This window comes from Nelumbo lutea, chromosome 4 (genome assembly GCF_056320005.1).
Source record: "Nelumbo lutea isolate HS-2025 chromosome 4, American lotus-T2T, whole genome shotgun sequence".
NCBI classification, from domain to species: Eukaryota; Viridiplantae; Streptophyta; class Magnoliopsida; order Proteales; family Nelumbonaceae; genus Nelumbo; species Nelumbo lutea.
Window position 1 is genome coordinate 13,831,675 of NC_142687.1, and position 144,179 is coordinate 13,975,853.

Sequence of the window (144,179 nt, forward strand, 5' to 3'; positions counted from 1 at the left end):
GTCATAACCACCCCAATTTACCCTATGACACTTCTGCTACTCCTCAAAGGCAATTTGGTAGTAATGACTGAAGGTAAGGCAATTGAGAATTCAGATCCAAACTCAGACTTGAGTTCAGATCTGAATTCTATTGTTACAGATCTGCTTAGTTCAGATCTAAATTCCTCTGATACATCCACCCTATGATACATCCAACCTGCCTCAAGGGTGAATGGATAGCAAAGAATGAGTGAAATTCAAATCTGAAATGCAGTTGATATGGATAGCAAAGAACTGATTTTTAATTATGCATCTTAGAATTCAGATTTGAATGCAGAAGCTTTCATTACTGATGAAGCTGGTCTTCTTTCCTAATGCTGAATTGCTTCATCTTTGGTTCCTGTTTTAGTATAGGTAGTTTAGTTGATTGCTGGTTTTGTTTATCAAAAATTTCATTACTGATTTCTTTAACTGTTAGCTGATTTCAGTTCTGTACAAATTTGCATATAGTATTCTTCATTATTGATATTACTACTCTATTTTTTTTCTATTGCTGATTTGTTTGGTTTTGATTATTGTTTTAGTGCAACTAGTTTAGCTGGTTTTTTGTTCTATATAGCTCATAAAAATAGGGGAGTTCAGATCTGTACATAGTAGATTTCAGTACTAAAATAAAAAATCAGATCTTAGCAAACCAAAAAAAAAAAAAAGAGATTTTGTTCAGTAGTATACTTGCATTACTGCTTTGTGTTTTATTTCATCTCAAAAGAAAAAAAAATATCAGATCCCAGCAGCCACACCATGGTAAATACAGGTCTGATTTCATATCTTTTTACTACTGATTGATTTCGGTTTTGTGCAGATCTGTATACAGCATGTTTCATTGCTGATATTAGTGGGTTATCCTGTTGATTTGCTCAGTTTTAGTATGGCTACTCTAGCTGGTGTTTGGTGATGCATAGCTCATCAAAACAGTGGGCTCAGATCTGATATTTAGTAGCCTTCCAATATGGAAATCAGACCTGAGCACAACTATACTGTTATCAGTAGCTGTTGTTATATTTATTGTTGTTCTCAGTGGCTTCTGAGATTTCAGAGCTAATCTCAATTTTGTGTAGAACCGATGTCTGAAATTGCTATCTCACAATCCTTTGTACACTGATTTCATTTTTGTGTATTGACCTTCAGTAGCACAGAATAGCCTTTTAATATGAAGATCAGACATGAACACAATCACTGCTGATCCGCATTTGGCTGTCCTCAGTAGCTGCTAAGATTTCATATCTGATTTCAAAACTGTATATTACTGTTCTCAATAGCTATTGAGATTTCAGCTCTCAGCAGTTCAGATCTATCTCAGCAATATAAAGAAAAGGAATTTGTAAACTGATTATTCTACTCAGAGATTACTGAATTCAGACCTGTTTGTAAATTGCTACTGAATTATGTATATTGAATAAGATGTTGATCTGCTTTTAGTTAGCTGCATTTATTTATTTTAGGATGTAGGCTTGTATATTCCAATACTTCACTATACATTTTCAGTTGTAATAAGGTTAGTTATTTTGTGAATATTGGCTTGTTTATTGCCTTGACTTTCGCAGTTTCTGACAAGCAGAGTCGAGCTGGAGGAAATCCTCTACGACCCAAAGATTGAAAGAACTCTCTGTGTCCGACTAACCGGGACAGGGCGTTGGCCTCAGCGTTCTCTGACCTCGGGATTTGCTTGATGAAGTGTGACTGGAAGTTGAGCAGAGCCTCCTTTACCTTTGCCAAGTAGGCGATCATAGTTAGCTTGCGTGCTTCGTATTCGCCTGTAACCTGGTTGACCACAAGTTGGGAATCACTACAGATAACTATGTGTTTCGCTCTTACCTCTTGCGCTAGGGCCAACCCGACTATCAATAACTCGTACTCCGCCTCGTTGCTGGATGCCGTGAACTCAAAGCGTAGCACGTATTCCAATTTCGTGCCACCCGGGCCGCACAGGACTATTCCAACCCCACTGCCCTGTTGGTTCGAGGAGCCATCTACATGAAGGATCTAGGGCTCCTCATCCCAAATCGCTTTTGGCCTAAATAGGAGAGATGCCACCCTGGCTGCTACCTTACGGGGTTCAGACTCTATTGGCTTGGGAGCTCCGGGCTCACCCGAACTGGGGATCTCGGGCTCAACCAGCCTGGGGACATCGGAGTTGAATGTTCACTCGGCGATGAAATCTGCTAAGGCTTGGGCCTTAATAGCAGTTCGTGGCTTATACTGAAGGTCGTACTCGCTAAGCTCGATGGCCCACTTCGTCAGCCGACCGGAAATCTCGGGCTTGTGTAAGACTTGCCTCAGAGGTTTGTTAGTCAAGATGATGACAGAGCGAGTTTGGAAATATGGGCGGAGTTTCTGAGCTGCAATTATCAGTGCGTATGCCAACTTTTCTATCTGCGGGTATCTCATCTCTACTCCCTGCAAAATTTTACTAACATAATAGATGGGTCATTGGACCCGATCTACTTCTTTTATTAGTACCGAACTGACCACCTCGTCGCTTGCCGAGAGGTATAGTTCTAAGACATCACCCTCCTCGAGCCTGGTTAAGACCGGCACACTAGCAAGGTATTTCTTGAGCTCATCAAACGCGAGCTGGCAATTGGGGGTCCATTTGAACCCTTTGCCTTTAATTGCCTTAAAAAAAGGCAGGTAGCGGTCTGCCGACTTGGACATAAAGCGGCCCAGGGCGGCTATGCGGCCATTTAACCTTTGGACCTCCTTCAATTTCCGGGGCGGTCTCATGTCTATGATTGCCTTAATCTTGTCCGGGTTGGCCTCAATGCCGCGCCGGTTAACGATGTGCCCTAGGAACTTGCCCGAGGTGACACCGAAGATACATTTGTTCGGATTTAGTCTCATGTTGAATTGTCTCAGGATTTGAAATATAGAACACAAATCGTGTATTAATTCGTGCGAGAGTTATGTCTTGACTACCATGTCGTCTACATAGCACTCTATCTTTATGCCAATTAAGGGTTGAAACAACTAATTCACAAGCCTTTGAAAGGTTGCCCCAGCATTTTTTAATCCGAAGGGCATAACCTTGTAACAGTATAGGTCGAACTCTGTGATGAACGAGGTCTTTTCCTCGTCGACCGAATCCATTCTGATTTGCTTGTAGCCCGAATAGGCATCTAAGAAGCTCAGCAACTCGTGCCCCGAGGTCGCGTCTACCAAACTGTCGATTCTGGGCAGTGGGAAGCAGTCTTTTGGGAAGGCCCAATTCAGGTCAGTGTAGTCGACGCACATGCGCCACTTGCCGTTGGTCTTCTTTACCAGAACGGGGTTGGCTACCCTGCTCGGGTAATGGACTTCTTTCATGAAGTCAGTTGCGAGAAGCTTCGCGACCTCCTCGTCGACTGCTTTCCATCGCTCTGGGGCTAGGTTGCGTTTCTTCTATCTAACAGGCCTAACTTCAGGATCGATATTAAGTTTGTGAGTTATAAGGCTGGGGTCAATACCGGGCATATCAGCCGCGAACCATACAAAAATATCTAAATTTTGAAGTAAGAAACTTACCAGTTTGGATCGTAGAGGCTCCTGGACGGAAGCACCGATCTGTAGCATCCGAGCTGGGTCCGCAACTGAAGTTGGGATCGCGATCATTTCTTCTGTGGGCACAGCTCGTTCTTCTCCTTGCTCCGTAGGCCGCTCCAGTTCGAGGTCGTCGGCTACCTTGGTTTTTCCCTTCAAGGCGGCAACATAGCACTTGCGGGACTCGAGCTAGTCGCCCCGCACTACTCCCACACCGAAGTTTGTAGGAAACTTCATTGCCAAGTAGTAGGTGGAGACCACTGCCCGTAGGACATGAGTGATTGGCCGCCCTATTATGGCATTGTATGGGGAGGGGGTCGCGACCACTAGGAAATCGTGATTGAGTATGACCGCACAAGGCCATGTGCCGACTTCCACAGGTACTATCACTTTCCCGAGGGGCCTGACTTCCTCTCCTCTAAAGCCCACCAAAGGAGTGTTTGCGGGCTTCAACTCGCTTCCCTGTAACTGAAGCTGGTCAAACGTCGACTTGAAGAGAATATCCATCGAGCTGCCTGAATCAACAAGCACGCGCCTGACTTCGAAGTCGTTGATCCTTAGTTCTATGACAAGCGCATAATCATGGGGGTAGTGGACCCCTCGCGCATCGTCTTTCGTGAAGAAAATTGGTTCCTCCGTCTTTGGCCTCTTCGGAGGGTTCTGCTCTTCTCGGGCAGCTTTGCGAATTGATGCCCGGGCCGCTGCCGAAGTACAACCCGCTACTATCGAACCTCCCACTATCATGTGGATGGTTCCCCGAACTGGCCTCTCTTTCGGAGGCTATCTTTGCGACTGTTCGGCCGGGCTGCTGCTGGACTCGGGAGGATCCTTACCGTGCTCCCCTTGCCGACCTGTCTTATTATTATTATTATGTTGTACAAAATTTCTTAAGTACCCGCGATGGATGAGTCCCTCTATCTCGTCGTGGAGATTATTACAATGTTCGGTACTATGACCGTGGTCTCTATGAAAACTGTAGTACAAGTTCTTGTTCCTCTCGTTTGGGTTCCCTTTTAGGCGAGGTGGCCACTTTACGTACGAGATGTCTTTGATTGTCATCAAGATCTCAACCCGCTTCGTGTTCAAGGGCATGTAGTCTGTCCAACCTGCCATGGGAGCTTGGAACGGTTGGCTCGATTTTGGTGCTCGAGCTGGATCCTTCCGGCTGTCTCCTTGATTGGGGAGTTCTTCTCTCTTTCTTTTCTCAAACTCGCCCCCAGTCCTTTGGTTGATATCCTCCTCCATTCGCATGAACTTGTCCGCGAGCTTAAGGAATTCAGCAATGGTCGCAGGCTGGTTGGCCACTATGTGCCACGTGAACTCCTTGTGTGTCACCCCCATCTTGGCCACCGCGAGCTGAATTGTGGGGTCCAGGTGTGGGATCTGTAGGCATGCATCGTTAAATCGCTTGATGTAGCTGCGGATAGGCTCTCCTTCCTTCTGGACCATGTCGATGAGTCTTTCCTCGGTTCGGGGGCACCGCTTTCTAGTGACGAAGTGTGCGGTGAAGACTTGCACGAACTGGGCCAAGCTCCTTATTGACCCGGGGGCCAGGTTCCTGTACCAGGTGTGAACCACTCCTCTGAAGGTGGTAGTGAAAGCTATGCACATATAGAATTCGCTGGCCCTAACCAGGTGCATCTGGGACTAGAAGACATCGACATGGTCGATGGGGTCAAAGGACCCATCATACTTGTCGAGTGGGGGGAGTTTGAAGTCTCTGGGCATAGGAACTGTAAGGAGTTCTGATGACAAGGGGGAAGGGACTGAGAGGATAGGGGCAACCTTTACCTCTTCTGAGCTTGCTTCTTCTTCACCTTAGAGCTCGGGCAGGATGCCAGTTGCAGTTCGGCGGCTTTGCCAGCGGCGCCTCTGCTGCTTGGAAGGCCCGGCGTTGGCACTGCTTGCCTCGGTGTTCCCGAGCTCGATGGACCTGGACTACTGGAGGTAGTCCGCAGCTAAGGCACTGAATCGGTTTTCAGTGTGCAGGGGCCCGTCCTGAGAGCGTCGAGGTGATGCTAACTTGATGGATCGGGTTCCTGGTCAGCCAACGCGTGGCAAGGTGGGGGCAGCTGCTCTCTCTCTCCTGCCAGGTGATGGCTTTTAGAGGGGCTCCGAGCCTGGGAGGTCTAAGCTTGGGAAGCCTCCTAGTGGGGGCGCCCGCCTTGAGGGGAGGGCTTGGCTCGCCTAACGGAGGGGTGCCAAGGTGAGAGCTGCAGCTGACTTTGAGGCAGTTGGGGGAACCGCTGCTGGTAGTGGCATTGGGATACATGGTGCAACATATGTTGCTAGTAGATTTGATGTTGAAGCTGCTACATTTGGGCTTGGATGGCCTGCATGCCATGCACCAGGTCATCAAGCTGGTTCTGGCTAGTTGCCAGGGGAACAATGGTTGGTTCAGCAAAGGTGGTTCCAACAAAGGGAGGAAGGGGGACGTTCATGGCGGGAAGATTCACGGGCATCACTATTCGTGGCGCATTCAGGCTGGGGATCCCATCCACCGGAAGGGGGATGGTGAACTGACCGATGCACACCACGGGGACTTGAAGTTGTTTCCCGGTGGCGTTGATCTCTGTGCTACGTCCGACATTGCTGGAAGAAGCCATGGGTGTTGGGGTTTCTTTGGAAAAAAAGTGCTATGAAAATTTTAGAGGGAGGCTTTTAGAAGCGTTCCCACAGACGGCGCCAATTGATGGAGCGCAATCCGGTCGGTCCTAGATGTCAACAATCTTGCCTCTGACTAGAGCAAAAGGTGCCTGAAACGGGGAAGAAAGCGAGTAGTCTCCGAGGAGGAACCCGGTGAGAGTGCTCCAAAGCTCAAGTTAGTATTTTCTCAAAGGTAAGATAAAAAATCAGATGGCGCAAAGTTATCATGCACCTCCATTCTTGGGGGGAAGATGACCTTTTATAACCACTTCGCGCACTCACTCCCAAGCTCCTGTCAGGCCGGGTATCATTACCTCTGCACTTCTGCCAGTTCGGGTGTCATCACCTCTGATGGGGCAGACAACCGCCACTGCTCTCTTTGTCAGAGTCGTCTCTATAACTGGAGGTGGCGGTGGTTGGTGGTTGTTGAAGTGCGACTGTCAAGCGTCAGATCCTAAGTCAGTCAGGTGTGCCGCCTCAGGATACGGACTCCTTTGGTGTCAGGTACGATTGTTCAGTTCGGCGGCCTGGAGACGAAGTGCCGGAGTGGTGTGCGATGTGAAGTCTTGAGTTCGGATAGAAGTGTGGCCCGAACTGCCCTAGGGTGGGCCAGTTCGGGTTGTTGCCCTTTGCACTCCTCGTAAGGCTCGAGGTCAAAGGGAGAGTTCGGGCTCCTTTTGGGGAGCTTGGTCTACTGGTTCCTCCTCTCAGAACTCGCGCCTTGAGCACACTGCCATGCCGAGCTGTCGCTCCTGCCAGATCACCCTCGATTGTTTCCACGTGTCGAGTGGCCAAGAGATCAGGCCAAATCTTCCTCCATCAAGAACCACCATTACAAAACCTATAATTAACAATATATTATTCTTGAGACCTTTCAGCAACAGAAGCTGGGCATCGTTTTAGTTGTCCTTGTGCTGAGGAGGTTTGGATTTGGAAACAGGTGGAGCTGATCACCCCATCTTGTTCTCAATCAGCAGCTAAATTTGAGCTATCACCATATACTTCCTTTTCAGTAAAATATATGGCCGCAGCTCAACAGGATATATGTTCTAAGCTCTTGCTGTATGAATGTGCATTTGGCAAATATAGTTAATTAAGAAATGCTCAAACTATTCATCTAAATAGCTCGGATGAAGGTTCTTTAATATCTAGAAATCGTAACTGATTCTAGCTTTTCTAGCTCCTCTCTCCCTAAATCCTTTGCCACGTGACCAATTGAAGATAACTCCAGTACAGGGTGCCCCCCCCCCGACCCCCACAAACAATTAGTATTGTAATTGTTGTGCAAAACTGAAAATATAGATTCAAGTGGCACCAAAAAATGAAGTATAAATTGAGATAGAGTAGTAAAACACAGAGAATACATAGATTTACATAATTCGGCATATGGTCTAAATCAATTATAAAATCAACAATGATGAAGAGTACAAAATTGTACACAACCTTTCAACTTTTTGTTTAAACCAAAAAGCTATATATAAGAGAAACTCCCAAACTACCTAACTGTTTGTATTCAGGTCTAACTCAGAAGTTAAATATGGATGGGGTCTGAAACACCAAATTTTGCTGTAAGGTTTTCTCGACTTAATTCAGAGAAGGTCATAAAGCAGATCACAGTAAAGAATTCAAGGCACCAATATAACAGCAATGAATTTGCTGCCCTTATTGAGTGGGAGATGTGAATTCTAAAATAACCCCCCAACCCCTAAAACAACGTAGGTAGAACTCACAAAATACAATGCATATGCGCATTTAGCTTTCATTTAAAAACTTAAAAGCAGAGCAGAAAGGATTATAATCTGATCAGGACCATAGTCTACTCATCCTAGACTCCCATTAATCCCCAGATTTCGGGGCTCGGCAAGCAGAGCAGAAAGGATGATGCGCTTCATCTTCATTTCAGACGACACTTTCAAATGGTTGTAAAAGAAAATTTCCGCCATCCACAGAAATATTGCCCATTCAAACGACCACCTGGCTCTGTAACTCTACGGCAGGCGAACACAACGCATTCTTTCTTTAGGCTCGGGCTCTGTTAGTTTGTAGTGCAAACCTGAAGCGGGATGAACAAAAGATAGGGGGAAGTGGTTTGAAATTATTAGTTGAATTTCAATTATCATATATGAATATGAAACCTCTGGAAATTTTCTTTAAGAGAAACATAAAATCAAAACTATTATTTCTTTCCCAAAACTGTTATTTGTAATACTTTTATTTCAATATCATATTGAAATTCATTCTTGCGTAGCCTGCGGCAGAATTTAAAACAAAAAACAAAAAATCAAATCCAGAATACTCTAAATGGAGCCCATTTGATTCAGTCCAGCTATTGACTCTTTTATCCTTTGGAGTTTCCTTTTTTCTTGAGGATGGGAAAAGCCAATAATCATCAACCGCCGCTTAACCTTTTATTTCTTGGAATTTGGTTAAATCGTCCTTGAAAGTGGAAAGTTGAAACTTCGATTCCTTTCAGGGAAGAACGACCTTGACTTCCTTCCTATCTACTCCAAATGCCTGCACAAGGGGAGCCAAGTTAGTCTTAACTCTTCTATTCTGTAATTAATGCCAACCAATGTTCTCCATCTATATGGTAAACATGATTACTATTTCATTTGTATAATAATCATTATTTTCAATATATTTATCTGTAAAAATGTAAACAATTGTTACTATTCAAAAAATGATTTGAACTCTGAGGAAAACACCTCTTATAAACCCATCTAAAAACATACAACCAAGTATTTCTATTTAAGTTTTTTTTTTTTTATTTCCACCTTGTTTTTGGTGTTTAGGTTGTATATGGTCTGATAGAAGGTAAGAGAGAAACAGAAAGTTGAGAAAAAAAGAACTTTCCCTCGACTTTCTTCTCTCTTACTGTCTATCAAACTAAACATGGCCATGAGTCTCTCCCTGTTTCTCATTAAAACAGATAAACATAACCATACTAAGAAAGAACGATAGCAGAGAAATGGAACTTACCTCAAGTCCAAAATCTTTTACATAAACATTGGTGAAAAGTTCAGAAGGATCGGGCATGGGACTTTCCTGAAAACATGAGAAAACAAGTGGCATTGATAACAGAACTAGGTCAACAATGAAAAATCTTGCCCTATAAGGAAAAGCCAATATACATGTCCAGAACCATAGCTAGGATCTATGGTAGAATAAGTCAGCAATATCCACAACATATGGCCTCTTACCTTAGCCTGAGCAATGGCTTCATCTACTTCTTTCCTGAGATTCTTCTCAATATCCTGAAAAAAGAAAATTATTGCAAAATTCAATCTTCTGACACAATGAGTTTCCTCCTTATTTCCTAGCTCAAAACTATGCTCAGACTTTGGGGTTTTGTTGAAACACATAATTCAATACTCAAACCTACAACCTTGAAGTAATAAATAGAGAACATAAATGCAGACAACAATCAAAAAGGCTTTCTATATCCAGACAAAACCCATTCAGATTTCAGACAAGACAAATAAAGTTAGCCCTGAAAATCAAGAATCTAAAATCACCAAAAATAAACATTTAAAATCTGTGCAAAATAAATACCTTTAACTCCTTTTCAGTTGCTAGGTTATGAGATATTATCAACTTTTTTATCCTTTCAATTGGATCACGCACCTGTAAATCACAAGCCAGAGGAGAAAGGTAACTTTAAGTTCATATGACCAAAGATTAATAATAATTTCAATTTAGAAGATTTATCAAAAAAAAATTCAATTTAGAAGCTAAACATTGTGAAATTAACAACCTGTCTCACTCCAGAAATCTCATCTCGTGTCCTATAGGTGCTTCCAGGATCTGACATGGAGTGCCCATGGTACCTGTAAGTGTCCATTTCAAGAATCTGAAAACTCACAAGGCAAGGCATCAGCTTGATTGAAATTAGTGTGGCTGTTAATTAAGATATGGACACAACAGTATTCAATCTTTAATACGGGCAGTAGTCACTAAGCCACTCTTCTTTTGGATAAGTAATCACTAGGCCACTGTTTTTTGGATAAATAATCACTAAGAAACTCTTAGCAATTAACAGAAAATACTTAATAAGCTAAAACATTTCTTCCTATAAACCATAAATATAAGAGCAAACCTGCCATACAGGATGAAAAGGTCAAGGTTTAGATGCTCAAAGACAAGTCACTCAAAACAAGTCAACCATCCCAATCACTTCTATTGCAAGATTGTCTAAACAAGAATCAGCAAATCTTACAATCCATCTGAATAACCTGTTTCATTCTGGATGCCAATACATCTAACCTCTCTATAACCACCTGACAAACACCCTCCACCTGGCTAGAGTATCCACAAAGGAATTTGCACTTCTCTTCACCCATTGAAGCTGAATTTCTAAACCCCTAGTTAGCCATTCGAACTCCCTTCTTTCATAAAAGTCATCAAGTTTTTTTTTTTATCAATAACAGAATCAATTTATTAGAATAAAGAGAGAGATGAGTACAATAGTAAAAGACATCAAGGTTCACCTTCACCCATTGTGTCTGGTGGTTCTCATTCTTGCAAGGCAGTAATAAAGGTTGCCTAGGGTGTAAAACTAGCAACCACTTGCTAGCCTCTAATCATAGGGTCAAATAACACCCCATTAATTTCCACTTCTTTTTAACCCACTCTGTAACTCCAACAGCCAGCTTGTCTTTGATGATGATGCCTTCTTGCTTCTTATGACTGAATCAGGTAAAGTATAACTTTTACAACTAGATCTGTAAGATTTGAACAATAATTGATGGATTATTTTTGAACTCTATGATTTGAATCGGAGCCTTTGGATGCATGAACCAAATTATGAATAGCATCGCTAAATTGTACGGATGGTTGAAAGCACCAGAAACACAAAACTAAATGAATGACCCACACAAGTATAATACGTTTGGCCTTATAACTATCCATAGATACTATCTTATCAATTCTTCATTTGAACAGCTATGTCCAAATGCCCAACTTAGCAGGGGGCTAAATATAGGGCTAGCTTCTAGACATTCACTACCTCAATGCTACCTACACATAATGATGTAGTAAGGCTGGAATAAACTATCACAAGACATAAAGAGAGAGGAATAGACAGATATATATATATATATAGAGAGAGAGAGAGAGAGAGAAGGTTAGAGAAAAAAGAGAGAAATCCCAAGGAATCACTCCAAGGGTCCTAGAATCACTCTAGGGTTTGTAGGAGTCACTCCATACAGAAAATTTGCAAGAGAGCTCCAAAGAAATCTTCATTAGCTTCAAAAGGAAGAAAATACATTTATTTATAGAGTGACTTGTGTGGCTAGGAATACTGTTCATAATAATTACAAAAATACCATTCTTTGTCTTGTTCATCAAGAAAGACAATAACTTTCTACCAAATAAGATAAATATTGAAAGATAAGCCCTAGCAAACTAGAAGAACAAGATGCTATGGCCTAGGTCCACATAGGGCTGGTCAAAATGACGAAAATGTCCCTGATCAGATTGGTCCAAGTCCCAAGAGTCCTCCCCATGACAAATCAGAACTTGTTTGTTGGCCTTCTTACGAGAATAGGTCTTATAATGCCTGGACTGGTCCCCATCACATAAAGATGCCAATCTGGATGCTTTCTTCTTAGTCCTATGCAAGTGATATCACATTTGCCAGGACATCAAAAAGACTATCAATTAGTTTAATCCTTCATAAGCGAAAAATAAAGACAAAATCAAATGCTGGTTGGTCAGTTAACATGGATCACTTTTTTGGGGATGATAAGTATTTAGCATAGATCACTTCAACCATAGGCAGTGGTAGTATGGCATCTCTTCCGGCCATCAAAAGGAGGGGCCACCATAGCTGTTAATCCACCCGAACTCAACTTAATTCAGCTTTAATCCCAACTATTTGGGGTCAGCCACGTAAATCCTGTCCCATCATTGTGCTCTATCAAGAATCAATTTTTTCTGTTTTTTAAATCCTTGGATCATTTCTTACTTCAGCTCACATTTTGTTTAGTCTTTCCTTTCTCTTTTGGAACCCTATCCTATACTTGCACAGTGTATGATGTAGGAACAGCTCAATTCCATCCCTTTGAGAATGTTGAATAATCTTCCTCGATCAGAAATTTATTGTTTTTGAGGCTTTAATGGCTACTTGAAGAAATGAAAAGGAAAATAGAGAGGTAGAGACTCTAGAGAGAGAATACCCGGAATCATTTACAAGGTGTCTAGAATCACTCACCATAATCAGCATAAGCTCAAGAAAACTCAATAGATTCCACTGATCTTTGTGTAGAACGTCCATATATATTAATAGACTCTAGACACATAATAATCCTAGGGTTCAAACTATTAGACACTCATAAGAATCCTAGTACGACTCAAACTGAATTGCCATTATCCTATTTCAATTCAAAGAAGACCTAATAACTCTAATCCTACTCATTCAATGACTCTGAAACTTTAAACATAAACAAACTATAAGAAGACAAATCATACCTTGTCATAGGACCTCACATAAAATTATTAAGTGACAAAAATACCCTTGTTACCCAAAAATGCAGATATACATAAAATTTCAAAAATTTCCAATTTTGACTCTTCAGCTACTGCATCAAAGTAACTCATTATGGTCCACTAATTGACTAATCAGCCATCTAAGCCCATGGCCAAATCATCTCGGTTAACTTTCCCTCATCTTGTCACCTACCAGCACCAGGTTAATCCTAAGTCCTTTGAATCATAGTTTTCATGGCACCAAGGCAAGGCTAAGCAACAGGGAGGTGCCTTGTCGCCTAGGTGGCTGTCTAGGCATCACCTAGGCAATGGATTTTTTTTTTAATAAAAATCACAAATCCTAGTGTAACTCCCTAGGTTCCATAGCAACCAGCAACCATCTTTCATTAGTAATTATCTATATTTTCATAAAAAAAATGTATGGACTTCAGATTAAAACATATAAAAATCAACATATTCATGATAAGAAAAAGAAGAAATAAAAGAAAATTCAGAAGATAAAGGGTTGAACCCCTGCTGTTGTCCTAGGTGAAAAAAAAGCATGGGAAAAGAAGAATATGTTGATTGGAAAAAATTTTAAGTTCTTCCTTTCTTATAGTTCAGGCTTTGAAAACTTCAAGGTTCAAGACAGTATAAACCAACATGAGTGTTGATAACAAAAAAGAATATAATGAAAAAACTAGTATTTTAACTCATATAATGAATAATGTGGATTTAATAATATCTATTTTACAATTATAATCTCAAAAAGGTAAGAATATAAGAATCTAAAATAGCACCATGTACAAAATATCTAGGTGCTTAAGCAAGGCAACCCTCCATGGGCACCACCTTGAGTTATGCATGAAGAGGTACACATGCAAGATGCAACTATTCCGCTCTTGGTGATGAAACTAAATCAGATTTTATCAAGGCTTATCATGGACCAACTTACGCATACCAGAAATTTGACATCGCCTTCTTCTCCAACGACGACACCAGATTTGTGTATGAAGGGTTTTTTCAATGCAGTGATGATTTCAATCTGCTTCGCTGGTGAAGGGTCTCTTTTCTGAAGTTATTGATGGAGCGCGGATTCTCTTATAATAGAGCAGGTGGGGGGAAGCGAAGATGGGAAGCTTCTGCCTGGTTCTGTAGATTGGAGAATGAAGGGAGGGTAAGATGCAATATTTCTTACAGAGAAGTGGTGGTGGCGGGGGTATGGCCTACTTTTGGGGAGTCAGAGGTGAAATGGGTTAATGGTAATAGGGTGGTAGCAATGGATCCTCAGGGGGTGACTGCGAGAAGAGAGTTTTTGAGGAACTGTTTGGTGGGTAGGTTCCGATGGGGGGTAGAGATTAAGGAGGTAGAGAGGTGGGGGTGTGAGAGTGAAGAAAATGGCGGATGGTCTATTCCTCCTTATTTGTCCATCAAGAGCTGGTGCGGATTGGGTTTTAAGACAAGGTCTGTGGCAGATGGGAAGAAACCCCCTTTTGCTGGATTGGTGGGGGGCGAGTGCGGGATGCCATTACCTTGATCCCTTCGAAGTAGGAGAGGACCTGGAGTCATGTTGGATTAGGGTTCATGGCCTGCCACTCTTGCTCTGGTGCCCAAGTGTCATAAGGGCTATTGGGGATGCTTGTGGGGGTTTTATAGACACGGACGATTCCCCGCTGGAGATTGTGACCTGCGAGTGGGTAAGAATGAAAATCCGCAAGTGAAACCAAATTCCGAGCAAGGTTGAAGTGGTAGCAAGGGAAGTGGTCTTCACGGTTCAGATCTGGCAAGAAGTTCTGTCGTCTGTTCGAAGTTGGAGAGGTGGAGAAGGGCTGTCTTGCGATGTCCTTAAAGGAGACAAGGAGAGTTCGGCAAAAGTGAGCTTCCCGATTTTTCGGTAGCAGAGGGGTATCAGAAGACGGACACGCGAGTTGCTTCTCCAATGACCGTAGATAGAGAAGAAGATGCAAGTTTGGGGGTTCTTTTGAGCCGTCCGATGTTGGTGACTTCAAATGGTACATATGGGTTTACCCAGGATCTAGCTTGAAGGAGATTCAAAATTCAAATCTGAGGGGCAGCGGGCAGGCTTGGGGTACTAAGGCCATTAAAGCCTTAATTAGAGAATGCCTTGCAGAGCTCTAGCTGGCCCCTAGGGAAGTTAGTGCGCCAGAGAATTGTTAGAAGGGCTGTCAGCCTCCCCCACTCGAGTCTCAGTGGGACCATGGGACTTCGGATGATGTTAATGGGCCTGGAATGCTTTATTCAGCCCAATTGACTCTTCAACCTTTTATTCTGGAAGTTGGGCCTAGGCTCAATGGTTATATTGAGTCTAGTTCATCCTCTATTCGAAGGACGACCCCAACGCCAAATTTCAGTCCTCAGGTTGGCGGTGGTCTTCAGGGTGTGGGTTCTGGGGAGGCTCGGGATTTTCAGGAACGAAGGGGGCTGCTGCTAGTAGGGAGAAGAAGGGCAGAGAGGGAGTTTCAGATCCCTACACTAGTGTTGTGAAATCTTGGCCTTCCCAAGCGTCTACTCTAGCAGGTGAGACTCAGCTAAAGTCCAACCAACTAGCGGTGCTAAGAGAGGAAGAGGAGTTGATGGAGGTGGATCCGATAGTGATGGTGGCTGCAGATTATCAAATTGCAGGTGGTGAAGGTATTCTTGAGGGTGCTGGGCCACAGGTGGGAGGTAGCAAACTTTGTGCTACGGATAGGTTTGCTGCCATGGTTGGGCAGTCTCAGAAGAATAACAATCTGTTAGTGGATCAGTCGAACCAGGTAGGGGAGCAGTTTGAAAGTGTTTTTGATTCGTCATGGGTTTCTTCTAAGTTGATGGGATTGGGAAAATTTCGGGGGATCTCCCTAGAAGGCTTGGAAGAGGAAACAATTAAGTACTTGGAGGGGGTAGAGAAAAGAATGAGTATGGCCAGGGGGAAACCTGTAGTAAAAAAGGGGGGCAATAAATCTAAAAAATGTAGAGAATTGCTACGCTTGACTTGGAACCTTAATGATAAAGTTGGTAGGAGTGAGGGAAGGGGAGAGAAAGGCTTAAGTGCCAAGTGTTCTGTTGTTCCTAGTTTGTTATGGAGCTTAAGATATTATCTTGGAATGTTAGGGGGCTGGGGTTAGGGAGAAGGAGGCTGGTAGTTTGTGACTCTCTAAAAAGTTCAGGTTCAAAAGTGGTATTGATCCAAGAAACTAAATTGAAATCTGTGGAGGTCGGAGTGGTTAGGAGTATTTGCGGGGGAGGGGGAGGTTAGGTGGAGGTCGAAGTCAGCAGCTGGTAGTGCAAGGGGGTTATTGAGTATGTGGAACCCGACTGTTTGCAACTTGATCTCTCATCATATTAGACTTTTTTCAATTTCTCTTGTCTTGAAACTTGCAGATGGCAATGTGTGCCAGATTACTAATGTGCATGGTCCTAATGACCGAAGTCGGAGGGAGGAGTTTTGGGAGAAGCTGGCAATGGCTAGGGGAAGTCTGGATTGCCCGTGGGTTATTTGTGGGGACTTTAATGTCACTCTTTCTAGGGAGGAGAGAAGCTCAGGGGGAAGAAGATCAAGGGAAATGGTGTAATTTTCTGATTTTATCAACAGATTTGAGCTTCAAGATTTACCCCTTCATGGCAATAGGTATACTTGGACCAACAATCAAGACCTTCCTACCCTAGTGAGGCTGGATAGGTTTTTGGTTACTTCTAACTGGGAGGATATTTTTTAGGAGTTTAAGCAGATTGCCCTTCCAAGGCCAGTGTCAGACCATATTCCCATTCAATTGGTTTGTGGTGTTAGAGAGAGAACAAAAGTTCCGTTCAAATTAGAGAATGTTGGGTTTGAGGATGACTCTCTAGTTCTGTTGTTGAAGTCTGTTCGGGAGGATATGCAGGTGGGAGGTACCAGTTCATTCATTTTAGCAAAGAAATTGGGAGCCATTAAAGCAAAGCTAAAGATTTGGAAAGTGGACAGAAGTTTGAATCTAGATACTGAGAAGAAGACTCTACTAAGTACCATTAAGGAGATTGACACAGCTGAAGAATTAGGACCTATTACTGAGGAGCTCAGATTAAAAAAATTTCATGCTAAGTTAAAGTTTGAAAAATTGGCAATGGCAGAAGAAACTAAATGGAGACAGAGCCAAAGTGGCGTGGCTGAAAGAGGGGGATAGGAATACACATTATTTTCACAAAATGGAAAATGCCAAAGCTAGAGCTTCTATAGTTACCAGGCTGGAAGGAGAGGGCAGGGTAGGTATCACTGAGTCTGATATGAAGCTAGTGGCAACTAGCTTTTACAAGAAGTTGTATAAGGAATCTTGGGCATTCAGACCTTTTCCAAGATCTCTTTCTTTTAACTAGTTGAGTGATGAACAGTCTTCTTTCATTGAGAGACCTTTTTCTGAGGAGGAAATTAAAGAAGCTATCAGGTTGTTGGCTAATGAAAAGTCTCCAGGGCTCGATGGTCTTACAAATCTCTTTTACATTAAATGCTAAGACGTGGTGAGACAGGACTTATTGAATGTTTTCTATGACTTTTTTGAGAGGGGTTCATTGCAGAGAAGTCTGAATACTACCTTTATAACTCTCATTCCAAAGATTGAATGTGCTATGGATATTAAGGATTTTAGGCCAATTAGTCTGTTGCATAGCTTTTGCATAATCCTATCTAAAGTCCTTGTAGAAAGATTGAAAGCAGTTCTTGGTAGGGTTATCTCAAATAACCAAAGTGCTTTTATTCTGGGTAGACAGATGCTAGATTCAGTTCTTATTGCCAATGAGCTCATTCATTCTAGGAAAAAAGAAGACTCTCCAGGTTTGATTTGTAAAGTTGATATTGAGAAGGCCTACAATCATGTTAGCTGGAGATGTGTAGACCTTGTGCTTCTTCAGATGAATTTTGGGCAGAAATGGAGGAATTGGATGAAAGTATGTATCACTTCCCCAAAGTTCTCAGTCTTGGTAAGCGGACAGTCTGTAGGTTTCTTTGATAGTTTTAGGGGTCTTAGGTAGGGAGACGCTCTATCTCCTCTGTTATTTCTATGTGTAATGGAGATCCTCACTCTTTTCTACAAGAAGGCTGCTGAGTCAGGGGATTGGGAAGGTTTTGCAATGGTGTCGAGGGGAGAGGAGGTGAACATTCTTCAATTTGCATATGATACAGTATGTTTTGTGGATGCTTCCCCCTCTCAGGTGGAGCTAATTCTTGGGATTCTCTCTTGGTTTGAAGTGATTACAGGCTTGAAAGTTAATTGGAATAAGAGCCAAATTATCCCAGTTGGACTTGTTTCCAATTTACCTGAGTGCATTGGTATTCTGGCTTGTCAGATTGAATCTCTCCCAATATTTAGGACTCCTGCTTGGGGTGAGTGGTGGTTCCTTTGCTATTTGGGACCCAATTATTGAGAGATTGGAAAGGAAGCTGGCTTCTTGGAAGGCTAAATACCTTTTCTTTTGGGGGGAGGGTGATTCTGATTAAGAGTACTCTCTCCAATTTGCCTACCTACTTCCTATCCCTTTTCTTTATTCCTAAGAAGGTGGCAAATCAGATTGAAAAGCTTCAACGGAATTTCCTTTGGAGAGGCTGGGAGGAGGAGAAAAAAGTGCACTTGGTGAGTTGGGAACAAGTCTGTCTTCCCAAATCTGAAGGGGGGTTAGGTATAAGGAAACTGAAATATTTTAACTCTGCTCTCCTATGTAAATGGATTTGGAGATTTGCTGTAGAATCTGATGCTTGGTGGAGATCTCTCATAGCTAGCAAATATGGTGAGCTGGGGAAATTGGAGATCTAGGGACCCCCCTCCTAACTGGGGTAACTCTCTGTGGAAGGGGATAATGAAGCATTTTCCAGAGTTGGCCAGGGGGATCTCAGTCAGGGCTGGTAATGGTAATAGGATCAAATTCTGGAAGGACCCTTGGTGCTCAAATGTTCCTCTTGCTGAATCCTTTCCCCTCATCTTCCAGTGTGCTTCAGACTAAGAGGCCTCAGTTGTTGAGTGCTATATTATATCTGGTGATTCTGTTCTTTGGACTCCCTCTTTCCGTAGAAATCTCTTTGATTGGGAGGTGAATGAGGCAGTGCATCTTTAGTACGGAGGTTAAATGGCATTGGAAGTGGAATCCTGACAGGATATTCTCTGTTAAATCTTTGGCGGCTAGGATTGGTAGGAGGGGTATTCCTGATTTCCCAGTTCAGCAAGTGTGGAATCCTATCAGTCCAACTAAAGCCAGTTTCCTTGTTTGGACTATGACTCTTAACAAATGCCTTTCCAGGAGAACCTTGTAAGCAGGGGAATTCAGATTTTGGACCAGTCTTGCAGCTTATGTGGGTGCAGTGCTGAATGTATTGATCATCTGTGTTTACACTGCCCGTTCTCGGCTCAGTTGTGGAACCACCTCCTCAAGTCCTTGAAGGCTTGCTGGGTGATGCCGAGGTCGGTAAAAGAGCTTTTATGCTGCTGGCATATTGTGGGCTGGAGCAAGAAAAAGAAGACTTTATGGAAAATGATTCCAAGTGCTGTAATGTGGTGTATCTGGACCGAGAGGAATAGAAGGGTGTTCAGCAACAAGTTTCTAAGTCTGGAGGACCTAACCCAGAAGTTAGTGGGCAAATTGATTTCTTGGTTGTCTGTGACAGCAGATTTTAGAAACTGTAATGTATCAGATGTATTTTTTTCCTTGTCTTGATGGCTTGTGTAATCGCTGTTTAGATCAGTCAGCCTGTTTTGGGATTGATCTTACCACTGATCCACCTTAGCATCCTCATCTCAGATACACTCGTTTTTTGAAATCTTATTTCTTAATTTCCCAGCACCCTGTTCCACTGGTTAACCCACTCACTTAGTAATCAAATGCCTTAGTCAGAAGACTCGGAACTAGAACCAGCCACTTCTATCCTTTAGATTTATTTAATGCAAATTATATCAATAAAAAATGCCTTTTCTTTCCCTGTTTCATTAATTCATTCCCCCTCATATGCATACCTTCTTTATCTAAAGGAGACACAATGTCGCCTGGTTTGATTGTGCAGCCTCTTTATGCAAATAAGTTCAAGCCTGGAAGTGACCACTTTGTTCAAGAGACTGTCAAAGGTTAGGTCCATAAACAGTCTATCCCTCCCAAGATCAGAGATAGCTGAGACCAAAATAGGGTAATGGCTTTTCTAACCCAGTTATACCATTGAAATTTAAGCAAATATTTAGCTCTACATGCCTAAATTATGTCCAGGACACATTTAATTTTATATTTTTATCCCATCCTTTGGTAGATCCCTTTACTTCCAAATCGTATTGGCTTTCAAGACTGCAAGATTGAAGACTACTTGGCAATGTTTAAATTCCAATTACTTCTAAAAAATATTCACTTCAAGCAAAATTTGTCAGACACTAATCCAGGAATAGTAGTTCTGCTGGGTTTCAAAACCATTAATATGTCCATATCTATACCAATGATCAAACTTGTTACTCCTTTGTTTTAATTTGTTTAACTTGAGAGTAGCTGGTCACACTTCTTCACATTCATTACAAGTAAAAAAGGGAAATCACATTCAGATATTACTTTTTAAGGAAAAGATTCAGATAGAATGTGCTTGTGAAGCAATCACACTTCCCAAACATGAAAGCATTTATGTTTCCCTATGATTTGTACAAAAAACAAGTCAATCTCTAATATTCTAAAAACATCAACATTGATCAAAAATATTCTAAAAACATGAAACGTTATGACCAAATTTTCCACAAATACAAAAGAAACGAATGAAGATAACATGAAACTGAAGTGAAAAAGTTTAATTGAAGTTTAACCAGCCATTATGAATGGCAACTAGTGTAAATAAGGAAAACATTTATTTGCAGTGAATAAGTAGGCTGTCCTTGAAGAGTAATAAGTCCGTGTTTTGGCACAAATATTACTAGCAACAGCTATAACATGGCATGGTTTACTTTAGAGCTTAATTATTTGGATACTTCTTCATGATTTGGTTAATTAAGTTGCTAAGCACCATCTATTTTCTACATAACTAAAACGAATGAAACAATTAACTTGGTGCAAACAATGTGAATGATACCATTCAATAAAAAAAAAAAGAGACAAAATCATCTATCTCTGTTATTTCATGGCATCATTTCACATGACTAAGAAACATCTCATACTCTAAAGGAAAAGCCAGTTATGGAACCAAATAAAGTTTAAGAAGCAAAAGAAAAGAATAATAACCTAATAGATGTACTCACAATGGGTCCATTCTTCAGAGCATGTTCCTTGGCAAATTTGCATGCCTGCTTAACAGCAAGAGCATCCATCCCATCTACCTGTTACATGTACAAGACATTCAGAAACCAAGGACAAAAAGAGATAGCATCTAAGCAGAAAAACAAAAATTGTTTAACAACTGTGCAATGACTTCCCTAATATTCATCTGTCAAGTTGAAAGAAAACTGTGGAATTCATCCACTAATACCACAACCTCATGGAACCCACCAAAGATGATGCAAATTCATAGAACTTAATAAGACGATAATATACTCTATAAGTAATACTGCCAATCACAAGTTAGCTACCAGGAATTGAAAGATATTAGGATAAGTTCATAATTCACAAGAAAGAAGCGGTGGATATTGATATTGGAGATAATTGGTTCACATAGATGCAACAGTAAACCTGCATGAAGCTATCACATTAGAGGTCTGACAGACATGTATAGGCATCTAACCTTGTCCTCCTTACATAGTACCCTTGTTAGGACCAGACTAATTGAAAATACATATGATCTTTTGTTCCATTGTCTGTTCACTCCAGAAGAGCAAGATTAGATGCCACCACTAGGACCAGTTACTGTCATCCAAAGCCATGGTGGCCTCCCTCCTCTTCATAAGAAGCCAGCAATTACACTTTCAACCAAATATTTACTTCTTCCCGTTTCTTATAGAAAAGGAGAATACTGCAAAAGTTGTCCTCCCAGACATCAGTTTAGACCAAAATATCAGGTTATAAAACTGGAAGCATTATTAAGTACATACGGAAATACATGAGAAAACCAGGGATGTTCCGATCTATGGTTCAGAAATTCTGCATATCATAGGACAGATGTTCCACAAAGCCTAAATACAGTCCTATGAAATGGCAAAAAGAAACAGGAAAACTAAAACCATGACTTCAAGTGCATGACACCCTTTTTCTAACCGGCAATTTACTTGTGCAATAGTCATCCAGCATTTCAAGTGATTAATCTAAGATGAGACTTCTCATCCCCATCAACACCTATCACAAAGTTAATCAGTACAATTGCCAACCATCAGACACCTTATGAACAGTTATTCAGTTGTTCCATGCACTTTGATCAACTAATGCATTCGCCAAGGCCACGCTTAATGTTTCTCCTCACAACAAGTCAACACTTCATCACATATTGCAAGTTATGCACAGGTATATTCCCAAATGAATAAACAGAGCACTCATCAGAAGTCAACTTTAAAAACCTCATATTTGTAAGTAGAGATAAAATACAAGTGCTAAACTACGAAAAAAAAATGTCTTAACTTATCCAACAAAATTGAAAATGGGAAACTCAAACGCACAGAGCTTCAACATAACATTCACGACATGAAGAAGAAAATTGAATCAATCTCACCTTCAGACCAGGAACATAATCCCCACGCTTGTAATAAGCTGGACTCTTAGCTGCTCTCCATTCTGCCGTCCCCATTCCATCTGCAAAACCAAAATCCTTGGCAAAGTTACGTATAAGAAACAATGTAAAGATGGAAAATTAAAACCAAAGTGCAGTTCAATTCTTTCTTGGGGTCTTCATTACTTACAGTGGTTGTTCTCGCAGACCAAAATTGCAGGTAGATCCAAAAGAGCGGCCATATTGAGAGCTTCGAACAACTGGCCTTGATTGGCCGCACCATCACCATACATAGTGAACGTCACAGTGTTGTCCTTGGAGTACTTCTGGGCAAAGGCAAGACCGCACCCGAGTGGCACCTGTGCACCAACAATTCCATGTCCACCATAAAACCCAGATTCCTTCTTGTAAAAATGCATGGAACCTCCCTTCCCCTTGGAGCATCCAGCTTTACGACCCATCAATTCAGCAAAAGACTCGAAGGGGGTCCCACCCCGGCCGAGAAAAATACAGTGGTCACGATAAGCGGTGATGATGCAATCCTTCTTCGTGATGGCTGATTCCATGCCTACGGCGACGGCTTCTTGGCCGTCGTAGAGATGGCAGAAACCACGAATGAGCTTGGATTTGTAGAGGGAGTCGGCAGCGATCTCCATACGGCGCATGACCGCCATGTCGTTGAAAAAGCCAAGGAGTTCCTTTGGGGTAGTTTCGACGGAACGGGAGGGTGGGTCGATGTTATGACCGACGAAGGGAGCGCTAGTTTCGACGGTGATGACTGTATTGTCATCGAAGGATGACGAGAAGGGACGGCGGAGGGATGTAGAAGAGGAAAAGCAGGAGAGGGGTTTGAGGAGCTTGGAACGAGAAGAGGAGGCAATTTGGTTGAGAGCCATGCCGCTCGTCTGATAGTGTGGTTTTTGATCGGTTGATTGATAAATCTTCTTCTGACTGGTTCGTTGTGAGGATGGTACTTGGTAGGAGGGGGCGAGGGGGCGAGGGGATCTAGAATTAGAATTTAGAAGCAGAGAGCGAGAGGTTGCCGGACAGAAGGGAAGGTGGAGAGAGGTGGAAAAGTGATAACAGAAATCCAAATTTCTGTTAAATTATTAGTTTATTAAATTGACAATTAAAAACGATTCCAATCCAACGGTTTTAGCACTGCCTTCTTTTCGTCAATTATGAAGGATCAAGAGAATTTCTATTTTCATAAATTTATTTATATAATTGAAAATACTGACAAATGGAAGAACTAAAATAAGAAAATATAGTTTCTCTTTTTCTGACAAAATGGGATTACATGATTTGGGCACATCCAATTTTTATAAAGGGGCATCTCATTAACACTACATAAGCTATATTATATTATATGTTTTAAAAGACAAAAATACCTGTTGAGTTTTTTAACTATGTGCCTGTTGCTGGTTCGTAAAGAAGAGAGGTGCCCGAATCACTACCTCTCCTTTCAGCTTTTCGCCATCACCAAAACGTCCAAAATGATTATTTACAACTTCGGGCACGCTCACGTTCTACCCGTTTCGTTTAGAGATATTTTGGATGAGCCATTACCCGATGTTGGTATCAGAACTAGCCAGAAGGAAAAGAAAACAACAAAAGGATTATTTACAAGAGTTCGGACACATTTCGTGTTGTACCTGTTTTGGAGACCATTGATATTAAAGGAAGAAAGTGAAAGAAAGAGAAAAATGACAAAAAAGATTCCAGCCAAATGTGCTTTTAACCCTAACAATTGTCTGTCTTTGTTTTTGCCTCAACAAAGTTTTCGATATAACATGGAAAGAGATATAGCAGAGCGACAGTGAGAGGATAAACAATGCTCATTCTATTACTGTTTCATCTTCTTCGAAAGGAAAAAAGAATGCTCAATTCAGAGATAAGCAGCCACGGTTCATGAACACATAATTCTGAGAAATCTTTGAAACCTGTATTATTAGTTCATTTATGCAACTTTGCGTTCCTCTTGAATACGTGACAGCGGGTCTTTTCGAACTGTCGTTTTTAATGCTAGAAAATGTGTGCTGGTGTTCTGTCAGTTTCAGAAAGACGTGCGCTGGCGTTCTGTCAATTTCGGGAAGACGTGCGTCAGTGTTTCGTCAGTTTCAGAAAGGCATGCGCCAATCACGTCTCGATTTTAGGGGATGTGCGGTCAGCGCAACTACGGGTCGTCCGATTGGCTTTGATCTGCATTGTTGGTTCTCGGTCACTGTGGGTATAAATAGTGGGGGATCCGTCACTTTGTCACTTCTATGCTTTGCATCTTGAGCTCGCGTTCCAGTTTCAGCTCGCGTCCAGGCTTTTAGTTTGCATCCCCCGATGGCCTTAGCGAACCTGAGGTAGAACTTGATGAAGAGTTTGAGCCCGTAAGCCGAGCCGCTTTGGGCTATTCGGCGTCTACCTCTCGTCGAAGTCGGATGTTAGACAGGTTTGGTCCCTCGACCATGACACCGGAGGGGCTCCAATCCCTTATTACCTATTACAACTTGCCTGGGGAGTACGCCTACTTCATACCTTTGGGTAACTTTCCTTGGAAACACGGTCCTGAAGAGATCATGATATTCCGGGAGCAGCTCACGCGGGGCTGCGACTGCCTTTCCACCCCTTAATGTCGAGGTCATTAATCACTTCGGCGTTACTGTTGGCCAGCTTCACTCAAACTCCATTCGTAACTTGGTGGGGACAATCTTCCTATTTTGCGAACAGGGCTTTCCTTTAGACTTAGAGATATTTTCTTCTATTTTAATGCTTAAGAAACAAGCGGGTCCCCTTCCCGGGCGTATTACCTGTCTCCTCACCCGAGTTTTAAGCTCTTACACAAACTTCCTAACAAAGTCCCGGTGTGGAAGCAGGACTACTTCGGGGTGCGAAGTGTACTAGGGTGGCCATTTCAGACCGGGTGGGGGATGGCTGCCCCTGACTCTGGTGTTACGCTTGATAAAGAGACAGTGAAGGGCCTCCGGCAATGGGCATGGCTAGGGCTAAAATGCCATTAATATCTGACGGAGGCCAAGCTCATTGCGGCCGGCCTGAGTTCGGGTAGGTTCCTTGCTCAGAGGTTTCTTGTTTTGCTTTGTTCTTTCATTTTTTCTGATGTCGAATTCATTTTTTTTAGCAGGTGTGATGGACTCAGAAAGGACTCGCAGTGGGCACCTGTTTCAAGGCATGAAGAGGAGGAAGCGAGTCGCCAAGCGAACTCGTCCGAGCTGCCCAAGGATGTGGAGCCTCAGGTACTAGACTACCCGTTAGAGGATCCGCCCAGGGAGCCTGAGGTGGATCCTCCAATGCAAGAAGCGGCAGGGGCCCCTTATGCCGAGACTACTCACACGGGAGCTCCCGCTTACTCTAGGTCCGCTTATACGCGAGCTGGGCCCTCAGCCTAGGGAGCCCAAGGGGAATTCAGGAGCGTACTGTCGTCGAACTACGCTCTTCAGAAGAGTAGGGAGGCCACCTTCCCAGAGGAGGTCGCGGCGTGGACCGATCTTCCTTTGAACCAGGTCGCCTGTCGTGCTGCTACTCATGCTATGGTGGTGAGTCAGATTTCTTGTTGGGCTTCTTTGCTTTTATCCCTCTTGCTATCGTTCTCTTAATCACTTGTTCTTTCCTTTTGGTAGGTGAACTCTTCTATCCATGCCTTGGCGGCCAAGGTGGAGAGGAGCTCGAGGCAGGTGCGAGCTACCAAAGAGGCTTTCCATGCTGCTGAGGCGACTTCCCGAACTGCTGAGGCAGCTGCTCGTGCTGCTGAGGAGGCTGCTCGTGGTGCTATGGCCAGGCAGGCGAGGTCTCAGAGAGATGCCAAGGCCATGGGGGTTGTTGTGAAGCACATGGCAGACCTGAGGCTGGATCTGCAGCATCAGGTTGAACACCTTCAAGAGGACATTAGGGAGAGGACATAGATCTTTTCTCAAGGCATCGAAGATGCCAACAAGAAGGCCGTCGATGAATACATCGCCTCGCCGCGCTTTGATGACCTGATGGGGGACTCATACAGAAGGGGTTTTAAATTGAGCCGATGGATGATCCGGAACACGTACCCCAAGCTTGATATCAGTGCCATATCCACTTCACGCATAACTCAAGAGATGGCCAACGTTGCTGATGGTGAGCCAGATTCCGAGGGTGAGGCAGGACCTTCAGGTATCGTTGAAGTGCCTTCTGATAATGAAGAAGTAGCTTCGGGCCTGTGAAATGTAAATTTTTTTTTCGAAATGTACACTCCCTTATATTGAAATGGAATGACTTTTCTTTTGGTTAAGTGTTGGTTGTTCTCTCCCACGTCGACCGTATTTGCCGAACTAATCATATGCCCGATCTGTTTCTTGCCTGGGTTACTGTACTCGCACGACCTATTTTGATGTTTAATACTTAAGTCTCCGCTTCACCTGAACCCTTGGTTGACTTTTCTTTGCTTGCCTATGCCGAGGTTCCTTCGTTAGCTCAGCATCCTGGCCCTTGGGCTCTGGTAGCGATTTCGTCCACTTCGCTTGGTGGTCTATAGGTAGTATCGCCTTAAGTTGACGATGTTCCACGCTTGGGGTACTTGTTTGCCCTCTAAGGTTTCGACCTCGTATGCCCCCTCAAGCGCTCTCTTTACTCTGTAGGGCCCTTCCCAATTTGGTCCAACTTTTCCCACGCCGGGTTCGGGCACCATGATCTTACGGAGAACTAAGTCTCCGATTCGGAAGCTCCGCTTCTTTACTCTAGCATTGTAGTACCGAGCTACTTTTTGCTGGTAGGCCGCTGTCCGGATGTGCGCGAGGTCTCTTACCTCATCCAGTAGGTCGAGGTTGGTACGTAATTCCTCTCCGTTTGTCTATTTGTCATATGCTTCTAGTCGCCATGTGCCGACTTCCACAGGTACTGTTATCTTCCCGAGGGGCCTGACTTCCTCTACGCTGAAGCCCACCAGAGGAGTGTTTGCGGGCTTCAGCTCGCTTCTCTGCAACTGTAGCTGGTCAAATGCTGATTTGAAGATGATGTCTGCCGAACTACCTGAATCCACAAGTACGCGCCTAACTTCGAAGTCGTTGATCCTTAGTTTTATGACAAGCACGTCATCGTGGGGGTAGTGGACACCTCGCACGTCGTCTTCCGTAAAAAAGATTGGTTCTTCTGTCTTCGGCCTCTTTGGAGGGTTCTGTTCTTCTCGGGCTGCCTCGCGAACTGACGTCCGGGCTGCTGCCGAAGTACACCCTACTACCACCGAGCCTCCCACTATCACATGGATGGTTCCCCGAACTGGCCTCTCTTCTTGAGGATGTCGCTGCAACGCTTCGGTCGATCTGCTACTGGATTCGGGGGCATCCTTTCCGTGCTCCCCTTGCCGACCTGCCTTATTATTATTATCGTTATGTTGTACAAAATTTCTCAAGTATCCGCGATGGATGAGTCCCTCTATCTCGTCCCAGAGATTATTACACTGTTTGGTACTATGACAGTGATCTCTATGAAAAATACAGTACAAATTTTTATTTCTCTCGTTTGGATTACTCTTTAGGCGAGGTGGCCACTTCATGTATGGGGCGTCTTTGATCGTCATCAAGATCTCGGTCCTCCTTGTGTTTAACGGCGTGTAATCCATCCGAACTGCTAAGGGAGCTCGGGACGGTTGGCTTGGCTTCGCCTCCCTGGCCTGGTTTCTTCTATCGCCTGGGTTGGAGGGCTCACCTTCTCCTTTTCTTTTCTCGACCCCGCCTTCGGTTCTTTGGTTGATTTTTTCCTCTGTTCTCATGAACTTGTCCGCGAGCTTGAGGAATTCGGCCACGGTCGCTGGCTGGCTGGCTACCATGTGCCATTTGAATTCTTTGTGCGTTACCCCTCTTCCACTCCCTATCGAAACAACTTTTGTTGAACTAACTGTTGTCCCCCTGGCGACACACCAAAACCAGTTCGACGACCTAATCCAATGCATGCGGGCAATGCAAGCCCAAATGCAACAGTTCCAGCAGCATCAACTCCAGCAACACCAGGTACTACACCACCTCTCTCAACACCACTATCAGCAGCAGTTTCCCCAATTGCCCCTAAACTAGTCACTGCTTCCACCTCGGCACCCCACTCCGAAGCCGGTTAAGGCCTCCCCTCAGGGTGGACGCCCTCACTGAGGAGAAGCCTTCCAACTCCAGAACCCCCCTAACAGCCAGGCCTCATCCCTAGGCCGAAGGGAAAGGAAAATCACCCTTGCCTCGCAGCTCACAGGCGGGTCGGGAACCTCGCCTGCAAATTCAGCACCTCGGCGCTCCAAGCCTGAGTTCCCGCTCATAGAGAACCGATTCAGTGCCCTAGCAGCAGACTACCAAAATTTCGGGCCCATCGAGCTCGGCAACACAGAGGCCAGTAGTGCCAATACCAGGCCCACTCAACAACGAAGGCACCGTCGAAGTTGCCAAACTGCCACCCATGTCCTGCCCGAGCTCAAAGGTAAGGAAGAGACGAGCTCGGATGAGGTAAAAGCTTACCCAATTCTCTTAGTTCCTTCCCCACTCACATCATAACTTTTGGCAGTCCCCATGCCCAGAGACTTCAAGCTCCCACCTTTGGACAAGTATGATGGGTCCTTTAACCCCAACGACCACGTCAATGCTTTCTAGTCTCAAATGCACCTTGCTAGGGCCAGTGAATCATGCATGTGTGTGGCCTTCACCACCACCTTCAGGGGGGTGGCCCGCACCTGGTACAGGAACCTAGCCCCTGGGTCAATAAGAAGCTGGACCCAGTTCGTGCAGGTCTTCACCGCACACTTCGTTACCAGCAAACGGTGCCCCAGAACTGAGGAAAGCATCTTCAGAGTAGTCCAAAGGGAAGGAGAATCCATCAGGGGATACATCAAGCGGTTCAATGAAGCATTCTTGTAGATACCGTGATTAGACCCCGCAGTACAGCTCGCGGCAGCCAAGAGAGGAGTAACGCACAAGGAATTTAAATGGCACATGGTAGCCAACCAGCCCGCGACCGTGACCGAATTTCTCAAGCTCGTGGACAAGTTCATGAGAACAGAGGAAGAAATCAACCAAAGAACTGAAGGTGGGGTCGAGAAAAGAAAAAGCGAAGGTGAGCCCTCCAACCCAGGCGACAGAAGAAACCAGGCCTATGAGGCGAAGCCAAGCCAGCCGTCCTGAGCTCCCTTAGCAGTTCAGACGGATTACACGCCGTTAAACACAAGGAGGACCGAGATCTTGATGACGATCAAAGGCGCCCCATACATGAAGTGGCCACCTCGCCTAAAGAGTAATCCAAATGAGAAATAAAAATTTGTACTGTATTTTTCATAGAGATCACGGTCATAGTACCAAACAGTGTAATAATCTCCGGGATGAGATAGAGGGACTCATCCATCGCGGATACTTGAGAAATTTTATACAACATAACGATAATAATAATAAGGCAGGTCGGCAAGGGGATCACAGAAAGGATGCCCCCGAATCCAGTAGCAGACCGACCGAAGCGTTGCAGCGACAACCTCCAGAAGAGAGGCCAGTTCGGGGAACCATCCATGTGATAGTGGGAGGCTCGGTGGTAGTAGGGTGTACTTCGACAGCAACCCGGACGTCAGTTCACAAGGTAGCCCGAGAAGAACAGAACCCTCCAAAGAGGCCGAAGACAGAAGAACCGATCTTTTTTACAAAAGACGACGCGCGAGGTGTCCACTACCCCCACGATGACGCGCTTGTCATAAAACTAAGGATCAACGACTTCGAAGTCAGGCGCGTACTTGTGGATTCAGGTAGTTTGGCGGGCATCCTCTTCAAGTCGGTATTCGACCATCTACAGTTGCAGAGAAGCGAGCTGAAGCCCGCAAATATTCCTCTGGTGGGCTTCAGCGTAGAGGAAGTCAGGCCCCTCGGGAAGATAACAGTACCTGTGGAAGTCGGCACATGGCCTTGCGCGGTCAGACTCAACCACGATTTCCTGGTGGTCGTGACCCCCTCCCCATACAATGCCATAATATGACAGCCAATTATGCATATTCTACGGGCAATGGTCTCCACCTACTATCTGGCAATGAAGTTCCCCACAGACTTCGGTGTGGGGGTAGCGCGGGGCGACCAGCTTGAGTCCCCAAAGTGTTATGTTGTTGCCCTGAAGGGAAAAACCAAGGCAGCCGACGACCTCGAACTAGAGCGGCCTTCGGAGCAGGTGAGAAACGAGCTTCGCCCACAGAGGAAACGGTCGCGATCCCAACCTCGGCTACAGATCCGGCTCGAACGCTACAGATCGGTGCTTTCGTCAAGGAGCCTCTACGAACCGAATTGGTGAATTTCTTACTTCAAAATTTAGATATTTTTGCATGGTCCACAGCCGATATGCTCGGTATTGACCCTGACCTTATAACTCACAAACTTAATACTGACCCTGTAGTCAGATATATTAGACAGAAGAAACGCAACTTAGCCCCTAAACGTTGGAGGGCGGTCGATGAGGAGGTCAAAAAACTCCTCGCAGCAGACTTCATAAGGGAAGTCCATAACCTGAGCTGGGTTGCCAACCCAGTACTGGTGAAAAAGGCAAACGACAAGTGGCGCATGTGCGTCGACTACAACGACCTGAACCGAGCATGCCCAAAAGATTGCTTCCCCTTCCCCAGAATTGACCGCCTAGTGGACGTGACCTCGGGACATGAGTTGCTAAGCTTCTTGGACGCCTACTCAGGCTACAACCAAATCAGGATGGACCAGTCCGATGAGGAAAAAACCAGATTCATAACCGAGTTCGGCCTGTACTGCTACAAGGTCATGCCCTTCGGACTGAAGAATGCTGGGGGGACCTTCCAAAGACTTGTAACTAAGCTGTTTCGGCCTTAATCGGCACAAAAATAGAATGTTATGTAGACGACATGGTCGTCAAGACGCAGTTCTCACAGGAATTAATACAAGACTTGGACTTTGTCTTCCAAATTCTGCGTCAATTTAGCATGAAACTGAACCCCAACAAATGTGTCTTCGGTGTCACCTCGGGTAAGTTCCTAGGATACATTGTCAACTGGCACGGTATTGATGCCAACCCAGACAAGATAAAGGCCATCCTAGAAATGAGACCACCCCGAAAAGTAAAAGAAGTTCAGAGGCTAAACGGCCGCATAGCCGCTCTAAGCCGCTTCATGTCCAAATTAGCAGACCGCTGTCTGCCTTTCTTTAAGGCAATCAAAGGCAAAGGGTTCGAATGGACCTAAGACCGCTAGCTCGCGTTCGACGAGCTAAAGAGCTACCTCGCTACTGTGCCAACCTTAGCTAGGCCCGAGGAGGGCAAGGTCTTAGAACTGTACCTCTCGGCAAGCGACGAGGTGGTCAGTTTGGTACTAATAAAAGAAGTAGATCAGGTCCAGCGGCCCGTCTATTATGTTAGTAAAATTTTGCAGGGAGCAGAGACGAAATACCCGCAGATAGAAAAGTTAGCATACGCACTGGTAATTGCAACTCAGAAACTCTGCCCATATTTCCAGGCTCACACCATCATCGTCTTGACTGACAAACCTCTGAGGCAAGTCTTACTCAAGCCCGAGGTTTTTGGTCAGCTGACGAAGTGGGTCATCGAGCTCAGCGAGTACGACCTCCAGTATAAACTACGAATTGCCATTAAGGCCCAAGCCTTAGCAGATTTTATCGTCGAGTGCACATTCAGTCTCGAAGCCCCTGGGCCGGTTGAGCCCGAGATCCCTAGTTCGGGTGAACCTGGAGCTCCCAAGCCAATAGAGTCAGAACCCCGTGAAGTAGCAGCCAGTGTGGCATCTATCCTGATTAGGCCAAGCGCAAACTAGGATGAAGAGTGCTGGATCCTTCACGTAGATGGCTCCTCGAACCAGTAGGGCAGCGGGGCTGGAATAGTCCTACGCGGCCCGGGTGGCACGAAATTGGAATACGCACTACGCTTTGAGTTCATGGCATCCAACAACGAGGCGGAGTACAAGGCATTGATAACCAGGTTGAACCTTGCGCAAAAGGTAAGAGCAAAGCACATAGTTATCTACAGTGACTCCCAACTTGTGGTCAACCAGGTTATGGGCGAATACAAAGCACGCGAGCTCTCTATGATCGCATACTTGGCAAAAGTAAAGGAGGCTTTGCTCAACTTTCGGTCACACTTCATCAGGCAAATCCCGAGGTCTGAGAACACTAAGGCCGACGCCCTATCCCGGTTAGCCAGCACGAGTCACAACACCATGAGAACCGTGTGCATAGAGGACTTACCTCGGCCTAGCATTCTCGGTGGGACAGAGGAAGTCGATCCCGTCCTTGAAGTAGAGCCGAGCTGGATCGACCCACTCGCGAGCTTCTTGCTAGATGGAAACCTCTCTGCGGACTGCAATGCAACCAAGAGGGTGCAGCGCCAAGCAGCCAAATACGTCATAATAGACGAACGGTTGTACCGACGGTCCTACACCCTCCCCTACCTGCGTTGCTTGCGACCTGTCGAAGCCGAGCTTGTACTCCGTGACACTCATGAAGGTCTGTGCAGCGGGCACCTGGGGGGCAAAGCCCTCGCCCAAAAGGCACTTCGACAAGGATAATACTGGCCAACGGTGAAGGCAGAAGCTATCAAGCTCGTCAAAAAATGCAACAAGTGCCAGAAGCATGCCAATATCCACCATCAGCCTGTTGCCGACCTCAAGTACCTCACCAGTCCATGGCCCTTCGCACAATGGGGCATCGACCTCCCAGGGCCATTTTCGCCAGCAATAGGTGGGAGGAAGTTCCTAGTGGTGGCAGTAGATTACTTCACAAAGTGGATAGAAGTTGAACCTCTTGCAACAGTTATAGCCCGAAACATACAAAACTTCTTTTGGAAGAACATAGTATGTTGCTTTGGGCTACCTCGGGTACTGATCTTCAACAATGGCAAGCAGTTCGAGGATATCAAGTTCCAAGAGTGGTGCCAAAATATGGGAATTCATCAAAACTTCACATCGGTCGCAGACCCGCAAGCAAACGGTCAGACATAAGTAATGAACAGAGTTATCCTCCGCGGACTGAAAGCACGACTAGACCGAGCTAAAGGGTTATGGGCGGACGAGTTACCGAGTGTTCTATGGGCTCACCGAACTACGGAAAAAACTACCACGAGAGAGACCCCCTTTAACCTCACCTATGGCACTGAAGCAGTAATCCCAGCAGAAATTGAAATACCTACACTACGACTAGAAGCATATGACGAATAGACAAACGAAGACGAGTTACGTACCAACCTCGACCTACTGGATGAGGTAAGAGACCTCGCGCACATCCGGATAGTGGCTTACCAACAAAAAGTAGCTTGGTACTACAATGCCAGAGTAAAGAAGCGGAGCTTCCGAGTCGGCGACCTGGTTCTCCATAAGATTATGGTGCCCGAACCCGGCGTGGGCAAACTTGGACCAAATTGGGAAGGGCCCTACAGAGTAAAGAGACCGCTCAAGGGGGCATACGAGCTCGAAACCTTAGAGGGCAAACAAGTACCCCAAGCGTGGAACATCGTCAACTTAAGGCGATACTACCTATAGACCACCAAGCGAAGTGGACAAAATCGCTACCAGAGCCCAAGGGTCAGGATGCCGAGCTAACGAATGAACCTCGGCATAGGCAAGCAAAGAAAAGTCAGCCAAAGGTTCAGGTGAAGTGGAGACTTAAGTATTAAACATCAAAACAGGTCGTGCGAGTACAGTAACCCAGGCAAGAAACAGATCGGGCATATGATCAATTCGGAAAATACAGTCGACTTGAGAGAGAACAACTAACACTTAACCAAAAGAAAAGTCATTCCATTTCAATATAAGGGAGTGTACATTTTGAAAAAAAAATTACATTTCACAAGCCCGGAGCTACTTCTTCATTATCAGAAGGCACTTCAACGATACCCGAAGGTCCTGCCTCACCTTCGGAATCTGGCTCACCATCAGCAGCATTGGCCATCTCTTGAGTTATGCGCGAAATGGATATGGCACTGATATCGAGCTCGGGGTACGTGTTCCGGATCATCCACCGGCTCAATTTAAAACCCCTTCTGTACGAGCCCACCATCAAGTCATCAAAGCGCGGCGAGGTGATGTACTCATCAACGACCTTCTTCTTGGCATCTTCGATGCCTTGAGAAAAGATCTGCGTCCTCTCCCTAATGTCCTCTTGAAGGTATTCAACCTGATGCTGCAGATCCAGCCTCAGGTCCGCCATGTGCTTCACAACAACCTCCATGGCCTCGGCATCTCTCTGAGACCTCGCCTGCCTGGCATAGCAGCGCGAGCAGCCTCCTCAGCAACACGAGCGGCTGCCTTAGCAGCACGGAAAGCCTCTTTGGCAGCTCGCGCTTGCCTCGAACTCCTCTCCACTTGGGCCGCCAAGGCATGGATAGAAGAGTTCACCTACCAAAAGGAAAGAACAAGTGATTAAGAGAACGACAGTAAAAGGGATAAAAGCAAAGAAGCCCAACAAGAAATCTGACTCACCACCATAGCATGAGTAGCAGCACTACAGGTGACCTGGTTCAAAGGAAGATCGGTCCACGCCGCGACCTCCTCTGGGAAGGTGGCCTCCCTACTCTTCTGAAGAGCATAGTTCGGCGATAGTACGCTCCTGAATTCCCCTTGGGCTCCCGAGGCTGAGGGCCCAGCTCGCGTATAAGCGGACCCAGAGTAAGCGGGAGCACTAGAGTAGGCGGGAGCTCCTGTGTGAGTAGTCTTGGCATAAGGGGCCCCTGCCGCTTCTTGCATTGGAGGATCCACCTCGGGCTCCCTAGGCGGATCCTCTGACGGGTAGTCTGGTACCTGAGGCTCCGCATCCTGGGGCAACTCGGCACGAGTTCGCTTGGCGACTCGCTTCCTCCTCTTCATGCCTTGAAACAGGTGCCCGCCGCGAGTCCTTTCTGAGTCCATCACACCTGCTAAAAAAAAAAGAATTCGACATCAGAAAAAATGAAAGAACAAAGAAAAACAATAAACCTCTGAGCAAGGAACCTACCCGAAATCAGGTCAGCCGCAATGAGCTTAGCCTCCGTCAGATACTGATGGCATTTTAGCCCTAGCCGTGCCCATTGCCGGAGGCCCTTCACCGTCTCTTTATCAAGCGTAACACCAGAGTCAGGGGCGGTCATCCCCCACCCGGTCTGAAACGGCCACCCTAGTACACTTCGCACCCCGAAGTAGTCCCGCTTTCACACCGGGACCTTGTTGGGAAGTTCGTGCAAGAGCTTAAAACTCGAGCGAGGAAGACATGTAATACACTTGCCTACGCCCGGGAAGGGGACCCGCTTGTTTCTTAAGCATTAAAATAGAAGAAAATATCTCCAAGTCTAAAGGAAAGCCCTGTTTGCAAAATAGGGAGATTGTCCTCACCAAGTTACGAATGGAGTTAGGGTGAAGTTGGCCGACAGTAACGCCAAAGTGATTCATGACCTCGACAAGAAGGGGGAGGAAAGGCAGTCGCAGCCCCGCAGCGAGCTGCTCCTGGAATATCACGATCTCTTCAGGACCGTGTTCCCAAGGAAATCTATCCAAAGGTATGAAGTAGGCGTACTCCCCAGGCAAGTTGTAATAGGTAATAAGGGATTGGAGCCCCTCCGGCATCATGGTCGAGGGACCAAACCTATCTAACATCCGACCTCGATGAGAGGTAGACGCCAAACAGCCCAAAGCGACTCGGTCTACGGGCTCAAACTCTTCCTCAAGTTCTACCTCATGTTCGCTAAGGCCGTCGGGGGATGCAACTCGGTTCGTAGAACCTGCATCAGACCCACTTGAAGAATCGTCTGAGCTATTTGAGCTAGACATAGAGGAGAAAAGATGAATTCTAGGAAAGTATTCACTCGGAAAAAGGTTTGAACAGACTACGGTAACTGGAACGAGCAAAAAAACTTGAAGGCGAACTAAAAGCCTAAACGCGAGTTGAAACTGAAATGCAAGCTCAAGAAGCAAAGCGTAGAAGTGACAAAGCGACGAGTCCCCATTATTTATACCCATAGTGACTGAGAACCAACAGTGCAAATCAAAGCCAATCGGACGGCCCGCAGTTGCATTGACTGCACGTCCCCTGAGACCGAGACGTGATTGGCGCACATCTTTCTGAAACTGACGAAACGCCAACACACGTCTTCCCGAAACTGACAAAACGCCAGCGCACGTCTTTTTGAAACTGACAGAATGCCAGCGCACGTCTCCTCACATTAAAAATGGCAGTGGCGCGTTTTTTCAAATTTGAAGATCCGCTATCACGTCTCCCAGTGGCACGCTTTTTTGAAATTTAAAATAAGTGCACGCCGCCACGTCTATCAGCATTTGTAGGCAGGTCAGCGCATTTCTCGTCTTTTGGGCGCTCGAGAAACCCAAAGAACCCTGACAACGCACCTCACGCTATCGAAATTCGAAGTACGGGACAAACCCACCTGCCACCTCGCGAACTCCCCGCGCCAGGGCAAGACCCTTTGCACGAGGAGTGGGGGGCAATTGATGAAGGAAGATTTGGCCCGACCTTATAATTACGCAACACGTGGCAAAGGAAACAGCTCGGCACAACAGCGCGCCCAAGGCGCAAGCACCAAAGGGAGGAACCAACGGTTCGAACTCCCTACTAGGAGCCTGAACTCCCTACAAGGAGCCCGAACTCTCCCTTTGGCCCCGAGCCAAACACAAAGGGCAATAACCCGAACTGGCCTGCCCCATGGCAGTTCGAGATACATCTTTATCTAAACTCCAGACTTCACCTCGCTCACCACTCCAGCACTTCGCCTCTAGGATGCCAAACTGAACAATCGTACCATGCCTGACACCAAGGAAGTTCGTATCCAGGGGCGGCGCACCTGACTGACTTGGGATCTGACGCTTGATAGCCGCATTTCAAACGGCTACCTACCACCACCACCTGCCACCGCCACTCCCAGTTACAGAGACGGCTCCGACAAGGATCAGTGGCGGTTCTGTCCCAACAGAGGGGATGACACCCGAGCTGGCAGAGCATAGAAATAATCATACTCGACCTGACAGAAGCCTCGGAGTGAGTGCGCAAAGTGATTATAAAAGGCTCCCTACCCCCCAAGAACAAGGTATGTGAACTTTGCGCCATCTGGTTTTATCTTTCCTCTGAGAGAATTTTAACTTGAGCTTCGGAGCAATCTCACTGGGTTCCCCCCAGAGTTCCCTCATCTTCTCCGTTTCAGGCTCCCTGTTGCTCTAGTCGGAGGCAAGGTCATTGACAGCTAAGACCAGCCGGATTGCACACCATCACCTTCATTTCTAAGCTTTTAACAGTATTTAATCATCACTTTTGTAATCTTTGATCCTCTTTGTTTCTCTTAAACTCTCTCTCTCTCTCTCTCTCTTCATACTAGTCACAAGGAGACACTTTGACACTCTGTCACTCTATCTTTCAAAGAAACCATGTTAGACGTTATATATCCAAAACCAGGGGTCAATTTGCGCCTGAGGTGCAAGATGCAAGGCGAAGCATGTATCTTTTTAAGCAAGGCACAAAAATTAAAAAAAAAACTAAAACATCAAAAAAATGTAAAAAAAATATATAAAATATAATATTAATAAAAATATAAACTTAAATTAAAAAAAAAAATTAAAAACCTATTATCTAAAATTAAAATATTAGAACAAAATATGTAAAGCATATTCAAATGAGAATTTAAAAATGAAATCAAACATATAAAACATTTTCAAGCATATAAAACCCATAATCTCTTTTTTCTCAATTGCATTACTTCAAGTAACTAATGTGGCATACTACATTCTTAATTCTACAAGCCACTTTTGTGCTACGCCTCTCGAGGCAATTTCAAACAAGTTTATGTTAGGGTCGTAAATTCTTAATTTTCACATAAAAAATAATAATTTTATAGTTTTAATTGCTTTTAAGAAAATATTTTATTAGGATGAATGAATAGACAATATGACCAAAAATAGGGAGTTCTACTTCGCTCCAGTCTAGTCACTAGACTCAAAAAAAGAAAAATGTATCAAATTTTCATAAGGCACATGCCTGGGCTGAGGTGCAAGGCGCACCAGTAGTGCACATAGGACATGGACAGGCGCATTTGGCTATCCTAAAATGTGCCTCACAAGTGAGGCACGCCTTTAAATCACTGTCCAAAACAAGCAAAACCCACATTTTTAATCTCCTGAAAAACCACCAAAAAAAACTCTATCTTCGTTGCACGGTCTCACAAGCTTCTACAACCGAGACCCATCTACAAAATATCCTCCCAAATACACGTAGCCATGTAGGGATAAATCCTCAAAACTTCTTTTGCATGGATGCTTTCTACTTTATGCATTTTCATGATGAATACTTGTTGATTTCTGCACTGCATTGGGCTATGAAAACAGAAAGAGCAAAAGCAAGAGGACCCATTTTATAAAAACCATCTCAGACCTCGGGGAAAACTCAGATGGAGGTCCGAAGGGAATTTCACTAGAAGAAGATAGAGAAGATCCTCAGAGAGGGAGATCAACAGTAGAATAAAGGGATAGAGCCGTGACAAGCTCAAGTGGTTTGTTCTCTCTGAATAGGATATTGAGATGGATAGCGTGAGAAAACAGAGAGGCCCTTGTTGATCAATTCGCTTGAGAGATCTACACCATCAAATTCAAGTCCGGACCAGGATCCATACATCACCTGATACAACCTCGTGGGCCAGAGGACTAGGCGACTAGGAGTAGGATCTGCTCATAACAAAAGGTGTACCAACGTATCTGTATCCACACAATGTTTTTTGTTGTGAGCAAATCCGGCCTCTGGATCTACACCATCAAATACTGATGACTTGGAAATTAAAAGACATATGAGTTGACCGATGACTTTTCAACAATTATTCTACAAGTAGCCTACTCAGCAGAAGCACGTCATCAGAATCAAGTCAAACACGCGTCAATGGTCGTAATGACCATTAACACCATTCCCTTATAGTTGTTCTAAAATCAAATGCACAACTGCACAAGGGGCAGCTCCGGTAATTAGCTGCTTGTCAAATAAAACTTCTCTCTCTCTGCGTGCCCAACACTGCAATACTGACTGCGATATTGAAGCCACCGCGTCCGCGAGGGAAGATGACGACGGAGAGGAGAAACCTGGGTGTCGTTACAGGGATGATTATGGGGGAGGATTTGATACAGAGAGCCTGCTCCTTGGCCGTTAATGCTCATACGGCTGGTCGGACCTATACATTCGAAAGACAAGCCTATTCGTCTCAAGTCTTCTTTGCCTTCTCTGGGTCGTGGTCCGTGGATGATTGGTTTGCTCAGAAGTCCTTTGGAGATTCTAAAGTCGACCTCACTCTATTCCCTTCCCTTAGAAGCATCGGCAACGATGAAACAGCCGTCGTAAACCGATCGTTTCTCCGTCGTTTTGAGACAGTGTTAAGGACGACTCAGTTCCCCAAGGAGGTACCCACTACCCGGCTCTAGATCTCTTGCTTCCTGTTCCAGTTTATAACTTGTTGCTCTCAGTGATCATTTTGAGTGGCAGGAAATTAATGAAATTTTCAGAAATTCAAGTTGATATGATTTAAGCTTGACTAGTCTCTCTAAATTTCCAGGTAGAGAAAGCTGTGGTTGAGAATAAGCAAATAATTTTTACAGGGCACTCATCAGGGGGCGCAGTTGCCGCCCTTGCGACCATCTGGGTACTAGAAAACTACAGACCAGAAGAAAAGCACTACCCAAATCCTCCTCTATGCGTGACTTTTGGATCTCCCCTTGTCGGAGATCGGGTTTTTGGACACGCTCTCCGGCGAGAGAACTGGTCCCGCCACTTCGTCCATTTCGTCAATAGGTACGACGTCGTTCCTCGGATATTACTCGCCCCTCTTCCATCCATTCAACGACTACTGCAGACGATTCTTAATTTCTTCAACCCGAAGTCCAAATACTTTCATTACGAACCCCTCGGCAAGTCTCTGGAAGCTACAGAGTTCTTTGGTACCGTAATGACGAATGCACTGTCCGTTGCAAGTCACTCCGCCTGCTCATTCATGGGGTGCACCAATTTATTGTTGGAGACTGTCACCAGCTTCGTTGACCTCAGCCCCTACAGGCCTTGTGGAACCTATATATTCTGTGCCGGGAACAAGAAATTGGTCGTCCTCAAGAACCCAGATGCCGTTCTGCAACTACTGTTCTACTCTCTCCAGCTGAGCCCTGAACTTGAAGAGAACATCGCAGAGGTTGCCTATAAAAGTCTCGAAGGACATCTGATTTACGAAGCTGAATTGCAAGGGAGCCTAACAATTCAAGACGCGGTTGATCTGGACAATCTGGAAAAGCTTCCACTATCCTCGGAAGGTGCGGGCACTGATTTGATGAGATCAATTGACATAGCCTTGAACGATCTTGGGCTGGTAAACCCCCCCCCCCCCCCCCCCCCCCCCCCCCCCCGCTGCTTACTTGCAAGTTCAATCCGAGATAACCAGTAAATTTTGTTGAAACTGAAACCATGTCACGTCTCTTTGTTTGTGCATTCCAGAGCGCGAGAGCCAGGCTTTGCCTTTGTGCTGCTGGAGAATTGGAGAAGCAAAAACTGAGAAATCAAGCAAAGATCGATGGCAAGCGCAGCAAGATTGAAGAAGGGCTTAAGATGCTCAAAGGATACCGGGCCAAGTGTGAGGTACGCGAGTTGGGCTACTACGACGCCTTTAAACTCCAGAAGGACACAGAAGACTTTCACGCCAATGTGAAGAGACTCGATTTAGCAGGGATGTGGGATGAGATGGTAGAGATGTTGAAGAGATACGAATTGCCCGACAACTTTGAGGCAAGGAAGGAATGGGTGGAATTGGGGACAAGGTTCAGGCGTCTTGTGGAGCCTCTGGACATAGCCAACTACTACCGACATTTGAAGAATGAAGACACTGGACCCTACATGAAAAGGGCTAGGCCAAAGCGTTACAGATACATCCAGAGATGGCTCGAGCATGCCAATCGGAAGGAAGCAGGATACTACTCTGAATCCTACCTCTGGGCCAGGGTAGAGGAGCTCTGCATGGCTACCGAAAGCAAACCTTTGGAAGAGGTCAAGCTTATGGTGTCTGAATTGGAGGCATTAATCCCGAGAGGGCTAGAAATTGGGCAAATAAGAAGAGACGTGTTCTTGGAGAAGACCACTTTTGTCAAGTGGTGGAAGAAACACGACCCCCTGTTCAGGTCAGAGGCTCCAACCATTGCAGCACTCATGGACGGGAAAGCAAGAGAACTTCCACCTGTTGATTAGAAAACAGCAGCTGATTTCAAATAATAGCTTACCATTTATGCACCCACCCTTACCTTGCAAACTGTGGTGTGATCCAGACCCGATTGCCCCTTCAGAATTCAGATATGTAGAGTTCTCAGCTTGAAATGTCTCCAACCTTTTTTTTTTCTGGTATCGTTTACAATTTGATGAGCTATAACGAGCATCCTCATCCCAATGTCTATCTGAATATGGAATCGCCTGTCTTAGCATCCAATTTAAGTGCATGCACCTTGGATATCGAGGACTCAAGGCCATTAAAGAATAATGATTGATGTAATGGAGGTTGCGGGATCATCTGTGTTTCGTGTAAAGGAAAAACGGAAAATATTTAGTTGTTTTGGCATCATTTCATCAACCTGGTTTTCTAACTCAGCCAAGGACTTGATATTATCAGAATCTCTGACTGAATAAGTGAAAATGAACAAGTAAACCTCTTCGGAATTCATAGATTTAAATCCAGTCAAAGACTTGAAATCTTACTCCTCAACATCGTAATGGCATTGATCTCTGCACGAGTTGGAAGTATGGAATTGCGTCTGCTTTTGACAAAACCTTGGTTCTTACTTCAAGAAAAGGGTCATAATGTAGAATACTAAACTGGATTTTTCATTATAAGATAAAAACCCAGTACAATCATCATAGAAGTCCAGACCGAGAGAGAGAGAGAGAGAGAGATGTATAGGTGCAACCAACAACTCGAAACAAGACAATTTGGATGGTGCACCGTACACCAAGAGGCTGTCAAATTATTAGGAACAAAGACAGTTTGGGAATGCATGCAAAAAAGCAGATAAGTATCATAATTATTCAATATAACTGGGTAGCCTGTAATCATTCATCTTTTTGTGGTGGACATCATTTCATAATTACATAGGCAAGTGGATGAGTACATAAACAGATGGTGACAAACCCAACGTGGAATTACAGGTTCAAGTGTTTGGTTAATTTATGTTAAGCAGGCAAATGAAAAGAGAAGCCTAAAAGGTAATGTCGAACAATAACCAAAATACTTTCAGCAATTATGGACCCAAAAAAGATTGCTTATCACCATCTTCTACCTTCCATGGCTTAGGCCAATGGTCATCTTTCCCCAAAAAAAGATTGCTTATCACCATCTTCTACCTTCCATGGCTTAGGCCAATGGTCATCTTTCCTCCAATCTCCCTTCTTCATCCCTAAAAGAATACAGAGATCAAAATAGCAGAAAGGACAACAGGTGAAATAGATATTGCATTACAAGAGTAAAACAAATATCCAAATTCAAGTATTTTAGTTACATCTTTTAACAGTAATCCGTGGTATTCCACATACATCTGCATTACAAAAACCAAGTCAAAACATTAATTTCCGCATACATCTTCCGCCGTAATACAAAACCAAAAACAGGAAACAAAAAAGGACATAAAAATGGCACCAAAGAAATATCCAAAAACCAAGTCAAACAAGTATTAAAATACCCAGCCATCCTTTCCATACTCGTACAAGTGCATTCAAACGAAATTAGTCATCATTTAACAGTCGACCTATATCGGTTCATGTCTGGTATTCCCCCCCACTGCCACATGACCCAAAATTGAACGAAAGGAACATAATATAAAAACCTGGCACCATAATGTCTAATAGCATTTTGGTAGCAAGAAAAATGTCCAGTAGGATTTTGGGTTAAGAGTAATCCAGAAAATTCTCTTTGGGATGATTGTAAATAAAAAATCTAAAATAAGACTGAAAAAAAAAAACATAGGAAATACTGTAACTCAAAGACTAGGTTTTGTTTAAGACACTAAACATTCAATATAATTTACTTGTGATTATTTGTATTATTTGGTTTTTTCTAATTTTTATACACAGATAGAATGAAAACTTAAGACTGATTCAATCTGTCAGCGACATAATAATAGCAAACATTTGCAGCATAAATGGTCATAATGGGAGAAAAGCTAATAAAAAGTATGAAAAACGAAGCAATTCATATCATGCAAGAAAGACCCTCTAAATGGAAAAGAATATAAGTGAAAACATTATAAAATTTATATATAATAACACATTAAATAATACAAACTACAAAATTGGGCATATAAAATTAAATCAAGTATAATTAAGCATATTTCCAAAAGACCCATAAAATTAAGCACTTCATGACTAAAAAAGGTGAACATACTACAGAAAACCAGAATTACATAACATAACATAATATCAGAATCAAACAAAATTATCTTACCTCATTGGCACAAAGTGGGAGGCAGGTCCACATGCAATCTTAACAAAATATTAAGAGCCGAGAGTCTTTGGGCCAATAGAAACTTTTCCATGTATCTTTTTTTATTCCAACATGATCTTATAGTCGCACATCTCAAGCATGTAGGTGTATGTTGCCAACAATGGAGTCATACTGTGGAGATGGCAATCATGTTTGAGGATGTGTGGCTATAGATCTTGTTGGAAGCAATACGGCTATAGATCATGTTGGAAGAAATACGGGCTTGTGGGTAGCAGATATGGATTCAATTATTTTGGGGTATTTGGTCGAGAGAAATGCCAAGATCTTCAAAAATAGGGATCACTCAGCTCAGAATTAGAGTCAGAGACCACTAGGTTATGATTGTGGAGGTGAGAGACAAGTGGCCTTCACATGAACATCAAATTATCAACATCCCATCCTCATCTTAAGAAGTTTAATATTGTCTGGTCTCACACTGCAGATAAACATCAAGTTGGACTTTCTGATTGTTAATTTGGAAATCTAAGGCCTTTGGAGTTTCAAAAACAGTGTCAGAGAGATCCTAACTTCCTTTTTGAGGTGGTGATGGAAATAAGATTGCTAGAGTGGATGAGAGGTTACATTCATGTGCCTCAGAGATTGTGCTCCTATCACAAAAAATTGTGTCACCCCACCTAGTTTGGATTCCTAGGCCAGCTAATTCAATTTCAAGCAGGCTTGCTAAAGTTGGAGCATTGATTGAGTAGTAAAGCCTTCCAAACCAAAGCAGTTTGTTTGTTCAGTGCAGTTAATTTTATAATGTATTAATTTCTGGAGCAGGACTTCAAGTCTTTTATTGTTGTTGTTATTTTGGGCATTAAGGCCATTATATATTCCCCAATACCCTCTGTTTCTTAGCAAAACCTCTTCTATTAACATTGAAAAAAAAAAGGACTATTGTAGAGATTCATAAAAAACAAAGGAAACCAAAGAGAGCAAAGGAAAACAGCAAAAGAATGAAAAAAAAAAAAAAATCAATCAGATGGTGGTCCAACGTCCAAGATGAAAACAGAATCAAGATGAACCGTGAGGGCTGCACTCTTAGGAATCCTGCTCATTCACGTATAGGTGACACCTTTAGAAATTTCAACAGGGACATCCAATTGGCATTCTCTGGGCCAATAGAAACTGGAAAGTGGGAACTCCACACAAGCAGAATTACAAACTGTACTTAAAAGACTGAAATTGGCAACTTACTCCAGTATTTGTAATCTGATTGTTTAAGGGAATCCTAAGACCATTATATCCTGCTGAAAGGTGAAGTAGCTGGGTCATGGAGAGATCAGATCGAGGGAGCAGGATGATTGGAGCTGGCTTTGAGTGCCTCAGCATGCTAAAACAGTTGTTAATTTACAAGCCCATGAATGACAGGCCCTGCTGTGGGGAGAATATCATGTGCATTAAGGAAAGTCTGATTTGGGTCTTAGGGGGCTCTAAGTGGAGCTGTGGGGAGAGTATATAGACTAGCTCCATGTATATAGAACACACAATTGTGTAAACAGATTGTACGGTTCTGATACACTTAATAAAATTTTTCAGTTATCAATCAAAAGAAACATATTTGGACCTTGGAACATTTTCCCTAGAAAAGTAGGAAGATTTTTTGCATGGTGTAGGATGCTCTTTCAAGGACAGCTGCATGTTACCATAAACTAATATTAAGTTGGCAATGTGCTAACCATGACCATAAAGAGAAACTAAAATATATTGATCAAAAAAAAAAAAAAGAGAGAAATTAAAATATCAGTCACACCAGAAGCAACATGATGGATTGTCCTTGCCATGGAAGCAGACCCTGCTATAAAGGCATAGAACCTGAGAGAATGTCAAGTAGGCAAAAGATCAAAAGTTACTTCACAATCAATAAATAACTACAAGACTGAGAAATTCTACAATGATCAAGATGAATCCCTCCAAGAACTAAGGAAGGCTCCTCAAGTTGGGAGACTGGCTAACAAACACACACACACACACACACACAACATAGCCTCTTTCATGAATCCTATTGGATGCAGAGCCTAAGGTTGAGAAAAGGAAAGCAATGATAATGCCTTGGTCAAGGACTATACTAGGGAACCTCGAATGAGTTCCAAAGGGCCAGAGTAAAACAAACCCAAAAGTTTGGGCTTTGGCCACCTATCCTGAAATCTATGGATTTGCTTATCTAGTGAATTTCTTGATATTAACTAGAGATTTTATTTGTTGTTTGCTGCAAGGTTCAAAATTTCAATACGTATCAGGCCATATCTGCCGATACGTATTGTATCGGGAGCTTCCTGATATGCCTCTCCAAGGGGTGTTTCGGGGTTGACGGGTTAAACCAACCCCTCTGAACCAGGTTGAAAAAAAAAAAAACTAAAAAAAGGGGGAGCGATATGCAATACAGTCCGATACGCCCCTACCAACATATTGGACTGTAACAACATTTTGAACCTTGGTTTGCTGTCAAGTTCAGAGATCTTAGGAAACATTTGAAGTTCTTGGGAAACCTTTAGAAGCTTTTTAGAAGTCAATAATTATCTTGTAATAAGTAAATATTTATCATATGAAACAGACAGAAAACTTTTGTACGGTAACTAGTTTTTTGTTTTTTTTTCTTATGAACAGGTAAGGTAACTAGCAAAGGAAACATAGATTTTAAGTTTTTTTTCTTATTATACAATACTACGTTAGATGTTTTAAGTTTATTTTTGTATTATATAGATTTCTTTAAAATCTAACTTAGTATTGTCTCTACATATCAGATCTACATTTCAACATCACAAGTCTCATACTGCATTGTTGGTTCACTATTCTACTTTATTAAAGATCATTCCTGTATTGCAAGTCCTCATATTTTTGTTCACTACCTCAACCCATGTCTTTAGACACTACCCTAGCTCCTTTAGAATCATCAACTTGCATCACATCGCTCCTTGACATTGCAACAGGTGATTTTCTATGCACATAACCAAAACTGTTTCAGTCTACCTTCATTTTTAAATCTAAGAGCTATTTCAAAGTTCTAATTATTGCATCCAAAAAACACTATGAACATGCCTGAACCATCTTAATGTACCTTCCCTTGTTTTTTCCAAATCGAAATTGCTTCTAGATTTACGAGAATGCACTCATTTCTAATATTGCAACTCATCCATCTTAATATCCCCATCTCTGGTATACTCATCTCATGGATGTATTGCTTCTTCAATGACAAAGACAATGCTCATACCAAGGTTCAAAGCATCGACACATATCGGCCTGTATCATCCGATACGTATCGTATCGATGGCTTCCCGATACACCCCTCCAGGGGTTGTATCGGGTCAGACCATGGTTCAGAGGGTAGTCGGGCCTTAAACCGACCCCTCTGAACCGGCTTTGAAAAAATAATAAATAAAACCTAAAAAAACGTACCGATACACCCTACCAGCGTATCTGCCTGTGTCGATACTTTGAACCTTGGCTCATACAGTACTAAAATTTTGACAACAAACTAATATCTTAGAAGACAAAATATCTCTCAAAGGGCACCAAAATCGCAATCCTAAGAAGAGTCCCAACTGTGATACCAAAAAGGCATGGTACCTAAAAGACTGATAACCAATCAATAGGCATCATAGAAGTGAAAACCAATCAACTGGTGTTCAACAAAATTCATGAGGGGTTCTGAATAGGTGAAAGTTCTTCCCATATGGCTGTACCATACCTTTTCGGCATTATTGAAATTACTTCCTAATAAGCACATTTTCTAACCTTCCTACTTAAATTCCAAGTAGAGCTCTTATATCAGTTGGCTGCTCATTATGCAAAAGCATCTAGTTGATAATAAACATATCCTACATTCATCAATGGTGTATCATAAAAACTTGGAGAGGGAAAGAGAGGCAAGTTTTAGCACTATCAATGATCCCATTATAAAGCTGTATTCCCCTCATTGCCACAAAGAACCCCTAAAAGTCCCAATGGTCAAGACATAATAATCTAAATGATTGGAAGGTAGATATGATCATATTTATGATTATAGAGCTGCATAAACACCCTCAAAACACAATCAAGCTAACTCTGGGGTATTGTTGGTCGGAAGGTGGACATGATCACATCCATGTTTCTAAAGCCACACAGCCACATTCCAATACCAAAAAAGCTGATTCCAGGATATTGTCTTCAGACCCCATAAAGCAGTTCCCCAATCTCTATAATTGAATCTGAGGACCTCTCCTAGTAATTAAATATGATGATCACTGATTCCATCAAAAGTTGCTTTTATGAGTTGTGGCAAACTGAGATAGAGATGTGCATAACCAAATGGCATGTGCATCTTATGTTCCACAAAACATAGAATGGTTGTCAACCCTTTCTTACTCTCTAGGTCTGGCAAATTCCTGTGGAGACATTTCATTGGATGTGTTTAAAAGCAATTTAGTGCTTTGCAGCATCCATCATTGATGGTTTTAAATGGCAACCCATGAAGGGTCTAACCAAAAAAGGGAAAACAATCTAGAGTTTTGTTTATCTTTGACATATTGAGTGTAAAAGATTCAAAATTCAATTACTTAAATTTGAAGGGATGGTTCTGAGGAAGGTAATTCAAATGGTGTTCTCATGGACCAAAATACAGTGAGTTAAGAAATGTGTTCTGCAATTGCACAATGTACTTTTTTTTATTCCAAGAGATCATTGAGATCCATCTTGTAGTGGCTTATGCTTGTAACTGACTATTATCCTTTTTCTATATAATATAATTCCTTATTTTACCATTTTCTTTAAAGGGAAAAATATCCCATAAATGTCCAGTTTCAATCTGATTTTTTTGGGTAATAGTTTCAATCTGATTGGTATTCGCCGAATACAGAACATTCAAAATGCACCTCTCCACCTCATATACCGAGCTGTAATTATATGGGGAACATCTTTTGTCTTTCTCTCACTACCAATTATTGAACTGCAGTGGGAAAGAAACAACACATGAATGCATTGCTGACATGAGCAACTAGCATGGTGCTCTCTTAGTAAACTATTGACCATATAAACTAGTAAACTATTTTTCCTTGAAGAGCATATCATAATCCTTAAGCAGCTTCTTGTTGTACAGGCCACAGGGATCATTTTACTTGATAATGTTCTCTTACAATTTGAATAGAAATATGCATTTTACTTTGCAAATTGGAATAACACTACCTGTTGGTCTAAACAGCTGATTCAGTAATTTGTTCTCAGAACCCTGATATGCTACAGACAAAATAATGATGGAAAACATGTAAACTTATAGCTGATACAACAAACAAAAACAAAAGAGCCATAAGTTGGCATCATGTAAATTTGCTATCAATGCATCAGAAAAAGAAATAGTATAGTAGTACAGAATCCTATGCAGAATAAAGTATTTAAGGGGGTTTCCCCACCAAGAATGTTTTTTCAATTGATTTTCCTGACATTGCAGTTATTTTTGTTTTGGGAAAAAAAAATCATTCTTATTGGCAAACAACCCCCTATTCCAAAAACAGCAGCAGAAGCAGTAGCATATTGCATGACAATTAGGGCTACAAATGGACAGGATCAAAATGGTTATACCTAAATGTAGATTTCATCATTAAAATCCGAATTTGAATTGAATCTTAACTGTTGGATTCATATCAGATTCAGATTGGATTTCAATATTGAATACCATTAATAAATTAAACTAAAACTGATCAGTATATTATATATTATTAATAAAATGAAGTCAAAATGACTTTGATATTGTATATCATGAACAAATTGACTTACTCAGATCACATTGGATCAAAGAGGATCCATATTCAATCCAATCACAAAAGGATCAAATTTGGATGATTGGATCACCTTCATCAGATCACATTCCATTTCCATATTGGACAAATTAATACTGTTAGCAGCCCTAATCAGAACAAATAAACTCTTTGTAATCACAAGTAACAACATACAAAAGATTAAATCTAATTGAATGCTATTTCCAGGACAGGGAAAAAAGAAGATAGAACAGAAAAATACATCCATCATTGTGCAGATGTTTTAATGCTCCCCATAATTTTAATTTCCAGAGCAGAATCCTGAAACATACCACCAATGTAACACATTTGATCAATTAGAGAAAAAAAAAAGGAAAAAAAAAAAAAACAAGAAAACTGCAAGAAAGTGATCAATCTGCTTATTTTTCAGCTTAGGGTAAAAAAGCAGGTCAGCCTTCCATACAATTCCAACGGGAACTAAATATGGCTTATTAAAAACAAATTGAAGTCCTTGCACAACATGCCAGCATCAAATTGCAAAAGTACAACTTTTTGCAAGTACAAAGTTGCACAAGCATATTAAGCAAAGTATCTGACAAACATTTGATGAAAAATTGAGCATGGAAAAACATTGTAAGAACACAAAGCCACAATAAAGCAAATAATTATCCCCAACAACGAAATAAGAGATTCATCAATACAAGATGCAAGTTCATTCATTTTAAAAACGAGTTCCCAAAAGCAGAATCAATGATAATACAGTTGAACGCTCCATATATCAGTGAAATAAAAACTATAGTTATATCAAATGCTTTTAAAGTTGAAGGATAATCCGAGGTTCAGGATCACAAATATCAGGTCAACAAATATTCACAAAGGAAACCAAAGAAATATATTGTACCAGAATTCTTGATGTTTTCAGTATCCGTCCACCTTATGTATTCACATACCCAACTACCCACATTATCTTCTACATTAGCATATGCAACATACAATGTAAGAATTGGACTCATAAAATATCCAGTTCAGTTCCCGAAGTGTTTCACATCCTTATCCTGTATTCACATTTTTCTCGAGGAAAACCAGAGCTCTATTCTACTGGTGAACAGACCACGCAAGACACACTAGAAAAGAAAGAGAAGTCCCGCATACATCATGTTCAAAGAAAAGAAAGATTTCTCCCTAAGACCTTGTATTCATACTGCAAGAACGACCCAACCGTAATGGCAGAGCACCTCCATTTACACCCATCTCCTCGTTTATAGGACCGTACTGCTTCCTGCAACCGGGACAACGCCCATCAGCCTCGAGAATCCTCTTGTGACAGAATAGACAGAGACGGAATCCACATGAACATGGCAGAAAACTCGAGTCTGTAAGATCCAAATCTTCGTAGCAGATGGGACACGAGGAGGGCTGCGACATAATATTGTGGCAGGCCCAGTTGATGGCTCCATGACCACAATGCCGGTCCGAGTACATGGGAAAACTATGCTGCTTGGAGAGATTGGGCAGACTCTGCGGACGGAAAGCATCATCAGGCCTCCATGCACGACCATTCGGCACACACCTAGGGACCATTTCCTTAGATTGCGGTTTTAAAGGGCCCACTTCACAGGTCTTATTGACCAATTCACGTGGAGCAGTTGATCTAGTTGGGCTATTATCAAGTTGAGCTGGAAGTTCTGTAGTAGGGTGTTGCTGCTTGTCTTCTGCTGTCAAGGCATCGGCAACGGCTTCCCAGTCATCCTCCTCTTCTTCGCTGACATTTCCAGAGCAACATCCGCTGCTGCTACCAGGACGATCCTTCCCCGAGTCATTAGCTTCCAAGGTACTACCAGTCGGACTGTTTGCCACATAATCCAAATCGCTGTCATGAAAGCTTGATCCTTCGTTCTCCTCACCTCTTGACCTCGTGTCCAAATTCTCTAGGTACGAATTCCGGTCATCGGTCAGAAGCAACGAGGATGGAGGAGATCCATCTCCACCATTCGATTCCTCCTTGGATCCCTTGTTCTGGACTGCATTAAAATTCCACTCGTCCATGTTTATTTAAATAAAAAATAAAAACACAACGTATAATCTGAAAGATAAAATGAGAAGAACAAAACAAGAGAAAGAAAGAAGAACCTCTGAACTCTCCAAACATGCTACACAAAAGAATGAATATGCATTGAGAAAATATCTATCCCATACCTTGAGAAAGCCATTGTTCGCGTCTGGCATCAAGTTTGCATTGCTTCAATTTCGCAGTCCTGTTGGTCTGAACAACCAAAAGCAAATAAAATTAGGAAGAATTGCTAAAAGCAGAACTTGCAATTACAATTATAATTGCATAAACATATATAACTATACAGAAACCAAGATTGATTATTTACCCTCTTTTTCTTTGCCAAATCCTTCGACAACGCAGTAACTGAACCGTTCATCATCGAATCCAAAACCATGGCTTCCACTAATCGCGCGCAACAATTGATTCCCCAAAAACCCTAAATTCAGATGAGATAATACCTCAAAAAGGAGAATAGACGAGAGATATAGAGGGATATAGTGGATAACGAACGAGAGAACCCCTGAAATGTGCAATGCGCTCGCCAAGCTATGATGAAGCTCGCTCTCCCTGAGTAAAACCCCGGACCTATCTGCATATATAACGCTGTAGTTACGACTATGCCCTTAATTTCTGATTAAACTACGGAGTCACCCAAAACCCGTTTGATATGGATATTGTCCATATGGATGCCAACGGGTTTGGTTCGACATGGGACAAAATTTAAAATTTAAAACCGACACATTTTCCGATTTTCATCCCAGTCCGGAAATCCGAACTTGGGGCTTATTCAGGCCCGATCGGGTCTGGGCCTGAATATATATGTAATTATTAAATATTTTATATTTTTACATATAGTTAATTGGATTTTAAATAGATCCTTGAGTTAAGACATCTAAAGTATGATTAAAATATTTTCAAAACCTAAATGCCTTTTCATTTTTAAAATTATGATTGTTAAAATATTTTAATTGTTAAATCTAATCATTTCAAAGATTTCAAAGAAGTACGAATTACTATTAAAAAATGTCTTTTCATCTTTCTTAAATGGTGGTTGTTCGTACACTTGAATAGTTGAACTAAATCTAATATTTTGACTCTGAGTTGAGAGATTTAAAAAAGTATAATAAAAAATACACTACACACCACTCCAGATTTCTGAATTCCACTGTTTCTTCATAATTTTATTGTTTCTTATGGATTTATTCGTTTAATTATTTGAAAACAGATATGGTTATATCTAAACTAATTTATTTGTAGTGAAAAACAAATGGAATATTATCGATTGGATTCGTAACGGACTGATGGGTTGAAATTGGATAATAAATTAAGCTAAAATTTATCAAAATATTTATATAGTTATAATAAAATGAACTAAAAATTACTTTGTTACTTTATTTTATAAACAAATCAATTGAAAATTATTTGTGTGAAACTTGAACGTATGATTATTATTTAATATATTCACAAAAGACAAGTTGTTTTTTGTAAATAATGAAGATAGGTTTTGTGTTTTATGCCAAAAAGAGCAGGAATCAGAGCCGCATCTCTTTTGCAAAGGGCAGATTGGTGTTGTTTACAATTGAATCTTTGTCTCTCTACTATGAAAGCACCTCCATTCATGATCACATTGAAAAGTGGTTAAATGGACTTCCTAGAGTAAAAAAAAAAAGTTTTTATTTGGGGAAGGTGGCCATTGCATTGAAATGTATATGAGATATCAGAAACAATCAAATACATTAAAGTATTTGTCTTGATCCAATATGGGTAGCTAAAACTACTCACAACTACATTGTTTCACTAGAGAATTCCCCCATTTTTACAAATCCAGGAGAAAAGTGTTTTCTCTTATTATTCTCATTGAGCAGCGAGTGCTTATGTTCTTCTCTACAATGATAAGAGGGTGATGGCAGCTGCAGGTAGTATAGTGCAAGTACAAGATCCAGGTGAAGCTGAATGGAAGGCATTTTTTAGAGGGCTTCATGAAGAAAATGAAGAAATATCAATGTCATCACTATTTTTTTGTGATGCCATGGGAGTCTACACCATACATAGCAATACTGTAAATTGTAACTGGGTCAGTAAGTTGTATTCATATGAGTTCTATCTTACAAAGTCTTTTGATGTATGCACAATTAAGCATATAAATATAAATAGACAACAAAATATGGTAGCTCACGAAGTAGCTACTAAGGCCTGTAGGAAGGGTTTGGAATTGGTCTTTCAATTACCCTCCCAACCAAGGACTTCATGTACATATTTTCAAAATTAGACAATCAGATACCATTTGCAGCTCTACTTAATACCAATAAAAAGGAACGAGAAAAGAAAATTAGAGGAAACTTCTTAATAAATTTTGTCAACAAATTTCCGTTTTTTTCCCAATAAATTAAGCCCAGTCAAGTGGGGATCATGTCGTATAGAAACCAGACTCAGCTGAATGAGCCAAATCAAAAACCGATAATGTGTACTCAATTCAAGTGAGCTTTTGGATCTATGAATACGCGAACTCAATAATTCTGAACATACTTTTAGGGGGCATTATGCAACATGAATTGCTTTTCTTGTTTATTTGTTCAGAAAACAAATCAAAAACATATATGGTCTGGAAATAGATTGATTCTCAAAATATAAAATACATAGGAACAAAAAAAAACATGTTATTATTGGTTTCTAAAGCATGCTTTCATTCGATTATTTAATATTAGTCTCAATAAATATTAAATTAAGGACGTGTTTTTATGGGGGTAAATTGCAGAATTAGTACCTTTACTTTGGGGCTAGTCCCACTTTAATACCCAACCTTCCAAAAGTGTCATTGTAGTACTGAATTCTTGAAAACTGTTAGTTTAGTCTATAAGCATGAGTCAACATTGGATGGTGATGAAGGAAGATTTGGCCCGACCTCTCTATCACGTGACATGTGGCAGAAACAACAGCTCGGCAAAAGGGGCCAAGCTTAGGCGGGAAGGGGACACCAGCGGACTGAACTCCCTACGGGGGGCCTGAACTCACCCTTTGTAACAGCTCGGGATACACCTCGCCGAACTGTCCAACTTTGTAACAGCTCGGGATACACTTCGCCGAACTGACCAACTCTGTAATAGCTCGGGATACACTTCGCCGAACTGACCCTCTGTAACAACTCGGGATACACTTCGCCGAACTGACCAAACTTTGTAACAGCTCGGGATACACTTCGCCGAACTGACCAACTCTGTAACAGCTCGGGACACACTTCGCCGAACTGACCCACTTTGTAATAGCTTGGGATACACCTCGCCGAACTGACCTGCCCTATAGATACCTCCAAGCTCAAGACTTCGCCTCGCTCATCACTTTGCATCACCTTCTGGACACCAAAACCAAACAAGTCGTACCATGCCAGACACTAAGGAAGTTCGCGCCCGAGGGCGCCGCGCCTGACTGACTTGGGACCTGACGTTTGGCGGCAGCACTCTAAACGGCCACTTGCCACCGCCACTGACACCGCCGTCTCCAGTTAGAAAAACGGTTAGGCAGTGACGGTTCTGTCTCAGCAGAAAGGACGACGGTCGAATTGACAAGCACAAGGGTAATCACACCCGACCTGACAAGGGCCTCGGGGTGAGTGCACGAAGTGATTATAATAGCCCCCTACCCCCCGACAAACGAGGTATGCAAACTTTGCGCTATCTAGTATTACCTTGTTTTTGAAGGATTCTAACTTGAGCTTCGGAGCCTCTACACCGGGTTCCCCCCGAAGCTTCCCTGTCTCCTCCGTTTCAGGTTCCCTGCTACCCCGTTCAGAAGCAAGGTCGCAGACAGCTAAGACCGGCCGGATCGCGCTCCATCAATTGGCGTCGTCTGTGGGAAAACACTTCAAAAAGCCTCCCTCCAAACTTCGATAACCCCTTTTCTTCAAAAGACCCAACACTCATGGCCTCCTCCAGCAACACCGGACGTGGCACGTAGACAAATGCCATCGGGGAACAACTTCAAGTCCCCGTGGTGTGCGTTGGACAGTTCACCATCCCCCTTTTCGGCGGATGGGATCCCCAACTTGAACGCGCCACAAGCAGTGGCGCCCGTAAACCCTCCTACCACAAGCATACCCTTTCCTCTCCCCATTGAGACAACCTTCACTGAACCGACTGCCGTCCCCCTGGCAGCCAACCAAAACTGGTTGGAGGACCTGATGTAGTGCATGCAGGCAATGCAAGCCCAAATGCAACAGTTCCAGCAGCACCAGCTTCACCAGCACCAAGTACTGCACAACATCTCCCAGTATCACTATCAACAGCAGTTCCCCCAACCACTACTTCCACCTCGCCACCCCACTCCGAGGTCGGTCAAGGCCTCCCCGCAGGATGGATGCCCCCACCAGGCGAAGGCCTCCTGGTCCCAGAACCCCCCTAACAGCCAGGCCTCGTCCCCAGGCCGAAGAGAGAAAAATGTCATCCCCGCCTCGTAACCCGCAGGCGGGTCGGGAACCTCGCCCGCGAGGTCGGCACCCCGGCGCTCCAAGCTTGAGCTCCCGCTCACCGAAAATCGATTCGGCGCCCTGGCGGCAGGCTACCAGCATTCCGGGCCCATCGAGCTCGGTAACACGGAGTCCAGCAGCGCCAGTACAAGGCCCGCTCAGCAGCGAAGGCGCCGGCGAAGTCGCCAAACCGCCACCCATGCCTTGTCGAAATTCAGAGGCAAAGACACGAGCTCGGACGAGGTAGGGGCTACCCCGATACTCTCGGTTCCTTCCCCCCTCGCATCAGAACTCCTGGCGGTCCCCTTACCCAGAGACTTCAAGCTCCCACCTCTGGACAAGTACGACGGGTCCTTCGACCCCAACGACCACGTTGACGACTTTCAGTCCCAAATGCACCTCGCCAGGGCCAGCGAATCGTGCATGTGCGTGGCCTTTACCACCACCCTCAGGGGGGTAGCCCGCACTTGGTACAGGAACCTGGCCCCCGGGTCGATAAAGTGCTGGGCCCAGTTCGTGCAGGTCTTCACCGCACACTTCGTCACCAGCCAACGGTGCCCCAGAACAGAGGAAAGCATCTTCGGAGTAGTCCAAAGAGAAGGAGAATCCATCTGGGGCTACATCAAGCGATTCAACGAACCATGCTTGCAGATACCGCGGTTGGACCCCGCAGTGCAGCTCACGGCGGCCAAAAGAGGGGTGACGCACAAAGAATTCAAATGGCACATGGTGGCAAACCAGCCCGCAACCATGGCCGAGTTCCTTAAGCTCGCGGATAAGTTCATGAGGATAGAGGAAGAAATCAACCAACGAACCGAATGTGGGAACGAGAAAAGAAAGAGAGAAGACGAGCTCTCCAAACCGGTGGACAGAAAAAACCCGATCCGGGAGCCAAAGCCGAACCAGTCATTCCGGGCCCCCCTAGCAGTTCGGATGGACTACACGCCGTTAAACACGAGGCGGACGGAGATCTTAATGATGATCAAAGACGCCCCGTACATTAAGTGGCCACCTCGCCTAAAGGGAAATCCGAATGAGAGAAATAAGAATTTGTATTGTAGTTTCCATAGAGACCATGGTCATAGTACCGAACAGTGAAATAACCTCCGGGACGAGATAGAGGGGCTCATCCGTCGCGGATACTTGAGAAACTTTGTACAGCACAACAATAATAACAATAAGGCAGGTCGGAAAGGGGAGCACGAAAAGGATGCCCCCGAGTCTAGCAACAGACCTGCCGAACTGTTGCAGAAGCAGCCTCCGGAAGAGAGGCCAATTCGGGGAACCATCCATGTAATAGTGGGAGGTTCGGTGGTAACGGGGTGTACCTCGGCAGCAGCCCGGACTTCAGTTCGCGAAGTGGCCCTCGAAGAACGGAACCCCCCAAAGAGACCAAAAACCGAAGAACCAATCTTCTTCACGGAGGACGACGCGCGAGGGGTCCACTACCCCCATGATGACGCGCTTGTCATTAAACTAAGGATCAGCGACTTTGAGGTCAGGCGCGTACTCGTAGATTCGGGCAGCTCAGCGGACATCCTCTTCAAATCAGCATTTGACCAGCTGCAGTTACAGAGGAGCGAGCTGAAGCCCGTGAACACTCCCCTAGTGGGTTTCAGCGGAGAGAAGTCAGGCCCCTCGGAAAAATAACCGTCCCTGTGGAAGTCGGCACATGGCCTTGTGCAGTCAGACTCAACCATGATTTCCTGGTAGTCGCGACCCCCTCCCCATACCATGCCATAATAGGGCGGCCGATCACGCATATCCTACGGGCAGCGGTCTCCACCTACTATTTGGCCATGAAGTTCTCTACGGACTTCGGTGTAGGGGTAGCGCGGGGTGACCAGCTCGAGTCCCGCAAGTGTTATGTTGCCGCCCTGAAGGGAAAAACCAAGGCGGCCGATGATCTCGAACTGGAGCGGCCTGCGGAGCAAGGTGAGGAACGAGCTTCGCCCACGGAGGAAACGGTCGCAATCCCGACTTTGGCTACGGACCCAGCTCGCACACTTCAGATCGGAGCTTCCATCGAGGATCCCCTACGAACCGAACTGGTGAGTTTTTTTACTTCAAAATTTAGATATTTTTGCCTGGACCGCGGCCGACATGCCCGGCCTTAGCCCCAGACTGATAACTCACAAACTTAATACTGACCCTGTAGTCAGACCCGTTAGACAGAAGAAACGCAACTTAGCCCCAAAACGCTGGAGGGCGGTCGGTGAGGAGGTCGAGAAGCTCCTCGCAGCAAACTTCATAAGGGAAGTCCATTACCCGAGCTAGGTGGCCAACCCGGTGTTGGTAAAAAAGGCAAACGGCAAGTGGCGCATGTGCGTCGACTACACCGACCTGAACCAAGCTTGCCCGAAAGATTGCTTCCCCCTCCCCAGAATTGACCGCCTAGTGGACGCGACCTCGGGAAACGAGTTGCTAAGCTTCCTGGATGCCTACTCGGGCTACAACCAAGTTAGGATAGACCCATTCGATGAGGAAAAAACCAGCTTCATAACCGAGTTCGGCCTGTATTGCTACAAGGTCATGCCCTTCGGACTAAAAAATGCCGGGGTGACTTTCCAAAGACTTGTAAATAGGCTATTTTGGCCCCTGATTGGTACGAAGATAGAGTGCTATGTAGACAACATGGTCGTCAAGACTCAGCTTTCACAAGAATTAATACAAGATTTAGATTCTGTCTTCCAAATCCTGCGTCAGTTTAGCATGAAATTGAACCCCAACAAATGTGTCTTCGGCGTCACCTCGGGCAAGTTCCTAGGGTACATTGTCAATCGGCGCGGTATTGAGGCCAACCTGGACAAAATAAAAGCCATTCTAGATATGAGACCACCTCGGAAAGTAAAAGAGGTTCAGAGGCTAAACGGCCGCATAGCCGCTCTAAGCCACTTCATGTCCAAATCAGCAGACCGTTGCCTACCCTTCTTCAAGGCAATCAAAGGCAAAGGGTTCGAGTGGATCCAGGACTGCCAGCATGCGTTCGACGAGCTAAAAGGTTACCTCGCTAGTGTGCCAACCTTAGCCCGGCCCGAGGTGGGCGAGGTCTTAGAATTGTACCTCTCAGCAAGCGACGAGGTGGTCAGTTCGGTACTAATAAAAGAAACAGACCGGGTCCAGCGACCCATCTATTATGTTAGTAAAATTTTGCAGGGAGCAGAGGCAAGGTACCCATAGATAGAAAAACTAGCATACGCCCTAGTGACAGCAGCTCGAAAACTCCGCCCATACTTTCAAGCTCACACCGTCATCGTCCTGACTGACAAACCTCTTAGACAAGTTTTACTCAAACCCGAGGTTTCCGGTCGACTAACGAAATGGGCCATCGAACTCAGCGAGTACGACCTCCAGTACAAACCAAGAACCGCTATTAAGGCCCAAGCTTTGGCAGATTTTATTGTCGAGTGCACTTTCAGCCATGAAGCCCCATAGGTCGAGCCCGAGGTCCCCAGTTCGGGCGAACCCGGAGATCCCGAGCCCATAGAGTCCGAACCCCATGAAGTAGCAGCCAGTGTGGCATCTCTCCTGGTCAGGCGAAGCGCGAACTGGGATGAGGAGCCCTGGATCCTTCACGTGGATGGTTCCTCGAACCGACAAGACAACGGAGTTGGAATAGTCTTGTGCAGCCCGGGCGGCACAAAATTAGAATACGCACTACGCTTTGAGTTCGCGGCATCCAACAACGAGGCAGAGTACGAAGCACTGATCGCCGGGCTGGACCTAGCGCGAAAGGTAAAGGCAAAACACTTGGTCATTTGCAACGATTCTCAGCTCGTGGTCAACCAAGTTACAGGCGAGTATGAAGCACGCGAGCTCTCCATGATCGCATATTTGGCCAAAATAAAAGAAGCCCTGCTCAACTTCCAGTCACACATCATCAGGCAAATCCCGAGGTCAAAGAACAAAGAGGCCGACGCCCTGTCCCGGTTAGCCAGTACAAGTCACAACAATATGAGAACTGTGTGCATAGAGGACTTACCTCGGCCTAGTATTCTCGGGGGGACAGAGGAGGTCGCTCCCGTCTTGGAGGCAGAGCCGAGCTGGATCGATCCACTCGCGAGCTTCTTGATAGACGGAACCCTCCTTGTAGAACGCAATGCGGCCAAGAGGGTGCAGCGCCAGTCAGCCAAATACGTCATAATAGACGAACGATTATACCGACGGTCCTACACGCTCCCCTACTTGCGTTGCCTGCGACCTGCTGAAGCCGAGTTCGTACTCCGCGACACTCATGAAGGCCTGTGCGGCGGACACTTGGGGGGCAGAGCACTCACCCAAAAAGCACTTCGACAAGGATACTACTGGCCAACGATGAAGGCAAAAACTGTCGAGCTCGTCAGGAAATGCGACAAGTGTCAGAAGCACGCCAATATCCACCATCAATCTGCCTCCGACCTCAAATACCTCACCAACCCGTGGCCCTTTGCACAATGGGGCATCGACCTCCTGGGGCCATTCCCACCAGCAACAGGTGGAAGAAAATTCCTAGTTGTTGCAGTAGATTACTTTACGAAGTGGATAGAAGCCGAACCTCTAGCAACTGTTACGGCTCGAAATATACAAAACTTCTTTTGGAAGAACATAGTATGTCGGTTCGGGTTACCTCGGGTATTAATCTCTGACAACGGCAAGCAGTTCGAGGATATCAAGTTCCAAGAGTGGTGCCAGAACATGGGGATTCGACAAAACTTTACGTCAGTCGCGCACCCGCAGGCAAACGGTCAGACGGAAGTAATGAACAGAGCCATCCTGCGCGGACTGAAAGCACGTCTGGATCGAGCTAAGGGATTGTGGCCGAAGAGCTACCAAGTGTCTTATGGGCTCACCGAACTACCGAAAAAACCGCCACGGGAGAAACCTCCTTCAACCTCACCTACGACACTGAAGCAGTGATCCCGGCGGAAATCGAAATACCAACATTGCGATTAGAAACATACGACGATTGGACGAACGAAGACGAGTTACGTATCAACCTTGACCTACTGGACGAGGTAAGGGACCTCGCGCACATCCGAACAGTGGCATACCAGCAGCAGGTAGCTCGCTACTACAATGGCAGAGTAAAGCAACGAAGCTTCCGAGTCGGCGACCTGGTCCTTCGTAAGATTATGGTGCCCGAACCCTGCGTGGGCAAGCTTGGACCTAACTGGGAAGGGCCCTATAAAGTAAAAAGACCGCTCGGGGGGGCATACGAACTTGAAACCTTGGAAGGCAAACGAGTACCTCGAGCGTGGAACATCGTGAACTTAAGGCGATACTACCTATAAACCACCAAGCGAAGTGGACGAAATCAGGTCCTATGTGCCACGATGCAAGCCAAGAGGAACCCCGACGTAGACAAGCAAAAAAGTCGAGCATATTATCAGCTCAGCAAAAAACCAGTTTGCGGCAGAAAAGACCGCGGAAATATAATAACCCGGACAAAGTGGCATAGACAAAGAATCAGTTCGGGGAAGAAGAACACGGGGAAAAAGACATATATATTCCATTGCAAGAAACAATACATTGGCCATCAGAAAGGACTTACAAAAAAAAAATTACATGCCCGGAGCCACTTCTTCGCCATCGGAAGGCACTTCAACAACACCCGAAGGCCCTGCCTCTCCTTCAGAGTCCGACTCGCCATCGGCAGCATTGGCCATCTCCTGAGTTATACGCGAAGTGGATATGGCACTTACATCGAGGTCGGGGTATGTATTCCGGATCATCCATCGGCTCAACTTGAACCCCCTCCTGTAAGAATCCACCATCAGATCGTCAAAACGCGGAGAGGCAATGTAGTCTTCAACTGCCTTCTTCTTGGCATCTTCAATGCCCTGGGAAAAAATCTGTGTTCTCTCCCTGATGTCCTCTTGAAGATATTCGACTTGATGCTGCAAATCCAACTTCAAGTCCGCCATATGCTTGACAACTACCCCCATGGCCTCGGCGTCACGCTGAGACCTCGCCTGCCTGGCCATCGCAACGCGAGCAGCCTCTTCAGCAACGTAAGCAGCCGCCTCAGCAGCCCGGGTATTTGCCTCTGCAGCACGGAAAGCTTCTTCAGCAGCATGAGCGGCAGCCTCAGCAGCTCGCGCCTGTCGCGAGCTCCTCTCCACTTAGGCCGCCAAGGCATGAATTGAAGAATTCACCTACCAAAAGAAACAAGTGAGCAAATAACAGCAGAAGCAACATAATAAAAAAGGAAGACGGAATCTAACTTACCACCATGGCATGTGTTACGGCGCAGCAAGCGACCTGATTCAAGGGAAGATCGGTCCACGTCACGACCTCCTCAGGGAAAGTAGCGTCCCTACTCTTCTGAAGAGCGTAGTTCGGCGTCAACACGCTCCTAAACTCCCCTTGAGCTCCCGAGCCTGAGGGCCCAGCCCGCATATGAGCGGACCCGGAGTGAGTAGGAGCACTTGAGTATGCAGGAGTGCCCGTATGAGTGGTCTCAGCGTAAGGCGCCCTGGCAGTTTCGTGCACCGGTGGAGTCACTTCGGGCTCCCTGGGCAGATCCTCCGGCGTATGGTCTGGAACTTGGGGCTCCTCATCCAGGGGCAGCTCGGTACGAGTTCGCTTGGCGACCCGCTTCCTCCTCTTCATACCTTGGAACAAACGCCCCCCACGAGTTCTCTCCGCGTCCATTACACCTGCAGAAACGAGTTCGACATCAGAAAAAATGAAAAGAACAGAGCAAGCAAGAAAACTGCATAGCTAGAAACCTACCCGAACTCAGGCCGGCTGCAATAAGCTTGGCCTTCGTTAAGTAGTGGTGGCACTTTAAACCTTGCCGTGCCCATTGCCGGAGGCCCTTCATCGTCTCTTTATCGAGAGTCACGCCTAAATCGGGAGCGGCCTCACCCCATCCGGTCTGAAAGGGCCATCCTTGTGCACTTCGCACACCGAAGTAGTCCCGTTTCCACGTCGGAACCTTATTAGGAAGATCGTGCATAAGCTTAAAACCCTGGCGAGGAGAAAGGTAATACGCCCGTTTCCCCCCAGGAAGAGAACCCGCCTGTCTCTTGAGCATCAACATAGAGGAGAATATCTCTAAGTCCAAGGGGAAGTTCTGCTCGCAAAAAAGGGAAACTGTCCCCACCAGGTTCCGAATAGAGTTCGGATGAAGTTGGCCAATGGTGACACCGAAGTGGTTTATGACTTCGACGAGAAGGGGATGGAAAAGAAGTCGAAACCCCGCAGCGAGTTGCTCTCGAAAAATCACGATCTCGTCAGGACCGTGTTCCCAAGGAAAGCTACCCGAAGGAATAAAATATGTGTACCCCCCAGGAAGATTGTAAGACACAAGTATGGATTGAAGCCCCTCAGGCGTCATGGTCGAATGACCAAACCTGTCTAGCATCCAACCTCGGCGGGAGGTAGACGCCAAACTGCCCGAAGCGACTCGACCTACTGGTTCATAGTCCTCAAGCTCCACCTCAGGATCACTGAGGCAGTCGGGGGACACGGCTCGGTTGGTGGAACCTACGTCGGCCCTACTCGAAGAATCGTCTGAACTATCAAAGCTAGACATTGGGGAAAAGATGGATTCAGGAAAGTACTCACCGGAAAGTTTGAAGAACAAGCCAAAGAACCGTGAAGACTATATAACCAACCTTGATGCGAGCTAGAAAAGACTTGGACGCGAGCTGAAAGGTTGGACGCGAGCTCAGTAGACACACCGCAGAAGTGACAGACCGACTGGGGTCCCTCACTATTTATAGCTACAGTAACCAAGAATCGACCGCGCAGATCGAAGACGATCCGACGGCCCACGTTCTTACTGACCGCACGACCCTTAAGGTCGAGACGTGATTGGCGCACGTCTTTCCGAAGAAAATGAAACGTCAGGGCACGTCTTTTTGAAACCGACGTCGCTTCGACACGCGTCTTTTCGAAACTGACGCGCCGCACGTCTCCTTGACAGTCGCCCATGCACGTACAGCGGTGGTGCGTCTTTTTGAAATGACCCACTGTCACGTCCCAGCGGCGCGAATTCATTTGAAATTTAAAACGCGCGCTGTCACAACCATCAGCATTCTTGAGTAAGCACATTTCCAGCCTTCTCGGAAGCCGAAGGAACCCTAGCGAAAGCAACTCGCGCAGTGAAGATTCGAAGGGCAGGACAAATCCACCTGCTACCTCGCGAAACTCCCCGCACCATGGCAAGACCACCGGCGCAAGGAGTGGGGGGCAATTGATGAAGGAAGATTTGACCCGACCTCTCTATTACGTGACATGTAGCAGAAACAACAACTCGGCAAAAGGGGCCAAGCCTAGGCGGGAAGGGGACACCAGCGGACTGAACTCCCTACGGGGGGCCCAAACTCACCCTTTGTAACAGCTCGGGATACACCTCGCCGAACTGGCCAACTTTGTAACAGCTCGGGATACACTTCGCCGAACTGACCCTTTGTAACAGCTCGGGATACACTTCGCCGAACTGACCCTTTGTAACAGCTCGGGATACACTTCGCCGAACTGACCAAACTTTGTAAGAGCTCGAGATACACTTCGCCGAACTGACCAACTCTGTAACAGCTCGGGATACACTTCGCCGAACTGACCCACTTTGTAACAGCTCGGGATACACCTCGCCGAACTAACTTGCCCTATAGATACCTCCGAACTCAAGACTTCGCCTCGCTCAGCACTTCGCATCACCTTCTGGACACCAAAACCAAACAAGTCGTACCATGCCTAACACTAAGGAAGTTCGCGCCCGAGGGCGCCGCGCCTAACTAACTTGGGACCTGACATTTGGCGGCAGCACTCTAAACGGCCACCTGCCACCGCCACTGACACCACCGTCTCCAGTTAGAAAGACGGTTAGGCAGTGACGGTTCTATCTCAGCAGAAAGAACGACGGCCGAATTGACAAGCACAAGGGTAATCATACCCAACCTGACAAGGGCCTCGGGGCGAGTGCACGAAGTGATTATAAGAGCCCCCTGCCCCCCGACAAACGAGGTATGCAAACTTTGCGCTATCTGGTATTACCTTGCTTTTAAAGGATTCTGACTTGAGCTTCGGAGCCTCTACACCGGGTTCCCCCCGGAGCTTCCCTGTCTCCTCCGTTTCAGGTTCCTTGCTACCCCGTTCAGAAGCAAGACCGCGGATAGCTAAGACCGGCCGGATTGCACTCCATCAGATGGCATATGAAATAACACAATTACCCTTTCGAGTTTTGGATAAGCAAGAGAAGCATAAATCTTTATGCACTGATTTTTACGTTGAATAACCAATGCTTCCTGTCGAAGAAGTTGCACAAAAAAAGTCATTGGAGAAGAGGGATATAGGCCATTGTCGTTGTAATCCCTTTTATTCGGTTGTTCAATACATAGCAATTGGGGGGAGGGGGGTTGGCTGTCGTTGTTGTCAGAGAAGATGAATAATTCTTGCCATCACCATGGAAGACAATCAAGGTAAAATCGTCTTATAAATATTAAAAGTGGTATTTTTGGCATTAAAAAATAAGTCACGTATTTTCATGTGATACGGATAAGTATAAATTGGCAATTTTCGAGGGTTCAAGTATTACAGTGGCACATTTTGAAATTTGGATACTAAAGTAGAAGTCCCAAAATATAAGGTATTATTATTCAAATTTACCCTTTTATAAACATTCATGTTTTAGGGCAGCCTCTTTATTATTGTAAGTAAAGGGAAGATGCTGCAATGATGAGCTAAAATCACTAATAAAGCCTAACATTTTGTAATTATTATTGTTTTTTTTTCTGTAAATAATTGTCTCTCATCTCCCACCATATATTCTTTCTTGCTTTAAGAATCAGGATTTGTTTGGGAAGGGTGCAAATGTCAGGTTTGTTGGTATTTGGTAAAAATGCATTTGTATACTTGAAGTGATGGTTTTCACAAATTTCAAAGAATCTTTACAGCAGAGTTTATATGAAAAAAAAAATGACATAAGCCTTTGCACTCAAAGTTAATCAATGTAAAAAGGATATATCCTAGTCTCGGGGTTCGTGTTTATATCTCTTACAACTAAAAATTCTTTGACAAAAATTAAATTTATCAATGCAAAAATAAACAAACTTTACATTTACATTTTACATGAACCAAAATGTAATCTACATATTTGTATTTACATTTCACACCCTACTTGTACTCTTTCCAAACGAAAACTAACCATTTATATTGAAAACTTTACTGCTAAAGTTTAATCATGAGATGATGGTTGATAATGAGTTCAATTGGAATGTAACGATTTTAGGTTTCTACTGTTGCCAACTATCTATCTATTCATCTATCTATCTATCTATCTCTCTCTCTCTATATATAGCAAGATGGTCCACATCACTATGTCTCTTATTTCTTCAAACCTCCTTCTTAATTTCATTTTTTTGAAATTTTTATTTCTTAATTCAACATAATTACTCATTAAACTAATATTAAAATAACATGGTCTTAACTATTTTCAACAACTATAAAGAGAGAGGGATTTGATCTTTTAGGATGTGTTTATTTTGAAGAAAAAAGTAGGAAAATGATGGAAAAGGTAGGGAAACCTTTACAAAACTTGTCCCTACCTTTCCCTGCTTTTTCCCTCAAACCAAACATAACCTTAATGTTTAGCCAAGTGGTACCACTTTCCCCCACTTTCTCTAAATTGTTTATAATACCTATTTATCATCTCCCCTACTTCTTATATACATCTATCTAAATAATTACAATATATTTAATAATATTCATATTATTAATAGTTCCATATTTTTACAAAATTCACCATGAAATTATGTAGTAACAATATAAATTATTCAATCTAAATGTTATTCAAATAATAAAAATTTAACATTAAAAAATAAAAAAAAGTATTTAAATATCCCAATAACTAAATACATTAAATAAAAAAACATTAAAAGTAGATAATTTATTATATAACAAAATATTTAATATTACATAATAAATTAAAAAAATCTTCAAAGTAGAAAAATAATTATAATAGATTTCATATTTTTCATATTAATAATAATTTATTATTTTACAAAATTAATGACCAATTATGTAATGATAGTACTAGTTAAAATTTTACGGATTATTAAATTCAATAAGTAATTAAAATTTTAAATAACAATATTATTTAAATAACTAAATAATCTTGTAAATAACTATTTTCACTTATATCAATTAATAATTATGGAATTCAAATCATAATATTTATTAGTAATAATTTTACAATAATAGTGTACATTCATTATATATACTAAAATTAATGGTTATTTTATTTTAGTAATTATTTATTATATTTTTTCTAAATATGTTTTCAATAATTAGTTATAATTCTATGTTTGTTTTGTTATTTAACAGTAAAGTACCAATAATTACTAGAGATTAAACAACTATTATTTAACTCTTGAAATTTTATTTATCATATTTATTGTATTTTTGTTATAAAATTATTTTTGGTAATTATGTATTTTTTATAATTTATTGTATATTTGTAATTATTGTATTTTATTAGATATCTATTGTATTTTCATTAGAAATTTATTTTCACTAATTGTATTTTTTTATAAATTTTCAATAGTCATAGGAGATTAAACTATTGTTATTTATTAGATATTAGACTATTAATTTAGCTGAAATTAAGAGTGTTCAAGGATTGGTTCAATTTGATTGTAGGCTATTTCGTGAACCAAATTGACCTAGTTAGGTCAAAGATTTGTCACCCAAAACGAATGACCACTAATAAAAACTTGCAAACTCGAGTTGTATTAGTTTGGGTCTATTTTCAGTTTGGTTTGTTTGTTTACAAGATTCAAACTTAAAAATTAAATTTAAATTTAATGAATTATAGTGGTATTATTAAAAATTAAATTTATGATATAAATATTTTAGACTATGAATAATGGGAGTTTCCCACTTTTTCATAATGAAATTTGCATTTAAAATATAAAATATTAATATATACCTATGGTCGAGTCAGTTCAATTTTAGTTGATTACTAATAGCCAAATCGAAACCGACCTAACTTGGTCAAGTTGGAAAATTGCTAAATCAAGACTGATCAGAAATACTAAGAACCGACCAACTTGGATCGAATTTGATCGGATTAATTATTAAAATATTAAAATATAAAACAATTATGTATTCCTATATATTTCTATTGTTTAACTTTCACTTAAGAAAGCCCATACAACACACGAGTTCCCGTTAATGCATATATATGAAATGGGTTAAAGAATTGACAATTATTTATTAGGATTTTTATTATTGAGTGTGATTGATAATGAGCTTGGAGAAACTTGCGAACCCGGGTTGTATTAGTTTGGGTCTATTTTCAGTTTGGTTCGTTTGTTCAGAAGATTTAAACTTAAAAATTAAAATTAAATTTAATGAATTATAGTGGTATTGTTAAAAAATTAAATTTATGATATAAATATTTTAGATTAAGAATAATGGGAGTTTCCCACTTTTTCATATTAAAATTTATATTTAAAATATAAAAGATTAATATATATCTATAGTCGAGTTAGTTCAGTTTTAGTTGATTACTAATAGCCAAATCGAAACTGACATAACTTGGTCAAGTTGGAAAATTGTTAAACCAAGGCTGATCGGAAATACTAAAAATCGACCAACTCGGATTGAATTCGATCGGATTAATTTTAAAAAATTAAAATATAAAACAATTATGTACTCCTATATATTTCTATTGTTTAACTTTTCACTTAAGAAAATCCATACATCACACGAGTTTCCATTAATGTATATATATGAAATGGGTTAAGGAATTGACAAATATTTTATTGGGATTTTTATTATTGATTGTGATTGATGATGAGCTTGGAGAAACTGTCTCTACACTTGCGTGCTTACGGGTCGTCGGCCTCGATGCTGATTAGTTCTGATCACCCTACTTTGTATTTTTACATAGATTTTATGAATCGAGTAATGAATTTATTTTATTTATTTTTTAAAGAAAATGAAAACTTAAATTATAAATATGAAAATATGTACATCAAGACCTTTGACCTTTGGAGGCAATTGAAGGACCATATCCGAACCCCTCCTACATGCCTTGATACTACTTCATGAATTCCCACTCCAGATCATCTATTCCATTGTTCCCGTGTCAATTGTTTTGATTTGTCATCCACTGTTTTTTTCACCCATAGTGGAGAAATAATTCATCAGCAATACCGAATATGATATAACATGACAATATATGAAGTTTAAACAATCAAACCCCTCGTCCATTTTGGGGAATACAGTCGTAGAGGATCATTTCTCATGATATCATTAGCTCGTAGAGGATTTTGACCCATTCATATGCATTATTCACAAGATGCTATAATGGCACATGGCATGTTAGTCATGAATCAATTTACGGGAAATATTATTGATGTGCAGCTGTAGCACTAGGAACATCTCTCATAATCATTATACGGGAAATTATTGATGTGCAAGTTTGTTGTGGGTATTTTATATATATTTCATGGGAGATTTTTATTTTTTCTAAATAAATAAATTAAAAAATATATAATAATATGTAAATAATAATTGTATTTTTTAAATAATTAAAAAATATTATTTTTTGACAAAAATATTGAAATTTAATATTTAAATAATGAAAAAATAATTGAAAAGGAGAATCATCTATTTGTGTTAGAATTAACATTAAAAATTATTATTTTATTGATAAAATATTAAAAATAAAAAATAAAAAATTTATTAAAATTAAAGTAATTGGACCAATGTAACACAAATGTAATACATGTGCATTACGTTGAAACCTTTCTACAAACTGTCCACACCATAACGTAAAATATTAATGAGAAAATATTGTGGACGACAAATTGGTGTATAACCCATCCCCGTCCATGCTCCCAATGTAGGGTAAAGACATGTTGTAAAAACGGTGTGAGGCGTGCATTATGAGGACCAGATCCGGACTTGATGTTTTCAATACACGGAATACACGGTTAGGATGTGTAGTGGGGATTGGGGCGCGTTCTGTGGGAAAACCCAATGCAAATTTGGGTTCATAGGTTTAGGTAATGGGTTTATTTGTAGTCACATCGAGTTCACCCGGGTTTTGTGGATCGACCGGGTGGACTGGTCTAAGTTCATTACCCATGTAGAAGATATGGTCTGGAAGGCTGGAAGCATGCTAATCCATGGCAGTATTCCCGCCATGCGGACTCTTGCACTGTGTTCCTATCCTTCAGACTTCTCTCACCTTTTCCCTCTCATTTTCAATCACAAAGCTACTCTTTTTCTTCATCCCCACAACAACAGCACTCGCAAATTAGGGTTTCTTTGTCCCCAAACAGTTCGCACATCAAATACAGGTCCAACTCTCTTTCTTCCACTCCCTAATTCTCTGCGGTCATCTTTCCCCGTAGATAATCAACTGTCGGACGCAGACGACGGAGATGACGAAGCCGCAGATGAATATGAAGAATTCGCTGTCGACGTCTCCGATGAAGACGAACCAGTGGAAGACACCGCCAGTTCGACCATCCCAACGACGTCGCCCCGGTTCGAAGAGCACAAATGGCAGAGAGTTGAGAGGCTCCGGTCAGAAGTCCGAGAGTTCGGAGAGGGAATTATCGATTTGGATGAACTCGCTTCTATTTACGACTTCCGAATAGATAAATTTCAGGTATTTTCTTGTTTCATGCTTCTATTTTTGCATTCCCACAGAGCATGTTTAATTTCCCCCTTTTTGTTTTTGAAATTTAAGGCCAATAAGTGTTATAAACTTTGTGCAGAGGTTGGCTATACAGGCATTTTTGAGAGGCTCATCAGTTGTGGTTTCTGCACCGACAAGCAGTGGGAAGACTTTGATTGCAGAAGCTGCAGCAGCAGCCACAGTAGCTAGGGGAAGGAGACTCTTTTACACAACGCCGTTGAAAGCCTTATCCAATCAGAAGTACCGAGAATTCCGGTATGCAGTAAACGGAATTGTTGAATCAGCCGTTGCACATAAGACTGTAGAGTATTTCAAATTAATCAGCTTGTGATGTGCCAAATTAAGAGTCACAAAGAATTGAGAGAAATCATTTTGATGTGTCCGTCATTTCAGCGAGACGTTTGGTGAAAGCAATGTTGGTCTTCTCACGGGAGATTCTGCAGTTAACAAAGATGCTCAGGTTTTAATTATGACGACAGAAATTCTGCGCAATATGCTATATCAGAGGTACATCTTTTAATAGTTTCTTATCGGAATTGATAATTTATTAGTTAGTTCAACTTAGTGGATTGTATTTTATAGTTATCTAGCTCTTGGGTAAGCTAAGACAATTAGTCATAAAACCAATGAGTATATAAACACTTATTAGTTGAAAGGATCTGAAATTTTAAGTTTTTACAATGTTCTATTGCAATGCAGTTTTATATTAGAGATTTACAAGCAAGTAAATGCAGTTTTATATTAGAGATTTACAAGCAAGTAAATGCAATTTTGTGCTAGAGCCTAGAGCTTTGCGAGCAGGTTAATGTAACCTTGGGCTAGAGGTTTACAAGATTCTATTTACTTTACATTATCTGGAAATAAGACCTTTTTCCCTTTTTAGTGGCACAAAGCCACCGTAGCAGCAACTTTACTTGTATTCTGATGTTTATAATGTTAATTTATTCAAATGCAGTCGCTTTCTCAAAAAGTTTATTTCATTCATTATGTTGACATAGTACTGTTAAGATGGCTTTTTACTGTTACTCTTTTTTGTAGTATTGGAATGGTTTCTTCAGGAAGCGGATTGTTCCATGTTGATGTTATTGTCTTGGATGAAGTACACTATCTTAGTGACATATCTCGGGGTACAGTTTGGGAAGAGATAGTATGTTCACACTTTGTAATCCTGGTTATTATTTGACATTTTATTTTCTTTTCTTTCCCAGTTCTTAAGCAGTCTAATTACACTAAGATTAGTCCAGGTTATTTATTGTCCAAAAGAGGTTCAACTTATATGCCTTTCAGCAACAGTGGCAAATCCTGATGAGCTGGCTGGTTGGATTGGGCAGGTATTATCTATGTATTGGTTCAATGTAGTGATTATAAAACTGCATACCAGTTCAGGGAGTGTAATAATGCTTGCATGATATGGATTAGGCTTTGTTTGGCTTATCTGGAATGAAATGGGGCACCATACTTTTTTTTTTATAACAAAAAACTTTCATCGCAGAGAAAAGTAAGAAGCTAAAAAAATACAGCATACGAGTCCCTCTAGGAGAATTGAGGACAGGAACTTGAGAGGCACAGAAAAAATGCAAGTTCATTTGCATGCACTAATACAATACAATAAAAAAGGTCATTACCAAATGTTGATTCAATCTGGGGTCTTAGGAGAGGTGGACTGGGTACATACCTAAACCTTGGCTTTATTTATTTATTTATTTATTTTTTTTTGGGGGGGGCACAAAGGGGATGCTCCATTACACCAACCACTGTTCCCTGAAAAGGACCTCATAAACGTTGTTGCTAAAAAAAGACCCCATAAACTCCCCAGGATCTATCCTGGAGGGTGTGCTCCTATAAACCTGCTTTTCGCTAACCCTTACATATTCCCTGGTTAAACTGTTAAAATGAGCTGATCATTGGACCTGATGGAATGAGATATTTGCTCTTGATGGAACAGGGTAACTGGTTATTCATGTTACCTGCTCTTTCACAAGGTAATAAGTTTGAATGTTTGAATCATCAGTCCATTCAAATGATAATAATGTGTTGGTAAAGAGCTTTTGGTTGCTTTTTGTTTCTAACGATAAATGACTTATTTAACGGTCATTTTTGGTCCTGGAAGTTGTCAGTTTGTTTGGATGGCATCCCTTCAGTTCTCAGGTAATTGTAGAAGCTTTGCAATGGGAAAACAACAAACAAAGAATGCTGTGGATATTCAAATAGTCTTCCTTAAATGTTTCCGAGTTCCTGTTACTTAAGTGTCTAAACACTGACATTTCTTGGTGGAGTTATGTCTGATGATCTATTGCTGAAGAAAAAGAAAATAAAATAAAAGAACAGAAAAAAAGAATATATAATATATATCTTGAGAAATACTAATCCTACTCTTGTGGGTAGAATTACGGTTGTACTGTCAGTCTCACACCAATGCTTTTACATGGGTAAGGTGGTATAGTTATCATAGCACCCCAATCTGAAAAAACACGCACCATTGATGTTGAACCCATATAAAAGCAATTGTGAGAGTGCATCTCTAGTCCTACTCACTATTGTATGATTAACATCCTTCAACCTAGAAGCACTTTCACCAGTGAACATGACAGTTAACATGTCAGGTATTACATGATAAATGACTCTCATGAATAGAAGTTCTGCCATGTGCAGCTAACATTATGGTGTCTGGTACAGTGGAAAATGATAATTTGAGGTGTATTTGTTACATAATATCTTACCATGCACTTGTTTGGGCCATTACTAATGTAGCATTTATGGCCTATTTCATGTTTGTGTCTAGCAATGCCAATATTGAATTTGCATTTTGGTATGTCAGATTTACAAGATTTTTTAAGGAACAATTGGTTAGTATTATTAGTTATTATTCTCTTTTAATGTTTTTTTTTCTTATTATCCAGATTCATGGTACAACAGAATTGGTGACATCATCAAAACGGCCAGTTCCATTAACCTGGCATTTTTCTATGAAGAATTCTTTGTTGCCACTTCTTAATGAGAAAGGAATCAGCATGAATAGGTACTTTTTCTGTCAATTGTCTCAATCCTTTTTTTTTTTGAGAAATTGGTAATGTATTAAAAGAAGCAAAAGATATACGAGCCCTGCTCAACAGGAAATTGAAACAGGAGAGAGAAAAACAAAAGCTGATTACATATCTGATCTAGATACAAAACGATTTCTATGATAAAAAAAAAGAACTGAAAGGTATATCCTTTATCTGTCTATGCATTGCGGACCAAGAATAGATCCTTCCCCATAAGCTTTTTAGAATTGTATCCTCCGAATTGCACTTGTTTTCAAACATTCTTCTATTTTTTTTCCCAACCAAATAGACCAAATTACTGCTGCTGGGATCACTTCCCACAAGACTTTCCTTCTCTTGGAAAGACCCTCAAGCTACCAGCATGACTTTCCATCTCTTGGAAAGACCCTCAAGCTGCCAGCACTCCAACAAAGAGATCAGATCTTTTTGGAAACAAAAGTTAACTTCAAACAGCCCCAAGGCTTTTCCCCATATCAAGCTAGCAAGTTTGCAATGAATGAAAAGATGTTCTGCATTTTCTGAAGCTGCCCTGCATAAACTACATCTGCCTGGCTCCACCACCAAACCCCTTTTTGCTAGTGAGCCTGCTGTCAGGCACTTTCCAAGAGTGGTAGTCCATAATAGAAAAGCAACTTTAGGAGGAGCAACTGACTTCCAAATTCTCTGCTCAAGGAAGTTCCCTTCTCTTTGTTTAAGCATTTATAAAATGAGTTAACAGAGAACACCCCTGAGTGATCTCCCAGCTAGTTCCTTTTATTCGCCCTGGAGAGATCTGGTTTGTTAGAGCTAAGGGTGTACATCAACTCCAACCAATGTGGTATTTTCTAATCATTCATATTTCTTCTGAAAATGGGACACCAGTCTCCTGTAGTTCTACCATGATAGTAAATCTCAGCTACTAGGCAGTCCTTATTTTGGGCTAATTCAAACAGTGTTGGGAATCTTTCTTTCAGAGGGCACTCCCCACACCACCAATCCTTCCATTCAACCTTGATTTCCTTTTTAAAATCAGATGCTGATTTCTGAATGCCTTTCCAAACTGAGCACCCATAGGATAAGCTGGATTCTCCTGGGTCCCAGTCTAAATTGGTCAAACCATATTTAGCTAAAAACACTCTTCTCCATAGACTCTTGGACTGCTCATTCCATCTCCAATACCATTTGCCCAGGCATGCCAAGTTGAATTTTCTTAATTTCCTGACCCCTAGGCCCCCAACTTTCCTTGGTTTAAAACCTTAGTCCAGTTGACTAAGTGAATTTTGTATTCCTCCTTCCACCCCTTCCATAGAAAATCCCTCATTCTCTTCTTGATTGTTTTTGCTGCATCGTCAAGAATTGGGAAGAGTGAAAGTAAGTAAGTTGGTAAGGGGGAAAGCACACTTTTGATTGGAATCAGCTTCCTTCCTTTTGATAAGTACTTAGTCTTCCAAAGAGCCAACTTCTTGTCTATTCTCTCCACCACCAGATCCCATATTTTTCTTTGAGGTACATCTCTCCCCTAGAGGCATTCCTAGGTATTTTGTTGGCAGTTTACCAATTTTGCGCCCAACACAGCTCGCCAAAGTCTGAAGATCTCTTCCTTCTCCCACTGCAAACATTTCACTTTTATGAATGTTAATTCTTAAACCTGATACTGCTTCAATAACAATTTCCATGAATTTACCAAAAAAATAACAATTTCCATGAATGCTTAGGAAGTTATTATCTCTAGGATTTTGGCAACAATGAGCTTAAAAGTTACTTCTTCTTCCCTTGATGATAAGTGTATGTTGAGTCATTGTTATGAAATTGGGATTTATGTGTGATGCTTATCTCACATCTACATGTATAGCATATAGCTTATAACTAGTTTATAGATAAAATAATATTTCCTTCTCAAATGAGCTTTACTTATGCTAAGTTGAAGGGAAGAAGAGGAAACCCAAAAATTGAGGCTGGAAATTTAATATGAAACCATGCATAAATTCCCATGATTCTATAGTGGTTCTCATCATTTCGAGGGAACCTGAAAAGGCATTTATATTTTGACTGCCATGGTAGAATAGACTCTGGGCCTACAGCCAAACTCTGGAATCTTGTCAATTGGTTGTCCTGGGAATATGCATTTCTCTATATCCTACTTTGGTCCAAATCCCATGGATGAAAATTCCCATCCAATCATAGTTGTCAAGGTTCTGCATTCTCTATTGTAGACCTGTGGAAAAAAAATTCCTTCCTTCCTTCAGGGCTTATGAGACTGTAATTTGGGTTTAAATCCATGTTATTTAAATTTCCTCAAAGTGGACAAAAAAACACCTGTATTTTCTAGCATTTCAGTGGGGATGGTCAATACAGGGTAAAAAATTAGTTGCTAATGTATAGCTTATAAATGAAATGGTCAGGCTAAGAAGTTTTATAATTGGGAGAATAAGAGTAAACTTCAATTATTTTCAAACAAACACAGACAGGAAATATGGTAATGATTGGATTGTTTTCCAGCTTAACATTCTCTTTTTCTTCTCTATTGTGTATGCACAGATTTGTATAAAATGCTCTATTTTTCATTTTCTTTTCTATCCTTTGACCATGTTATCTATCCCCCCTTGCTAGCTTCTGTCATGCATTATGTTAACAATGTTATGTATGTTATAGTAATGCAGATGCATGCTAATGACCTAGTGTGCACTACAAAGGTGCATAGGCAACAACACTTTCTGTGCTAAAATACAACATATCTACTTTACTTACTTCTACAACTAAGGTGTTTTCTTTGGAGGTACTAGATTGATAGAATGCACATTTTACTCCTCATAAAAATATAAGTAGAAACAATAAAGCACACAACAGTGACAAATAATTATAGATGTATAAAGCAAATGGAACAAGATAAATGACTGAGAGGAAAATTAAGATACCAAGCAAAAGTGCTCTGGTTTTCTGTAACAACCACATCTTCAGCTTACTTTTGATAAAATCCCAGATTCCAGCATAAAATTTCAATATTGAGAAAAGAAACCCTGGATAATCATGAGAATTAGAAAGTATGTGGTTGCTGATTTAACTTTGAATGACATGTCAATTTCAGTTCTTGCTGGTTTGGCAAGCTGGCATAGTAGAGAGAGGTTTTGATTTGAAATTGGTTGGATTTAGCTGATTGTTGTGAACCTAAAGCAATGCTGCTGATCTTATATATAATGCTAGGATAATCATAAGCAAACTAGTAGGATTATGTCATAACCAGTCAATAAATCAGTCCAAAAGTCAAACTGAAGTTTGGCTTGGTTGTCCAAATTCATCATATGCACCATTGCAGATGCCATTGTACTTGTGTGAATTATCCAGTTCTGTATAACATATTACTTATTGCAGCTTACAGGTATGAAATAAGTATTATATGCCATTTCCTTTGGGATAAGGACATATCTAAAACAGTTTTGAAAACTTGAAACACAGACATGTCAGTAAAGTTCATTTGTATATTCTGAATTTGGTTCTTAATACGATTGAGTAATGTACTTTTTTCTATGTAGAGATTTGCATATCTAAAATCTTATATGAATAAAATTCTAGTAATAATTGAAACAAAAGATATGATTGTTATGCTTTAGAAGTTTTGGCATGTGTCTGACATGTATTTATTTGAATTTTGGTAGTTGTCTTTGTGGCCAGATAACAGAAGATGAAGTGTCCTTGATACAGATGATATTGTGTCTGAGACTCTGAGATACCCAGTTAATGCATCTAAGATCATATATAAGTATGGCATATTTTACAATTATGTCATATTTTAACTGAATCTTGATTCTGAGAACAGGCACCTTTCCATCTTCACCAATGGTCATTCTTCATTGTTCTGTTTAAAATTAAAACTTAGATCTTCAAATCACTCTGCACCACTGTTCTTGACATGAAATAACACAAACATACATATGCATATGTATATGTATGTATGAACACACTCTTCACAAGGAGCTGCATATGGTTTTGCAATGACAGTTGCTGATTAAGGACTTCACTTCTTGGTTATGGATTTAGATACATTTGACCGCCATAGATTTTTTCATTGTTATCATGTTTAAGATGTTCAATAAGAGTGGGTGCATTTTAATTTTCCAGTGGCTCTATATGCACTATGAAATCAAGTATAATCAATTTGTATCACATGACTGTGGCCTTATTTTTATTTGCCATTTCTTTGTCCTGGAACCCATTGCTTGGAACTCAGCAGTATTTACGATTTCGTATGTGTTGGAACAGGAAGTTGTCACTCAATTATTTACAATTTTCTACTTCTGGAGTAGAACCTTACAAAGATGATAAATCTAGAAGAAGAAGCTCAAGAAGACGTGAAAGCGAGAATTACAGAAGTATCAATATGTATGGACAGTCAGCACTGTCAAATAATGACATAAATACAATCCGCCGTTCACAAGTATGGGTTTGCTTTTAGTTCCTGGCATTTTTTGGTTGGCTATCTTCATTTGTGAAATGCTTATCCTGGGGTTATTTTGACATGTTTTGTTCTTTCGTTTTTTTTTTATTGCAAATTTCTGACATAAGAACATTGTTGTTTTCCAGGTTCCTCAGATTAGAGATACTTTATGGCAACTTAGGGCAAGGGATATGCTGCCAGCTATTTGGTTTATTTTTAGCAGAAAAGGATGTGATGCAGCTGTTCAGTATCTTGAAGATTGCAAACTTTTGGATGAGTGTGAGATGGGCGAAGTTCAGCTGGCTTTGAAGAAGTTCCATATACAACATCTGGATGCAGTTAGAGAGACTGCTATAAAGGGCCTTCTGCAAGGTGTAGCAGCACACCATGCTGGCTGTCTACCCCTGTGGAAGTCATTTATTGAAGAGCTGTTTCAGCAAGGACTTGTTAAGGTTGTCTTTGCTACAGAAACACTTGCTGCTGGAATTAACATGCCTGCTAGGACTGCTGTTATTTCATCTCTCAGTAAAAGGAGTGAAGCTGGACGAATCCAGTTAAGTTCAAATGAACTGCTTCAAATGGCTGGACGTGCTGGACGTCGAGGTATTGATGAAAGGGGTCATGTGGTTCTTGTTCAGACTCCCTATGAAGGAGCAGAAGAGTGCTGCAAGCTTCTTTTTGCTGGAGTGGATCCTCTTGTTTCACAGTTTACTGCTTCTTATGGAATGGTTCTGAATCTTCTTGCAGTAAGTGCATATATCATAATCATGAGCTGATATCTTCTGATGTATTTCAGAAAATGATATAGTTAGTGCCACACAGGGTGCAAAAATCACTCGCAGATTGAAGGAATCAGAGGACATGAAACATTTTCAAGCAGGACGAACGTTGGAAGAAGCTAGGAAGCTAGTTGAGCAAAGCTTTGGAAACTATGTTGGGAGCAATGTCATGCTTGCATCCAAAGAGGAGCTCACAAAAATACAGAAAGAGATTGAGGTGTTAACTTCAGAAGTTAGTGATGATGCTGTTGATAGGAAGGTCCGAAAGCAGCTCTCTGCAATCGCATATAGGGAAATATCTGATCTGCAGGAGGAATTACGGGTACTTCCATAAGTCCATTTTTTTTTCAGGTCTTGACAATCTCTGTCTCATGTTTTAAAAGGCATGCTTGATGCATTAGGCTTATAGATGACTCATTTTATCAGGTGCTCCTCACTTAAACCCAATTGTGCCTCACCTGCCTTCTTCTTATGTTTTGATGAGTTACTATTAAATTTGATTTTAACAGGTAATTTCATATATAAGTTGTAACCATGGTTGTAAGTGTTCAAATAGTTTAACCTACATAGATTGATAGAACTTAAACCTATAACTATGCAGCCTTCATATTAATAACATGGCACTCTAACCAATTGAGTTAAATGGGCTTTTAGATTTTATTTCTTTCACAATCTAGATTTTCATTTTCTTATATAATATATATATATATATATATATATATATTCCCAAAAATGGTACCTTACTTCATCTAGGCATGCAAATGCTTACTCATGCCTCAAGCTTTAGGAAGAGGGCTGATTGTTTTAGCCCGGGCTGGGTCTAGGCTGACCTGGAATTTTACACTTATTTATATATATATATATATATATGTGGCGAAAAAAAGAGGAAAAAAAAAGACAATTGTATATACCCAGGAGCTTGGCCCAGTGCAGTTTGCCTCTTGATTCAACTTAGAGCTTTGTATCTTACAAACCTCAAGAATGATGAAATGAAGAATAGCCAAACCTATGGTTTTTATGCATCTTTCCATGTGGTGCTATTAGATTTGCATAGGCAAGTAGACATTTTGCTGAAACTGTACTTTATGATGGTTGAATCCAAAAGATGTATATATGGATTTGTTATTTTATATCATTAACAGAGATTTCACATTAAATGGATGGCACACCAATGCTTTCCAACAGCCCCGGGAGAGGACAGATAAAAAATAAGCCAAAGACCGATACTGTCATACTTGTACTGTAGTCTGTAGAAAGAAAACAGTTGCATATTAACACCAAGACCAGGTATGCCCCAATCTAGATCAGTCTTATTGACTCCCATCCTGCCTCAGTTAACTGCTAGAATATTGGTAGCCTTTATTTTTTGTATCATCTTTTGAGGATGCTTGCATTTCTTTCTCAGGCAGAGAAGCGACTTCGGACAGAGCTGCGACAAAGAATGGAATCAGAGAGAATTGCATCTTTAACTCCTCTATTGGAGGAGCTGGAAAATGGACACTTACCCTTTGTGTGTCTGCAGTATAAAGATAGTGATGGGGTTCAACACTTAGTCCCTGCTGTTTATCTGGGGAAAGTTGATTCCCTTTCTGGTTCAAGAATGAAGAGCATGGTGAGAGTTGGCAGTTTCTTGTTGTATATATTTGTCCCTACTAGATGCAAATGATAATTGAACCTGTATTTTGCTTTAAAGTTGGAACTTCTTTGTGCATGAAGTTTTGTTTTAATTAGGGTTTTGGTTTTTCCCTTTTTGTCATGTTTCATTCTCACATTTCATTCCTGTTAGATCATAGCCAAGTTTGTTGATCATTCTCTAAATGGCAGATTTGTGCTGATGATTCTTTAATGCAAACTACCATCAGAACAGAATTACACTCTGGAGATGCTGGAGGACACTTTGATGCTAAACCATCTTATTATGTGGCCCTTGGTTCAGATAACTCTTGGTATCTCTTTACAGAGAAGTGGGTTAAAACAGTTTATAGGACTGGCTTTCCTAATATTCCTTTAGCTCAGGGTGATGCTTTGCCTCGGGAAATTATGAAGGCTCTTCTTGATAAGGAAGAAGTACAGTGGGAGAAGCTTGCTAATTCTGAACTTGGAGGCTTGTGGAGCATGGAAGGATCCCTTGATACATGGTCTTGGAGTTTAAATGTTCCAGTCCTTAGCAGCCTTTCAGATGATGATGAGGTGGATCTATGCAATTATGGAATTTTCATTTTAATTTTTCTTTTGTATTTATTTTGTTGGGTCAATATTACATTGCATTGGTTACTAATTTATTGGCTTTGGTGTTGCAATTGGAAGAGATTTACGACAATTCATGGTAGATGCTTAGCCTTTTTTTCTCCAATTGTCAGGTGCTGCAAATGTCGCAACCATATCATGATGCTGTTGAGCTGTACAAGGAGCAAAGGAATAGGGTTTCCCGATTGAAGAAAAAGATTCCACGTACTGAAGGCTTTAAAGAATATCAAAAGATCATAGATATGACTAACTTCTCCAAGGAAAAGATTGAACGTTTGAAGGCTAGAGCAGATCGTCTAATTACTCGAATAGAGCAAATTGAACCATCTGGTTGGAAGGAATTCCTGCAGGTATCAATAAAATATTGTTTCCTTTAAAAACCAAATATTTTTTATAGCACTTCTCTTATTACTCAAGAAAGTATTCCCTTGTATTGCATTAATACAATTTATTGTGTCCAACCAACATATTGCTTCTTATACATGCAGTACCCTTTTTTGATTTTTTTTTTTTTGGTTTTTTCTTGGTTTTTTGGTTTATGTCGAGGAAACCTCTTTCTGGTTCTTAATGTGCTTTTGCATCTATAGGTTCATGGGACTTTGCCTCTCCTCTTTTAATACTCCCCCTTGTTGTCATTAAGGATCAGTTTGGAAACAGTACAAATACAAATATGTACAGTACAAATGTATACAAAATAATACAAAAAACAAGGTTTTGCACTCTACATATTTGTATTTGTACCTCTTCCAAACTGAGTGTAAGGGAAAATTTGTGTCTGCACCATTATCTTTTTTCTTTTCTTTGGTTTGGAACAAAAAAGTGGTTTTTTATGGGGCTAATTTAAATCCTGACCCCTCAAACCAACAGAAATAAGCAGCATTTTGAAACTTTTAACGTTTAATGCCATCAAATTACACTGCATGGTTGAAAAGAATGGTAGTGTAAATGCTGTTGGAATACTGAGTTTTGGAAACATGCAAAATATTCTTCAGTTGTTTCAATATGCCAGCTTCAATGCTCACTGCTGATTTTTTTTTTCAAATTTTGGGAACATGCAAAATATTCTGCAAGTTAACTTTTTTTTTTTTTGGGTTAGAAAGATAAAGATATTTGTGTTATTAAAATTTCATTGTCTCCTGGAGTGGGACTTGGAAAATGCATCACCTGCCTCCCCCTCCCCCCCCCCCCCCCCCCTCTCTCTCTCGCTTAAATATATTCCGTATTATTTCCTATTTTTCCTCACATGCATGACAGACATGCTTATTTGTCTTTTTGTTTATTATTATCTTTTATTGTTGATGTCATCCAAAAGATACAGCCATCCCAGCTGCAGTTATCAGCTCTATATGGTCTGAGAGGAATGACAGAATTATCAGAAATGAGAGGCTGGAGGTGCTGATCCAGTGTATTGTAGCCAGACTTGCTTCTTGGCTTTCTGCCGTCCCTGTGTTTTGTAATCAGAACATGTTTGTGGTGCTTAATTCTGTCAATCTGTGGGAGCTTTGTTCAGTCCCTTTGGGGATTTATATTTCTTGATCCTTCCCTTTCTTGTATGATTTTTTCATCATGAATAAAATTTACTTTACCTTTTAAAAAGAAACAACTAATGATAGGCACCCAAAAGTACATTTTACTTGGCCCATATGCATTTTGACTTTGAGAACATCTATGTCTACCAGATCAGCAACATTATACATGAAGCCAGAGCATTGGATATCAATACACATATGATATTTCCACTTGGTGAAACAGCAGCAGCAATTCGAGGAGAAAATGAACTTTGGCTTGCAATGGTGCTCCGGAATAGAATTTTACTAGAATTAAAGCCTGCACAACTTGCTGCAGTTTGTGGTAGTCTAGTTTCAGATGGAATCAAAGTTCGTCCTTGGAAAAATAACAGGTATTGTCATTTTTTTTCATTGCATTGTGTGCATTCCTTTCTATTTTTGATTTTTGGTCTGTATGCTGCTTTCGACTCACTTCTATGGTTTAATAAGATAGCCAAAATTTACTGATAAATAAATAAATAGATTGGTAAATAAATAATAAAAAGATAGCCAAAATTTTTCTCCAGGTAAACTGGCGAAGTATAGTAGTATACCAAAATGAGAAAATTACTGTTTTTCATTTGCGCTACATGTGTACAGAGGCAGTTGCAGTGCACCTCCACAAGAAGAAAAATAAGCCAAAAAGCAAAATTCCAAGTTAGAGGGAAGCCTAAAGATATCTGGAGATTGTTTTGTGGGTTCAATGGGGTTCCAATGGGCCCAAAATTCAAACTTTCTCTAGGGCATGCCAAAACAAAGAGGGGAATCCCTATCGATCTGGTTAGTAGTTTTGGAGATATTTGAGTTCTCTATTAGTGAGAGTAATCAGTGGCGTTTTTGTAATTTTCAGTTCTGGGCCTTCTGTTTAACTTTTTATTTTTTTAGGGATCTGAGAAGTTGTAGATTTGAGCATAGCCAGTCTTGTAGAAATTACCATTTTCAGCAAAAAAAAACTTTCTACCTACACCTATTCCTATATTTACCATTTAGAGACACCTTTCTGTGCACTATAAATTTGTCTCTTTACAAGCCAATTAGTAAAAGATCACAATAGAAAAGCATAACAATCTTACTGTACAACTTATTAGGCTCCACAAGTAGGGCATGTAAATGAGGTTATTCTTGAAAAAGTGTTGGGTGAAAATATTGCTCAAGATAATCATCTGTGAATGTAAGAATGAGTCAAAACTCAAAACAGAACAAAATAGGGTTAATCCAGAAGGAATCTAGTGAGATGAAACCATGTCAGAAACAGGCAAGGCACAAGGGAAGCAAACCATAAAATGTGTCGGTGTAAGAAGCTTACAGAAAATGCCAAGGCAATGAAAAAGAAACACCAAAAGAAAGGAAATGGATGGTACATAATAATCTGAAAAATGTTAAAATGCCAATCTTATCGAGGCACATATTCTGTGGCTTTACTGAAGTATTTCTATGTTTTTTTTAGATTCCCTGATATTCCTGTGTCTACTGCGCTCATTATTAGTGTATTTTTTTAATCTGCATTTCTTGGGGAATACTATTTTGCTGCAAAATTTATTTTCTAATGTTTCTTGATAAAATTGCTCTTTATGCTGGGCTTTTTCAAATGGTTTCAGAACTGATAACTGTCAATTGGCCTTGGTGCTGTTGTGGCCATAGCGTATGTGTATGTTTTTATTCTTGTTCTTCTCTACAACTTTTATAGCTTTCTGGAAGCATATACTTGTTGAAGCCTTTACAGCATCAAGAAAGGCTAATTTTGATCAGTATTTGATCCCTTCAAACAAAATTAACAGTCAAACTCATTGTAGCATATGCTCCTTTCTTTGATAATGCTGCATTTTTTGTTCCTTTTTTGCTTTTATTTTGGATACAATTTTCTGAATTTCACTGCTTTGATGGGACTGACCTGGGAGAAGGGTTTGCTGGTTGAGCAGTCTGGATGTCCAGTCGATGCAAGTTTTTATGTAACCTGATCCTAGGGTTGTACCAGGCTGATGAGTAGTTCGTTTTTGGTTTAGTTGCCTGTCTGTCTGATTAGGTGAGTCTTTTATTAAACTAGCCATATCCAGGCTCAACTGAACCTTATAAGCTAAAAAATGATGGGTCAAATTTTCTTTCCTCAAAGTGAGACTAGGCTCTTGATCTAGCTGTATTGCTTATTTGAAGAACAAAGCATCACTTGCAGTGGTGGGAGGAGAGTTTTGCTATACTGTTTGTGTACAATATGCCAGTGGTCCATGAAATCTCTAAATTACAAATTGATTACAATCCGTAATTTCTACCATGTGTATATGTTATTAAATTGGATCCTTAATTTGTGTATATGTTACTAAATTAGATGATTACTGCAATAGCTATGTAGAAGAATGCAGGTGTACTACTATGAATGGAAGTTGAAAATCATTTTGTGCCTGAAATTTTAATTTTGCAGCTACATATATGAACCTTCAAATACTGTAATCAATATCATTAAGATTTTGGATGAGAAAAGGAGCTCCCTTTTGCAGCTTCAAGAAAAGCATGGAGTAAAGGTAAGTTGCTTCTTTTTTTGTTTTTTGAAAAGCATGAGCGGTGTCCTTCCTGTACTTAATTTGGTTCTATAGTTATTCAGGTAAAAATAACTCGTTCTTGTTTTGATAGAAGTTGCAATACAAGTAGTTAACAAGATAACCATGCTTTCGTTTTTGTAGATACCTTGTGAATTAGATAGTCAATTCTCTGGAATGGTTGAAGCCTGGGCTTCTGGTTTAACTTGGCGGGAAATTATGATGGACTGCGCAATGGATGAAGGAGATTTAGCTCGCCTCTTACGAAGAACAATTGATCTATTGGCTCAGGTATGTACAATTTATCTGTAACATATTACGTGTATGCATGTATATCTCTCTGCATCCACCCATGACTTTGTGTTTGTAGTGTTAATTTTCCTTTTCTTTTCCTACTTTAGTATGAAAAAGGTTTTCTAACAGGTTCAAGCAAAGAAGCTCACTAGGAAAAACCCCACCGATTAAGCCATGTGGAGGAATCCTATGGCAGATCTGAACCTTCTTCTGGGCAGGGCAATCTCTGGATCAGCCCTATTACCCAACTTAGTATTTGACTTCTCCACAGATGGCATTAACCGTCCTAAACAAGGGCTTATTAGTGTTTGTATAGAAGAAACATAATGAAGTATTGATATAAAATAAATGAATATATACATAGTAAATAATTACGTTGGAAATTTTGAAAAATTTCATTTCATTCAGACAGAAGGAAACACCAGAATTTTACAGTTATGTATTTATGTGTAGGAAGCAGGTTTGCTAGTCAAGTACTTAAAATTGTTTCAGTATTTCACAGTTGGATCATTTAGACTTCTTTATTGAATTTCTGACTTCACCTGACAATCATTCTTTTTCTAGATCCCCAAATTGCCTGATATTGATCCAGTACTGCAAAACAATGCAATGGTTGCATCAAATGTCATGGACCGTCCACCAATAAGCGAACTTGCTGGATAACTTCATGAACCACTATGAAGTTACCATTATAAATATTGTTCCTGTCAAGCTATCATCCAATGCCATGGTCTGCTCACGAATTATGTGGAATTGGTTGATTGAACTTTTGAGTCTTTCTAAAGCTATTATGATGGCTACTGTGGCCTGAGGTGCTGGTGGAAGATAAAGCAATATTTGTATCTAACATGGCTGGATGACCTTGTAAGTAATTGGAAAGCTACTGTCTGCATATTGTTTGCCAAAGAGTGGAGGCTTTTTCATACTTATGTATTGCATATTCCATCTAACTGCAGAAAATCCTCCATTTTTATTAGCCTTTCTTAGTTTGAGTAAATGAAAATATTTCTGGGGTAATATTGACGTCTGTCCTTTTGGCATCCTTCTTTGAGATTAGGTCTAACAGCTTTTATAAACTGGCGGAATTGTCCATTGTTTTCTTAGCCATGGTTTTCTTCTGCAGGGTTTCGACACTAACAGACTTCTTGTGTGCTGTAGGATTGCACTCAGTCAGAACCAACTATTTTCACCTTATTGGGTGGGGCATAGGCTGCAAATTATGAGTTGAGATAGTTTTGGTAGGGCATGGGCTAGGGCCTCAGCCTTGGGCAACTTTACCCACGTAAGTCTGACTATTCATACTGCACAATTATCATATTGCATCTGCATACACATAAAACTCTATTGCTTGGATCAGCGTCACACTGTTACGCATGTTATGTAGTGTTTCCACTTTCCAGGTGTGGACTGTCAGTTTTGAGACTGGCAACGCTAATCCTTGTTAAACCTCTTTCCTTCAGCCTGAGCTAGTTGGGATCGATTGAATAGATCATTTTAACTAGTTACGATGAGGGAGGTAGCAACCAATTTGAACCAAAGATGCCCCTGAGATGGACATCTGATTTGATTGATGACCTGTTGATGATGACAGGTAAAGCACATCATGAACAGCCTTAGGGGTTTGCTTTAATATGAATATATATATATATATATATATATATATATATATTTTTTTTTTCTATGGAAAAAAGATATACTGATTTTATCCAATTGATTAGAATCTCTATCAGAATTATATATGCTTCATGAAATCAATAAAAAAAATACTATGCTAATGAAACACTGCACCAAACTATCAAAGCAAATTGTGTTTTTGAAACCAAAACCCCGAGTGTTTGCCAATATGTATGACTTGTTTTTAAAATAAATGCTACTTCAACATCAGCAAAAATAATATGGGTTGTGCTGACATGGCGGTTTCCTTTGTTTAAGAAAGACAAATCATGCATGTACCCTCTATATAACACGTTTTTGGTTTCAAGTTTCAAATTTCAAATAAATATTTTATATAATTTTGTAATTTCCTTTTTGTTTTTTCAAACCATTTACCCGAGGGGGGGGGGTCCAGTTTTCTTGTGGTAGGAGAGTAATACATGGATCTATCGCAGACATCTAGATAGGAAGATGTGATGATATTTAGGGCTATATTTGGTATTAATGCCGTTAGGCAATGGCCGCACCTTGGAATTTGGTAAAGTTATCCATGGTTTTATGCAAATATCAAATTGATATTTAGTGCCATTTAGGCATCATTAGTCATCACAAGAAAATGTTGTCCGTGTCATTGTTTTCGTTGATCTGGATGGACTGACCGTTCAGCCTGGGAACTGTTAAGGCAACCAGTTCAGTTTTATCCTTAACTGTCTTTGTCAAAGAACTGTTGATTTGGTTAGTGATTGGTTGGGTGGTCAAACTATTAATATCTTTGATCTTTGACCTGGGCAATGGTTTTTGACTAATTTTTTATTTTAATTAATTAATTAATTTTTTTTAAAGTTGGAATGGACCATCTGTTCGAATCAGACGGTCTAACCGCTGACTTGGAAACCAGTGGCCAAAGTGGTAACCTCAGTCCCTATTGCAAGAAACATTAAAATGATGTTTTCTTCAAAAGTGGCATCACTAGAGTCCTAGGTACTCAGTGTTGTTTGAAATGGGTAGGAAACGTTCAATCAAATAAAAAGAAAAAAAAAGAAACAGGGAGAAAGCAAAATGCCTGCATCGTGCTAACTTGGCAGAAACATCTTAGCAGAAATGACATCGATACTAATCAATGAGATGAGGCGAGAAACTTGAGCAGTGACACCCATGCAACGCGCGTAGTAAAAAAGACAGAAGCATTGGGCCCCTTAATATACCTAAAGTGTCCCTGCTATTATATATTGTATCCACTCGACTTTTCTTAGCATTTCATCTCCTCAATGAATGAAAATTGTCCGGTCCACAGCGAGTGCACTGTTAAGTCAATTCTAGGAGATTGTTAGAATCTAAAGGGTCTGAGTAGTTCATGGTGAGTAATTTGGTCAATGTCGCACATAACTAATTACCCCAATACAAGGTGACCTATCGTGTTTTTATCGGATTTCGGATTGATATTTAAGGGGAAAGAGAAGAATAACTCAAAGCAACAGTGTCTGGGCAGGTGGGCACCTGTAACCGTAATAAAATCTATCTATCTATATAGCAACACATTTCATGTCATTATGCCTCTCTCTTTGCTCTAAGCCCCTTTTTTATTTTTTTTTATTTTATATAACTACTTATTAAACCAATAAAGAAATAACATAGGCAGTATCAATATTGTTTTTTTTTTCAAATACGGTTCGAGGGGGGGGGGGGTTAAGGTTTCTCCACTCCCTGAAATGGTCAAAACTCCGATACACTTTCTATAGGGGCATATCGTGGTGTTCCCAATACGATACCTATCGGCTGAGTAACAAGTTTTTGAACCTTGCTAACAACCATAAAGAAATAGGGATTTCCTATTGTTTAGCCAAGTGGTACCACTTTTTCCCACTTTCTCCTAAATTGTCTCTAATTCCTATCTATCTCTTAAATTATCTCTAATTTACTAGAGAGATTCCCTCCTAAACTATCTCTGATTCCTATTTATCCTCTCTCCCACTTTTTATCTACATCTATCTAAAAAAAGTTTTAATTAAAAAAATTTTGAATTATTTAAATATTATAGCAAAATTATATTATGACTTTAAAATATTTATTCAAAACACAAAAAATAATTATAATAGATTTAATAATATTCATATTATTAATAATTCTATATTTTTACAAAAATTCGTCATGAAATTATGTAGTAGCAATATAATTTATAATTTTATGAATTATTCAATTTAAATGTCATTCAAATAATAAAATTTAGCACTAAAAATTAAAATGTTATTTAAATATTTCAATAACTAAGCATCTTAAATAACAAAACATTAAAAATATCTAAATAATTATATAACAAAATATTTAATATTATGTAATAACATTAAAATAAATAAAGTTCAAATAATGATTTTTTTAAATAATTTACATATTATTTAAATGTTTAAATAGCGAAATATTTAACATGACTAAATTTTAAATAGTTAAAATAATGAAATTCTGTAATAAATTAAAAAAATCTTAGAAGAAAAATAATTATAATAGATTTCATATTATTCATATTAATAAAAATTTAATATTTTTCAAAATTAAGTTCTATAAATAGTTTATATTTTAAAAATTTAAATAACTAAATAATATTGTAAATAACTAATTCCACTAATATCAATTAATAATTATAGAAAACAACTTTCAAAAAAATAATATTCTTTAGTAATGATTTTACAATAATAGTGCATATTCATATATTTTTATATATACTAAAATTAATATTTAATTTATTTTCAGTAATTCATATATATTTATATATACTAAAATTAATATTTACTTTATTTTCAGTAATTATTTATTGTATTTTTTGATAAATATGTTTTCAATAATTATTTATAAATCTATTTATTTTTTTATTTAACAGTAAATTGTCAATAATTATTGGATATTAAACAACTATTGTTTAACTTTTGATATTTAATTTATCGTATTTATTGTATTTTTGTTATAAATACATTTTTAGTAATTATGTATTTTTTATAATTTATTGATTAATATTTATTAGAGGTTAAACTATTATTTGAGATTACACTATTTATTGACTAAACCAAAGCCGATCGAAAATACTAGAAAATCGACCAACTCGAGTCAAGTTCGATCGGATTAGTTATTAAAAAGTTAAAATATAAAACAATTATATACTCCTATGTATTTCTATTGTTTAATTTTTGCTTAACAAATCCCATGCATTGCACGGGTCTCCACTAGTTATATATATAAAGATTTAATTTAATCAAATGGTTGAAATTGCAACATATTTACATTTACATTACTCAAAGAATGGAGCTGCCAACCAATCATCCATAGTGATCACTAGAGGTGGCCATGAGCTGAGCCTTTCACGAACTATTCGAGCTTGTCTTAGCTCGGTCTAAACCGAGCTTTGAGCTGAATTCGAGCCTGATATATAGGCTCATTTGCTAATTGAGTCTAGCTCGAGGCCAATGAAGCTCGACTCGTGAGGCTCACGATCCTAGTATTAAATAAATAATTTTTATTATATACACACACACATAATAACAAGCTAGAACTTGTGAGCTATGAACCGAGCAAGCTCAACCTCAAGTCTCTAGCTCGAATCAAGCTTGAACCTGATACTACTCCTATGAGTTGAGCTCGAATAGCCAAGTATTCGGCTTGGTTTGAATCCACCCTCAATTATCACAGTATATAATAAGCAAAACCAACAAGTAAAACTCGTTTGTTCAGTTTTGTTTTTGACTTTCTATTTTTAGTCTTAAGACCGAATATCCCTTAGAAGTCAGAACGACTTTGTGGCATGGGTTATGGGTAGAGAATTAGAAGGAAAAACATGGCAATGGTTTCATCATCGCTTGAACCTGCCACATAAGAAAAGTTTGGGGTTGAATGGAAATACAAAGTAGTAGTCTCTAGTAGAACCCTTGGGCTTCAACCCACATTTGCTATGACAGTTTGTAGCCCTTCCTTGTGGTGAAACAACTGAATCAAAGCCTCCAACTAAGGCCGCAACTTGGGCCAGGTTGGCCCGAACACAACCCTAATCAAACCTGAAAAAGTTGGGTTGGGTTGGGTCAGGTTGATGTTTAGGTTAGGGTTAGGGTTGACCCCTTAGCTAATCCAACCCAACCCGAACCCGACTTTATAGTACATGTCATATATAAATATATGTTATATGTAATATATAACATACATTGATTTGTTTAGATGCATGATATTTGTATAGCCCCCACCACATAGTATCATGTATTTCTTTCAAGATAATCACTTCACTTAATCCTAATCAGAAAGACTAAAACCTTAATAACATTATTTTATTTTTATGAAAATTTTATTCTTCATCTCCTCTATGTTGTTTGCTGCCCAAGAAAGATCTATCATAAGTCATAACTCATAATAAACTATAGTCATTTCTAACACTTGTTTTTCTGAATTTTGTACTAAAAGAACAAAAAAATAACGTCAATAAACAAATACTAAAGAAACATAGGATTAATATATGTAGTGAAAGTTGAGTTAAGATCTAAAATTGAGAAATTCTGTGAGGTTTTAAAGAATGGGAAGAAGGTTGGGTTGGGCCCAACCCAAGCCGAAATTGACTTCGGGTTGGGTTGGGTTGGGTTAGGGTTAGGGTTGGGGTTTAGAACTTAGGGTTAGGCTAGGGTTGGCCTAAACCTGGCAAAACCTGACCCGACTTGCAGCCCTACCTCCAACATCTGTCGCGTGCAAAGAAATTCAACAACTTTGCTACTTTATCCGTGGTCCTGGTTCTTAAAACTGAACTAGACAACAAACCGGTCAGGGGTCCGGTTCCTAGGTTGAACGGTCAAATTTTTTGAACCGAACTGATGGCCTATTTTGACAAAAAAAAAAAAACGACCAAACTGTTGAATGGTTCGAACATTTGACCACCCGGGTCAGTAGTTTGCTGACCAAATCAACAATTTTTGGGGAAATAATGGTTTTGGGGTAAAACGTAACCAATCACCTAACCGGTTCCCGGTTTTTCTGGTCTGATCTGGTTTTAAAAACCATATCCCTAAACCAAAACTACAGCTCCATTTGGAATGGCTGCTTACCTACACCCAGAATGGCTTTTAAATACCTCAACCTTTCAACCTTTCCTCTTGATTGTTGCCTCGGGCAAAATTGGTCAACAAGAAAGAAAAAAAAAAGTCTTACTGCGATATATAATCAAGTTGGACTGACGTTCTTTCTAACATTAGGTGATTGACATCTCATGGTTTGTTAATACTTTAATGGTCAATGCTTATGCAAAAGTTCCACCATGCTTGTGACGCGCAGAACGCAGAAGCAGTGTCGTCCGACCCAAACTGTACAAAAGTTCCAAAAAGCTCTTTGGCCTTGCCGTATTTAGCTGAGGTAAGTTGGTGACTTGGTGTTGGTCAATCGAAAAATTGACCACAATACCTTTGTTCATTTTTTGGTATATGATCCTACGGAAAATAGAATATTTAAAAAGTATCAATTATCTGGCTAACTGATACCTTCTCACAACATGGGTAAACAACTTACCCGTGGGCGGTATGGCGTTGAGATCACATCTGCGCCCCATAAAGAGCATCCCACATGCACATCTCAGCATGAATTGAGAATCTCCCCCCTTCAAATTACCCCTTTTCTTTCAATCTGGATTTTTATGGTTTTCTGTGGTTTAAGGATAATTCAATAGTTAAAGTGGTGATACAAAGGCCTAGTTCGTTTTAATTTCGATGGGTAAGCATGCTTTCAGCGTTCTTATGTGCTAACACTTACCTGGGTAAAGAGAGAGGTGACAGGGAGACCGTGCAGAAGTCTTGAACAGACTTGTTCATGGGCTGGACTCGGACTTAGTTTTTGTCAAAATTTAAATGCACCCGGCCTAATACAGTGGAAAGTCAGGGCCGAAGCCCAGCCATGAACAGGTCTAATCATGACTCATGAGTGATGCATAAAGCCAGCTTTACCTGCTTGCATTTCTCGAAAACAGATTAGAACTCCCGAGGAGACGAGAACGTTGGTAAGCAACCCTGGTAATCCCCAGCCTAATTTTGTTTTGCACTTCATAGGTCTCATAATTCCTGTATTGCGACGTATTATACTCTCGTTTGCTAGATTTCGTGTTTATTATGACATTAACAACTAAGAAATTCCATGAAGGGGAAGGGGAATTGATTTGGGCACGTTTGGTGGCAAACCCTGAACAGCTAAACATTCTGAGTATAAGGAAAAATTATGATGATAGGAATACATAATATTGGAACTTTTACCAATCAACCCCTCCCCCCCTCCCCCAATTTAAAACCCAACTGATTGATTACCACTTTTAGATTAGGGCTGTCAATGGGTTGGGTTTACCGATGGACCTGATCCGACCGAACTGATTATAATGGTTCTGGTTTCTTCCAATTAATAATTAGATGGGTTCCAGTTCTTGCTTGTTCTGAATCAATTCAGATCCGAAATTGATTTCTCTCTCGATGGAATGATTATAATATGCATACACTAATAAGTATATATATATATATATACCTACTTGTATTTGAAATATATTATAAAAATAAAAAAAACCAAAAAACCAAAAAACTGAACCGATCACAACTAATTCAGTTTGGTAATTTTCAAAAACCGTTGGGATCTGATCTGCTAACCGACCAGTGAGCATCATGGTTCGGTTATATGAACACCCCTAACGAATGAAAATTTTTATCCGACGAGCTTCATTGTTCGGTTATATGGCATTGTACAAAGTAACGAATCAAAATTTTTATCTGATGAATCCCTTTCCCTTTGCAGCTCTAAACCTCTGGCTCTTTGTTCCGTGATTCCATGATGTTTGAGGATTCCATACTGATTAATTTGGCACATAATTCCCTCTTTCATTGTGTACTCGGGCGAATTATGTAGGTTAACAGTCGGTGGAATACCCGAGTATCTTAAACCAATTGCAACAAGAAATTGGAACCTTTCGTATGTAAGGGGAAGAAATACAAAAATGAGAACCAATGAAATGAAGATACACCTCTCAGGTTTTATATCAAAGATTAAAAAAAAAAGCCTATTTACAGAATAGTGGCTCAGAATGCCACTAAAATGAAATTACAGGACACTACACCACTTTACGATCCATTTCCCTCCTTCCTTCCCACGTTGTTTGGATGGTGAGAGAAATAACAGAATGCGACTGAAACATGCCTTCTGGAAAGCCTTTAGCTTGGCAGTAGCAAAGTAGGCAAGAATCATCAGCCCCAGCGCGGAGGCACCGTCCAACAGCAGGACGCCTACAGACAAAAAGACAAAACATAATTAAATCGCGAATTTTAGACATTCATTCAAGTTGAAACAACAGCGAAATATAATCATGTAAGGAGGAAAACAGTACTCGTTTTTGTACTATCCTCTACATGGGTATTTGTTTACATCGTGTAAAACAGGCTGCAGAATTTCAATCCTTGTTTGCAACTATAGTGAACCAAGTCCCCCAAGGTTTTTCTCAATGCATCTTATCTTCTTAACATTGTACTAATAAAAAACATGTTGCTCAGAATTTTGTTGAAAAATATGAAATAATAACAATCCCAAAAATACAATGAAATACATCAATGTAGCATTTGATAGTAAATCTATTTGTCACATTTAAAACCTCATAATTATTGAATACCGTTTTGAGTTTATAATGCTGGCATTAACAGCTCTACTAACTGTTCCCCTGTTGCCTCTCGCCTGTTCTTAATGATATCTGCAGTTGAGATGCACTTCCCAAGTTTCGGCATTCCAAAAGAGAGCTTAATGGTTCCAGCTCATTTGCTTGCTTCTCAGGGCAAGTCAGGTTTTGTTTCTTTGCAGCTGGTATTTGTGTTTTTTTAGTTCTCTCTACTAAACCAAATTCAAGGCTTTTATATAGGAGACTCAGGGATAAAGGAAAAAAAACAGTATTAATCCATTATTTATCATGGAGCAATTAAGTTCTATTTTCCTAAAAGGAGGAAATATTGAATACAGAATCTACCTGGCACCAAGGCATACTAGGAACTAGATAACAATCTGTGAAACCGCTGTACTCTTGCAGCATTACCATTTGGCGTCTTTGCTTGGTCATGACAAGAAGAGCTACCAACAGATAAACATCTCCTTTTCCTCCTGCGAAATAAGAAATCTTCTGTATCTAGTACATAGGAGACCTGCCGTATACACATTTCATTATTGCCAACCATAGAAGCAATGGTTTAAACATCAAGATCAAATCAATGCATCTTCATAATTATAAATGCCCATAGAAAGCATCTTAAAGTTTTAGAAGTATAGAAAAGAGAAGAATACCTTGGAAGAATTGCAAGCTATCTTACACTCCAGACCATTGACCACTGTAACTCCCTCCATAGCTTTACATGTAGCAGAAAGTTCATCACCACATACATTTTTCCGTTTGTTTCTGTAAATACAGACTACCATTAATAAATTGAAACTTGCTAAAAAGCAATGGACCTAAGCAATCTCGGATGTCATCTATGTACCTTCCCAAGAATACACCATGCATCTCCTTTTTATCAGGAACAACTGACAAGAAGTCATTATGCAAATAAGCTGCAAAATTGGGGTCCATTGAGACAGCAGTGACTTCAGGCTTTTCATGCCCATAGTCCATCAACTGTATAGACAAATGGGTTGGACTGGATGACTGCAAGAAACAAAACTATTTTATATACCCATATGCTAATTTATACCCTTTTCTTCTTTGAAGAACATACTAAAGTAGGGACTATTTTTCAGGTGATACAAAGGAAAATTTGCTGAAAACCTACACATTCAAACCGATATATATTCTCCTCATGAAGAAGAACACGAGCATTTTCATGATAAACCAGATCAATAAATCTCCCAGATTGCCTTGATTTTTCATATGCATATAGATGAAGAAGCTTGTTGTCCATCTCATCACTTGCAACCGTTTGAAGCTGTGAGAAATGCTACAAATAAGAATCTTGGTATAAAAGTTAACGGGAAAATAGCAAAGATTATTTACAAGTTACACACCTGTTTGACAAGTTTATATATCAACTTATCTAACGTAAAAAGCACATATGACTGAGTTCCAATGATGGCTCGGCAATCATCCTCGAACTTAGTATTATCAGCAGAACCATCAAGCAGATTGTATAATGCACTCATAAATCTGGAAATCACACCAAAAAAGGAAATAGAAAGAATTTCCAAATTAATATGCAGTTTGGATATTTTAAAGTATGAAAGAACCTAAAACTGTAAATCACAATTACCTGGCATAGAGATCGGGAGGGTTTGTGTCCTTCGAAGTTCTCCATTTTTTTTCTGCGGTTGATGAATTCAACTTTGCTGACTGTATTCTCTCATACAATGTCTGGTATAGGAAATAAAAACAAATTAAAAAAGAAATTTGATGAAATAAAATAGTAATTTATGGAAGTTCATAATATTTCAAAATAAAATATTACTTGATGAAGCCTAAAAAGCACATAGAAGGAATCATTTCCATAAAAAATACGGCAATCCTTCTTGTCTTTGTCATGTAGAACAGAAGGGACATGTTTGGCCAGAGGCTTCACTGTCAACAAAAACCGTTCTGAATATGGCAATAAGGTACCATCTCCTTCGACATCATGTGCATCAGCCATCCCCTCAGCCTCCCCTTCACTTTCAGCTTTATTGTCATGCTCATCATGGTCCACATCTTCCTCCTCTTCATGATCTTCACGGGAGCACTCCTCGCCATCACCAGACTCGCTACCTGAAACATCACCTGCTTCAGAGGCATTCTCACTGTCTTCTGTTGACCTCTGAGCACTTTCTTCACCCTCGTCATCTGCATCTGCATCATTTTCCCCTGCCTCCCCACAGCATATTTCCTCTTCTTCATGCCTGGGTTGATATTGCCTACTTGGAGCAGAATCCTTTGCCTTGGGCATTCCATCAATACCAGCATCTCTGTAGCCAACAAAATTATCTTCTTCAAAATCTCCATTAGGGGATAACTCACCCTCTTCTCTTTCAATTTTCAAGTGCCCAGCAGATTCTTCATTACAACGATGGAATTTAGAGCCATCTGTTATTACTCCATTAGCTGGTATGGGGGGCCTTGTATTGTCACCACCCTATATGACCAAGAAGAAAAGAACAATAAGAATGTTGAATATAATCAGAAAAACTGGACGACCCTAACCATCACCACCAAAACACCACAAGTTGTTAGTTGCAAACTAGTCCAATTAAATTGATGGATCTTATTGAAAAAACTACATTAGTAGGACAATATTGCAAACCAAGTCATTTTTTCCAAATCAGCAAGCTAATGCTGTTTGGATAAATATATTGTTATGGAATCTAAATGTCCATTCAGTTGGCTTGAACTGACAAGTATTCAATGCTAGAAGACTAGCCTTAGGAGCAAATTGGTAGACCATGCTTTTAGATATTAGCTTTTAAAAGCATTATGAGAAGTAAATGGGAGTTTCCTAAATATGTAATATCTTGGACTACTGAGATGAATTGGTACAGAAGTTCAACAAAATAGCATAAATCATAACCAAGAGAATTATTACTTTTTTTTTGAGAAAGATAACTGTAATACATTAATAAAGAACGGGTAGTTTGTACACGAGGGGACATGCAAATCAACAACCAAAGAAAGACCCCTCCCAAGAATCTTTATACAGGCAGAGCACTTTCACCATACAGATTTTCACTATGTACACCCACCTTAGTCACCAGCCAACTTGTTAAGCTCCCTGGATCCATCTTAGCCTAGAGTATTAGCTTCTTTCCTAACACACCATTTTATTAGTGTGAGAATATGGTTTTGAGTCTCAGAGAAGCCACTTTGTGCAAAAAAATATACCAGAGGTTAGGACCATATCCAGTCTGGGGGCCATCATTTACTAAAGGCCTTTTTACACTTTCTTTTTCAGTTTTTTCTACAATGTTGCATGTAAATGGGTGAAGAACAAAAGAAAAGAAGAGAAAGATCAACAGAGAGAGTATGTTTAACCAACTTCTCTCCTTTAGCTGTGAAAAGAAAATTATAAAGTCCCCCTAACTACAAATGCACTTACCTCTGCTGACGGGTGAACTTCGTTACTAAGCTTGGGCTCATGTACACCCTCATTTGCCGTGTGACTAGGTCTGGAAGGAGTGGTGCCAAGCCCTTCAATGGAAATGTATCTCAGTACACAGCAATGATTTTAAAAAACCACAAAAAAAAAAAAGAAATAAAATCATATATAGATAACTAATAACTAACAATGTGCAAACATCTTGGGCAAGTAATACTTATTAAAATTAACAGCAGCTTTACTTTGAACCCCGTAATACAAACCTGATGTAATTTCCACATTAGTTCTACTAAGACTCTGTTCTGCTCTAATGGCAAGTGATGCATTAGAATCAGTCAACCGTTCACTAGAGGTGCCTTGTATGTTTACTCCAGACATTTCATCTGCCATAGAGGAATTGTTCTGCACTTTTCCTTGCTGAGTATCATTCCTACGGGCAATACGATCTGTTTCATCAAAACCATCTTCTTTGGCTGCAATATCACCATTTGTCAGCCTTGCCCTGCAAGAACTTGTCTGTTCAGGGGCAGCACTATCATCTCCATTACTGCCAGGGTTCAACTGCTTTGAATTGGTGACAGTGACGTCAGCACGAGGACTTCCATCACTTTCTCCTATGCTTGCTACACTACTTCTTCCAGTATTATTCTTAGCTTTTACAACATCTTCAGTATCTTCTGCACCATGTGGTCGAGAAGGGACACCCAAGATGGGTTCCAAAAAGGTCGTCCAAATCCTCATAACTTTATCCAACTGTTCTGTGGTCGTACAAACCTCACCACATGAATATTTGATTAGGTGATATAAACCTTCATGGATATCAGGATCAGAGTACACAAATTCCAGATTTGGAATTATAGGCCTTCTGTTTCCAGCAGCAATAGCAAGAAGAACATCATCCTCTTTACGCTTCTTCTCATTGATTTCTTTAATCTCAGCTAACAAGGCTGTGCATTTAAAAGCATAGAAAATAAGAAACAAAGAAACAGATACAACAAGAAGGAAAAAAAAAAAAGAAACTGATAAGCAAATTGGAATATGTGAACAACAATATGCTGACACAGGTGCAATCGAACTACTTCACTCCTAGAAAAATTAAAAAACTAATTTATCTATGGCGACAAGTTACTAGAATATAAAACATCACGCTCAATCCTCTGTAAAACATGAGAGTGCCAATACAATTCAATCTTCAACATCACACTCCAACATACAGAATTACTTTTCTATAGATAAGGCACCTCTTACATAAATTATAATATAGAAGGACAAGTATCATAAAAGAAAAAGCAGTGCCAACTTTATCACAGTAAGACTAGGGGTCAAGATAATCAAACTTAAAATGCCACAAATCTTTTAAATACAACATATGAAGATTTGGCTTACCTTTGGTGCTCAAACTCTTTGTATCCTGTTGCTTGAAATAGAAACTTCGGTGATCGAGTGATTTATGATAGTTCTTAGCATAGATTTCAGCCCAAACTTTATTAAAATCTGCACGGCACCTTGTCCACTCCTCCTGTTTCTGCTTCAAACGAGTTAATATGACAGGCAATGCAAGGGGAGCATTCTTCCGTAATACATCCATCACATCCAACCCATGGTCACCATATAGACGTTCTATGCACCTTAGATTTAAAGCTACAAGAAAGAAGAGCAAGAAAAGGTAGGCAGGAAAAATGGAGGTAAAGTTAGCTTGAATATCATTACATAAATGAGATGCCAAGACTCCATATCCTTAATTGCAAATACAAACCTGTAAAGTAATCTTCAATACGAATTGGGGTATCTTGTCTAATTGTGTTGTCATTGATCTTGTCTAACAACTCCTCTACGTGCTTAGTGGTTGCATTTACCGACTCCAACAACATGTCCAATTCAAACCTGATATTATGAAATAAGAATAGCATCAGTGTTACGATCCCTTGGTCCCAAGTTGTAGTAATGGGATGCTAATGTGAGATATCCCACATCGGTAGTATGGGATACTGTTGTGTGGTATATATGTACTTGGGTTCCCTCCCTCTAACAGCTAGGCTTTTAGGGGCGAGTTCTCCCAAGGCACGTAACAAATGGTATCAGAGCCTACACAAAGCCCCCTGGTTGCAATCGTGCGGCACAGGTGGTGACGTCGGTATTGCAGTGTTCAGCAGAGACTAGGTGGACTAGAGCAAAGCCAGCCTGCGTGGGTGTTGGGACTGCGGAGCATGGTGGAATGTTACGATCCCACTTCATCCAACATAGTATGGGATGTTAATGTGAGATATCCCACATCGGTAGTATGGGATACTGATGTGTGATATATACGTGCTTGGGTTCCCTCCCTCTAACAGCTAGCTTTTAGGGGTGAGTTCTCCCAAGGCACGTATCAAAACCAATGCAAAAAAACAAAATCACAGCTCAAATTTTCCATTAGAGATCAAATTTCACAATTATGCCTTAACATGTGCAGCACAAAGTGTAGAACCATCAGATAACAAGTTGTTCTTGTCTAGTAACATACATAACTCATTTACCTATTTTCTTTTCCTAATCACATAAGTAGACAGTGGCAAACTGATTTAAAAAAACAAAAAAAAAGAGCAGAAAAAGGAGAGGAATACATTTCAGCTTCATGTCACATGCAGTTAAATCAGGATGATATGATGTAAAAAAAAAATTATTGCTCAAAATTTGGGGGTTATCTTTATACCTATCATCTTCACATCTAAAAAGGCTTTCTTCATACTGGTTCTTACGCATGTGTTTAAAAGAATAGTCCTCACTTCCTGAAGTCACTGATACCCAATGATCATTCAACACTTGAGCACCGAGCTCTGTTCTCTGACTTGCTAAAGGTATAGGATACTGCAGTGTGACAAGCATCAAAGCATGTCATCATAACCTAAACACTAATTCCATAAAAGAAGATCAAAATGGAAAAACAAAAACCAAGAGAATGGTACAAGAATTGCTTACATTTTTTGGTAAAAGCCTATAACTGGGAGTACATCGCTGACAATTAGAAAGATCAAGTTCTGAAATGGGTTTAGCCATGAACTTTTCCTTGTTCGAAAATGAAGGAACCTTATGGCCAGATACACTTTTGTCAAGTCTTTCCCTTTCTTTATCCCTCTCCCTTTCACGATCTCTATCTTTCTCCTTATCATCCTTCTCCCGCTCCCTATCTTTGTCCCTGTCCTCTACCTTCACCGGTCTAGGTAAATTCCCTTCATTCCATAATGATTCTGCAATGAGTAAAAGCTTTATAAGACATTATAAAGTGTACACAACTACCTAAAATATTGTGAGATATTTGCTTGGGATTGAATCCATCTTCATTATACTAATCAATGAATAATGCCTTTTTTTAATAAAAACTTTTTATATTAAAAGCATGAAAACCATATTCAAGAGGTAATGGAAAATTGGAAATGAGAAGGTATATAACATACTTTTACTCATAACACCAGCAAGAAATCCATCTGCTGAAAATATCACAATTAGAAACAACATAGATGTAAACAAAAAATAAATCCAAAGCAGACTATTATAGTGATCAAGACTTACCTCCTCTCTTCTCACAACAAGTCAAAAATTCATTAAACCCATCCATAAGGTCTGGATATTTTCCAAGCAAATCACCAATCTGCAAGGAGTGAAAATTTAAGTAAAAAATCTGAACCAAGACCAATGACAAATAGCATAATATAACAAACTGGATTTGTTACTGAAATATTGATATTACAATCTTGGTGGAACTTTGAAGCTGCAATCATAAGCAATACCTCAGGGATACAAGGGCACTGCATGATGTATTCGTGTTTATTAAGCAAGCATTCTTAGGGCTGTCCAGCCCAAGCTCAGCCAAATCTATGCACCACATATGAGCTAGCCCTGGCTACAGCTCAGCTCAATACAGGCTGACAGAACCCATCAAAACTAAGGTTTATAACTTCAGGCCTGGGCTGATCCAAACTTCAAAGGAGGGGGTGTCTTAGAACAAAGGAAAGCCATTGAATTTTTATCAGTGCTTATGTTTAAAACCCAAAAATAATTATAACTAAATATAGTTTAAAATATGTTGCATAAGTTTATTGTGTAATGATAGTGATGTGTATTTCCTTGTATATGTAATATACTAAAGGTGAGTATAAACTTTGTGTCACCGGCTGGACAGGTCCACCACAAATTGCATCCTAACCAATGATATCACTGTCTTTATGCTAGCTTTTATAAGAACTATTTGGGTCACAGTGCATTACTTACATTGCTATGACAGATGATTCTCATGCATGTTAATATTTGATCCAATGTTTTTGACCATTTATAACTTCAAAACTGGATATTTGATAGCAAAAATTGTTCATGTTTATACTGTGATATCTCCGTTGCACCCTCTCTCTCAAAAAAAAAAAAATGAAAGAAAGAAAACAAATTCTATGAACAATAAAATATGGAAAAAGTCTTGTGTTGAATATCTAAATAGAACAAGAGTCCAAAGAAGCATTGATTACCGGATTTAGTTAAAAATGCTTGGCTGTTCTTACAATAATAAGAAATAAGGGAAATGTGGCATACCAGACTTTGAAGTTCAGATCTTGTAATTATTTCAGTGCTATAAATATGAAGGCATTTCAAGAATTCCTGATAATCATCAGAATTGCGCAACTTCTCCTTGACTTTCTCACAGAAAGTAAGCTCCTGGCTGTATGCACCTGCCATGTCATTGATGCAAGAAGTTTCTTTAGATGCATAAAAGAATACAAAGTCAACTACATCAATTCTCAAAGCAGTAACATAACTCTGAGAAAACAACTTGGCTATTTAACTTGGAAAATCAACCTTGCAAATGAAAAGAAAAAAAAAGGAAATCATAATTAATAGCATTTGAAAAGATGCAACAAAAGCTTAGCTAATGATTGCAAAACAATACTTAATACCCAACTGCTTGGTAGCTTTGCCTTAACATCTATGCTATGTTGTTACCATCTTAAACATGCCAGATATTTAGCTAGAAAAAGGAAGGCACCTAACATGATTTTGGCATAAAAACCAGTATTTCCATCCTTTTATTTAGTATGTGATATAATACATCAATAATATGCTTACCGTCCCATCAATCAATTTCTTCCAGGTCTAATTACAGCATTATTTCTGATACATCCTAAATGGTTCCACATGAAAATAGAACTAAGGAACAGATTTGGACAGACAAGTTACCTATTCTCTAGTAAGTTGGAAAGACAACAAAAGACAACAGATGTTGGAAAAGGGGAAAACCTTTTTGAACACCTTTGACTTTGATATCATACCAAGACGATCTAGTTGTTCTGCAGCATATAAGGATACTGATACTGTTTTTTTTTTAAGTAAATAAAAAATAAACTTTATAAATGAAGGAAAGATACTGATACTGGTTATTAGTCAATCTTACTATTCACAAAGGTAAGTGGTTCAGCATTAAAGTTTTGCACTCACCAGCAGTGTGGATAAGTGCATATTGGGGAGTTGTGCATAAAATAGCATACATAAAACCAAAGTTTGAACTTCCAGACAGGTACATAAAACCATAAATATATGGCCAGATAATCCTGACCACTTTTGAGTGACAAGCTCAGAAGGGGGAGAGAGATTTCCAACAAAACATATCTTCTCTTGTTAATCCTAACATGCAAAATTAAGTGCTCTTCTCAACAAAAGGGCAACTGTAGTATCATGCAATGACAGAATAAAACATACAAATTATGAAAAGCATCTAGCCATGCAGTTGCAATGTATATTCAATGTGGGCAAGTAAACCCAGCATTATCTGTGAGACTGAACCTAGAATAGTTTAGTTGTATTTATGTATTTTTTGGTGGTAAAAGAAAATTTTATTAAATAAAAAAGAGCAGACTACAAATAGCAGGACAGGTGTTAAGATAACACCTGACCCAATGGTCAGCAGAACAATTCAACCTTACAACTCAAAATACAACAGAAAGAAGCCCCCCCCCCCAAGCCACAACTTAATCTTCAGCTTCGAATGCTTTGTCTTGTCTGTCCCCATCCTCATACCATGCCTCTCCACCTTCACCGATAACAGCCCCTCTTGAGACTCTTTTCTATCTTACTTCTTTCAAAACCTTCGAAAGCCCTTCTAGCAAAATCCTCTCCGCCTAAAATAATAGGCCTAAACTCTTTACAACCCAAATCAGGCATGTGGTCAAGCACAAACTTTCTAACCCAACCCTACCTTGAACTAAAAATTGACATACTCGGGTTGGATCCAAGCTTTGAGCTTGGATTGGTCAATTGGGCTCAATGCACTAAAAAGTTGCATGAGTATGTTGGTAGATTTAATTTTACAAACCATTTTTAGTATTATTTTCCCAGTTTAATAATTAGAAGTAAATGAAACTTTCTGGTATGCTGTTTCTTTTGAAAATCTTTTCATGGCTCCATGGCTGCCTGGCTGGTCATCTCATGAATCTCCTGATGCATGTCTCTAGGTAAATACTACCAATAACTCAAGAAATCCAATTAGCCTGTATTAACCTTTCCTGGGTTCTTGAAACATAAAAGAACAGTTAATCTAAAAACTTGCATCATTTGTATCCTGAAAAAAGTCCATCTCACAATTTCCAAAGATTTCATGACAGTGAAAATATCCTTAAGTCATACTAAATTCTAGGCTTACGAGTAAAGTTAATCCTGGTCTAAACAAATGACTCAAATATGTAACTTAAAGGAATGCTTACTTGGTCTAGCCTAACAAATCAAAACACATCCAGAGGTCTTATATAGAAATGTATTTGTGTGTTAATGAATACTATAATTAAGCACTCACTTTTCAAGGCGTTTTTATCATCAAAAGAAGATGAAATGGGGTGCATTCCAAAGTTTTCAGCACCTTCCCCACCTTGGTGCATCTGCTCAGCAATGGAATCTTCACCCCTCCGAGAAGATTTCCGTTTGTGGGGAAGACGTGTCATGTTGTTGAAGTCACGACTGCTATCGTGCTCGATATCCTTGTCATCCCGATCACGGTCTCTTCTGTCCCTCTCTTCCTTCCTTTCTTTTTCCTTTTCAATGCGTTTTCTCTGCTCCTTATCACCTTTCAGGAGTGCTCTATCATGCTCTATGTCAGGGCGGTCAACACTGAGATCACGATCAGCATGGGCCCTTTCCTTCTGACAATGGGGCAGGGTAAACAGGATGTTAGGTTGGCAGTTGGCACATGATTGTAAGAAACCCCATTCAAAAAGGAAAGAAAAAAGAAAAAGAAAAGTTAAAAAAAAAAAAGACGAAAGGAGGGATGCCTTATCAACATGAATTTGCCGGAACGCCGGCATGGCAGTGCTCCGTTCATCACGACGGAGAAAAGAATTTCTGCCTGATGGAGCATGCTGTGTCGGAAGTGTTGCTGAGGAATCAGGTAGAAAATGGGTGAATTCACTGAGCAAGTCAGGATGTTCATGGAAAAGAGTAGCCACCTGAAAGGAAAAGGAACCCAGAATTTGAGAACAATGTAAGTGTTTCCATGAAGGAAGTCTCCCTGAAAACAGAAGACAGGAAAAACAGACAAACTCATTAACATTACCAAAGGGAAAGACAATGAAATATACTGCAACTATACCTCCTGATAGACCTCTGTGATGGACTTATTCTCCTTCCGATACATGTTCAGAATGTCTAAGAATGATTTATACACATGATCATCATTTTGGAATCGTGTCTGCAGGTACAGAATCGATTAAATGTACACCCTAGCAAGCAAAAATGAAAACTAAAAAATCATCAATTTGAGAAGTCTCACCTTTATTTTGTTTACAAAATTTATAGCTTCTTCAAACTCAACAGGCTTCTTTGGTGGAACTTCATCCTCAAGTGGGAGGGTGATCTCATACCCCTTCGGCAAGAAGGTATTGAAGCCCAGTATTAGGTCTCTGTGTCCTTTGAATAATTCTTTCACCCTTGATATGACTCCGGTAGTGTCAATTCTGCAAGCAACACAAAAACATGAGAGGGGAAAAGGTCAGTAAGGTGCTCCTATTATATCTGGACAAATTGCTAGGAAAACTTAGAATATGAAAGAAATGATGACCAAACCTCTGGGCCTTGAAATCTTTCATGACCTCCAGAAACTCGTCATATTTCTCCCTTTTATCCTGAAAAATGTCCTTGACTGCCTTAAGATACGCTAGGGCATCATTGGTTGTTAGTTTCTGCGCACCTTCTCCTCCTCCTCCTCCTCCTCCTCCTCCCACTCCGCCTCTAGGGACTTGGGGTTGCCCAGAGCTTTATTGACAAAAAAAAAAGAAAAAGAATTCCAATTTCAGTAAAATTTCCAACAGATTACAAACTCTCTTTAAGAATAACTTATCCAATAGAAAAAGGAAGTAAAGGAAGAGATCAGGTCATATTTTCATAGAAAACTTGATTTTCTTTTTCTTTTTTTATTTTGGGTTTAACTCTGATAAGAAGAAAAGCTCACATCGGAGTTGAACCTCTGAAACAAGTTAACAGGAGAAGCTGATCTGCAAGTGTTTAAAGAATTCCCTACAGTTTCCTCTCGAAATTAAATAACAAAAACAAAATAGAGAAGAAGTAATCTAAAAGAGCAAAGCTTTACAGGTTCAAACAATTTTAAATGGAAACATGATTAACAGAAACATGAAATATTAACAGCAAAGCAACCAGCGCATAATGAAAAAGTTCAATCTCATTATTAAAAATTCGAAACTTAAAAATATAGAACAGCAGCAAGCCATAACCACAGTTAAAGAGAATGGAAGCTAAACGGAAGTGCTTAAATACAGAAATCAAGAAATTGAAGATAAGATAAGAGACTTACGCTTCCCCTCGAGAAGAAACGAGGGGTCGTTTAACTTGAGAACCTATGTAAACGTCTTCTCTAGACCTCTTCATCTCTGGAAAAAAATCCTGTTTAGCAAATCATGCTTCGTATTAAAAACGGAACCCGGATTAAATCAAAATCCGAGAAACCGCACGTCCTTCGTTGAGAGAATCCTCAAAACAATCGCTTCGAACTTCACCGTGAAACTTGACCGACTGAGCAGATCTAACCCGAGAGAATTCAATTAGAACCTCCGCTATAGATCACCTGAAAAAAAAAATAAATAAATAAACAGATTACTTCATGAGAACGGAGAAAACCCCAGCAATATAGAATATAAAGAGAAGCAAACATACGGACAAGAACGGGGATCGTCTTTAGTTTGAAGAAACAAATCTCTTGGGAATGAAGCTCTGAAGACCCAAATGAACAAAGGAGAAAAGAAGGCGAAAACTCTTTGAAGGAACCTTGCGAGGGAATCAGATAATTAAAAAGGCTTAAGAACAGGCTTGGTATTGCATTACAGAAACGAATAAGCAAAAAATAATATGAGAACGAGAGCGAAGAAGAATAGAGAAACCAAGAAAACAAAACAGTATACATGCGATATTGTATATAAGAAAAGAGGGGAACAGGAGACGGGAGACGGGAGACGGGAGTCGGGGAAGAAACACTTTTGTTTCTCTCAATGGGGGTGTGGAAGGGAAGGGGGCAATTTCACGTCCGATTACCGGTCACCCTCTCGTTCTCTGTGGGAGCTGTTCACCGGCTATTAGCAGTGCAGTTCCAACCGGTTTAAATTTTAACCCGAAAATACTTGAAGAGAAGAGGTGGTTCTGGTTCATACTTCATACATACCTATTACCTCCCGTATCAGCTTTTAGGGTTAGGGCATTTTTGATTAATTGATTGATTTCCTGTGTAAAGGTATTTTTAAGCAACCAAATTCCCATCTTGATTCTGATTTCTAATCTAGTCACACGAGTCCAAGTACGAGTCGGATATCATAGACCAATCACCGTAATTTTTGAATCGTTTGATCAGAATAATATGGGGATTTGATGGATGATGAATGAGATGCGGTACCCTACCCCGCCAGGTCACGTGTACCAATGGATTGTGGACATTCTTTGCTTATTAAGTGCTTTTTATTAAATTTCCCTTACCTAAGGAAGTACTTTCTTTGAAATTGGAATCCGTTTAGGACCGATGTATTAGTGTGCAGGCAGTAGGATAGGAGGAGACGTTTGACTAGTTTATGTGTTCTCAAAGAAATAACAACGTGTCCCATGGACCATGCTGAAGCTGACACGGTAACCCTTGGATCTTCAAGATCGTCGGTCGGCTGGTTACACCAATGGTGGGCCCATCGGGGCTCATGATGGTTCCGGCCTTCCGGGGTCACTTTGCAATCTAACCCATTGAGCGCTGGCACTACCAGAATCAAGATGATGATCAGGACCCAATATATCTCAGGCTGCTATTTATGGCGATCTCTACACGGCAAAAAATATCAACCAAGTCCAATAAACTTAGGCCATTGAATTTTTAATTTTACATCAAATATTTTCTTTACAATAAAAAAAAACATATACACGGAAAATGTTTATCAGATTATTCTTTTTATTATTATTATTATTATTATTACTATTTTTGCCGTATTTCTAAGAAGATTCTTTGAATGCGAAGAAAATAGTCTCTCCAATTTCTAAACCCTAGGGCACATTATGTTTGGGAGTTGGGCCCGGGTCTTTCTTGCCTTTGACGCCGTTCCTGTCTGATTTGGAGGTTTGAATCACTTTGAAGTGATTGGTTTTTTGAACCGAATAGGGTCAATTTGGTTTAAACCGTTCAACCAGCCGATCAAGTCCAGCCTCCAGGCTCCAGCAAATCCTTTGAACATGATGCTATTGCTGATGCATGTGGCGAATAGATGGGCCGTAAACTACTATACCCACAGTTTAGCTTGAGCCCAGGCCCAAGAAGTTGCACATAAATGAAACGAAATCAACAAGATGGGCCTTGTTCCAATGTCTGGTGGTAGTCACTAGTCAGGAGTGAGGACCCGTTCTATGGGTTATTGGGATGTAATAATCAAGCAAAGTATTTGAATCAAAAATAAAACTCCACCCATCCACTCCTACTTCCCCTCCTTCAGGTTTTAACTTTTAAGCAGGGCGAAAATAGATTTTCCCTCCCCTGTACACAACTCTTTAACAGCTCCTATTTCGTGTCATAGATGGTTACCAAAAGCAAAACCACATTTCAGCATTCAGGCTCAGCTTTTGGATTATCTAAAGAAGAGATATGTCGTGTTAATTATGTAGCAAATAATATCTCTAAGTTGTAATCTATCGTGTCATAGATCGAAACCATTCTCGAGCTGAATCATACATCCCTTCAGCAAGAGCTGTCAGTGGGGTGGGTCTGGTTCGGGGCGACAGGCTGTACTAATTTTGAACCGTCCCATTTATTAATTGGGACAATTGAATCTGAACTTATTAGACTCAATTATACTTGATAATAATAACAATTAAAACTTTGTTTTTCACAATATATAACTTCAAGCTCAGTTTGGGGTGTAGTGCAAATCCTAGGTTTTTGGTAACCCTTCTTTTGAGTTAAAACAGTTGTAAAGTACCGTGCATAGTAAGGGGAAACAACGACTCAATGCAATTGGTGTTGATAAAACAAGTATTTTAACAAAAAAATATCTCATATAGAGTTTATGAAATTTATCACATAAAATATAACAAAAGTTGCAAGATTATCAACTAATATTTGATTTAGGTCAAATCAATTCGGAACAGCAAGAACAAGTCCAGACCAAATTATTATTATTTAGGACAAAATTACAAAACTAGAACCATATAACTGGTTCAGTCAGTTTAGTTCTATCAGCTAGATTGGCTATTTCTATAAAAGATAAAAAAAAAAAAAGGTAAAACTATATAAACTTACCATGGGTTTTGATCCTAACAAAAACTTTCCCATTCTCACCTTTACCCGTCCATTAGAGCTGTAAATCGGGCCTTGCCTCCCACAGCCCGGCATGGCCTGTCACTGTAGCACTTGGACCATGTTGGCACAGGCTCAAGGCATAGCATGATATGGCCAATATAAATTATATATTCCAATTGTATTGTAATTTTTTTAATTTCATTATATAAATTATAATAATTTTTTGTATATTTTATAAATTTATTTTAAATTTTTCATTTTTTTAAATATACCTTTCATGAGCCTGATCTCTGAAGTATCTCAAAGGAAGCAAGCATGGTCCGCCCACCAGCCCGATTTACGCCTCTACCGTGATGGACAAAACCCTCTTATTTCTCTCCCCGACGATCAACCTCCTATGGAAAGAGAATACTGTGACTAGATGGAATTCCACACAGAAACAATGACAAAAAAATGGAATGGGTAAACCTGGCTGTATCCGTAGTACATCAAGACAGTTGAGCCCATCAGCCACCAACTACTCCATCCAGTAAAATGGATTGTCATTCTAACCACTAGATCCAGAGTATCATAAAAAAAAAAAAAGAGAAAAATCCTCCTAATTTCCCACATTGATGCAGAACTCAAAAATGAAAAACCGATGGTTTTGTATTGTTGTCAAAGACACTCAAGAACATTTGGCCTTGGAATAATAATAGAGCTTGTGTGAAAGATGGGTGAGGTTACTATATCTACTGACAAAAGACGCAATCTCCATTGGAGCCAAAAGAGGGCAAAAATTGAAGATGTTCATTAAATTTTGTCCTTACTGAAATGGGCCACGAGAATAGAGGAGGTGAAACCGTCAAGGAAGGGACTTCATGATTTCCAATATGAGGAAGGCGATGAACGTTGCCAGTTGGACTCATGGATGATAAGAGATACCATTCCTTTAGGGTTTGCCTAATCAATGGCAGCAAGTCATCCATACACTCTAATTCTCTTTACTCCATACAATTGCAGGGGAGAAAAAGCTGTCGGTGGGATAGTGTTTGGAGAGAGGGAGTATTGTAGAATATTTTTCTAGTAATCTGACGTCTATCAGGGATTTCATTGCTTCTCTTGTCTTGAACAACCCCTCACCCCCAAACGAAAGCCTGTGATAAAGAGAGGAAGACAGATATTCCCGGTTTCCGTGTGGCGTATTGCTATCGGAGAAACTTGGGGAGAGGTGGGAGAGTGTAACCGAACACCAAATTGGTGTTGGTATCCAATCGATCCATTTGACAAGTTTCTTTTAGCAATGTTTTAGAAATCGATCTGGAGGTCAAACTGTTTTTGTCTCCAGGTCACATGTTACACCGGTTTGACTGATCAGGTTGAACGATTTAGACCGTATAACATCAGCATATATATATATATATATATATATATATATATGTACAAATATATATTTTAGCAATAAATAATGTATACAGTTTATATTTTTTAATCTAATTTTTAATTCTTTTATTTAAAAAAATATTAAAAATTACAATTTAAAACCAAAAGAGAATTTTCACAAAAAATAACAATCAACAGTCACCAAGTCAAACCTAATCATGGATCAATGATCAAAATTATCACTAGATGATGATTCAAAGAATTCAACCGGTCAGATCAACAGCAGGTTGAAAACATTTTTTTTCATTATTGACTGACTGCCTTCTCTACGTTGATGAAGTTTCACGGTGGATTATCATTTACCTCACCCAAGGCGAAAACAGCTGCCTTGCTTTAGTAGAAAAAAGGCTTTAAGTAAATATAGATGGAATTTATTGTTGAGCGATATTTTATTAGTAAATGTGGTATTTTAATGCAATTAATACATTATATATCAGCATTTTTTAGATTTTCTTTAAGGGTTGAAATACAGGGAAGTTATTTAAGATTGTCTGACAATTCAAGGGAAGTTTTCATAATTTACACAAAAAAAAAATAGCAACAGTAGAAAGAAAGAAAGGAGGGAGAGATATTTATGTTTACGGAATTACCCTTGAAGAGTTTGGACTTTGGACACCTCGTCCGAGCGTTTTGACTTTGGAAGATAAAAAAAGGAGTCAAGCAGTCAAGCATTTGGTCCGAGTCCCAGGTTTGAGATTGCCAGATTGTGAGTTCCCCTTGGATACCAGTCGTGGACCGAAGTTGCACTTGCACGCTTTTATTTATAAAATATATATAATTAATTTGGATGGGCAACCCAGTGGGCCTGCTAATAAGAAATTTTTATCAGTCCACTGATTTCAAGCCTTGAGCTATTCAAATTCTTCAATGGCATACAAAATCTCACTTACTGTTCCTCCTGTCTGTCAATTTTGACCATGGTATGTACATGATTCTCTTAAAGGTGGGCATGGAGTTCTTCTAGAACGTCTTTAGCCACGTGGAACAATGGTTCAGTGAATTCAGACCGTCCACTGGAGAAGATCTTAGCTGGAACGTCCATGTATTTTACTTTGTTACACGCTACCGCCACTTTGCATGCGACTTCGAACTTTTGAGTCTTGATTCATTACGATGCCAAATGTTCTTAGACTACGTGTATTCTTGATTGGGGATCTGGAGCCCTCATAGTTTGCCACGTGGAAAATATTCAGTATATCAAGACAGAGAGCCTAAATATAAAACATAATAAGATGACTCTCAGCCATCTTTTTTTATTTTTTTTCAATAATATATCCAATTAACTACCATGTATAGATCCATTGACTGGTGGGTCCCTATCATCCTAAAATGAGGTACACAAGTTATAAACCCCAGGGGGTGTTGAAAAGATATTACTTTTCTTCTGTCAACTGGCGTATATCCATTCCATCATATTCCACTATTTAAGTATTATACTCCACTATTCATCGACTTCAAAATCTTTGAAGACTTGGGATGAATTAGGTTTCAGAGAAAAATAAAGGGATAAACATAAAGTGCAAACAGAAAGTTCTTAAAGGAATTTCATAAAAGTTGTTAAAGCCCCTTTTGCTTCATGGAAATAAGGGTCTGGAATTGGAATTGAAATTGGAATGAGTTATATAGATTGGGTGGAATGGGAACCCCATTCTCAATTTTGTTGGAATGACATTCTCCCATTTGAGGGAATGCTCATTTCACAAATCCCCACCCCTCCTCCCTTAGGAATGAAGTCCTATTCCTATTGATTCTAATTTTTATTTCCATTCCTGTCTAAACCAAACAGACTATGGGAATGGACCATTCCAATTCCAATTTTAAAGGATTTCGATTTCAATTCTGATTCTGATTCCAACTGCGAATCAAATGAACCCTAAGAATTTTTCTTCAACTTTCTGTTATTCTTTTATTTTCTGTCAAACCAAACATCCTTTGATTTGCAGAAATAAGTGTTGAAAGTGGAATCCAATGAATGATTTTAAACTTAAAAATGACCTCAATCCAGGGGGTAATATTGCTGACTCCCGACAAGATTTTTAGGTGTAATATGATTACTGCCAGGCTTCAATTTATCAACCAAAAATTAAAGGTCTCAAGTTGTTGACATGCTGATTGGTATAATATTTTTCTTTTTTTCAAGTGCGAAATCAGAAATGCCTTTTTGAAATATTACAGCGAGCTTCAAAGACACCATTTTCCTCTCATACATCTTACATCACTCAAGTAGTAAAGATTTTAATTAAACAGATATTAATTTACCTTTCCAATTTTTATTTTTCCATCTATACTCTGAATTCAAGTGCATTCAATTAAAACTTGGTTTGGTATGATCAATAAGAGATTTTAAGGCCGAAACTTGTGACTGTTTATAGGAGATTTCAGTGTTTGTGCAACAAACTAAATGTAGGCCAAATCAGCCTTGCGGATATGAAAATATGTTTTATTTATTTATTTTGTTGATTTGATTTTTTCTAGAAATAAGAAAAACAATACATTTATGTTGAGGACCACCCATTTAAATGTCTTGTACAACCTCTGTAAATTGAATCCATCCAAACTTAAAAAATTATTATTATTATTAAAAAGGGGTTTATCTGGAAGAATTTCTTAATTGTATCATACAAGTATGTGAGATATTCTCGATGTATGTATGATTGCAAGCGATGTGAGATTAGTGTGAGGAGCACTCTGTACGAAATGAATCCGAATTAAAAAAAAAAAAGGGGGAGGGGGGGGATTTGCTCCCACTTTTGTTATAACTAACAGCTCTGAATGTCTTTCATAGGCTGTGTAGGATTGTACATGTATCGTTAATTCGAGTTTCCTGTGATTTCAGATCAAAGAATTTAAGCAAGGTCACCAAAATAGAAGGGGGGTTTTCTGAGACAAAGCCAATTAAGGAAAATATCCCTTGAATGCTTCTTGCTGCTGCAAAATTGATCATGGTCTCTAAACACAAATTAGTGCAACATTTCAGAGAAATCCCTTCACCTCTTTATACTTGGGATAAGAATTCTGCGATGGACTGAACAGTCTCTGACCCTAGCATAAGCGAAATTAGATCTCAAGTTTTTACTACAATCAACAGGAAACCTTATCAACCAACCAATTGACACCTTATTGAAGTAAATGGGTTATGAAAGGTCCTTAGAACGAATCGTTATATGCAAATATTGTAATTTGGAATTTCTTCAACCCTTTAAGTTCTCACTTCAGAGAGAGAGAGAGAGACTGGTTCTGATGAGAAATGGAGCTTCCTTAGCCGTCCAATTTGTAGATTGATTGGCCTCCCTGTAGGCATGAAGATATTCCACTTCGCAACACAGATGCTTGCGAATCTTTCAGCATTCTTCCAAAATTGTCCTCAATCTCAATCTCCATGGAGAGTCAGTCTTCTTCTTTAGGCACGAGATCATGGGCATCCCATATTTATGTAGTTCAATGCATGCCAAGTTATGGGCCTCCCAAGAAGCCCAATCTTCCACCATATTTATGGATGTATTTCCTACATAGTAGGCTTTGACTTCCAATATTCTTGCTAGAGAATGTCTAACTTCACAAGCAATAGTATATTCCATAGAATCAAGGGGCTCTTCTCCTTGATTTAATTATTATTATGTTCAGCCCTATCCAAAATATCCCACCACGATTTAATATTAATGTCTTCATTTGTATCTCGGGCCTAAGTGTAGGGGTCATTACTTGTGCTGGCACATCATATAATGCAGGGTCAAATTTGAGAGAGGTCGCTTTATTCTTCGCTTTAAATCACGGAGGTTCTCTCTCTATACTGAACTGAATGACTTATTGCAAGACTTATTAATTGATTTTGGAATTATACGCCCTCTTTCTTCAATTATGAATAAGCTGCTTAATCTTCTTCTACCAAAAAAAAGACTTATTGCTTTGTCTTTCGGTGATTAACTTAATAAGGAAGTTTGGAGTTTTTAAGTTGGTTTGATTACTATATCTTTGAATATTTCGTCTTTCAATAAACAGGTCAAAGCAACAAGTCATTGAGATCAACCACTTCAATTGTTATAAATTGAAGTGGTTGATGCTGTCCCGAACTGATGAGCTAGACAAGCTGATGTGTCTCAAGCTAAAGTTGGTGAATTAGACGAGTTGGAAACTTCCAAGGTGGATCTCTAATGCTCAATAGTCAAGTCAGTTACTGCTGAAGGTGTTAGTTAGGCCAAGCTGAATTAGCTGTGCAACTTGTAAGCTGACACCTCACTGAAATTCACCACGTGTCTCGCTTGTAGTGAGATGTGTTGTTTCCTTGACACTAATTTACCAGTAATGCACATGGCTCTAGGGGCAGATACGTTGTGGTTCCTCGGCTCATCCAAATGCCCCTCCCCTATTTAGCCACGTGTCACTTTCTCTGCCTGAGTCACTAATCCAGCAAGACCGTTGGGAGAAGTGGGACGTGAGAAGGCTTTTGTGTCGATGAAACAAACAGGAATGACTTGTCAAGAACCTTTTATGAATCAATGATACAGCGCAGGCCCACATTGTACACAGACAGGGTCACATGAGCATGGAGTTACAAACGAAGAGAGATGGGATATTGCTTAGCAAGTTCTAACTGGTATAATTGTAGAGGGGGAGGGAGGAGCGACAAGCCAAAAATTGCATACTTGACGATTAGTCTAATTTTGTACTTCAAGAGGCACCACAGTAGACTGAACAACAATCTTACTCACCCACTATTTACCCCTAGATTGCTTTTCGATTCATAACACGCACACGAGAGCCCAATAAGGGCCCAAAGTTGCATGAGCTAAGATAACTTTTCAAACCAGATCCATTGAATGATAAAGTTGGTTTAAATCCATTTCTATTTACATAGCAAGCGAAAAGGCGTGCAATTTGCTAATGGACAAGGTCTCCTATGTGTAGCAACTGATGTTGGGTGACCATCTCTGCTCTTTTGTCATCAGTTCTATATGTATATATTGAAAATTCTCACTTTAGAGTAGTGATGTTGTTCTATACGAGGTGTTTTGAATCAAGGACACAATTAGATAGTCCTATCAATTGAATAAGGCCGAGGTAGAATGATGAAACTGTGCACCGAGATATGAAACCAGGAGAAATGTTAAAGGCATGAGGAGTTGTTCCGAATAAACCAAAATTTAAATGAAAAACTGAACCAAAAACAAAATATTTAAAATAAAAAATAACTGAAACCAAAATTTTTGGTTAAAACCGAATTTCAACATTATATATATATATATATATATATATTTTAATATATATTATAGTGTATATTTTAATATATATTAAACATTGTATATAATAAATTATATATTTTAATACATAATATAATACAATATAATATATTTTATACATATTATATATGTATTATATGTTTTTATATATATAATAGATAATAAAGTTTGGTTAATTCGATTTTTTCAATTAACTAAATTTCTAAACCAGAAAATCGAAACCGAAATTTTACAAAACCGAACTGAAATAACCATAAATTGAAAAACCAAACTGAAAAAAATGAAACCGAAATTTCTGGTTCGATTTTTTGATTTTAACTGAATAATGCTCACCCCTAGGTACTTTGGCACTCAAGTTAATAGCGCTAGTTTGAACTGAAGAGATAATGCAATGAGGTATTCAAAGAGTGTTCTTCCAAAAGCCCCTTACCTCGAGCGAGGAGTACCTATTTATAGTTGGATGTCCTTGTCCGAGATGAATATGGATTTTGGGTTGTTGAGATGAGGGCGTCTGTCGAACTCTTCAGGAGGTTTTCTCTTCCTCGGTAGAGTTCACTTCCTTGTCCATGTGAGACACTCCTTCTTAGTTGTGCTTCCGTTACGTGTGGTGTTGACATGGCTTGACCGGTGGGGAGCATAGAAATGGCCATGTGGCATCTTTGGCCAGCTCATCCATCACTCAAACACCGCTCCCCCAATTCTGAAGTTGAGGAGTGTGGTGCTCGGCCACGACTGGGCATGGAAGAGTTTTGTTGTCCTTGGCTGAGGAACTCTAGTTTTTTTTAATTGATTGGCCTAGGGTGAGACTGTGTTTGTTAGGCGGGCTGATCGGTTCAATGCTTGTACCATTTCCGATATGGGTCAATAGATGCGTCGTTTCATCTTCTCGAGGTCACGTGTGTGTGAAGTGTGGCATCAAATTAGCGTTGCTGATTTGGGATGATCTAGATCGTTGGTCCCCCTATAAAAGGGAAGGTGGCAAGTCATTTTACTGTCATTTTGAGTGAGCGATATTAGGAGGTTAGCGATAGTTAGTCCTCAGTTGATGCTTTAGGTGTCCTATAGTGTAAATCTTCGATAAGATGTCTTCATCTTCCTTATTGTCTTCTTGTTCTTCCTCTTTGTCTAACTCTTGCACGTTGAGTAGTAAGTCCAAGCCGGGGTCTCACCTTGAGGCCATCGTCCTCGCGGCCCATCAGTCTGGTGCTCATGGGGCCTAACAGTTAGGGTGTCATGGCGGAGGAGGTCGTGGCCCTTTGGGAGGATGAGGTCGGGAAACCAATGAGGCCAAAGTGGACATTGTGTCAAAAGAGGGGCTCAGCACCCTTGTGTGGTTTGATAACCGCTTTGCTTCTTCGCCTTGTAGGTTGACATTTAAAGACTTGGCTCGAATTAGGGTCCTTTATTGCATTCTCGAGGAGTATGAGCTAAAATGCCTTGGTATCAATGAGAGGGCTACTTTGGCTCGACTAGGGAAACTTTGCATCTATGAGCACAACTTGATAGCCGGGTTGAGGCTTTCTTTGAATGAGGGTATCACACGAAGCTGAAGTGGTACCGTGTCCAGTCAGTCCAATTGGTGCTTAATTCCTTTGGATACTTGGTTAGCCTCCTTTGTTACTACTCGGTTCACAATGTGGACATCACCCTACCGGTGTTCACATACTTTCTGCACCAAAAGAAGCACCAACAGAGCTATTATTACTTGTCGGCTTGGCAACATAATAAGGTGCTTGTCAGAGCCCTTTCCTTGGTGAAACACTAGAAGGAGGGGTTCTTCTTCCTGCACTATCCTAGGGACTGGTCGTTCCCCACCGAGTTGTCAATCCCGAGGACCAAGGTGAAGGCATCGATCGAGGCTGAGCTATCTAGGGAGTAGTTAACATCCATCAGGCGAATAGAGAGGGTAGACATGTAGGAGTGCACATCATTCTTTATGTTGATCCTTGTCGGGCTAATGGAGCCCCCGGTTGGTCCATCCTTGCTTTTGTAAGTGTTTTCTTCTTATTTCATTTTTTCGTCTTTGATTGACTTGTTTTCTTTGGAAGATATGGCAATCGTCGATGAGGAGAGGACAAGATGCATGCAGGTTTCTGCACAGAGGAGGGCGGCAGCCCAAGCTAGGGGGCTTAGTAGTAACATTGTCCTAAGGTTGCGAACCCTCAACCGCACAAGATACCAAGGCTGATTGAGGGAGACATAGTGGACATCGATTCTTATGGGTATCCACCATGGTCCGTGCCACGAAGAAGTCTTGAGGTTCCATCTTCGGGTCTGGTGGAGCTGGTGGCCATGGTGTATAGGCCGAGTTGGAGTGTTCATCCGGAGGATACTCTGGAAACTAAGGGTGTGCTCGAGCAACTGGCTAGGGGCATTCTACTGCCCATCATCTGTAGGGACACTAGTGACTACAAAAGTGGGGTGCTGGAGAGTGTAGTCATCAAGGAGTTTGTTGCGGTAAGGATCTTTGCACCGCCTTTTCTTCTCTTTAGTGTGATTTGCCGTGCTCATTAACTTGTGTTTTCCTTTGTAGGCTATTTGTGCGGTGACGACATTGGTTGACCGGATGCATGCCCTCCGTTAAATGGTCGAGGCTTGGGAGGGTGAGTCATCCCGTCTGTAGATGGAGATGGCCGAGCTGAATCAAGCAACAACGGTCAAGGATGAAGAGCTATGACATTTGAAGAGCCATGCTCATGAGCTCAAGGGGGTTTGTGGCAAGGCACGAAAGGTGGTTGAGGAGGCAGAGGCAAAATTGCTATACGTCGATGAGGAGGTGGTTTCCAAGTACAAGGAGTCCAAGGAGTTCTAGATTGCCCTTGACGATTTTGCTATGGACTCCTAGCATACCAGCTTTGCTCGCTACCAGAGGAAGGTCATGTGCGAGCACCCTAAAATCGCCATGGCCATGGAGCAGTATGGTCCCTTTGATGTCAAAGCACTGCCATTTCACAGGGCTATTCAACGAGGCCCCATGCGACGCTCGATGGGGTCGAGAAAGCCTACAAATGCAAGCAACAACACACAAAGGGCAACAAGAAGGCACACAAATTAGTCAAAATGCTACTTGTATTGCATTGATTGATGGTAAGCACAAGCACACAGTTTAGTGTCGAGGGGATCTCGTGCTTACCCTTTACACTCTATTGACTCACTCGACTACCTACCTCCCCTCAAAGAGTACGTTAAGCTTTTGGGGGAGTGACAATAAGAAACATTAAAAAGGTGAAAAATCATACTACAAATTTACAATAATGCAATTGGCAATCCCCCCATACAAAATACATGCAATGACCCACTCAAGACACACACTTGGACACTCAGATGGCATGTTGTGAGTGCGGTGATGACACTTGAAGGCGCGACAAAATGGTCACTTGTGACATTCTCCCCCACTCAATTCCGTCTTCGTCCTCGAAGACCAACTTCTGATTGTGGCTCGAACTTCTTGTTGGTGAAGGAAGGTTCTTCAACTGCTCCACGAACAAGGTTTCTTCCAAGGCCCAAATAGGAGTTTGGGTGGATGTCCTTGATGGTGGGAAAACCTATCGATAGTCCCTAAGTTAGTTCCCTGCCTGGCTGCTTCAAGGTAGGATTTTGGACGTTTCCCAATGGTGGTAGGAAAATGGGTGGCCAAGGTTGGGTCAAAATGATGGTTCGGATTTTTTGGGTATTGGTTTCCCTGCATTTTTTCTCAAGGATAGCTGCTCACCGTGCTACTACGTGGTTTGGCTTGAGGCGGGGCGAGAAGGTGATTCCTATATTACTTGGGTGACACTCGCTCTCCCCGATGATTGAGGTAGTGGGTATGGTTATAGTTGAGGTTGGCCTTGGGTCTTCTCTTGGGCCCATCAATTGTGGGCATAAGCGGCTTCTGCTGCAAAGGTGGCTTTCGCTACTGTTGCTGGTGCTATGGCAGTGTAGGCACTAACACAGGCACTGTCTTCTTCTTGGAGTCGCTACGATCACTTTTGGTTGCAATAGTGGTGGTGGTTGTAGATCTCTTTGCCATCCCTTGAGGTTGAGGTTGGTGTTGGAATTGCAAGGCTGAGACTTGCTTCTTCTTGGTATAGGTTGAGGTGATCATGTTGACCATGCAAGGTGACTATTTGTCCAAGATCATCAGAGTGTCAAGGTGAGGCGCCGATGCTGCTTTTGCTTGTATCATGAAGTCCATTCCAAGGACAACATCAAAGTCATCCATATGAACAACGAAGAGGTCAATCTCTCCATCCCAGGTGCCGAGTTGTAGTCTTACTTGTCAAGCCATGCCTTCAGTAGGTTTGGCACCTATGTTAACTAGTTTGAGCCAGCCGGACTCTTTGTAGATGGCCAAGTTTAGTCTCTTGGCCTCCGTAATGAATATGAAGTTGTGAGTGGCCCCTATGTCAACTAGGGCTCTAGTTGGCCTCCCGCCAAGGCTTACATCAACACACCTCAATCCTCTCTTAACTGAAGCGGGCTGTTTGGAGGTAGCCCCTTTCTTCATCATAGTATTGAAAAGTTGTAGGGAATCCACTCTTGGTGCCCGTGTACTCCGCTCCCCATCACTATGCTCGTCATCACTCAACTTGGCAATGAGGGCATTTAGCTTCTCCTTCTTCGGGCAATGTCTTGTCAAGTGTTCCTCTCCACAAATGTAGCATGTAGGTGAACGTGTTGGTCTACCTTGATACCTATTGTTGTAGGAGCCGCGACCTCCTTGTGGAAGCTTTCTCTTCTGGTACTGTGCTAGCTGGTTGTGATAGGGCTGCTTCTCTTTTGGGGGACTTGGTTGTCTATCTCCCCCACTCAAGTGTGCGGCACGTGGGTTGGCTGGCTTGGTTCCTTCGTCATCAGACAATCTCAGTTCACTAAGTTGTTCTGCCATGGCCATGGCAGAGGCAAGGTCTTGAGTATTGCGTCACTGGAGCTTGAGCTCAGCCCAAGGCTTTAGGCCATCCATGAAGTTGAATAGTAGGTCTTTATCTGACATGTCGGTGACTTCTAATGTGAGAGCAGAGAATTCCTTCACATACTCGTGGAGTGAGTCACCGTGCTTGAGGGACTTCATCCTTTGGCGGGCAAGAAACTCCACATTCTCTGGATAGAACTGTTTCTTCAACTCACGCTTAAAATCGGCCCATGATTGAATGGTGCGCGTATCGCATTCTATATCAACACACTCTCTATGCCACCACAATGTAACTGTATCAGTTAAATACATTGTAGCTATACGTACCTGAGTCCTTTCATCAACCACATTGGTTGCAGCAAGGTATTGTTCCATTGACACAAGAAGTTGTCGAGCTCTCGTGCATCGCGAGTGCCCGAATAGGGAGTTGGCTCTGGGATCTATATGTAGGAAGGAGTGTGCAAGGCTGAGGTGCTGGCCGGGTTGGCAATTGCTCTCTTCATGATGGTGCACTCCCCCTTGATTTCCTCAAGTTGAGCTTGGACATCAGCAGAGGTGTTTAGGGCTAACTTCAAAGCTTCCCATTCCATCTTCATCTCATTTAATTCGGCCTGAGTGGCCATTGATGTGGAGATGGTTTTTCTCCATGTTGCCCACTCTCTCTTCATCTCGTCGAGTTGGGCTTGAAAGCTATCAAGCTTGTCTTGGAAATGCGAGTTGGACGAGCTTCCTTCTTGTTGGCGCACGGTGCTGCAGATTTCCTTCAGCGTGCCATTGAGTATGTCGCGGACCTCATCCACAACTCTGCTTAGGCGGCCTTCCACTTCCACCAGTATACTCTCCATGGCCTCCATGATTTGGTGTAACTCGTCTACCGAATCTCGCATCTCACCTATAGTGGCCTTGCAACGTAGCATGCGCAAGTCAATGATTGCATACTTGTTGGTGGATTTCTTACATTTGCTAGGCTTTGGTGCCTTGTCCTTGCCGATGTCATCGGCGAGCGCATCATCGGGCTCATGGGATGTGGAGAGTCCATGCTCGATCTCCTCCACGATGTCACTGTTATGCTTCATGCTGTCACTCGCATCGCGGGTTGAATGGTGATTAGAGTGGAATTTATCATATTTTTATCTCCAATTATTATGTCTTTTATACCAAATTAGCATCTAATTGGACTCATATTTCTGTTCAGGGCATGAAAGAAGGCATCAGGAGCAAAGAAAGACAAATTAGATGATTTTTCATAGTTTCAACATTGTTCAGTAATCTGGGACTAACTCGTGTATCCGAACTCCGAATGGGCTAATTCAAGATCTACTGGAAAGATAAGAGAAAAATCCACAACTTTCATGTTTTGGGATTTCATAGATTCGGCCTGCATCGAAGTCAAATTCGGGTCCAAAGTAGGGGAAAATTTGTAGGAATGCCCAATCCGTACCAGAAGCCCAACTTGTAGAAAAGCCTGGCTAAAGCCCAATTCGCAGAGGAGGTCTAATACGAATCCAAGAACAAGAAACTAAGAAGAGTCCTTCCAGATCTAAATTCTTGATGTAATCTTAGAAAGATAAAGGGATTGAGTTCATTAGATAAAAAGATAATATTAGAATTATGATAGGACTTTCTATTTTTGTAAAGATCAACTTCAAGAGGAAGTAGGAGACCACCCCCTCTTCTTTAAATTATATAAAGGAGGGGGCAGACTAGCTTTAGGGAACACACAATCACTCAATTTTGGGGGTTGAATCAAGAAGAAAAGAGCAACCAGTCAAGAAAGGAGCAAGAATTCAAGAAGAAGGTGGTGGCAAGAGGAGGAGATCTCAACATCATGGGCGATTCTAAGAGTTCTTTCTTTCCCTTTGTTTGCTTTAATTCTTCTATCATGAACTGATTTGTTTCTTGCTAGGGCTGAGGAAAGCCTAATATGTTAATAAATATATTTTTATCTTTATGATTTATCCAAGATTGTGATTTTCATATAGTTTATGAATTATTGTGCTTAATGCAATTAAGAGCTTGGCCACCTCTTAATTGATTTGAGTTATGTTAATGAATTGAGAGAGGAATTCACATAATCGATTGAATAATTCATAGTGTGAATTGAATGGTATATAGAGATATGTATACACGATTCATCTGAATTTCATGGTCTTCTTGAACTTAATGCACTCCCATCTTGAGAGTTCTACCCAAGAGATCGAAGGGCTACCTGATGGGCATAGGTTTAGTATATCTCGAGAGAGAATATTAAATAAAATTGGAAAGACTTCAGCTTATGAGAATGGCAACTAATCTTGGTAAATCGAACCCATAAATATTCATTGCATTGGTTAGGTGGATCAAAATCCCTAGCGATTCCATCCTTTGCATATTAGATTAGTGATCACCTTCGCTTTTATTTTCTTATGCTAATTTTCATTCTCAATAGTTCTTGCTCAATTCTGAATTTCGGTTGTCCAGATAATTAGGGAAGATTGTGGTTCTAATACTTATTTTGTTAAATCCCCGTGGGAACGATATTTTATACTACTTGATAACTAGTGCACTTGCTAGAATTATATATTTATAGCTATCAAATGGCTAGAAAGGAGCTCCTACTCTAATACCAACTATCACGGGGCTATTCAATGAGGCCCAGTGCGGCACTCAATGGGGTCGAGAAAGTCTATGAATGCAAGCAACAACAGATAAAAGGCAACAAGAAGGCACACAAATTAGTCAAAAGGCTACTTGTATTGCATTGATTGATGGTAAGCACAAGCACACAGTTCAGTGTCGAGGGAATCTCGTGCTTAACCTTTACACGTTATTGACTCACTTGACTACCTACTTCCCCTCAAATAGTATGTTAATCTTTTGGGGGAGTGACAATAAAAACATTAAAAATGTGAAAAATTATACTATAAAATTATAATAATGCAATTGGCAATCCCCCCATACAAAATGCATACAATGACCCACTCAAGACACATAATTGGACACTCGGATGGCATGTTGTGGGTGTGGTGATGGCACTTGAAGGCGTGACAAAATGGTCACTTGTGACAGCCAGCTGTGCAATCTACCCCAAATGACAGTGGGCCACCCCCGAGGAGGTGAACCCTACAGATAGCATAGTTGGCTCGGATTGATGTTTTTTCTTTTTTTTTTTTATACACAACTCAATATGTTGGGTTTGTAATCATTTTTATTAGCTTTTTGAGTAATGGAACTTTAGTTTTTTAGTCGAGTACATTTTGTATTGTTTCTTCTTCTAAGTTGCTCCGCTTTGGAATTAGATTGGTTGATTGAGACCATAGGTCGTACTTCTATACTTGCTCTTAGGCTAGTCGGGTTTTCGGACTTGACGTTGTGGCTAGGGTCTTCGACACTATGGTCTCGGTCTCATGTTGGTGAAGGTCTTGGGCTTGATGTTGGATGGCTGAGGTCTTCGACTTCGTGACCTTAGTCTCATGTTAGCCAAGGTCTTCAACTTTGTAAACTTGCTTTCATATTGGCTGAGGTTTTGGGCTTGCCGAGGTCTTCGACTTTGTCACCTTAGTCTTATGATGACCAAGGTCTTTGGCTATGTGCTCTCGGTCTTACACTAGCCAAGGTCTTTGGTTTTGATTCTTATTGACCGAGGTCTTTGGCTTAGTAGCCTTGGTCTTATGCTAGCCGAGGTGCTTCCAAGCTCTCAACATTGTCGAAGACCTCAATGGTATCTGGTCTTGGAGAGCTTCACACGCTTTGACTAGGCTAGCCGTGGTCCTCGGTTAGCTCTGCTCCGACTGCGAGTTGGGAAGGTGCATGGAGTATGATGGCTGCCCTCTTGTGGTGCCCGTTGGGGGCTTGTTCTTGCCTTAACTATTCGTGGTTGGTCGAGCCTTTCATGTGATGGTTGTCGGGCTGTTATAGGTCGGTTGAGTCTTTGTTGAGGTTGTCACTGTGCTGCGACCGTTGGTCAGTGCGGAGTTCTACCGTTGGAGTTTGGATGGGTTGCGTGTGGGTGTTTGGTCTTTTGTGCTTGAAGAAAATTCTTTATTAAGTTTGTATACCCCAGTCGCCATTAGTGCTCAATGTCGATCGTCGTTAGTACATCTTAGTCCTAGCAATCCAACTCCTTGTATTAGGACTTCCACTCCTAGTTTCCCCCTTTAAGGGTTGTCCCGCCCGAGATGATGATGATGACCTCGACCAGGGGAGCTTAGGTTGGGGGCTCATTGGTGTGGTGTAGCTCTTTTCTAGGTTTATGCTCTTTGATATTGATGAACCCATGGAGGTATCCATGTCGGACGAGGTCTTCCAAGTGGTGGCAAAGATCGTGGCCATGGTGTCAGTGGAAATCACAATACCTATCTTGATTCCTCTTGTTGCCCTGGGTTTTCATCTTTTGGGCCACTCGATGAATCTACGGTCGTAGATCTACATCAATATTTCGGCCCACAGCGTCTTCAGGGGAGTAAAGTTCTTGTACGTCAGCAGCGAGGTCCTCGGTCTACGGTTAGGTCAGCGGTCCTGTCTCTTGTTGTCCTTGTTTGATCTACGGTCACCATGGTCCTTCCGCTTTTGATCATGTTGGTCCTCTTCACTCCTTCGTAGTGCCTGGCCTTCCTTGGTGTTCATGTATTTCTGTGCATGCTTCATGAGCGTAGTCAGGTTGGGCGGGGGGTTCTTTTGTAGTGAGAAGCTGAACATTGAGAAATGCAACCCACTCATGATGGCTGTCACAGCTACCGACTGGTTTAGAGCTCAGATTTGAGGGGCCTTGGCGTTGAACATCACCAAGTATTCCCTCAAGGTTTCTCCTTTCCTCCATCGTACTTGCATGAGGCTGGTTAACGTCTTCCAATGCCTTTGGTTGGCGGTGAATTGCACCAAGAACTGTGTCTCCAACTATCCCAAGAGGATATGGACCATGACGGAATGGAAGCACACCAGGTGTGGGCGACTCCATGGAGGGTGGCGATGAAGGCCACATACATGAGACCCTCAGAGGAGTTGTGCAACATCATTATCACTTTGAACCCTTCAATATGGTCGTTTGGGTCTAAGGCCCCATCGTATTTCTCAAACTGAGGAGATCGCCATTCGGTTGTGGGAAGATCGTCGACGATCTCTTGGATGAAGACAAGTTCTTTTGTGGGCTACTGACCATAATGTTGGCTACATTCCAGCTTGACCAATCGTTGTCGTAGGTCCCTGATTTCAGTGTTCCTTCCCGTCGGTGCCCGTTGATGGACTTCTTTGCTTTCAGAGCTTCTTGTCAATCTCGGACTGAGCTGGATTCGGCTATTGAGATTGGGGGCTACTACACGCACCAGTTGTCCCAACATCTCCATCATGGTGAGGATACGGTCAACTTTTTGCTATACGATGAGGAACTATGCGGGGCCAACTGCTATCCGATGCTAGGGCTCCTGAGGTGGAGGGTTGCGATGTGAGTGGAATTCCCGAGATAGGGAATGGGCTCTAGTGGTTGGATGTGTTCTTGAGCACGATTGTTGTACGTATCCCATAAATGACGCCAATATAATGTTGTTCTATTTGAGGTGTTCCAAATCGAGGACACAATCAAATAGTCCTTCCAAATGGACGAGGCCAAGGTGGAAGGACGAAGCCATGCACCGAGATTTGTAACCAGGAGAAAGGTCAGATGCCTGATGATTTGTTCCCCAAGTAGGTACTCCGATGCTCAAGTCAATAGGGTAGAGAAAGATATGGTCGGGACAAGTAGGTTGAAATCGCGCTAATCCAAACCAGAGAGATAATGCAATGAGGTATTCAAAGAGCATTCTTCCAGAAGTCCTTTACCTTGAGTAGGGAATTCCTATTTATAGTTGGGTGTTTGTGTCCCAAATGGATAGGGTTTCTGAGGTTGTCAAGATCAGGGCATCCACTGAGGTCTTCGAGAGGTTTCCTCTTCCCCAGCGGAGTTCACTTCCTTGTCTGTGTGGGACACTCCTTCTTAATCATGCTCTTTCATTACGTGTGGCATAAACATGGCCTGAGGGGGGGGGGGCATAGAGATAGCCACACAACATTTTTGGCTAACTCATCCATCACCCGAACAAGTGGCTTGTTCAATTTATAGATATATAACTGTTGTTGGCTTCATTTATTAATGCATATATCCCTCTCATTGCGGGTGCCAATTGGCTAGTTAGTAAGGTCTTCTATTGGTTGTAATGGAGTCTTAGGAATCAAATCCCTCCTACACAAGGGGTTGGGGTAGGGGGATAGTCTACCCCTATTGTTTAGCCCCATGGAAACGAAAAAAAGAATGGGATATTACATCCTATTAGAAAAAATAGGGTAAATTTTATATTAGTATCTTGTGCTTTGGGACTAATCTCATTTTAATACCCAGATTTCAAAATGTTCCAATACAGTACTTGAACTTTCGAAAATTGTCAATTTAGTAGTTGTCATTAATAGTCTGTCAATTATCTCTATCACGTGATGACATATCAAAATTATCCTTCAAAATAAGATATTGTTCATCATCTTCTTCCTCAACAATCAAGACCAAAGCAAAGCAATGGTCAAAAAATTGCTTTTCTCTATCTGCTCCTAAGAGATTTAGACATTTGGATGGTTGATGAAGAAAATAAGATGACACCCGAAAGGTATTTGCACTCATTCACATTCCACTTAACGGTGGTTAATGGTTTTGGACTAAATTGGGACTTTTTAGGATATGGACACATTTTAAAATTTGGGTACTGATGAGGGCATATTAGGCCCTCCAATGGAATTATGACACCAGGCACCTCACGGCAGCTCACCAAGGAGCTCGATAACTCTCCAAGGAGCCCACCAAGGAACTAGGTAGCTCCAAGGAGCTCGCCAAGGAGCTTGGCATCTCACCAAGGAGCTCATCAAGGAGCTAGGCAGCTCTCCAAGGAGATCGACATCTCACCGAGGAGCTCACCAAGGAGCTAGGCAGCTCTCCAAGGAGCTGCCAAGGAGCTCGGTAGCTCTCCAAGGAGCTCGCTAAGGAGCTCGACAGCTCACCAAGGAGCTCACCAAGGAGCTAGGCAGCTCTCCAAGGAGCTATCCAAGGAGATCGACAGCTCACCAATGAGCTCGCCACCAAGGAGCTCGGCAACTCTCCAAGGAGCCCACCAAGGAGCTAGGCAGCTCTCCAAGGAGCTCGGCAGCTTGCCAAGGAGCTCGCCACCAAGGAGCTAGGCAGCTCTCCAAGGAGCTTGCCAAGGAGCACGATAGCTCACCAAGGAGCTCGCCACCAAGGAGCTAGGCAGCTTTCCAAGGAGCTCGCCAAGGAGCTCGACAGCTCACCAAGGAGCTAGGCAGCTCTCCAAGGAGCTCGACAGCTCACAAAAGAGCTCACCAAGGAGCTAGTCAGCTCTCCAAGGAGCTCGGCAGCTCACCAAGGAGCTCACCAAGGAGCTAGGCAGATCCAAGGAGCTCGCCACCATGGAGCTCGACAACTCTCCAAGGAGCCCACCAAGGAGCTAGGTAGCTCTCCAAGGAGCTCGGCAGCTCGCCAAGGAGCTAGGCAGCTCTAAGGAGATTGGCAGCTCGCCAAGGAGCTCGACATCTCACCAAGGAGCTCACCAAGGAGCTAGGCAGCTCGCCAGCTCGGCAGCTCTCCAAGGAGCATGGCAGCTCACCAAGGAGCTAGGCAGCTCTCCAAGGAGCTCACCAAGGAGCTCGACAGCTCACCAACGAGCTTGCCACCAAGGAGCTCGGCAACTCTACAAGGAGCCCACCAAGGAGCTAGGTAGCTCTCCAAGGAGCACGCCAAGGAGCTCGCCACCAAGGAGCTTGCCAAGGAGCACGACATCTCACCAAGGAGCTAGGTAGCTTGCCAAGGAGCTCGACAGCTCACCAAGGAGCTCGGAAACTCTCCAAGGAGCCCACCAAGGAGCTAGGCAGCTCTCCAGGAGCTCGCCACCATGGAGCTAGGCAACTCCAAGGAGCTCGCTAAGGAGCTCGGTAACTCACCAAGGAGCTCGGAAGCTCACCAAGGAGCTTGCCACTAAGGAGCTAAGCAGCTCTCCAAGGAGCTCGCCACCAATTAGCTAGGCAGCTCGCCAAGGAGCTCGCCACCAAGGAGCTAGGCAGCTCTCCAAGGAGCTCACCACCAAGGCAGCGCACTCAACAGCTCATCAAGGTGGCTCACTACTAGGGAGCTCGTCACCAAGTAGCCACCAGGGAGCTCGTTGCCATAGGCAGCTCACCACTTGCAGGGTAGCTCGGTACAGAAGAGCAGTTCAGCATATTGCAGGAAGATCTCCTACCTGACAACCATACATGATAGATCTGGTGGCAGCGCCCACATCTCTTGCCAGGCGGCATCGTGCCTGCCGTCTTTGAAAAGCATGGCACGCCTGACGAGTCCGTACCTTGCAGCAGCAGCCTGCACCTGCCACCTCAGTCTTGACAGTAATGGCTAGGGCAGTGGCGGTTCCGCCTGATGTGACTAGGTCAAATGACGAGGGAGCTCGACATAGCTCTCCCCCAGGCAGTTCACCATCAGGAAGCTCGACATAGCTCTCCCCCATGCAGTTCACCACCAGGGAGCTCCACCAACCTCTCCTGGGAGTAGGTCAAATGACGAGGTACTTAGCCAAAAAATAAAAAAATTGGTATGCGACCAGAACCGGTTACATGAGGTACGAAATGAGAGTAGACCCAAAGTATAAGGTAATAATCTGCAATCTGCCAAAAAAAAATTACAACAGCTAACAATCATATCTACGTTCCTAATTACCAGCACCAGATGCATTAGCTACTCACTTGTTTATTTTTTATTGTGTATACTAGTCCTTCTTACAGACACATCTTGTTTCTAGCTTATATGGAATGATGTGAGACCTGCTTACCTTCACCAACATAGAGGAGTAAAAGCCACACCTATGACCAAAATGAGGGCGGATTCTGCATTGGAGATCAAGCGAGGGTCTGCTGTCCGGTTTGGAGAGGACAGTTGGAGATTGTTCGGAGGATAGGACTGATCCTCGAGCTGAAATCCGCCTCATTGAATTTTCGGCAGCTGATGAAATTTGGCGGCGGGAAACCAGCGAGAAAATGAGTGTTGAGAGAGTTGCTCCGATAGCCACCATGATAAATCAGGTCGAATAGCGAAAGAGTACTACTTTTTGGCTGAGATTCAGAAGATGAAGGGTCGAAAATGTCGCTAGTCAGTATCACCCCATAGTTGATTCCTTGTTTAAGAAATTCAACGTTTCAGAGTTCGGTCTATTTGTCAGCAAGCAAGCACTTTTTCTCGCTATATCGATGGATTTAATGTTTTCGCACGAATATGAATATTCTTTCTTCCCTAGGCCAATTCAATCACGGAACTCTTTTTTTTTTTTTTTGTCTGAGAGTGAAAGAGATGGATATCATGGAATCACAGACGCATTAACCGATCTTTATTTGCTGTGTTCGTTGAAGGAGAACAAAGTCATAACTATCTTGTTGAATAAATGGCCTCGAGTCCGGTATGATAGACAAAGCGGATTTTGTTTTCGAATCAGGCTCACTAGACTTGCAGAGGCAGGCGGCCATGGAGCTTAGACTCGCCTCCAAGAACAAGCAGAAAAACCGCCGTCAGTGGCTTTTACAGATCTGTGATGATAACTTGATTTAGCGAACCATGGTAAATACCACCGTTAGTAGCTTTGTCTTAGTCCGGCACGACTCGCTTTGTGTCAGTCCAGTATATTCAGATAAATAGAAAGGCAGAGAAAGAGGAAGAGGATGAACAATATTATTGCCCTTTAATCGATATTCAGGGCAAACAGTTGCCCTTATCTTTTGTTTATGCTTTATGCTTTCTTCTTTTAGTACAGACAATTCTCCTACTTGGACCAAAAGTAGGCTTCGATCAAAAGATAGTCTTCAGAAAAATACTTTGACCAACAAAAAAACATATTTACGTATACATCTTTCAACCCGTTCACTTTTTTGTCCGTCAAAAATTCTACACGGTAATTGTGAATTGTGAAGGTCATGCCCCTCTGGTAAATTAAAGTAGCAGAATTTGCAGCAAGGAAAGATTAGATTTCATATAAACCCCATTGGTCCGACCATGGTTATCATTGGGAGCCACTCCTTTGAAGGCTGATCATCAGGGAGTAGTAAGCTCCCGTGGGTCCCTTATTCAAAAGCGAAGAGTGGGTCCCCTTCTCCACCACCTTTCCTTTGTCCAACACCGCAATTAGATCACAATTCTGTATGGTGCTCAACCGATGGGCCACTACCACACTCGTCCTCCCCACCATGACTCGCTCCAATGCATCCTGCACCACCTTTTCCGACTGGCTGTCCAGTGCGCTCGTTGCCTCGTCCAACAATAACACCGCCGGTTTCTTCAGTATTGCCCGTGCTATCGCAATCCGCTGCTTCTGCCCTCCCGACAGCTGCGCTCCCCTGTCTCCGCACCACGTTTCGTACCCATCTTTCAGCCCCGCTATGAAGTCGTGAGCGTTGGCCGTCCTCGCCGCTTCGATGATCTCTGCCTCGTCCACCTTATTTGCCACCCCATACGTAATGTTCTCTCTGATCGTCCCGCTTAACAGCGTCGGTTCTTGGCTTACCAACGCTATGTGCTTCCTCAAGCACCTTAGATGGTATGTCCTAATGTCCCTTCCGTCTATACTCACCGTACCTTTTAGTGGGTCATAGAATCTCTCGATTAGGCCGATGATTGTTGATTTACCAGAACCACTCTGACCCACCAATGCCGTTGATTTTCCGGCTTCAATGCTCAAAGAGAAGCCTCTAAAGATCATCACGTCGGGTCTAGCTGGGTATGCGAAGTCAATGTCCCGAAGCTCTACGTAACCGGTTATCTTCTCGGGACGGTGACCTTCCAAGTCTTCGGGTTCAATACGGGTGTATCGATCGAGCACTGCAAATACCGAACCTACCGCGTCGGCACCCTTGGCCAAGTCGGAAGTCATGCTTCCAGCATCGGCGATGACCCGTCCGGTGCTCATAAGGACCATGAAGGTCTCGAAGAGGGCCTTGGCGGTGATGTAGCCCTGAGAGATGAGCTTGCCACCGTACCAGAAGTCGAGGACCCAAGTGCAAGACATAAGACTCTGGGAGGTGCCCAGGCCGATGCCGGCGAACCAGGACTGGCGAATGCTCTCCCTTCGGGGGCCTTCATTGGCACGGTCGAGCATGCAGAGGATACGGTCTTGGGACGAAAAGGCGGTGATGGTTCGGAGGTTGGAAACGGCTTCGGCAGCAAGTTTACTGCTCTGGTCTTGGGCTTTGATGGCCTTCTTGGACATGGTCTTGAGGAGGACTCGGCGGGCGTAGTAGCAGAGGATGATCAAGGGCTGGACCGCTATAATGACGATTGCGAGCCTCCATGCGATTATAAGTCCCATGGTGAAGGCGATGCTTACTGCGGAGAACGTCTGCACAACAAGAGCCATTCGGTCTCCCACCAACGATCTCACCTGAAATACATGCACCGTTAATTCCAACTATCAACTACGTATTGTTATGGTATGAGTGTATGACCTGTCCGGCCGGGGTGATGATCGTGAATCACACAGCCTTTTGATGTATTGTTGTAGCCCCACCTTAACGTCACTTTAATTTAAATCTAATTCAAGGTGGGGCCTAAACAAATAATCAAAGGCTGCGATCTCATGGCCGGCTTCAGCCCTGCAGGCATGTCGTAACAAAAGTGGTTTTTGGATGCAATTAGATTTATATTCTCTTTTTATTTTTCGATTTTCTTTTTTTTTTTGATTTTTGGGGCGATTATTAATTTACTGTTCAATGATGAACTATCAAGATATATTATATATGATTCCATGTGTTTTTTAATCATCAAAAGGTTGATTAAACAAATTGGATGGTCAAAATGCACCCAAGAAATTGTTTTTATTAGCAAAGTATTTTATTTAATTAAAATACATTCATTGTAAATATCATTCATTCATGCTAATTAGTTAAAATATGCAATGAAACTATCTCATTACCAAAATTTTAGAATAAGAGCAGATTAATTAATCAATGCTTTTCTTTGCGTATCAATACAGTTTCAACTTTCAATTGGGTTTCAATATTACCAATATATTTTTATCGTAATATAAATTAGGGAAAATTTCAGATTAGTATATTTTACTTTGGGTTTAGTGCTATTTTGGTCCCTAAACTTTAAAACGTGATAATTTAGAATTCAAACTTTCAAAGCATGGCAAGCCAAACTTAGTGTTAACCAGCTGTTAAGTGGCATTTGAAAAAGATACAAATGCCCTACCAGTGTCTTCTAATTTTATTTATCAACCATCCAAACATTGACGAAGAAAAATAACACCCCCAAATCCTTGAATATTTGGGGAGGATAATGCCTAATCAAATGTGACTCTAAATTTCTTGAATGGAAGAGACAAGTATTTGGGACTATTAATTTTCTTTTAATATTTAGATGGTTGATAAACAAAATTAAATGGAATATGAAGAGCATTTTTGTCTTTTTTAAATATCACTTGATGACTGGTTAACAACTAATTATCAGTAGATACTGGATTATCATATTTCTAAAATTTGGATACTGAATTATCATATTTTAAAGTTACTAAAACCAAAATGACACTAGACCTAAAATACAACGTAATAATTGGAGTTTTTCATAGTATTCATGAATTAGGGTTACCTAAGTATTGCAACTTTAAACGAACATTCTGTTTAAAGAATTTTCTTTTTCATAGTCTTCTTTGATTAAACCTACGATAACCTGAGACGTCAGGGATCACGGACTAGTAGAAGTCTAGAAAACAGCTTCAAGGTCTGAAAAAGAAAATGTACATTTTGTCCAAAATGTCCTTTGCTTTGTGTTGTGCCCGTGGTCCCGTGGCTTTCAAGTTCTCAATTCGCTGTTTTACTGACTGTGGTGGGATTAATCATTTTGCCTGATTTAAATAATAATAATAATAATAATAATAATAATAATAATAATAATACATCAAATGCGAATAAATGTAATCAAACAAAATCTAAAAATCAAAACACCCGATCACCACCTGTTTGGCTATCACTTTTATGATACTTTAAGATTGGTCAAAAGTTTTCGAGAGAATGATTAATCAGTTCATGTCAGAATTTTATAGCCCTAGAATACAGGGAATCCTGACCGTAAATTGATGTTAAATTTATGAATAGGATGAGATTTATAAGGGGTTACTAATGAACTATAGGGGGGATTCTGCATTACGTTGCAGAGCACTTAACCCTAACTTTTTCGGTATCTTAGTCGAATAATATCTCTGCAGGTTGTATTCGATATGGGAGATCGAATCGCATGGGCAGAGGCAGAGGATGACGGTTGACTCAACTTTGATGCTGGCCCAGTGGCCCACATCACATACTCTCATATTATAAAAGTGAAACAACTATAAAGAGAAAATAAAAAATAAAAAAATAATGGGGATAAAAGGATAATTACCACGTTGGCATCCTTGGCGAGTCTAGAGCAAACGGCTCCAGTAGAATTTTCATGTTGATCGAACCACCCAACTTCAAACGTCAGAATCTTGGACAACATTCTCTCCCTGATCCTCTTGGTCAAGTATTCACCCATCGCGGCGAAGCTGTAATGCTGGCTCATGTTGATCACAAACGAGAACAGCGCCAATCCAACGAACAACAGACAGTACATCCTTGTCTTCGATTTCATCTCATCGTGATCCGTCAAGAAATACACCGACACCATACTTCCCAACACGTAGGCGTATGCCGGCTGCACCCCACCGAATAATATCGCACTCACGCACCCCAAGCTCGCTTGCTTCCACTCCGGAGTATTCAGAAGCAACAATCTCCGAAACGACGGCACCAACCGGGTGGCCTCACCCTTACCGCCGACCGGTGCCCGACTCGCTACTACTACCGATTTTGTTGAGCTGGATCTACTCAAGGTAGAGAATCTTTTGCTATTGTTATCTTGGTTCACTGTCTGGGATGGTAAAGACGAAGAAGTTGATGAGATCTCGATCTCTCTTGCTGATTCGTCAGTTTGCTGGAGCCGAACGAGAGAAGTGTACAAGCCGTCCTCATCCTGGAACAACTCCTCGTGTGATCCTGTCTCCACCACCTGCCCATTCTTCATCACGGCAATCACGTCGGCGTTGCGGATTGTGGAGAGACGGTGAGCGATCACGATCGTCGTGCGGCCGACGGAAGCGTTGTCGAGTGCTTCTTGGACGACTCTCTCGGATTCTGAGTCTAACGCGCTGGTTGCCTCGTCTAAGAGAAGAATTCGGGGTGCTCTAATAACAGCTCGTGCAATTGCTATTCTCTGTTTCTGTCCCCCGGACATCTGAACGCCCCTCTCACCAACCTGGTTGGATTTGTTTAGCTATAATTAGTTATAATTAACGACAATTTTATCTTCTACCCTTTCTGTTTTTAATTTTTTATTAGCAGAAGAAGCTCCAGGCTAAGTGACAACAGGAACTTACCTGGGTATCATAGCCTTGTGGCAATTGAGATACGATGAAATTATGAGCATTTGCAATTTTGGCCGCTGCAACAACCTCCTCCATGGTTGCACTTTCCTTACCGAATAGTATGTTTTCTTTGATGGAGGTTGCAAACAGGGCTGGTTCTTGGCTCACTAGGCCCATTTGAGATCGAAGCCATTTGAGCTGAAGCTTATCGATGGGGATCCCGTCTAGTAGAATTTCGCCACTGAGAGGGTCGTAAAACCTCTCCAACAGAGAAATCACTGTTGATTTTCCCGAACCGCTTCCACCAACCAAAGCAATCGTCTTTCCCGCCGGTATTTTCAGGCAAAAATCTTCAAAGATAACATTTTCCGGCCTAGATGGATAAGCGAATCCGACATTTCTGAATTCGATCGCCCCAGAAACATCTTGCAGGATCTGACCTTCCATGTTATCCGAATCTATCTTCGGCACCCTCTTTATTACCTCCATTATACGTTCTCCGGCCGAGAAGGCTTCGGAGAAGTATTTCAAGTTGGAGATTCCAGAGCCCAACGACCTACTCATTTGGAACAACAAGTATAGAGGGCAAATTTTAAATATTTCAGTAAGAGTTAAAAACCAGAAAGAAGAGATATATCTATCTATAGAGTCGTACGTGATGAGACATGAAAGTCTTACAGGCCACCAACGGATATGGAGGCTCCGACTGCGAAGACCGTTCCTCCTTCCGCACCATGATACATGACCAGTCTGCTACCATACCAAGACATGAAAGACCATATAGCAAAGACGACACCATTGCTTCCAATTGCTAGACCCTTGGCCAACCCTTGCTTCAGCCCCAACTTCACAGATCCTTCAAGGGCTGCAGAGAACTCAGCCATGGTTTTGCTCTCGCCGACGAAAGAGTAAACCGTTCTGATCGACGAAACAGATTGCTCTACTATGTTTCCCGCTTTGTTATACTCCTCTCTGATCTTCCTGGCTAAACCCATGAGAATCCTCCCGTATATCAAGCCCGGGATGATCAAAATCAACACGAAAGGAAATCCTACCAGAGCCAGCCTCCACATCAACAGAAAAGCCGCGATGTAACTTCCTATGAACGTCGACGCATTCATTAAGAAGTTGGGCAGCTGATACAAATTAACCAACCGATCGATCGTGCAAGCAGCATAAGATACAATCAATACAACCGGGTCAGGTTAACTGCTACCTTTGTATTGCCTTGTATGCACGGAATCATCAGAGAGGATTAGCAGGCGCAGGCCGTACCTTTTCACTGATAACGTCTTGAATTACGAGACAATCGTTGGAGACGCTAGTGACCACCTCCGCCGTGCTCGTCACCTGTACATCGAAATAACCTATGTCTTGTCTCATAACCGCTTTGAGATATCTCGCTCTCATCCTCGTCGCTTGCCTCTCTCCCGTTCTTGTCCAACAATAACCCTCTTTACAGTCAACAATAAGAGAACAAAATCATAATCCACAGGAATCCTCCAAAATGAGCTCAATTGAAATTAATGATGAGAACAAAATTTAAAACATCTACCCAAGAAACAGACAATCCAGTATCCACATGCCATGTACAGTAGATTCACTGCATTCTGTAATCCCATGAAACAATTAATCAAACAGGGAGAGAAAGAAAAGAAAAAAAAAAGGGAGACGGGGTGGGAAGAAAGAAATTAAAGGGAGATATACCACATCGTATATATACTAATATACCTCAGTGACATTGTGAAGGAAGAGATGGGGATAAGCGGTGGAGCCACCGCCAAGATTGTTCATGATCTTGCTGGTGATAATCAACATCACCGGCATCCCGACTCCATCACCGACGGCGCCAATGAAGCCTAGAATCATCAACAGAATATCTGTGTGGTCGGCATGCATGAAGATGGTTCGGAAGGACCCGCCCTTGAATACTGCAGACTTGTTATCTCGAACTACTCTCCCCTTATTATTCATCTCGCCTCGCCCACTCGAGCAGGAAGATGGTAATTAAGAGAAGGAGATAAACAAACCAAGGACAAGGAGCTGTATGTTCTTTTTTTTGTTTCTCCTTCCCCTTCTTCTCAGACTCTAATAAAGCGTCTCTGCTTTTACTTTCTCTCTTACACTTCTCTTAACCAGACCACGGCATAACACAACTGGTGAGGGAGCATTCCTTAATGCTATATATACAGTGAGAGAAGCTTATGAAGATATAATGATACTTTGTTTATGACGGATTTGATGTATTCCAAATATGATAAATATATAATAGTTTAGATTTTAGAGTTTAATGAATGAATGAACTTGTTCAAGGTTTCGGTTGATTTTATTTTTTATTTGGTAAATTTAGGCAAAAAGACAAGCTAGGGATTGAGTGGGGTAATGTGTCATGGGGTGGAAGCTCGCAAATAGCCCAGGCTGTTTAATTTCAGTTGTAGTCAGGCTGTTTAATTTCCATATTTGACCTCCTGTATTTTCTTTTCTAAACCAAAAGAGGCAATTCAGTTTAAACTCAACCATGCTCAGATGCAACTATTCAAGTGGGAATTTGTATTTGGAATCTAATTTGATTCAAGAGATTGGAATTCATTTCATTTGCAATTGGTTGGGAATATAGATCTCAACCCAAATCAAATCTGATCTTTCCTTCTGTTTTCTAAAACAAAAATAGCTGGCACATTGGGAAAAAATAATCTGTATATTCACACTCTCAAATCTGATCATTCTTTTTCTTGGTATAACATTTATTCATGATTAAGTTCATTGGTTGGGAATATATGTAGATCTCAACCCAAATCAAATCTGATATTTCTTTGTGTTTTCTAAAATAAAACTAGCTGCCACATTGGGAAAAATTAATATGTATACTCACACTCTCAAATCTGATTTTTCTTTTTGTTGGTATAACATTTATTCATGGTTTTGTTCATTGTTATCTTATTTTATAATTAACAACATATAATACTTCCATCTTAGTATTCAAAATTTCACTTACAATTAAAAAACGTAGAATAAAATCTCCACAAATTTCTCTACCAATGGAGACTTATGCCCATTAGGTTTTCTTTTATTTATATACGACCTCTTCCCAGCCACTTTCAAAATGCCTTTCTAGGCGGTCAATAGACAGTACGTAGCTTTTCTATTGATTGTTATTGTTTAGGAGAATCTCATCAGAGTTGTAGTGTTATTTTATTTTATTTTTTTATAGTTCATTTAGTTAATCATTAATTTGGACAACATTATTCTAAAAAAGCTAAGTTTCATTTGTAATAAAAAAGAAAGAATCTGAAAAAGTGCATGCTTTTCTATTATTTTTATTCTTAGCTGATAAGATAATGAAGTAAGCTCAAATGGGGTTTGTGCTAGATTTAGAACTTAGTGGCATGATTTAGAAATAGTGAAAATTAGTGCAAATAGTTGCCTGCACTATATATCTTTAGTTGGCAAAGAGGATTGGGGTCCGATATATAGAAGAAGATTAATTCTATCTGAATTTGAATATGATAAGTCAGGTTATATATGATTTTCATGAGTATAATTAATTAATATTGAGACTAAAATTAAAAAAACCCTAAGATTGGGACCCAAAATGAACTGAAAATGATTTCTCACAATCCCCACCTCTTTTCCTTTTTCTTTCTTTTCTCTTTTTCTTTTCTTTATTCTCATTGAAGAGAAACCCAAAAAGCTGCATATACAATGTACAGGGGAACCATGCTATTGGGCTATAAAGAATGCACCCAACCGACTGACTGTAGGAAGATATTACTAGAAAATAATAATTTCTCTCCAACCTTGTAGGTAAGTGACATGGGCAAACTCGAGGACAAATTACATATGAGAATTGATCATTCAATATCCTGTGTGTGGGGGGGGGAGGGGCCGGGGTAATTAGGTTCTGATTTTTCATGCCAAGTGTTCAGATCTATCATTGGACTATGGCTGATTCATCAAACAGGTGACAATCATTTTCCTATGTGACAAATATTGAAAAAAAAAAACTAAGACACCGATTTTTTTGGTTCACAAGACATGGAAATCATTATAAAATATTATTGGAAATGGAAAGGAAAAAAAAAGCATAACTGGGTCCCTTTTGTTTGATAAATTCAAAGAACTAGATGGAACATTTGATACTAACTGTGGATAGAAAAGATGAGAACTCCATTTTATTTAGATTTTTTTGCATGATCTAAGTTGAGTATCCGCTTTATATATATAGGTTATTTTTTTTATTGTTGGGTAATAGCTTTATATATGGTTATAGATAGGGAGGAACGTGAATTGAACATGGTATATAAGAGTGAGAAAAGGAAAAGGTCTTCTTCATATATCTTTTCTGCGTGCAACTTGGGGAAATTGCTATTCACAATTTCATATAGTAATAGATAAATAAGGGAAACCATGCATGAAAGAAACCATGGGAGATAAAAAAAAAGGTATAGTTGCTATTTGCAAAGTTCAACATAAAAAGAGGCACTATTATAAATGACCAATCAGCTTCTAAGTGTCTCTCGACATGCTTGAAGGTTTTGAAGTTTAAAATCAAATGGTGGCAAAAAAAGAACACCCTTTGGCCTATTATTTATATAGGGCTACTTTTTGCCAATGTGTATGGTTTTGTTTTTGTTACGTATTGATGCGTCGCAATCTGGCTGTTCCTAGCTGGAGGTGACTTGACTTCTAGTGGACTTTATATAATGGAGTCTTCGCGGGCTTTACGGAGTAGTTCCGTGATCTTTGCCATGATAGAATCTATTTTCGTGTTATCTAGAGATAACATTATCAGTGGATAAGGCTAATCACTTCCGCCCGGATCGGATAGGAAGATAATGCTTAGTTGTCACGAGGCGCAATCTCGCGGAATTCGAGAACTGTTGGAGTGACTTTTGGGATTACACTGAGGGCAGATCGGCACGCCCGAGCTGGTTTCCCCTTGAACTGATGTTCCCGAGCTAAGGCTCGTACACCTCGAACTAGATTAGGTACTGGTGCCGTGACCTAGTACCGAGGTGCCCTTAGTTCGGGGTGATATCAGCTTAAAGAATTTTAGTTCTGGGTAGTGGAGTATTACTTTGTAGCGAGCTGACTATGCCGAGTTGTCACCTATGTTGAGTCACGTCCACGTGTCCCCTTATTACGAGGTCGGGCCAAATCACCTTCCATCACGTACATTATAATTCAATGCTTTATCAAAAAAATCCAATGAATGTTGATGTGCGCTTTTTTGATTTTCGCCAAACATAACTTATGGGCTTTTTGCGTGAATCCCACTTCAGACCTCTCAAAGGGGCATCTATTTTATTTATTTATTTTTTAATTGTGTATTTGATGCTATGCACCATTAATAGCTTTCCTGACCCCTTTTTTCTCCAAATTGCTAGTTGTGAGATTTGATTCCCTGTCAACACTAGAACAAACCAGCCCTCGGTTGGTCAAATGGGCATGTAATTAAGCCAAGTTTACATAGAATTATGGCTTCCAAGTTAATCAACCCGGCCCTCTTTGGTTCTTCCCCTTATTATATAAGTTTTAAGGAGTTATGAAGAAAAGAAAAAGGCTTGCTAGATGTCTGTTTACATTGTACATTGAAAAAAGAAGAATAGTTGTGCCAATGGATGGATATAGCTGGACCTTCTTTGGTGGATATTGTTATTATTGCCGCACAATGTGAGTAGATATCCACTAAACCATATGACACAGCATTTACATTATTATTAGCAATCCTATGTGAAATAAAACATCACCCTCATCAATACAAGTAGATGATCTTTTTTCTTCAAGGTTCCGTTGCTGGCATTGCATCACAAATTCATCTCCAATGATGCATCTTCCCAGTTGCTGGGCTCCCCAAATAATCCAAGTGATCGTGTTCAGCATCGGACGACCCAGAATTAAGTGTGGTTTGCTCCTTATCATTACTAAATTTGACTTGGTCTCTGCACTTACGGGTCAGTTTGGAAGGAGTATAAATATAAATATGTATATAAAATATAAGGTTTTGCGCTAATCCTATATATTTGTATTTTTGGAACCTACAGAAATGAATAGAATGAAGTACGAATGATATAAGAAGAATCATGGTTAGCCCATCTGCATCATTAGTATATTGATGTATGGGCATTCAAAGTTCTTTGGTATGATGTTGCAGCTTGTTTAACCAAGTGATCTGAAAATTTCAATGCAATGCATGGATGAACCTGTGGTTGCTTAGGCTTTTACATGTTAGAGAATAAAAACCTATTCAGGGAACAGAGGTCATGGATTTTATTATGCGGGTTCCACTCTAAAAATTGATATATTGCCACTTATGCCTTTCTTTCATTTTTGGTTGTAAGTAAATCCTTTGTGGATGATACGATACATCTGATCGGTTGATTCCTTACCCGAGAGATATAGAGAGAGGATTTCTTCCTCACAGCCTTGAATAAAACCATACAAATATGGAGACATTAAGGACACATTCTGTGAGGATGCAATCGGGATATAATAATATCATATGTATGTGTAAGTGAATGTATTAACCTGGCAAAAAGCTAGCCAAGAATCCCAGACAAAAGAAAGAAAAAGATTTATCACACAACAATAGCTCGAGCTCCAGATAAGGCACTAGAAGGAGTGATCTTGGTTGCAAAAATATGGGGCATTTCTTTGTTGCCTTTACATGCTGACGATGATGGTACACATTTATATTGAAATTTGAAATTGACGAAGAAAAACATTCAAGGGGCAATGTGAGCAAAGAATTCAGATGGCTCCACACAGAGTACGCCATACATATGCCCAGCGTGCATTGAGAATATTTCCCATTTTTTGTGTAAAAATGCTGTACATACACTCCCCTTAGAACAGATTACAATATAGATGGAAGTCATGGAACATCTAATAGTGACCCATATAATTTTAATGATGATAACACGCAACCCGGTGTGCGCCCAATTCCCTCAAACTAATCATACCGCTTGGGAATAAGCAAATCAATCACTATAGCTTGTTGGGATTGTGACTTGGGGGGATTGGGGTGGGGATGAAAGTGCAATTAAAGCTCCCTTTAATCACCCCTCGATCCCATACCTTGCAATCAGTGTCATAAACGATTTTGGTGTCCTCCCTTTGAGGATTTGCTTTTTATCAATGAGTCAGACTTCACTCACATTACATAGCCCTCACACCACATCTTTGAATTGGCACTAAGTACTTAGTACTCCTCCCCAGTCCCAACTCAAACCCTTCGACTTGTCTTAATCTCCTCTTTTCAATAGGAGCAGAGCTGACATGATATACTATAGATTACTTCCAGCTGATGACATGTAAAAAATATGCAGGCCATTTGCTAGTGAAAAATGTCTGAATGAAGGATGTCTACCCAAACTCCAGTTCTAATAATTCAAGTATGTGGATCCATCTAATATCTATACGAGAGAGATGGGCACAAATTAAGCACTAGTGCTAGTGGAGCCAAAGCCCAAGGGTTGTTGAGCGTGGCGTGCAGGCGAATTGTTACATCACAGAGAGAAAGAGATAGATGATCAGGCAAATGTCCTTTTCCTCGTTTGAGATGTAAATGCTTCATTGGTGAGAATGCCTCTATAATGCCCACTATATATATTCATTTGTCTAGAGGAATAGAGCTGCTTATCTACCTACCTAACTACATGTAACCCAATAGCAAAAGGAGACTTCGATACTTGGCCAAAAACACCATTTAAAAGGTATACTCGTTCTATGGCCATAATCATTTGATTGTGAGGCTAAAAGGTCCGCTGCCAATATATAGTGGACGATGCAATAGCTTATTCATTCATGGGTTTGATCCCACATCTCTTATTTAGAGGCCTCCAAATGATCATCTCAACAACTGGGCCATTGACAGCAAATTTGCAAGATCTAAGGGTCTATTCGGTTTGCAGTTGGAATGGGAATTGGAATTGGAATTGGAGTTGTATTATTGTAATCTTTCAGAATCTGAATCCCAATGATCTATTCCCATTGTCTGTTTAGTTCAGGAATAAGAACAGAAATAATAATAAGCTGGAATGAGATGTCATTCCCAAGGGGAGGGGAGGGGAGGGAATATAATGGCCATTCCCTTAAATGGGGAAATGCCATTTCACCAGGAATGGAAATGAAATTTCGATTCCACCCTACCAATTAACAGATGAAATGTAAATGACCCATTCCAATTCCGATTTCAAACCTCTAATCATGCGAACCAAA

General features: G+C 41.1%; 6 protein-coding genes across 26 annotated transcripts; 2 read left to right on the plus strand and 4 right to left on the minus strand.

The window, feature by feature from the left end:
• Positions 1-8,345: 8,345 nt before the first annotated feature.
• LOC148854055 (pyruvate dehydrogenase E1 component subunit alpha, mitochondrial-like) lies at positions 8,346-23,323 on the minus strand. Its single transcript, XM_088982132.1, has 8 exons — positions 22,470-23,323; positions 22,283-22,362; positions 20,886-20,963; positions 9,956-10,051; positions 9,754-9,825; positions 9,402-9,455; positions 9,181-9,246; positions 8,346-8,715 (listed from the first exon to the last, which is right to left on the minus strand). The coding sequence occupies exons 1-8, from the start codon at positions 23,173-23,175 to the stop codon at positions 8,671-8,673; spliced, it is 1,197 nt and encodes a 398-aa protein (XP_088838258.1). The 5' UTR covers positions 23,176-23,323; the 3' UTR covers positions 8,346-8,670.
• Positions 23,324-39,187: 15,864 nt separating this feature from the next.
• On the plus strand, positions 39,188-41,827 carry LOC148854056 (protein EDS1B-like). The gene is made up of 3 exons (XM_088985131.1): positions 39,188-39,638; positions 39,791-40,591; positions 40,717-41,827. The coding sequence occupies exons 1-3, from the start codon at positions 39,303-39,305 to the stop codon at positions 41,458-41,460; spliced, it is 1,881 nt and encodes a 626-aa protein (XP_088841257.1). The 5' UTR covers positions 39,188-39,302; the 3' UTR covers positions 41,461-41,827.
• A 427-nt stretch (positions 41,828-42,254) lies between these two features.
• Positions 42,255-52,096, minus strand: LOC148854057 (uncharacterized). 9 transcript variants are annotated; one of them, XR_016113036.1, is made up of 8 exons: positions 51,846-52,096; positions 51,664-51,730; positions 50,657-51,488; positions 49,730-49,788; positions 49,487-49,616; positions 45,492-45,553; positions 42,759-42,794; positions 42,255-42,656 (listed from the first exon to the last, which is right to left on the minus strand). XR_016113036.1 is itself a non-coding variant. In XM_088985132.1 (6 exons), the coding sequence occupies exons 1-6, from the start codon at positions 51,912-51,914 to the stop codon at positions 42,562-42,564; spliced, it is 1,158 nt and encodes a 385-aa protein (XP_088841258.1). In that variant the 5' UTR covers positions 51,915-52,096; the 3' UTR covers positions 42,255-42,561. The 9 variants fall into 9 exon arrangements, 5 of the variants coding, with proteins under 5 accessions (XP_088841258.1, XP_088841260.1, XP_088841261.1 ...); XR_016113039.1 differs by lacking the exon at positions 49,487-49,616; XR_016113037.1 differs by lacking the exons at positions 42,759-42,794; positions 45,492-45,553.
• Positions 52,097-70,059: 17,963 nt separating this feature from the next.
• On the plus strand, positions 70,060-87,211 carry EMB25 (DEAD/DEAH box helicase). Of its 3 annotated transcripts, XR_016113383.1 has the most exons (18): positions 70,060-70,593; positions 70,703-70,878; positions 71,017-71,130; positions 71,662-71,770; positions 71,868-71,954; positions 73,524-73,642; positions 77,904-78,078; positions 78,225-78,824; positions 78,901-79,179; positions 80,263-80,469; positions 80,682-81,047; positions 81,218-81,454; positions 82,784-83,004; positions 85,068-85,167; positions 85,327-85,473; positions 86,041-86,340; positions 86,635-86,758; positions 86,937-87,211. XR_016113383.1 is itself a non-coding variant. In XM_088986647.1 (16 exons), the coding sequence occupies exons 1-16, from the start codon at positions 70,075-70,077 to the stop codon at positions 86,137-86,139; spliced, it is 3,555 nt and encodes a 1,184-aa protein (XP_088842773.1). In that variant the 5' UTR covers positions 70,060-70,074; the 3' UTR covers positions 86,140-86,503. The 3 variants fall into 3 exon arrangements, 1 of the variants encoding a protein (XP_088842773.1); XR_016113382.1 differs by having other exon boundaries at positions 86,635-87,211; XM_088986647.1 differs by lacking the exons at positions 86,635-86,758; positions 86,937-87,211 and having other exon boundaries at positions 86,041-86,503.
• Positions 87,212-94,061: 6,850 nt separating this feature from the next.
• SNL4 (SIN3-like 4) lies at positions 94,062-107,892 on the minus strand. Of its 11 annotated transcripts, none has more exons than XM_088985473.1 (24): positions 107,379-107,892; positions 107,020-107,289; positions 106,275-106,463; positions 105,982-106,165; positions 105,802-105,900; positions 105,485-105,658; positions 105,085-105,355; positions 102,762-102,898; positions 101,751-101,829; positions 101,636-101,665; positions 101,160-101,428; positions 100,894-101,048; positions 99,958-100,085; positions 99,588-99,842; positions 98,465-99,148; positions 98,202-98,293; positions 96,588-97,244; positions 96,393-96,493; positions 96,151-96,289; positions 95,919-96,071; positions 95,631-95,794; positions 95,437-95,548; positions 95,126-95,297; positions 94,062-94,397 (listed from the first exon to the last, which is right to left on the minus strand). In XM_088985473.1, exons 2-23 carry the CDS (start codon positions 107,091-107,093, stop codon positions 95,142-95,144), a joined length of 4,302 nt encoding a protein of 1,433 aa, XP_088841599.1. In that variant the 5' UTR covers positions 107,094-107,289; positions 107,379-107,892; the 3' UTR covers positions 94,062-94,397; positions 95,126-95,141. The 11 variants fall into 11 exon arrangements, with proteins under 11 accessions (XP_088841599.1, XP_088841598.1, XP_088841592.1 ...); XM_088985472.1 differs by having other exon boundaries at positions 101,636-101,668; XM_088985466.1 differs by having other exon boundaries at positions 105,013-105,355.
• A 23,343-nt stretch (positions 107,893-131,235) lies between these two features.
• Positions 131,236-138,265, minus strand: LOC148854060 (ABC transporter B family member 15-like). Its single transcript, XM_088982200.1, has 7 exons — positions 137,691-138,265; positions 137,515-137,569; positions 137,235-137,413; positions 136,638-137,095; positions 135,972-136,515; positions 134,957-135,850; positions 131,236-132,959 (listed from the first exon to the last, which is right to left on the minus strand). Exons 1-7 carry the CDS (start codon positions 137,931-137,933, stop codon positions 131,586-131,588), a joined length of 3,747 nt encoding a protein of 1,248 aa, XP_088838326.1. The 5' UTR covers positions 137,934-138,265; the 3' UTR covers positions 131,236-131,585.
• Positions 138,266-144,179: the final 5,914 nt, after the last annotated feature.

Bases quoted from the DNA above. Each gene is read 5' to 3' on its own strand.
- LOC148854055 (XM_088982132.1), bottom strand. From the start codon at position 23,175: ATGGCTCTCAACCAAATTGCCTCCTCTTCTCGTTCCAAGCTCCTCAAA. The intron at 20,964-22,282 runs GTGAGATTGATT...TACATGTAACAG, and splicing joins ATTATGTTCCTGGTCTGAAG to GTAGATGGGATGGATGCTCT. The intron at 9,456-9,753 runs GTATTTATTTTG...TTCTTTTTTCAG, and splicing joins CAACTGAAAAGGAGTTAAAG to GATATTGAGAAGAATCTCAG.
- LOC148854056 (XM_088985131.1), top strand. From the start codon at position 39,303: ATGACGACGGAGAGGAGAAACCTGGGTGTCGTTACAGGGATGATTATG. The intron at 39,639-39,790 runs GTACCCACTACC...CTAAATTTCCAG, and splicing joins CGACTCAGTTCCCCAAGGAG to GTAGAGAAAGCTGTGGTTGA. The intron at 40,592-40,716 runs GTAAACCCCCCC...TGTGCATTCCAG, and splicing joins CCTTGAACGATCTTGGGCTG to AGCGCGAGAGCCAGGCTTTG.
- LOC148854057 (XM_088985132.1), bottom strand. From the start codon at position 51,914: ATGGTTTTGGATTCGATGATGAACGGTTCAGTTACTGCGTTGTCGAAG. The intron at 51,731-51,845 runs GTAAATAATCAA...TTGGTTGTTCAG, and splicing joins ATTTGGCAAAGAAAAAGAGG to ACCAACAGGACTGCGAAATT. The intron at 51,489-51,663 runs GTATGGGATAGA...ATTTTAATGCAG, and splicing joins CGAACAATGGCTTTCTCAAG to TCCAGAACAAGGGATCCAAG.
- EMB25 (XM_088986647.1), top strand. From the start codon at position 70,075: ATGGTCTGGAAGGCTGGAAGCATGCTAATCCATGGCAGTATTCCCGCC. The intron at 70,879-71,016 runs GTATGCAGTAAA...CCGTCATTTCAG, and splicing joins CAGAAGTACCGAGAATTCCG to CGAGACGTTTGGTGAAAGCA. The intron at 83,005-85,067 runs GTATTGTCATTT...TTAATTTTGCAG, and splicing joins CGTCCTTGGAAAAATAACAG to CTACATATATGAACCTTCAA.
- SNL4 (XM_088985464.1), bottom strand. From the start codon at position 107,093: ATGAAGAGGTCTAGAGAAGACGTTTACATAGGTTCTCAAGTTAAACGA. The intron at 101,049-101,159 runs GTAAGCAATTCT...GTCACACTGCAG, and splicing joins ATAGGCTTTTACCAAAAAAT to TATCCTATACCTTTAGCAAG. The intron at 95,298-95,436 runs GTATTCTTCTCT...TGTATACGGCAG, and splicing joins TAGCTTGCAATTCTTCCAAG to GTCTCCTATGTACTAGATAC.
- LOC148854060 (XM_088982200.1), bottom strand. From the start codon at position 137,933: ATGAATAATAAGGGGAGAGTAGTTCGAGATAACAAGTCTGCAGTATTC. The intron at 136,516-136,637 runs GTAAGACTTTCA...CCAAATGAGTAG, and splicing joins TCCATATCCGTTGGTGGCCT to GTCGTTGGGCTCTGGAATCT. The intron at 132,960-134,956 runs GTAATTATCCTT...CATGTATTTCAG, and splicing joins TCGCCAAGGATGCCAACGTG to GTGAGATCGTTGGTGGGAGA.